At 42.5% G+C, this 144,179-nt stretch overlaps 3 protein-coding genes across 5 annotated transcripts; 1 reads left to right on the top strand and 2 right to left on the bottom strand.

The window, feature by feature from the left end:
• Positions 1–83,773: 83,773 nt before the first annotated feature.
• elmod1 (ELMO/CED-12 domain containing 1) lies at positions 83,774–93,285 on the bottom strand. Of its 2 annotated transcripts, XM_041952637.1 has the most exons (11): positions 93,269–93,285; positions 89,967–90,112; positions 89,681–89,709; positions 89,442–89,539; positions 89,094–89,223; positions 88,234–88,367; positions 87,908–87,976; positions 85,920–85,940; positions 85,633–85,683; positions 84,195–84,328; positions 83,774–83,949 (listed from the first exon to the last, which is right to left on the bottom strand). In XM_041952637.1, exons 1-11 carry the CDS (start codon positions 93,283–93,285, stop codon positions 83,774–83,776), a joined length of 1,005 nt encoding a protein of 334 aa, XP_041808571.1. The 2 variants fall into 2 exon arrangements, with proteins under 2 accessions (XP_041808571.1, XP_041808572.1); XM_041952638.1 differs by lacking the exon at positions 85,920–85,940.
• A 3,036-nt stretch (positions 93,286–96,321) lies between these two features.
• Positions 96,322–103,248, bottom strand: slc35f2 (solute carrier family 35 member F2). The gene is made up of 9 exons (XM_041952707.1): positions 103,118–103,248; positions 102,303–102,408; positions 101,738–101,910; positions 100,789–100,916; positions 99,504–99,663; positions 97,953–98,112; positions 97,689–97,741; positions 97,441–97,595; positions 96,322–97,119 (listed from the first exon to the last, which is right to left on the bottom strand). The coding sequence occupies exons 2-9, from the start codon at positions 102,389–102,391 to the stop codon at positions 96,898–96,900; spliced, it is 1,140 nt and encodes a 379-aa protein (XP_041808641.1). The 5' UTR covers positions 102,392–102,408; positions 103,118–103,248; the 3' UTR covers positions 96,322–96,897.
• Positions 103,249–106,714: 3,466 nt separating this feature from the next.
• On the top strand, positions 106,715–125,051 carry cul5b (cullin 5b). Of its 2 annotated transcripts, none has more exons than XM_041951835.1 (19): positions 106,715–106,760; positions 110,385–110,494; positions 110,585–110,684; positions 111,952–112,128; positions 112,261–112,402; positions 112,646–112,791; positions 114,009–114,089; positions 115,184–115,277; positions 116,727–116,857; positions 119,453–119,560; positions 119,647–119,711; positions 119,806–119,938; positions 120,053–120,184; positions 120,373–120,496; positions 121,164–121,339; positions 122,040–122,201; positions 122,353–122,471; positions 124,395–124,518; positions 124,715–125,051. In XM_041951835.1, the coding sequence occupies exons 1-19, from the start codon at positions 106,737–106,739 to the stop codon at positions 124,907–124,909; spliced, it is 2,343 nt and encodes a 780-aa protein (XP_041807769.1). In that variant the 5' UTR covers positions 106,715–106,736; the 3' UTR covers positions 124,910–125,051. The 2 variants fall into 2 exon arrangements, with proteins under 2 accessions (XP_041807769.1, XP_041807768.1); XM_041951834.1 differs by having other exon boundaries at positions 115,184–115,322.
• Positions 125,052–144,179: the final 19,128 nt, after the last annotated feature.

Genomic DNA, 144,179 nt, shown 5'->3' with positions numbered 1-144,179 from the left:
TTCTTCAAAACGACTCCAAATGCCACCAAAGTTGTCTGGGTGAGTAAATGGTCGTATTTAATGCTACAAATAAGGTCCAGGTTGAAAAAAACGAAAGTTATCCTTTAACTTGATGTTTACAGCTGAATGAAAGGAAGTCACAGAGATTTAAAACTCTGCAGACGGATCACTCCTCTTCTTCTTCTTCTTCTTCTTCTTCTCTGTTTTCTCTGTGTGAGAGAGCGCCGGGGAGCCCAAGAGGTCGACCTGGATCCATCAGTATCTTCCAGCGGGTGTGAATGATCGGCGCCAATTGTGCCAAAATCACTACAAGCAGGAGGAGAAGGATGGGAGGATGAGGAGGGAGGTGAAGAGGGGACACACACACTCACACACACACGCTCTCTCTCTTCCCCTGTGACGCCCTCTTTTCTGCTGACAGAAAAAATGCCTGCGCTCGTGTGATTAAAGCTGCTGTCACAGGGTTTTCTGCCGCCTCTCTGCTCTTTTTTAATTTCTCAGCTCTATCATGCAGCTGCATCACTGGAGGCTCGACGGCGCTCCAGGAGAAACATGGAGGATCTGAGCGGGGCGGGAGCCGGTAGCGGCCGTGATGCGAGCTGAGGGAGGAGAAACTGAGGTTATGAGAGGTGTAGATCAGGGTGGGTGTAGACAGCACTTTAATATGTGGTGATAACTCCGGTGCATTATGATTTGCACGATAAAACGTCAGTTTTAAAGGATGATTCCAGGTCTTTGCCAACTTTAACTCCGGGGGAACAGGGTGCAGCACGACATCGCCACAAGTCGTACCTGACCTCCACCTCCTTTTCCATTCTTGCTCCTCCATCGTTATCACCGAGCTTCGTCGTTGTCTTTCCATTTTATGGCAGATTGCAAAAGCCCTCTGCTTCTTTAAAGTTTTTCGGGCAAACCAGAAATGCTACTATGAATCCCGCTTTGCACAGGAAGTCTGAGAGCGCACACGACGACGGCAGCGGCTGAATCGTGACGTCTCTAAACTGTGATGATTTGGTTAACTTCATTCATGCTGGAAAACCTGATGGAAATCTTACTTCACTCAGACTGCGACCGTTCAAAATGCACAGTTTTGTTGTTCTGTGTCATTAATTGCAGCCTTTCCAGTCCATTTAAGAGAATTGATTAATTTATAGAAAATTAGTCAAGACTCAGCTTTTTGGGAATCATCAAAGGAGTACACATTTTGATTTGCTACAAGAAAAGTTGACCAGCTTGTGTAACACATTTATAACAAGCCTGAAGCTCAGTGTATAGTCTGCATGGCTGCGAGGGTCCACAAGGGTCTGCAAAGATTTCAGCTAAAAATGTATGACCACCACCACAGGTGTGAACACAGAACCACATGCATGGAGCACGTCTCCACCTTTAGACTGAACAGCTACTGATTTTGGGCTGTATAAATAAAATTTGACTTGAGCTAAACGCTAACACCAGCAGGCCAAGACGCTGTGTAGCAGATATGGTGTTTTAGCAACATACATGCTAATAAGAAATAAACACAATGTGCAGCTCAGACCAGACCAGAGGCACTAGAATTAATTTTAAGATGACCACAGATGTCTGTACAATATTTGACAGTGACACATCGATAGAAGTTACAGCGCTGAGATATTTCCAGCAAAGAGGTGGAGCGACTCACCAGCCATCACTGGCATCCCTGGAGCCACGCTACGAGGCGAGCTAACATCTAGCAGGATCTAAATTGAATAGCTACCCGCATCTGCTGCCAGAGAGAGGTCATTTTATGACTCCGATCACAATCCAGAATGAGAAAAATGGAGAAAATGAAAAACCGACGTAGGATGAGAGGTGAGATACGGGACAGCCGTTACTGAGCGCAGAGGCCAGGTTAGGTTTTCTGCTGAAAGCATGATGGGAAAATAATACCGAAAGTCATTTCAACACAATTGTGTTTTTAAAATCCATAATTCATAATAATTGTAGAGAGAAAGATAATATCTCATAAATGACCAAATGTATGAAAAAAATCAATGGACAAAATAACATGAATACCTGCAATTCAATTCAACACCATAAATAAGATGAATTTTATAATTTAACAAATATAATGTCTATTGTGTCGCTGCTGTAGTGAGATTCCTCCTATTTCGTCCGATTCCTCCATCTACAGTGATGCTAATGAGCAAAAAAAATCCAAATCACGGTGGAGCTGTCCTTTTGATAGATCGTGACCCTTTCATGTGGGTCACACTATGAATTTGACACGATAAATATATTTACCAGCTCAAACAGGCTGTTCAGTCATATTACGCTTCACTACAGTGCGTCCTTGAATTACATCTATTTCACAGCAAAAATACTACGAAGCATATCTGCCAGTTCTGCACAAACAGAAGCAGGTTTCATTATTCTTACAAGGAAAGCAATATGTTTCCTAAAAGAACGAGATACACCGGCGCTGTGGTCAATAGATTACATTGTGCGACAGGCCGGCTGTATCGCGTGATGAATTGTTTCTCATTACATTTCCAGTTGGGTTTATCGGCGTTGTTAGTCCCATTACACAGAGCTGAGCCGCACACAACGGCAGACGGGCGCTGGATTCCAAATGTACAGAAAAATAATGTCGCTTCATTTAATTATTCAAATGCTGCTTTTACTATTTGTGTTTGCCTGTTCGACTAATATTGACTAATAGCACTTTGCAGGACACAAGTGGAACAAAATGTGCTGTTAGACTGCAGCTGAAATGTTCATGGTCGGGTCCCTGGGGTCCTTGGCCTGAGTGAGGGTGGAGTACTTTACATCTACAGCTGAAAGGGAACATTTGAAATGTTTTATTTAACTGATTTCCTGCAGCAGTGAATATTAACATCGGTGGCGGACAGGAAATAACTAAGACCCAGACTATTTTCTGGCAATATAATTCTAATGAAGTGGTCTATGTAAGTACAGCTTCTCTAATCACAGGTCTCATGTTTGACACCATCATCAGCTGAGACAGCCTGATAATTAAATCAATAACAGATACAAACAGCGGCAGTAAATACTGTAACTATAGCTGTGCATTAAGAGGCTGAGCTAATGATGGGGCACGACGGGCTGAGCCACCCATCTGTGTCTGTGCACAGTGAGCATCTGCACTGTATGTTCCTGCTTAATGAAAGCTTGCAAAGGATGCATCACAGCGGCAGCGCTCCTCTTCATCGGCAAGTGGTCGCTTACCATTAATGCATTCAAAGCTAATGTCATCAAAAAACATTGTTCTGAAACAAACAGCTAAACGTCTGCTCAGTGTTACAGTGCAGGTATTTCTGCTTTTTTAAAAAATTAAAGTTAAACAATAGCATGTGAGAGTTTGTCATGTTTAGTCCTTCAGATTAAAATACATCATTTGTCCTCTAGAACGACACATGGCAGCATCTCATGTTTCGACTGGAAAGACGACATCATTTGTTGTAGCATCTCCACAACTGTCTTATGATGCGACAGTGCGGAAGTTTATTTGGCTATCTTTTGGGAAAGATGATGGTTTGGGTTAAAATAACTACTTTGTTAAGGTAATAACCACTTGGATAGATAGATAAATGGATAGATAGATAGATAGATATACTTTATTCATCCCAAGCTGGGAAATTGCAGTGCAGCAGCAGCATTACACACAGTGAAAATAAGTGAAAAATTGTGAAATAAGACTATAAAGAACAAACTATACATAATAAAATATCAAAATAGCAAACAGTAGTAATGAAAAGTATTGCACAAAAAAGAATATCTACAGCGAAATGGCAGTGTGTAGAAAATAAAGTGTACCGTGCCTGTAAGCATACACACAGTGAAAAAGTGAAAATTTGTGAAATAGGACTATAAATGAACAAACTATACAGAATAAAATATCAAAATAGCAAGCAGTAAAAAATTATATACATAATAATAAAATATCAAAAGTAGCAAAGTAGTTCAGGTTACTGTCACTTCCTGTTTTGCTCCTGTCATATATACTACCGCAGCTAAAGAGCTTTTGTCACTTGAACGCAACATTTAGTGTTTTGGGTCACTTGATAAAAGGACTGATGCTCTTCTTGTTGGGAGGACAGCCTGGTTCAGCTGTACAGACCTATAATAATATTAATACTGTGTTAATGTGAAAATATGGAGAGCTGCCATTTAAAGACAAACACCTTCTTCCTCAGACAGCTTTGGGTGCGACAGTAGCCACATGAACATTACTGTATTTCATGCTTTATAAAGGTTGGATGCTGGTAACTACACCCCCTGCTGTGACACGACATACCAATAAGCTGCACAGCAGTAAGAACAAGCTTCTGTCACAACGCTCTGAGACACGAGACTGACTGACTGCAGCACAACAGGTCATCTGGATACAGTAAGAGCTGCCCCTCCCCGACCGTCCTTCAGGCTACAGTATGTGACGGCAGCACAGCTGACACATGCAGATCAGTGCCAACACTCGCAAAAGGAGCCAGAGAGTCCTAATGGCATCAGACAGTCAGGAGGAATGTACCACGCAACAGACTGAGCGTAGGTCCAGCTCTACACTAAACTAGTGTCCTCTCTGCTGTCATGTCTCCATTACAGACTGAACGAATAACTTTTCCTCTTCATGCTTTCTTCTACTTCCTCCTCCACCCTGAGGCCAACCCCTGCTGGAGCTGCTTGTTTGTGTGAAGCAAACTTCACTTCCTCATTGAACGAGCTTCGTTCTTCTCTCTTATTTCAAGGTGGCGTTGATCGTCTCTTTATTTGGAAATGAATGTAAACGGACGCCAAGTGTCCTGCAGTGCTGATAATCAGGCTCTGAGCAACAGGAAGTGGAGGGGAAAGTTGTGTGTTTTCACTATAAAACAGAGGAAACGGTCGCTTCACTGATCTGTTCCCTGCTGGTGAAATCGGCTCCTGACGGTGGTCTGTGTCTGTCTCGATCGCACAGCGAGACGTGTCGGCGGCCATCAGAAAGTCCAAACAAGCCGGCCTCCCTCGCCCGGCCGCCGCCACCGGCCATCACATCACGAATGCTTTAGAGGAAAAACTGTCTGAAAGCCTTCACCCGCTTCACCTTTCATTGCATCTCGCCCGTCTGAAATAACAACACACTTTCACGCTGCCTTCAAATGCAGCATCCCAGAGAGGTTTTAAACACTTTAACTCCAGATGTGGATGAAGGACTTTTAACTGAAGCATGCAGAGACCTCAGCACTCCAGCTGCCTGGCTCATGAGCACTGCCAGCACAGGTCATCCTGACTGAATAAGCTTATATAAAGTCTGCTAGAGGACAAAGTGTGTGAAAACAGAACAAAACCTGCCACTGCTGGAACGTGGCCAAAAGGCTGTGCATCATCTCCTCATCTCCAGGCGCAAACACTTGACTGATCTACTGTTATTTTCTAAATTACTGCACAGCCAGTGAAGGGTAGGACACTCAGCAGGTCCTCTGCCAACACACCATCCACTCCAGCAGCCTGAAATGACCACCACTCTCTCTGATAGTGCCACAGCAGCCGATGCCCTTCAGAAGTGATCAGTTTGTCCCACCTTGACTTTCAGTGGAGCCATATATCAGTCTGACGTCGCAGATTAAGGCGTTGGACAAACACTTCCCTCTAACTTCTCAGCTAGATGCCTCTTGCCCACAGCAGCCCTCAATTCAGAGAAAATCAAGTGCTTCACGTCAGCCTGAGTTCACTTTGGGTAAGACTCGAGGTTTGTTTCAGGGGACTGGAGGATATTAAACAATGACCACAGATTATTTGCGTATTTACACACATTACATTCATAACAAATGAGTTGTAAAAACACCAAAACTCATTTTAAAAAATATGTCTCATCGCTAGCAAAATTACAGTAAAGTAGGAAATTCATTACATTCACCTTAAAAAGAGCAAGATGTGTAAACCATCTCTGCCAAGCACGACACCACAGGCACAGCAAACATGAGACTTCCAGATGAGGACAAACAGGTAGACGCTGCTGAGAGGACAGACAGATCCACAGCCTTCCTCTCATCTGCAGACAGACAGGCCTGCGTGGGCCGTCGTTATTTATGCCTGATGATTAACCCCTAAACCACAGCCAGATTTGAAATTAATTAGCCTAATTAATTGCTTTATAGTCTGTGTAATTATGTTTATTTAGTGTTGCTTCACAGAGGTCATAAGCATGAATTTAAAGATGAAAAAGAATTCACAAATCAAGACTTGACATAAAAACATGATCCACTGAAAGACAAACTATCCATCAGTATATAAACATTTTGCTAAAACGATGAATTAATTAATCAATTAGATGATTTGCCAATTATCAAAAAACTAACCAGCACCTGTTGATTAATAGTAATAGTAATATTAGTAATATTTTAAATTATTTCTCATCTCAAATGTCTGAAACATTTAATGATTTCAGCTTCTCAGATATGAAAATTTGTCTTAAGCTGCAGCAAACTCAGTGATTTTGAGGCTGTTGGTTGTACAAAATGAGACATTTGAGGGCGTCTCTGAGAGCTCTGTTTAACCATGATTATAATATAGAAGAGATGGATTGATCCAGAAAATAACCAGCAGATTAATCCATAACGAGAGCAGTCATTAGCCATAGCCCAGTATGGTCAGAATTAGCTCCACCTCAAACCACTGCAAGAGCAAAATGCTGCTTAAACGTGACTGTATGAGTACCAATACTCTGGAGTAATGGAGTATTTTTACAGTGTTGTATATGAAGTAAAGAATCTGAATACTTCCTCCAGCACAGCAGCTGCTCTCTGAGCCAGATCTCAGCCGGGTTAAGTCCATAAACTTAACAAATAAAAAGATCTCAAGTCTAAATCAACTCAGTTAATTAGCAAAAATCAATGAGAAGTACCGAAACTGGCTCATTATGGTTTTAATAATGCACAGTGAAACAATTAAATATTAACTAGTATTTATTAAGTGCTTATTTATTGAGTGGGAGAGAAGCAGCTGCATGAATTTTTAAACAGGACCTCAGCGCTACAGGAATGCAGGAATGGAAGAAACGTGTTTTCCAGGAATATTTCTATTTCTTAAAGCCATAATGGCTGCGTTACATACACACACTCCCTTAAACACATAACGACACATGTAACAAACACAATACGATGAACAGAATGAAATGTGTTTGACGTTCCTGCAGCTGCTATCTGTTCTCCTCTGGTTCCGCAGAAAAACATCGAGATGACTTCTGAGACTGAAGAGAAACATCTGCATCCACGAGAGGCAACACTTAATTTAAAGTGCACAAGTGTGCAAGTTCCTCTCAGTGCTCAGCTTCATCATCACTGCAGATGTCAGAATCATTATCCTGCATTTCATAACAGTCCCTCATCATGAACTGGGATCACTGGAAACACATTCGGTCTGTAAACAGGAGCAACTGGGACACACTGTATGAGAATTAGCCTCTGCAACACGCTGTACCGCAAATACAGAAGCTCTGCAGACGTCGTAGCTGTTGCAGCAGGATAATCAGTTTATGCTTTTTCACTTTCTTTCTGAGTGCTAGCCTGCATGAGAAGAACAATAACAGGTTCATCTGTGTGCAATAAGTGCAAAGCTGCAGTCAGAACATGATTAGCCTAGCTTAGCATAAAGATTGGAAGCAAGGGGAAACCGCTAGCCCAAATAACAATGCCATGCTAGCTGCTCTCTGAGGCTGAAGGCTACTTAGACACAGCTGTGCTCTGAGCTAAATGCTCACATCAGCATGCTAACATGCTCATAATGAAGATGCTATCATGATGATGTTTAGTAGATATGTTTATCATGTTCACCCTCTCAGTTTAGCCTGGTTAGCGTGCTAAGATATGCTTAATAGACCTTAGCGCTAAGTACAGGTGAGGCTGATCGGACTGTCACTCATTTTTCAGGTGTTTGGTCATAAAAGTAATAAATAAAATTAAGTTTTGACCTGATGAAGAAAAGTCAGAGGATCCACAAAGTTATTACGATCCATCTTGACTGTGTCTGAACTAGATTTTATGGAAATCCACCAAACTGACACTAAGACACAAATGTTGGCCTGATGGTGGTGCAAGATTAAAAGTCAGGAAGAGTAACATTTAGTGACTTTGACATACAGTATAATATTAAGACGTGGAGGTGAGGATCCGGGGCTCTGGTCAACTTCAACAAACTCCCAGAAACCACACAAATTCAACATGTCCACCTCACACGATGCTGATAACAGAGCAGCTCTGCTCTGGTTGTCTACGGGAAGCCCGTCACCTCAAACAAGACATACTTTCTTATCAGGTTTCATACAAGCATGCATGAATATTGTTAATAATTATCTTAGTGGCAGTCGTATAAGTTTAAACTGTGTTTCAGTGGAGAACAGCTTTAAATGCTGCATCAGTGGTCATGAAGGAAGCTTTAAGGTTGAATATTCATCTCTTTTTTAATGCAGTGTCGAGGCGGACTGAAGACTAGAAAGCAGCAACCAGTTGGGAACCAGCTTTAGTTATTCACTCAACTACAAATATTTGACCATTAATAGAAAATGGCAGCACGCCATTCCTGTCACAACTGCTCTGTTCAGAGTCTCTGTCATCTGCAACCTCTTTTACCCCACCCCCCAGCCCCCGTACCCCTGTGCGCACAGCTGGTGTGTAATTGGTCGATATGTGCCTATCCCTGGTGTGATTGGTGGATGTGACAGCGGGCCCAGATGATCTCAGTGACACCTGCGTTTCACACAGGACGACAGCGAAACACACAAACGCAGCACGATAGCCATCAATTCTAAAGGCAGGGAGGCACACATCTTCTCCACCGGCTCTCTTTGCCCTAAAAATAACTCGGGGGATCTGACAGGAACAGAAATGGTGAGTGTGTGAAAGTCCAGAGCAGCATTCTAGGAAAATGATCCCCGTTTGTCTTCACGACGCTGAACGAGTGGAACAAACATGCCGGTGAACTAAAACACTTCTGTGCTGCTCGTCACAATTGTTCCGCAGTGTTTCTTTCAAAACAGGGCCAAGACTCCAGTGAATGCCTGCAAGACACCAAGCTCGAGTTTATGCAGCTCATGCCATAAATAGAAACATGCCACCCCCTGTAGGCTAAAATTCATCCCCACCCCTTTAAATTCAAGGCTGGCCTAATCCCTTAGCTGAGCTGAGAGTTGCACAGCACTGAAATCTCACTGGAAGGGAGCGCGATGGCGAATGCTTTGATCCTCCATGACAACAGCTACTAAATAGAGCCCATGAAGTGTGGCGTATGGCCCGCGCTTTCTGCTTTCTACACACTATGTCGATGTGGCTGAATTTATCGTATTTGTCTCTGCGTCGCTGTGTCTGAACCGCCTGAGCTGTTTGGGTGTCCTCCAATATGCAGCCGCCTCGTAGCCATTTGACTTTGTGCGTACTGTGAAAGGAGAGATAATGCGCATTAGCCTGTGTGTATGAACACACAATTAGATCCACTATTTAACACCAGACAGGCAGGCCGAGCTGCGGTTAATCGCCCTTCTTCACACTGAGAGCATATTTTACGTCCTTCAGTATGAAGAGATACGAGCAATGTCACAATCAATCAATCAAACTGAGGCTTAATTGGCCAAAAGGTGCAAAGTTAGTGAACTGAACTGAAGTTGAAAACGTGCCAATTTAAAAAGCTTGAAAAGAGGAGCATTGAGCAATGTTAAAGAACACAACACACACTTCTGCTATATGAAAATACAACTAATGTAAATGCACGTGTTAGAGGGTTTCCAGCTCTCACCGACATCCTGTCCTTCAGTCAATTATCCCCTCACCTTAACGAGGAGGCCAGAGTTCAGAGTTAAACCTGCAGTCACTGATTTTGTTCATTGACTTATATCTCCTAATAGCATTTATATGGCCAACTTCTTAGCAAACAGTCGCTTATTTGCACATCCGACAGCAAAGGAGCAACATTATTATTCGTTTGGACTCGTGTCTCTGACCACCTGGACAACAGAAGTCCAATATTTGCTCTCTTTTAGCTGTTTTTCATCTCCACCAGCTCCTGTATGTGGCTTGTTAGCTCCACTATGTTCACTAGCTAGTCTCTAACTGTGTTGGCCTCGTGCTTGGTGCTGCGCAGGGAGTGTAGAGCAGGTTTTTACACCTTTTCCCTGAAATAAGCAGCCTGCTACAGTCCAAAATGAAGCTCATGAGCAGTGAGAGTGAACCGAAACAGGAATTTTGTGGTAGGTGACAGCGAAACCAGGAGCTGAATCTCATATCACACACTGTCACTAATTAAAATATCAAATATGGCAGCGAATAAAATGGTTTTCTTAATTTCTTCAGGCCGTTTTGCATTCACATGGAAGAGGTTTTGTGACCCGCATACAGATCAATGATTAGATATTGGCTACCGGCCTCCTGCGTGACCACATGTGCTGAGTTCACCGGAGCTTTGCGACCTTTCTCGTCGTCCCCAGCGACGGACGGAACAGCCACCAACGTCAGTGTAGCTCCTATCAGAGCGAGCAGATGCTGCGAGTACGGCCGCTCGCCGGTGCCTCATTTGTTTCTCCTGGAGGGAACAAAGCATACGTTGCATCTGCAACATCTGCCTGCAATCCTACTGCCAAAATCTGAGGTGATTTCAATCCATCTTCGTTTCCTGGAAGTCATTTTTTATATATGCAATAGAGATCAGATCCAAAGACACATGAAGTGACTTAAAGCTTGTGTTTCGCGTAGAACGTCCTCCTTCCAGGTGGCCCCCCGTGGCCAAGGTCTTCCTGGATCCATATTCTTCATATGTGTTTTCATTCTATCGTCATTCTGCCATATTGTGATTGTACTATTCTTACTTCTGTCTGCGCTGCACAACATCACCCACGTCTGTCCATCCTGGAGGAGGAATTCTTCTTCCTTTGTTCCCACTAAAGGTTTTTAGGGGAATTTTCCCTCGAGATTAAAAAGCCCTTTGAGGCAAATTTGTGATTTCGGATTTTGGGTTCTGTGAAAAAACACATTTGACTTGACAAACGTCGCCTGAAGCAGTGCATTTCAGTCACAACAGAGCGAGGCTTATGGCTGCTGTGAATAGAACAATGTGGTATACAAATGACGCCGCCGTCGCTTTGGCTCCGTTTGATAGCAGCTGAAATGTTTTCTTTTTCTTCCTCTTTCTGTGTTTTAAACAAAAACCTCCGATTTGACAATGACTAAGCACTTCAGTCATATTAATGGTGTTATTATGGAGAGTTGATTCATTGAATGCAGTCTATGTAATCACTTCAGTAAGAAACAATTAGAGGCAAAGAAAGTTAAGTGCACGTGCGGTTACTGTATGAATCACTGTCCTCCAAAATAACATTTGGCGCACATCAATAAGCTCTGGTAACACTAATGGTAGCGTTTTTAATTATCATTAATGCAAATTCTGAGAAAATCCATCTGTATTTGGCAGCATATTCAGGTGTCGTGTGTTAATACATGAGCTGCTACATTTTCACTCTTTGTGACTTCACACCTCCTGCACAAAGACATCAGTTTCTTTTCAGGCAGTCGTCTCCATTACGACGCTGTCCGCATGCCACAGCGAGCAGAGCAGGGTGGAAACAGCCGACTCGGCTTCGACTCGTTCGCAATAAAGCAAATATTTCTCCTTTGACATGAGACGTTCCTGCTTTTAAATCAGCGTACCTGTTAGACGCTGTCACTGTGGTTAACATTCGTTTGTCCGGTTTAACAGTCACATTAAAGGGAAGCTCCACAAGTCTCACACATAAAAGGTCAGTTTACTCATCGTGAGGAGCAGCACTGTGGCGCTGGAGGGGGCCATCATGTCCTCAGGACTGTACCTCGAGAAGACCAAACTACAACAAGAAACTAGCTGAGCGGTCCGTCTCTAATGAGGGAAAAACACTTTGCTGCTGTGCTCTGATAGGCTTCATGTATTCATGTCAAATGCAACGTGGAGGAAGACAAACTCAGGTTACTGTTACACGTGTTCATCTGCAGAAGCATCAGCATCAAAATGTGCTTAAAGTACAATTAAAGAGATGTTGCAGCCGGTAGGTGGAGCTGATTTTAACTACTTCATATAGTGCTGAGTTGTCTATAACGATGCACGATTATACTTTATATTAATAATCTGAATCTGCAAAGTGATGATTAGCTTAAGCTTTAAAAATCAATGCAGTGCAGTAAAAAGTGTGATATTTATTTCTGAAGAGTCGCTGAGCAGAAGTATGAAGAAGCAGAAAATGGAAATACACACAGACAGTACAAGTACCCCAAAATTGTACTTACAGTAGTCGTAGCAAAACAACATAAACCAAAAACATCTGGTGCATATTTTAATAACTCTATCAAACACAATGTTTTCCATGTGCAGAGATTACCACTGTGAATAATACACCTGCAAATCAAACATGGCCGCTGCATAAACGAGTAAAACTGACGTGAATGCTTTGTTCATTTTGTTTCCATAAATCCAACCTTCAGTTGACAGATTTCTGAATCTGCCGTCAGGACTGAAAATTCAAAACTGGCCACTAATACAGAGACGCTGACACAGGCTGAAGCACGAATGGTTTCTCATCGCTCCACTGTCACAGACTTTAACGTGAGCGCTTCATCTCATCTCCAGTCATCTCCACCCACACCCTCCGACCGATCTGACGGGAGGGGAGGCAGATATGGAGTCTTGGTGTCAAGTGGTCGTCAGCTCCTTATCCAGCTTCACATGCGTCAGCGCCGCTGAAGCCGCCCGGCGTGTTTGCTCATATATATTACAGCTCGTGCTCGCGGATTGCCAGGCTGTGTTATATATTAAATATTAAGCACTCGGCTATCATGCGAGATGTGTTCGACCCAGGCAGAAACACTTTGAGCCTTCAGATTTCATTTGAATTAAAATACACTCGGCTTAATGATATACACTGCAGCAAACGTGGCTGAATGCATTAGCAGGCAGATGGATACTGAGGGCAGCGTATCTGACTGTAGCACTTACAGACGGTGTAATTTCATGTTGTATTATGTATTATGTGATCTCTGTATCCAACAGCACATAGAAGCCTGAACATTATCGCCCATCGGCTCTCTTTATGGAGATCGTCTGACATTTTGGCAAAAGCTTTGCAGATATTTCTTCCTCGTAGATGAAAGTCAAGCTGAGATCCAGACCAGCGGCGCTCAGAGAATGCTGATTAATGTTTGGATGATCCATAGTGCCGCCACACTGTTGCATTCAGAAACATTACACTGATTGGCTTGACGGGGGCGTTATTATTAAAGATCCATTTTAAAACCTTGGAAGGCCGTAAGCGCCGCACAGCATGGTGGTTTTCATGAGACTTGGGAGGACGCCTACAAAGATTTAACACAAGCAGAGGACGGATCGTTTGTCAGGGATGGGACGTCTCATTTGCTTGGTGAGTGGTGCAGTTATTCAATTTAATGGTCCCACCCAGAGAAAAGAAACCTAAAAATCACTTCCTGGCATTTCTTTGGATGATGACACTTTTTTTTTTTAGTGACCAGGTACTTTCAACAATCTGCATAATTATTTATCAAATAAAAAGACAAAGAAGGGACATAATTACACAAGAAAAAAAATATTCTAGAAATAACGAACACACACACATACAGTCACTGCAGTTGTGCAACTAAAACGGAAGAAAAACAACTTGAAAAGTAAAAATATGCTCCGGGTCGCGAGCGTCACATGGTCTTTATAGACAAGCTGAGCTGATTAAAATAAACACTGGTGATGAAAAAACAAGGCAAAAACACTTCCTGTTTAGACCAGACGTACGATTCTACAGCGAGCAGCTCTGTGCAAACGAACTGAATGCTAATATCAGCAAGCTAATGTGCTCATAATGAAAGTAGCAGCATGTTTAGCAAGTATAAAGTTTACCATGCTCACCATCTTAGCTTAGCATGTGAGAATGCTAGTGTTCGATAGCAAACAAAAAGTACAGCTGAGGCTCATTTTTCAGGTATTCAGTGATAAACCAAAGTACTGAACAAATACAAATACTGATCTATTAATGATGCGAGAAGAAACGTTAGAGAGTCACCAAAGTCATGAGGGTTCATCCTCTGGGTACAATGAACGTCCATGGCAATCCATCCAATAGTTCATTAAGATTTCACTAAGGTACAAAAACTGGCAGCCTGCTGGTGGCGCTACAGATAAAGTCACTAGCTGCGTTTCCATTGCCCCTAGAAATGCGCAAATCCTAAATATCGCAATAAAAAAACAGTAATGGAAAACACCTACATTGTGAAAATCCTCTCAAATATCGCAAAAACATTTTTACACTCTCATGAGGTGGTTTTTCAGACGTGTCGATATTTAGGTGTATCGCAAAAGTGTAATGGAAACACTTATTTCGCATTTACACGTCTCCGAGGTCAGCGGACTCCCCGTTTCGGGCCGGCCGCATGCAGTCAGATATAACATCTTGTCAATTTTGTAGTGTTTGTATGTTTTCTGGATCTCAATAAGTAGCAGACAAAAACACTGCAGCTGTTCCAGCTGTCACGCTGGCTGATCTGTTAAAGACAATCCGACAGCTGTGATCTCGTCCTGTGTCACTTTGTTAAATCTAATCATTCCGTTTTCATTAATCGTGAGATGAACTTGTGATGAGTGTGTGCACCTCAGCTATGTGGGAGACACGCGTGCACGCCATTAACTTTAATATTTAAACATACTTGCTGATAGAAAATATGTTCAAAGGACACTTCGCTGTCAGAGCGAGCTGACGCTGTCAGAGCGAGCCTCGCGTAATAACAAAGTGATCAATAATAGGCCATTAAAATCAGTGATCACTAAGTCAACAGATCATTTCTTTATTTCACCTTCAGCATGTGCTTTTTAATTATAAGGCTTTGTGTTAAGTTTTACCGACGCACAGCACGCACACACATCTCGCGGGACGTCTGAGAACTTACGAGAACTTCGGCTGGTTCGCAAAACACGTTCAATGGAAACACCTGCAAGTCGCATTAGAACTTTGCCAAAATTTCAGAAATATCACTTTTATTTTGCGAACAACTGTAATGGAAACGCAGCTAGTGACACACAGTCAGTAGGATTCATCCTCTGGGAACAATGAATGTCTTTACAAAACGTAATGGCAGTTTATGTAATAGTTCTTTCAGTGTGGACCGAAGCAGTGAGCTGACACTGACGCCGCTTCACATTTTGGTGGTTTATTCCTTCATATCATTCTGCTGAGAAAGACCTCTGACACTAAACTAAATCAAACAAATTCACGGCCTGTGAAAATATGCCTCGGGTGATTTTTTTTTTTTTTTTTTTTAGTGCTTCCTGGAGGGAAGCCAAGTGAAGAGGTTCTTTAAAAACCACCGTGCACTTCAGGGATTTTTTTTTTTTTTTTGGGCCTAATATACTTACACCACGTGCCGGAGAACGCTCAGTCATGTCAAGTGAGCGCATTTCATCACAACACAAAACGTGCTTCACTAAACGGCCAAAAATCCTGTTTTCAGCGAAGCGCCGCGCTCCTCTTTGCCTTTTCTTTTGCGGCCGTGGCCGCGTGCTGTGACAACAAGCGAAGCCTCAATTACATGAGCAAGGTGAGAGAAGGAGGCAGACTCATCCATCACAGCGCAGAGGCGAGCCGGCCTGAATTGGCAGCTGTCTCCTCTGCTGCTCTGAAGACTCGGGAGGCTTGTTTGAAATTACGATGCAAAGCCGGCCTCGCTGCCAAGTTTCCAATGACACCCACATCTGTTACGAGCTCACACCCAGAGCTCTTTTTTTGCTGTTGACAAGCAAACCAAGCTATCAGCAGACCCCGTCCCATCTTTTTTTTTTTAAAAGCCATTATGTGTATTACGCAACACCTGTGTTAAAAGACCCCCGCCAACCTTGTTTTAACCTTGTTCACATGGTGTTTTTAATGAGCTACATGACACATCATGAGTGAAATAAGCAGTCAAAGCCACGCCTGAGTGGACCAATTACAGCCTCACAAACGTTCAGACAGCCTCAGGAAACAATCCCATCGTCTCGCAGGGCGGGGCTCTCTGAGGGGAGAAGCCAGGTGAGGCTACGTATCGGTTATTGATTGCAAAGCTGCAAAAGGACGAATGAGCGTTCATGTTCATGAGAGGCAAACTGTCGCCTGCAGGGCTCTGTTTTACCACAAAAGTTGCACAAGTAGCCTGAACGTGACACGATGATTCATGTCAAATGCTAACAGGACAGTTTATATGACTTAATGCTGTTGATGAAGGAAGTTACAGCGTCACATGACTTCGGCTGGCCATGAAGAAAGCGTGTCAGCTCGTTAACACGGTAAGGTTCAGTAACTCGAGCGCAAACGGCACACGGAGAAGTTTTCCTTCAGGGCTTTCTGCCAGAAGCCATCGTTTGTGCGTTTGATGAGTCGAAGGAGAGCAGGTGCGCTCGAGCTGCAGGCGAGTGGTGGAGGGGTGGGTGGAGACGAGACGGGGCTGTTTAGATCCTCGCATACCAAATGAAGGCAGGGGTGTAGAGCTACATCTAAGCCTTTTAAAGGCATGAAGGAAGTTTTTTTTCATGCAAAAAACTTCTAAATAAGTAACTTTGATGAACAGAGATGAGTTTTTAGGAAACTACTGAAAGTATTAAAAACCTTTAGACCTATGATCCCTGCGCTTCCATCATTGTGAAATAACAATAATACTAATAAACATAACTACTAACAGGTGCATCAGTTCATTTTGGCCACTCAAATGCAGAAAAACAAGATAACTGACATAAAGTGCTAGCATGTTGTTGCGGCAATGTTAGCAAACAAGTAGCTACCTGCACATGCAGCAGACACGGTGCAACATCAACGTGTTTCTTACTGCATCACGTCAAATATTCACTCTGCTGCGTTGAGCTCGACTGAACCTTTTAGAAAAATATCTGCATCTTCAGCGGCTTGATGCTGAACTTCCTCCAACAGTGTGACGACCACGATAATGTTCTGTTGTGTTTTCTGCAAAGAGCTCAGCAGCGCTGCAGAGTTGGATGATCGAGGCCTTGACCACCAAGTATATAAATATTTTACAAAAATCCTGTGTTTAGGCCTCGCATTCACACACAAACAACACTTTAGGTCAATAAAATTGAGAATTTTTTTGATTTTTGAAACCCCAGTTTGCGTGGATCTGTGCGTACGTGCAAAATGCATCGTGCCTATTAATATGTGTGAAATGGGGTTCACACCAGAACCGCCGTTTCACACGTATTGTAAAAATCTGATTTCTTGTTAAATCCAGATTTTATCACATGTACCAGAGATACATCTCGTTATATTCTACCAGTTAAACAGGCTGATTAAACCCTCACACGGACGCTGATTCCTGCAGTTCAGAGAGTTTGAACAAAAACAGAAACTCTCTGCCTTTAACTTTTAATTAATTTGAACGAGGATCCACATTGTAATGCATGAATAGTGGCAATTAAAAAGACTAAATTCTCTATCAGCATATGCAGTTAACAGTAATGCTAACTGTAATTGTTTGGTTTCAGTTTTCGGCACTCCACATCCAACACGGGCCTTGCATTTGCAGCTTCTTGGTTTCTTAATGACCAGAGTAAGTTTAATATTAATGTGTTCGGGGATGTGAGAACAGTTTCCAATTTTATATCTGGGCTTTAAAGTCCTGTTCATCTGTCCAGGTCACAGAATATCTTCAGCCGCGATCTTCCTGAGATTCTGCAGCGTTTTTCAGGAAAGACTGTTTTAAAAGCATCAGTGTGCAGATTTTCTGTCATTCTAGATCTGAAATATCAACATGTGATTGGGTAAATGAGCTCAGAGATGGTAAACCTATCACCACCAGCGCCTGGGCAGTGAGCAGGAAACAGCATGGACAGAGCTGACGCCATCGCTGACCTCGGCGCTCTGTATGTTATTGATTGATTCTGTCACACAGAGACCCATTAGGAGGAACTTCTAAAAGTTTTTACTATCTTGAAAGGTGTTTTTGTGATGAGTCCGAGCGAGAACAATGTTTTTCTGCTGATACAAACGATGGTCAAACCTAGAAAAGTCAAACTCAAGTTGTAATTAACAAGAATTATCCTTTAAACCAGACTGAAAATCATTGATTCTGACTGGTTCTTTGACAATTTACAGACATTTTGATTATTTGTGGAGTGGAATTCATGAAACAGGCAAAAAGTGTATCTGAGAACTGACAAGTTCAGACAAAACTACCGCTTTCGGCTGTGGCTCTTCACTGCGAGAGCCGAGGAAATCTGAGAGCTTGTACTGTAAGTGTGTTTGTGAATGATGGAGAAGGAGAGGACGGACTGCAGCGCAGCATATGGCTTTGTTTAGAGAATGCCTCTTTTGTTTGAAATGGCCAGACGGAGAGATGCAACCCTGAAAACAAAGCCAAGTCCTCCGGGGCAAACCAACAGGAAATGTGGGTCAGCACAAATAAAGTGCAATATGGAGGAAAGCTGCACGTTAGACTCATAATGACTGATATATTCCTTCTTGAGGTTTTCTGCCCACATCCATCTTTTTTTCCCCCCCAATCCCAAACATGTTTCCAGCTCCATCATTAGTTCCTTCATTTTTGAATTCCAGCCTCATTTTCCAGCCGTGATTGGGTAAAAACTTCACGTGAAATCGTCGAATCTGTGGCAGTAATTGCCCTGGCAGCCAACAGATGTGCTTTAAAGTGCTAATGCAGGAGCGGAGAGGGTTGAGCTGCTACATGAGGGATGTGAGCTGGAGTCAGCACATCCAGGCTGATAACACGCCGGGTGCAAAGTCAGTTAAAAGTCAATCAATGCTGTTTAGGGAAACTTTGACAACTTCAAATGAGTGGCAGGAGAGGCTTCTCCAGGTAATGATGGGCTGGCTCTGCGGCTGATCTCGAGTCAGGTCCAGCTCATTTTAAAAGGAGGGCAAATGAAGAGGAAGACGAGGGACGCCGCGGCAGCTTCCGAAGGCGTGTAAGATAATACGCCTTCTGGTCGAGGCGCCCAACCTTTCCGAGACACCCGGGAGAGCCGGTCGTTTCAAGCCTTTATATCGGTACGGAAAGATGCCCTCAGCCATCCATCATCCCACTCAGTCACGGGCTAAACCTCAAACTGAGTTATTTATAGACCATCCAACTTAAGCGCTGCATGCATCTAAGCCTGTATTGATTCCCAGCCAGGAGAAACACAAGCTCCTGCATTAATGATCAGCCCGTGGAAAACAGCCTGTCGGTGTCCAACTGTGTGCCAGTAATGGGATGATTTTATGCAATGCAAATAAGCAACATATCGACATGCAAGCAACCTGCATTTCCCTCACTAAGATGTGCCCGCGCTCAATGCCACCTCTCCATATTGAACAACACAAAGCTACACTCAGTATCTCACGCTCTGTGGTGGCCTGCAGCACACAGCAGAAATGCATCATGGTTAATTAAGACTGGTGGCAGGGGAACATCTTGTGGCTGAAAGACACAGGTGGACGACAAAGGAAACGCTTTACAAAGCCAAAAGGATCTACTCATGAGGGTTTATCACATGTACGCTCGTTAAAGCTGATCTGGGCAGGACTGAATGCACCAGCGTCAGCAGCCACAACCGCAGAGCGACGGGTGGCGACACGAGGCCGAATGAATCAATGATGGGAAACCTGCACACAGACCACGATAAACAAAAAGTCTAAAAAATGACCAAAAATGACAAACATAAACAGACCAAAATGACTGTCACTCACATCAGAACAGTGCACAACAAATCCAGTTAAGATGTAATAAAAGACGGACAAACAGGGAAGATTTTCCACAACAAGACAGAGCTAACGTCACCGTCATCACAGTTTCTCACCTTTTGGAAAGTTTTTCACCTTTCGGAAAGTTTTTCTGTGCGTCATCAGAGCCCACGTAGCTGTAAACACGAGCGGCCCTGAAACGCCTCAACTCCCCCAACATTCATTTTTACACCACGAGAGTCGATACTGTAAAAAACTGACCGAGGATCAGCCGAGTCTGACCGACGCAACAAACATTCAGATGATCACACGACTCCCAAACCTTTAACAACACAACGCTCCTGCAGAGGTCGAGAGAGCTGAACAAGTCCACGTCCGGCCATCGACTGAACCACTTAAGGCCACGGGGGGGCTGGAGTTCGGCCCAGCAGTGCTTCGAGCTAAATGCTAAAGTCAGCATGCTAACATACTCATAATGTCAGTGCTAATATGCTGATGTTGATCAAGTATAATGTTTACCACATGTAAGTGCACCGCTTGTATTTTAATATTATCTCCTTGAAGAGAAAGGGGATATTCTTGGTTTAGACACACAGAAAGCTTCCACAGAATAATAAAAATAATTTCTCATCAAACAAACAAAACCAACAACCAGCTGCTACAAACACACACACAGCGTCCAGAGGCCAGTTTATCCAAAGGCCATTCATCTCTCTGCATTATTCAAGCTGCAGCCAAATACAAGCACAACAGCAAGTCATAATAATGAAACATCAGCCTCACCTGTCGGTGCAGAGGCAAGCTTTGCTTCTGATGAGCGTGGCAGAGGTGAGGAGGACAGGTGAGGACAGGTGAGGAGGACAAAACACCGCTCTGGAAACAAGTTTGAGGAAAACAGGAAGCCATTTTCCCTTCACATGGAGGGCAGGAATTTCTTACAGCCCCGCCCCATCCCATACTCACATATATACTGGGAGAGCCCGCCTTCCCAGTTTGAACTGGCCTATCAGGTTGGTAGTCTAGAAAAGACACCTGAAAGGTAAAAAAATATATATGTTAATCTTTTAAACTGCCTAAAACGGCAATGCCTCACTTCATTGTACAAAACTGTATCAAACACATTTAGAATTAACAAAAAAATCTTATGTTCTTTAGTATTTAACTTTAATAACATTTAATTTCATCACACCACTACCAGCCAATGAAATCTGAGATCCTGCCTGCTAATATCACACATGTAAGCCGTTCTGTTGAGGTGACAGAAGAACTCAAAGCGTCTAATTTCCATATGCTAGTGGTGGAAATTGGATTTTCACCTGAATATTACATTAAACACAGAGACACTACATTAAGTCGTGGTATGAAAAGCAGTGAGAGCTTTCGCCTCCCACTCAGCACATCACTGGTTCGACTGATAATTTTAATGATATTAGACAAAATGTTGGAACGGAGAGTAAACAAAAATCCATTAAAGTTAAGAGAGTCAGTCAGAGACAGTCAAATTAATGGTGGGTCAGACCCCGACAGAATAAATCAGAATTTCATCCTCACATGTTTGTCTGTGTATAATTTTACAAAGTGTGATGTAAGAATAGGATCTATATGATTATGAGACAGTGACGGTGCGGGTGGACAGATGTGGAGCTTTGAACGTCGCTGCTTCAGACCAGTGAAACGAGCCTCAGAGCTCCACTTTCTGGATCTTTCATGCACAGATCTGCTGCAAACATTTATCATATGTGGGCCTGTTCATTTTTCTGAGTCACACCACAAAGCAAAGCTTGTCTCTAATGAATTGATGGTGTTAGCTCCTGACAGGTATTACAGACCTACATAAGACCATATCTGAAGATAAGCTCTGTGCATGATTTATGGTAAACCTCCAAGCGAACATTGACATAAAAATAGTAAAAGAAATGTTCACAGCAATATTTTCTTAACACGTTGCAATAATTTGAAAGATATCACACGTAATGTGATGATAATCTCCTTCTGACTCAGCTGCAGGTTCAGCTAAAACACAGATCGGCCTCTAACTGAGAGCGAGTGAGGAGGCTCAGGAACTGTGGACTGTAACACTGCAGTGCATAGCAGTGCCTTCTGGGTCGCTCCTCCAGTCGAGCAAACACAATGCAGTGCCCTCAAGGATACCCCACCAGTGAAGAAAACATGATGCAGTGCCATACAGGCCGCCTAACATGCTAGAAAAGGGTTTGGAACTAATTCACCATAAATGCATCACTGCTGTCTGAGTGCTGATGCTCCGCTGCATGCAGCTGAAGCCTTTTCTTCATCCTCAGACAGCATGAGTCCACCACTGGTAGCATCTATTCTAAAACCACCGAGACACAGCAGCAGTCAGCTCGACTAAACTGACCAAAACTACTCAGTCCCAGAAAAGGATGATGTCTGATGATCGCCACCAGCAGGTCAAAGTTTCACTTGTCCCGTGAAATATCCCAAAATGTAGTTCTATAAATCAAAGTCTGGCACAGTTTGATGTTTTAGAAATGTCTGAAATCATCTGAGCTGTGTTAACATTAAACCAGGTTTGCATTACCTCGAGTGGTACAGCGACTTCTAAGAACAAAGAGTCGCTGAGAGGCTGAGGCCGGGCCTTCCACGAAATACGAAAATATATTTTACCCTTTTATTTACGGAAAAGAAAGATCAACTTATGACATCGTGCACAAACTCATAATCAAAGTGATCACAGGAACTAGCGGTCAACAAAAATTACGGCGACCCTGCTCACCCTCCCTCGCTCTCGAGCCACACACTCCAAAAACAAGGTGAGCAGGTGCTTATGTGAACTTAACATCCCCGCCCACATCCACTTGACCTACATGTTCCCTCATCAACAGAATCACACAAACCGAGACAATAACAAAACCAATATTTCAACAGACACACCTAGAAGAATCCCTTCAAACTCATTCATGGCTCCTACGAGTGGCAGTTAGGTGATTTGAGGCGTGAGTTTTCTGGCTGTCTCATCATCCTCACTGCTCCTGCTCTTTATACCAAACTGCAGCAGTCAGTTCTCCAGTGACAGCTAGTTAGACGCAGGATAACTTGTTATTAAAAAGACTCTAGGAAAGAAAGTCCTTGCAGTCATAAAGATAGAGACGGTGTCTAATCAGAGTGTATTTCCTGCGTTCAGAATAATCAGTCTCTCTTCTTTCTGCCTGTCTCACACCTCCGGTCAGCTGTTCTCTCAGGACAACACAGACAGGCTGATTAGCAGCTAATTAGTTTTAGACAGGAATCATTAACAGCGTGTTTAACCGTCACATTGGAGCGCTGTCACAGAAACAACACGAAGACAAACGCAGGTAAACCTGCACTGACAGTAAGAATCACATGACATCCTGCACACATCGTCGGCCGCTTCACACCTCCGCCTGAAACTCATCCACTTTCCCTCCCCTCCCGACCTGCGTGGAGGCTGGCAGAATTAATGACCACCTAAATTTATGAGGGAAAGTTATGAATAATGTTTACGTATTAATCATTCATGGTGGCCAGCCAAGCACATAGAGTACTGCTCCCCTGAAAATTACAGGCTCACCTCGACAACATAAATTATCCATCAGATTTCAATCAGCCCTCTCGCCGCGGCGGGCCAAAGGCGAGCTATCTCGACAAAATACAGATGCATGCAAAGTCCAGCGTCTCTGACCAGCAGGAAGCGCTTAATATTAATATATCGATCAACGTATCAGCTCATACGGCGAAGAAACAACTATCAAGAGTTTTTGTTTCAAAATTAAGATGTAGTGTGTAGAATATGGAAACAATGCATCACTATCCAATCAGATATTCTGCTGCAGATGACAAATCCGATCTGTTATTAGAGCTAATGTTTCCCCCCCCCCGCCTCCCTATCATCCCCTCCCTGGTGTTTCAGGCTCTGCTGAAGAGATAAACATGTTGGAGGTGATTTTTCTATCTGTCTTTCACTCCTTCAATTATCCGTCCTTCCCGGAGACTCTGTAAGCTTTCCTTTTGTTTACTGTGTCTCTCCACTTTGCTGCACACTGCAGCTCTGAGGTAAAACCGGCTCTGACCTTCAGACCCAGCCAATACATTTCCCACCCTGCTACGTATCAAACGCAAAGCCATGTCCGTGACGTTTCCAGCGCTGCAGAGATATGCAGGCGTTTAGAGGGGAGACAGGACATGCTGTTCTGTTTCTTTCTGGTTGATAGCTCGGGAATAAAAACATGCTTCTGTAGCAAACGTTAGATGGTACTGCATTTTCACATCTATACGCTGTATTGCACAAGATATTTTGCATTTTACGTTAAATGATGAAACATAAAATGAATCAGAGCCTTTAGCTATCGAGCTCCTGTCCTGTGGAACCATCTTCCAGTCTTTGTCCAGGAGGCAGACTCCCCTCTACATATAAGACTAGGCTTAAAACCTTTCTTTTTGATGAAGCTTACAGTTTGGGCTGGCTCAGGCTTGGCTTGGACCAGCCGTTAGTTATGCTGCTGTAGGATTAGACTGTCGGGTGACTTCCGATGATACACCGAGCTCCTCTGTTCTTCTCTCATGTTACTAACTCGGCTTCTTCTGGAGTCTTTGTGCCTTCTTGCAGGCTCCCATGCAAAGTGATTGAACTTGGATTGTGGATTATGGCTGCCGTGGCCTTGCCTGCCATCCACTGCAACTGCTGTTCGTATTAGTGATACCACATATATCACATACAGAAATATATCATATACTACACAACATATACTGCATATATATATCACATACTACTTTATTATTATTAAAAGTCTATAATTGGTGCGGTCACTCTTCTGTTCTGTTCACCCCACCTCTCTCTCTCTCTCTCTCTCTCTCTCTCATTAACCCAACCGGTCGAGGCCTCCCACCCTGATCCCTGATCCTGGATCAGCTCGAGGTTTTTCTGCCTGCTCGCTCATGAAGGATTTGTTGGGTGTCTGTAGATAAAGACTTGGGTCTGTACCTGCTCTATATGGAAAGTGTCCTGAGACAACTTCTGTTGTGATCTGGTGCTATATAAATAAAACTGAACTGAGATTGAATCATCGTCCTGGTCAATAACGGTGAATGACAAGTCCATCAGCAGAGATATTTACATCAGCTTTCTGCCTGAGTTTGAATTACAGCAAAGTCAATACACAAGATTGCAAAATGAAAAATTAAACATGGGAATCACAAATCAGAGCCATTGTACACACCGTACATCATGAGGCAGCAGCAGCGACAGTGATGAGAGAAGCTGTCCTTGAACTAAGAGGCTGAGTTTCAAACCCTCGAGTCAGCAACCTCCAACCTGCTGAAGAGTCTTTGAGCGAGACGCCGAGTCCTCCTCAGGGTCACGACATTAACCTGAGCAGCATCTCAAACACACCACCACCTTCGCTCTCTGAATTTGATGACGTGCCCCCCGGCATCAAAGGTGTAGCCACAGGGATGGATTTCAGGTTTGGGTCTGAAACCAAAGTAATTGGAGTTTGAGACTGGAGCTGCGGTGGTGTTAGGAGGCGTGCAGGTTTTGTGCTCAGCTCCTTCATTAACTAAAAGAAGCGAGAACACATTTTGCATTCAGAACTTACAAAACAACAAAATCATTTATTACATCATCAGATCATTATCACCAACAAGTAGAAAGCAGCATTTTAATGTTGCCGCTGGTCGGGATGGCATCAATTTTAACTTCTTTATATGCTGTCGAGCAGTTTATTCCGAAAAAACATACAGAATTTCCCTCTGAAATGTAATGAAAAAGTACATAAGTATACATATATATATAAGTAAATACTCAGTGGAGTAGTATACACATTCTTAATGTTTCATTGTTTAGATTGCAGTTTTTTTTACTTAGATTGTATAGTTTTTACTTAGATTGTACAGTTTTTATTTAGATTGTAGTTTTTTATTTATCTCTTTTTAATATATGTCCTGTCACAAAGGGTTGAAGAGTAACGCAATTTTGATTCTCTGTTTGTCCTGTACATACTGCAGAATTGACAATAAAGCTGACTTTGACTTTGATAAGTATCTATCTCTCTATCTAAGACATAGCATAGAAATACACAACAACAATAACAACTCTCTTTCTGCCTCAGTTCTTTCATGCTGCTGTTATGATCCACCTTCCCATCATCACCCATCTTTGCAGATCTTCAGCTTCATCATTTCGTCATTGTCATCAGCCAGCACCACCACCAGTGTCTGGACTCCATGGGGGGGGGGTCATCCTGCTGCTTCTCAGGGCGATGCCCCTCGATTACAAAGGTGTCCCCGTGGAGTCTGAGTGCCAAAGACTTTCTGATGAAGCTTAATTATCACATCATCTGTCATACTTCATTGACTCGTCCTGATTGAAACACATTTGCTTCGTGCTGTTTATTAATGTGTGTTCAGGTGAAATGAAGCCCTGCCTCCGCTGCTGTCTGACATATTGTTTCTGCATCTCTTAGCAAATATTGGCACCTGCGGTTCACACGGCACAGAGGTGTGAAGGGGGGTGTTTTCTTTTTCAAGCATACGCTGGAGTGGAAATAAAATATGTAAATATCTCCCTCGTGCTAATGTGTGGGAGGGTGTGCCGCTTACACAACAAACAAAGTTTGGATTCAGAAACGTTCCCACGGAGGGTTCTCCGTGGTTCCATGTTTACTGTCAGAAGACGGGAGAACATGGGACTCAGGTGGGTTTTTACACCTGAATCGTCACCTGAGTGGCTCAGAAAGAGAGAGAGAGGAGTCAAAAGGACAAGAGAAGAAGACCGGGCTGAGAATCCTCGCTCTCTTTACGTTACCGGTCCGGCGAGAAAGCGGCAGAAAGCCAGCACAATAATTAGTTTCACAGGAGCTGTGTGTTTAAGAACGATAAGCGTTGCTTTGGGTGAAGAGGAGTCAGCAGATGAGTGTAGCTGCTTGTTATCTGCGCAGAGCAGAGGGAGAGGAGCTCGCTGCTGTAATAACTTTGAGAGACAGAGGTGAGGGGGGGGGGTGCTGGAAGCAGCGAACGATAAAAAACGAGTTGAGATCAGGATCTGACGCACATATTCCTGCAAATACTGCTTTTAATTTCCATCAGAACATTCGTAATGACTCTGAAAGCTGTTTATGTTAATGCAGGAAGCCTGTGTTGGCCTTTTAGAAGTCATTGTGCTCACACAGCCTTCATCGTCTGCTGCATTCCCACGAGGACACGCGCACGCACACACACGCACGAGCCAGTCAGCACTGGTTCTGGTGCTCACACAAGTTAGCATCATCGATACACGCCACAATCATTATTCATGGTGCGCTGCAGCTGCAGAGCTGCTCGTGATGCAGCGCGTGTCAGGATGCGCTTGTCAAGTAAGCTTGACCACCGTATGATGTGAGGAAGAGGAGCATGAGGGGGAACGCTGAAGTGGCTGCCGGGAAACTGGTCCGAGCTGCATGTTAAGATGATTTTCAAAGGAGTCATTCAGCAGTGACGGAGTGATGTGGCTGATATTTAGCTTCAGTGCTCAGAATGGACTCAGATTTCTTTAACGCTAGCAGACGTGTGAATGTTGGATTAAGAAATGCAGATCAGTTTAAACAAAACTCATCTGGAGCTCAAACATCTGATCTATAATTGAATTGTGTATTGATTTATTTTCATTGCTGATCAGCAGCTCAGTTGCAGTTTCTCCTGCATCACCGTCATACTGCAGAAGAAAACGGCTTTTTGCTGCATAGTGGACATAAAATCTGCCCCTTTTAAAAACCACACCAGAACTTTTAGCGAAATCAAATGATGGATTGATTGATTCAGTGAAAATGACTGATCAGTATCAGCTTTATTCATTTTCACATACAAGGAATTTGCATTGGTGTACTGGTGCAAATTGTGAAAGCCAAAAATCATTAAAAAAATCGAATAAAATCAAAAACGTGAAAATATATATAAAACATATGTAAGATTTATCAATCTTAGAATTTAAATTACATTTAAATGTTGTATTTTATGCATTACTTATTTTATTCTGTGCTTTTACACATCATCTTTATGTTTATTTTCATCGTATTCTATCTTACTTTTATTATCGTTATTGAGTGGGTTTTATTCTCCGTCTTATTTTACATTAACTTTTTATTCCAGTTTTTATGTGACGCACTCACTCGCCGTGTCATTTCCTTCTTGTAGAGCACTTGGAGCTGTAATTCCTGCGTGAAAGGTGCTATACAAACAAAGTTTATTATTATGATCATTGAAATGAAAAGAGGTGTGCAGCGTTTAAAATGAGTCCGACAGAATGTGTGAAACAGTCACCAAAGAACATGTTGACAGTTTAAAGTGTTAAAGAATCGAACAATGTGCAGAAATAATCCAAAAATCTGTGCGTTAATGTAAAACACTGAGTTTTGTGGAGACTTTCCGTTAATGTAATGTGTCCATGAAGCGAGGTGAGGCTCGGGGGCTGGGCCTCTGGAACAAACTGCTCTTGTGGCGTGAGGGCCTGATGGACCGCAGCCTCCTGCTGGATGGAAGCGTTTCAAGGAGAGGAGAGGAGCCTCGACTAAGATGAGCGACCACGGTGTCTATGAGGCGACGAGGCGGTCAATCATCCGGAGACAGAGGTCGTGCCTCAGTGTCGGGTTTGACCAGTGCTGATCCAAGACCGTCGAATATCACGGTCCCACATCCATCAACCGGACGTCTCAGTCTTCAGCTGCTGGAAAAACGTGTTCGAAGAAGCACGTCGGATGTGGGTTGAAAAACATGTCAGAATGACAAAAACACAAATTACTCCACAGGGAAACATATTCTTCACAATATACACGACATACTGACCACAGAGTATACTGTTTTAACTGTCAGTGCTCAGAAACATCAACACATTTAACCATATTTAACAATTTAAAGTTAACAGGAAGTGATACATGTAATGTCTGGACGTCACTGCGAGTTCAACTTCAAGGCCAAAAGATTAAAATCTAAAGATTTCATATTTCTTACTTTGTTTTCAAAGATCGTTCCTGAGCTGTTTCACCACAATCCACAACTAATGCTGTTTGTTTCCAGCTCTTAGCAGCTTCTTCACTTCCTTTGTACATTGCATTGTGGGAGAATAGCGGGCATGACTGTACTGTATGCAGCGTGCATTCTGTCTGCTTTGAGTGCACTTCATTTGCCTCTTTTCCAGCATGAAAACACAACATCCTACAAACCTGCTCACAGGTATGTCATGGTATTACGGATCTGGGACGTATTGAAAGTAAGACGGTGCAGAATTTCTTCCTCACTCGCTGACTGGACTGTTGCTCAGCAGCACTGCGCTCAGTGCTGCTACTAGTGGCCAAAAGCTACATTACATCAATACTTCTGATGGAGACTAAAAACCAGCGCAGATCAGACCGGAACAACCAGCTCTCTGTCTTTGAATCTCTTTTTACTACATATATAACATTATTTGATAATTTAATTTTCTTGAATTGTATAAATTCTGTTTTTTTAGCGCAATTATGTTTTAACCTCATTTATTAACGGATTATTTAAAAACTTATATTGTATTTATTGTATTAGTGTAAGTTGTGGTGTATTTATTTTAGGCCACTTTGATCTGGTGCAGTATCTCTGGGCTACATGTCTTTGTAAATATGTGGTAACTTGTTTTATTATTATTGAATGAAACGGTTGTCGGTATCTTCCAGCCACTAAGAAGAAATCCTGCTTCAAATTTAATCTTACATGGTTTATATTGATTTTGGTGGAAGAGATGTTCATTTTATTCTTACTTTACACCCTTCTGATGTTATTTTTCCCAGCTTACAGGTTAGCAAAAAGATTTCCCAGCATCCAGTGAGTTTTTATTTAAAAAATTCTTCCAGTAATTAACTTTATAGGACATTAAGTTAAGTTAAGTCCTCTCAGCATCAGAGCTACAGTTTACCCTTGCTTGGAGGCAGGAAGGAGCTGCAGGCTGGCACCAGAGTCTTAAACTGGACATAAGCTGCAACAGGGAGTCGGTGATCAGGGAGGCAGAGTGGCGAGCGGTGTGCCCGGGAGGGTGCAGGATTTAATTGCAGTTTTTAAAGCCTCAAAAGCAGCATTAACAGCGTCCTGGGACTCTAAAGTAAAGACGGAATAATTAAACACATTAAGGTGTTTTAAGTCTGTCGACTACAATCCCTCAACACCAAAACAAAATTATTTCAGAAATTTAATATTTCACTTAGTGGGTTCAGAGAAGACATCCATCATACGAGCTGTGATACACTGACCTTTTCTCATTTACTTCAGACCCTGCTGTTATCTGAGCATCTTTGACTCCTACACTGGCTAAATCTTCAAAAAAGGAAAAATAATAAATGACATAAGATGACAGTGTCGACAGTGTGTGACAAAGCGTGCCATTTGGTCCTTTGTCACCTGGAGCCCGTCGCGCAGGGCTCGAGAGGTTCGATTTGAATGCTTTTCTTTGGAGCCAGTCACCTTGTCACAGCTATTCTTCTCTCTGGCAGAAGGTAAAAGGGCAGCCAGCAGGTGTGAGCAGGCGACACATTCCTTCTGTGTGTTCACAGAGGCTCTCTAAGAATTAAAGAATGCATGGAGCATCGATACGTACAACACTGTTTGTGCAGGAACTGGTTTCAGATCAGCCTGCAGATCATTTCTCTTTTTCCCATCTTTGCTTTTTCCTCTAAGGACTGTTTCCAACACTGCGAAGCTATTATACACTAATGAAAGTGTATGAAAGCTTCTCCTGAAAACTTTCCCTGAATAGGAAATGGTGCATATATATTCATTCTTCTCCCAGTCTGAAAGGAAACTGCAACAGATGCCAGAGTAACAACACACATTTTGGACTTATATATTTGGTATGCAACAATTAAATGATATGTTTTTCATTGAATTGGCTTCAAAATTTCGCATAAAATTAATATTAACATGTTAATCTGAGTGAAAGGAACAAGGCTCGGTGCAGCTTTGAGCTAATGCTACCATCAGCATGCTAACACTCTCACACTGGTTTTACCACAGCTACTGACTCAGTCTCCTAATTAGTACAAATGAAGTAGGTATCAGGGCTACAGCTGAGACTGATGGGAGTGTTTTGTAGGTTTTTTGGTAATAGACTAAAGTATTGATCACATTAAACTGATGGTGGCGCTAGAGGAAAAGTTAAAGGATTCTTCTGGAGTGGGAACATGAATGTCTGGACCAAATTTCAAGAGAATCCATCCAATAGTTGTCACTCAAAAACCTTAAATGCCAACCTCATGGTGGGGCTAGAGGAAAAGTCAGGGCGTCACTCAATCTGGACCAAAGTGGCGGACCAACAGTCGTTTAGCCACGTCGCTAACGTGGCTAAAAAGCAACATACAGCTGAAATTACGAGTCAGATATCAAGACCAAACCTCCTGCCTGCAGTCATTTTCATTCATTTTCAGTCATTTAACATTGGACAACAGAGCGAGAAACAATAAAACACATTTCAGCTACAAATGTTATTTCCTTTAAGCTGTGTCCCTCTAAGCAAGCATGTATCGGCTAATCACAGCGATAGATCACGTCTTCAATCAGTGTTTCTGTTTGAGCTCTGCTCCACAGACCAGATTCATGATCGTGAAAGCAATTTGCTTGCTGCCTTTTATTCAATTTAAATCTATAATAAGTGTTTGATTGAACAAGCAGCAGCTTGTTATCCAATCAGGGACCTGGACTGCCGTCTCGGTGCTCTCTGCACACTGACGAGCGGTTCAAACTGTGCAATGCGAAGCCTTCGCGGTGTGAGTCGTAACATTTGTGCAGTAAAATGTCGTAGCAGATTTTCATTAATGCTTCCAACAAAGCTCAAACCCAGAGAAATCCGTAGTTTCATTCAAGGTTTCATTTGGTCACCTGGCGATGGCGTCGTATCTCCTTCAGCCCTCTAGTTGTTTTAATTCTCATGGAAACACCAGACGATACATCAAAGAGTGAGGAAGGGTGTCAGCTAACGCGATTTCATGTAAACTGAACAAAACTTTTATGCATTAACTCGTCCATGAACACGTCTGATAGGCACAAGCTGGAGGGAGCGAGCTGACCCACAGCGGTGGAGGAGGAGGAGGAGGAGGATGCCTCTGAACACACCGTAATTCAGTACTACTCTTGTAAATGGCTCATCAAGAGTGCAGCCACCATGTGCAGTAGCAGTTAATTTAACATCCACTCTTTATTGTGTTCATCTATCAGCGGCTGCTGTGCTGTTTGTCTTTCTTGGAAACCATTATGTGTTTAATTTAACGTAATTTGAGCTCGTCCAGCGCGGCTTCACCTGCAGACGTCGTGCGCTCACTTTTTACCTGCTGCCACTTCATTTCTGGCTGCTGCTTCATTCCTGTTGCTGCTGCAGCTGCACAACTTGTCACTTCTTGTTCAGGGTGCATCAGGGTGCTGTATTATTTCCACTGGCTCGTTGTTTTCACAGAGATTCCTGCAATCAGTGTGAACCAGCACAACCTTACATAGATACAACTGCACTAATTTGCATATAGTTTCAAATAAGTTGTTTGCCTCTTTCTTAGTTTCTTTTTAAGAAAATAATACTTAGAGCTACTGTGTGTACAATTTGAAAATTTTCAACTTTGCTGCCCCCCAGTGGTAGTATCAAAAAAGACACCGTGGCTTCAAAATAGCACGCTAACCCTTTAGAATAAAACCTAAACTGCACCAAACTTCATTAACAATGCTTCATTATTTTAAACCAACAAACTTAAGCCATCAGAATCATTCAAATGGTTTTATAGTCACATAAAAACATCCCGAATGAGCAAACTGTTGTTATTCCGAAGTGAATTGCACTGCACACAAAGAGCAGTCACTGTTTCTAAAGGAACTGGCAGCCTCGGCTTTGACATCTGATGCAGGATGGCAGGATGACAGATGTCCTTGCCCTGATGTGCGTGCTGGTTGTCCGTTTGGAGTGATCATTTAAGATTTTAACCCCTAAAAACTGCAAAATCGTAGCTTTTTGGCGACATCTTCAACAGAGGGTTCGTTAGGATACGGAGCGGCGCCCATCACCGTTCTCTGCATTCGCATAACAGGCGTTTGAATGATGATATTATACAACACGGCACCATGTTCATGCTTGTACATGCAGCATGCATTCATAATGTATGTCTCAGTATTTGTCCTCTTTGTGGAGTCTAATGACTAAAAAGTCCTCCCTGCTCTCCTTCCCTCTAACCTGGAAAAAGCTTGGATCTGAAGTGTTCTGTAACGGTGCGAGGACAAAGCTCTCATTCACGCCCGCCATCGACCGACAGCAGAGTGGCAGCTGATGTCATCTTTCCTGTCACTCATGAGCCAGTCTGTCAGCCTCCTGCCTTCACCGCCACATCAGGTGATTCTAAACGCCGGAGCCTCCGACTCTCTCGGTAAGTGCTTTGTCCACCTTGACTCTGGGCTTTACAACACATGTCAGCGTCGAGGAGTTGTAACCTTTCTTTGTGTTTTTCAACCAGTTAGACATTTCAAACAGATGTTCATGGTCCCAAGAGGATTATGATTTTGGTGTTCCCCTGACTTTTTCTCTATGCGTCCGTGAGGTTTAGGTTTTTACTGAAATGTCTCAACAGCTAATGGACTGATATTCATGTCTGGCTTTTCATCTAGCGCCACCATCAGGTTTTTATTAGTCCAACACTTCAGTTCATGACCAAATACATGCAGAACTAAAGACAAGCTTCAGTAAATGGAAACATAATAAAGTCTAAGATGTTGAACATGGTTTAATCTGTGACTGCAGGATTAAACAATTAATCTTTACTTTTGGACAGAACAAGGCTAGCTGTTTCCTCCGGCTTCCTGCCTTCATGCTAAGCTAAGCTAAACAACCTTGGAGTTATTCTCTCAATTTTCTTTTGGCAAGAAAGCAAATACGCGTATTTCCCAAAATATTCTATTTATCAGAGACTTCTCATGTTCTTCTTTTTCCATCACAGCCTTTACTGACACTCTGGGAGAGTCAGAGAGCCTTAAACTTTATTTACAACGTTCGAGCTTGTCGTCGTCGCCTGATGTTCAGTACAGATGTTTTAGTTTGGCTTAGGAATGCTTATGTTTAGGTTTTAGTTCAGAGATGATTGTGTTTGGGAGGGTTGAGTTCACAGCATGAATATGTTTACACCTATTACTAAAGTAATATTTCTGTTCTTCTGGTATTTCCGCCCACCGCTGAAAGCTGCAGCCGCTGCAGAGATGTCACCTTCTTCATGTTTGCAGCAGATACTATCAGCAGCGTTGAGATTGGTAATGATGGTGACACACTTGTTTGCTTTCAGCGTTTATACCCATGTATCAAGATTTCATGTGGTAATCTTTTATTTATTGAAATCCTCTGATTAAAATGCTACACGTGGCTCCAATTAAAACATAAGAAGGAACATGGATCAGTGGAACTGTGTCTAACGTACGTTTGTGCAGAAACTGGACTCGCCAGCTGTTTGGCCCCTCTGTCACACAGACTTGCCATCTGTCAACCTTTATTAGCTTGTTTGTGATCATGTTCCAGTGCTGCCAAATGTCAGACTTATAACCAGAGCCAAGATGAACATTACCAAGCCTGTGATATGAGCCATCAAAAGCCCAGCAAACAGAGGACGAGGGTGATCTCAAGGGCCCCTCACCACAAAATGCTTGGAAGGTGGTCACACGGACACTTCAGGTGCTCCTCCAGGTGTACAGTTTACTTCAAACTCTTCGCTGCCTCCGGAGGTGCAGAGCGTTGGACTGGCTCCTCTAGAGGCAGTGACGTGGCACAAAAATCCAGGACCAGCACATATGCAGCCTCAGTGGGCCCCCTTCCTGCACAAGTAAACACATGCATCTGTTGTGGTTATTAGGGTAATTAGTGTGTGTTTGCAATGCATTTAAGTCAGCCTGCGAAAGACAAAGATGGGAAGCCATCTTACTGAGGAAGGCTCATTGTATTATTGTACTATTCCTTTCACAATAAAAGACAACTGAAAACATTTTCACTGGAATGTTTTACTCAGAGAATTAATGTGAATTAGTTTTTAGTGCTACCACCATCTGTCACAACATAGAAGTATCATAATTCTTAAGTCTTAATACAGGAAGTAATGTTGAATAAATTACGGTGGCCCGGAGGTGCAAAAATAATGAAAACATTTTGTGAACTGTTTTTTCTCTTTTGTTCTCGTGTCGTCGGTTTTGTTTGTTGTTTTCTGTGATGTTGTTTTTTTGTGTTTTGTCACATGTGTGTTGCATCTCAGGGCCTCAGTCTAAGTTATTGTCTAAGCTATTGCTCCTGAAGGTTTATTTGGATCAGCGATGTTTGTTATCATTGTATAATCTAATATAGTGTAATGCTCATAGAATAAAACAGAAAAGTCTGTTTTCAGTGTAAACTGCTGAAAATGAGCTCAGCTTGACTAACGTCCCCTCATTTATCAGAAAGCTAAACAAAGCTAAGCTAAACTTCTTAGGTGTGAAAAGTGATTTTTATATTTTGGTTTAAGAGGCAGAAACGCTCTTTAATGGAGCGAGAGGTTTATGTTTTATTCCAGAGGACATCACATTACAGTCTGTTTCACATGGTTTTTTTATGGGACTAATATAAATATCAGCTTCTTCAGCTAACATCACCTGCTCTGTGTTTGTTGGTAATTTAACATGAAACATGGAAGAATATCTGTTTTACCTGATTCTCCTTAATGTCTTACAGAGGAACATAAACATTTTAAAATCAGGTAAAATAAAAGAAGAAGAAAAAAGCCCTGACAGAAGTGATGCATCTCACATATGGGGATCCCACTCTCTTCCTATTGGTTCACAGCCCCGGGGGTCCCTGCAGCTGGAACCAGCCACCACCCGACTCCTTTGACTAGACCGTGTCCACCTTTCAGTGGGACACAAGGTCCTGCAGAGGCTCTAAAAATGCTTTGGATACAAGATTTAGTCGATGTCCATATATACAATATATGCAAGAATATACATGTCAAATTATTGATTCGGCCATGTGATGGCGCTCTTAGCAGGGTGGGGCGGGTCAGCCAGCCGGCTCTCTCCTCCGGCTTCAGCCTGTTTGTTTTCTGCTGTTTTTTGTTTGTCTCCTTTTAGATATTTCAAATAATTTTATTTTTTATGTTCTTTTGTTCAGCCTGCAGCCGCGTTGTGACGAAACAAAGGCTCGGCTCCGGTCTTAGAGGTTGGGAGCTTGGACAGTAATAATGCTGGTAAAAACTGAGATGTAACTCCAGGCTTTTGGAGGGCCCCTCCATGTTGGGGCCCTGGATAATTACAGGCTAGATCCTTTGGCTCCTACAACATGAAGCTCTGTTTGAAGAACAGTGAAACGTCAAAGTGAAAGCTGCAGAAAGCCGACCAATTCACATTTCTATGTTTAATTCAGAGAGAAATCCAGTTCCCAGGCTCTTCAGTTCACCTATCTTAATTAACAGTGGGGAGATAACAAGGAGCGAGTTGCAAATGTGGCCTTGGAGTGGTGACTCACCCATAATGCACATTAGAATAATTCCCTTTTCATAAAAATGACATATTTCAGGAGGTTGCTGTCGCACTGCCAACCCTTCATTAGTCCTGCTGTACAAATGAAAACGCAGCTCTGCAGTGGGCCAATAAACTGCAAATTGAACGGACGGGTAATATGCACAGATGTATGGAATTGCTCATATGCATCATTTTTATGTACCTTCTTTCCTGCTCTCACAATTTTCTGGTAACTAACAGTAGTTTGACTTCACTCAATTCACAACCAGACTGGTTTTATGAGCTTCATCCTCCCTCGCGCACCAACACCAGTTCATCCCACTTTACGCTTGACCTTTTTTCAGACTAATACCTGCAAATTCAGTCTGTCTGAGAACACAGACAAAGCTGCTACAACCAATTCTGCAGCTTAATAAAAAGGTACCGAAGAGAGTGACATCTCCCAAGAGGAAAGAGGCTTTTCCACAGTATTAAATATCCACTCACTATGAGAATCGCAGAGACATAATACAGCCGTGTGTAGCTGTCTGAAATCCTAAATGTTCAAGCAGCTGGCAGACCAGTGCATTAATGTTTTACACGCTAATGTTGAGACATCTATGAGAGCTGATACAGAAGGACGTGAGGTGCAGTGACATGCACAGATATTCTGCACAGCTAAAAGGTAGAAGTTCAGTTCAGGTGCTACAGGTGTCACACTCAGGTGTCAGGCTCCATTCACACTGTCAGCAAACACTGCGTGGCACCAGAATCAATATTAAGACGGGGACGTGGATGTTTGCAGTGTTTGAAGAAGAAGGAGTGGTTTCTGCTTACCGCCTTTATATTTGTATCATCGATCTTTATTTATCGATCCTTAAGGGTGCATCAACCGGAAGGAGACGTCAGTGGAATTCACATAAAAGGAGGCCAATAAAAATAATCTTCTCACATATTTACACATACAAATACAATAGATAGATGAAAAATACAAGGAAAAAATTAATTAATAAGAAAGAAAACCATAATAAAATAACATTAAATTAATTAAACATTAATTTTCTTTAATGTAATCACATATCATTATCTTTATTTTCTAATAATAATAATAATAATAAAGTCTGGATACTGAGAGATGCTCTTGGGCCACAGACTTTATGTGTGTCTATTATTTTATTATTATTATATTATTATTTAATTTTTTTATCATCATCTTACATGATATAATGATAATTATACATTTTCCGGTCTTTATGCTAAGCTAAGCTAATTGCCCTCTGGCTCTAGCTTCGTATTTAGCCTACAGACATGCCTTGTCGTGAAGGTTACTGTTGAAATGTAATAGATTACAGGTTACTAGTGACCATGTTAAAAGTATAGTAATATAAATAAGCAGTGATAATTCAAACAAGAGAGCCAATCAGCGCTCAGAACCTGTACACAAACTGCCCAATGAATGGAGCCTGTCTGTGCGCCATGAAGACGGTTTTCTTATGTAACTTCCATATTAACTGATACAGCCGCTGAACAGCTGGTCAAACCAGCCCGAGTGGGAAAAAGAAAACACACCACCATTCAAACCGAGAGCGTCCTGCTGAACAGAGCACAGATGAACACCATCAGATAAGAAAAGTAGGTTAACCATCATCATCATCATCACCATCACAAGAGAGATAAAGCCTCAGTCACAGTTTCACATTGTAAAGGTGCAAAACAGCTGCAACAAGGTGGAGACGTGTGGATGCGGCACAGCCTGAAGGCTCTCCACAGACGGCTGGCGTGGCTCGGCAGAGGCCGGAGTCGCCAAGAACACTCATCACCCCGATAAGAACGAATGGAGGAGCGCAGAGACGCCATGCTAATATCCTCCGGCGAGGATGACAAGCTCCTCGCTGAGTGGGCCTGGGTGTCAGGGGGGGGTCCGGTCCTGACCAAACATACGCTGCAGTGAGACAGCTGCTGTTTGAGGGGGGGGGGCTTCTCAGCATGGACAGTTTGGGGCTTTTCTGAAGACTTCCATGTGTGCAGCGTAGCATGACAGCACACAAACTGAGGCTGTCTGATGTGGCGGCGCTGGTGGCGAATAATCTGGAGGAGGCTCGGCGGGGCCGCAGGCAGATGGAGGAGGTGTAACACCATCAGTACCTCCAATACCTGATGGATGGTGATCGCGTGAAGGAGGACCAGAGCTGTCTGATGCTCATCTCGATGGCCTTGGGAAGGTGGGAAGACACAACATACTACACATGACAAATTCTGAGACAATGGAGAACGAATGTGTCACGATGATAAAATATGAAGAGGCAGAGTTCAGTCATTGCAGCAGGAAGCAAACAGCTCTGAAACTGGCTTGTTTAGGTGCATGAGCACCAGCAGCTCTCACCTGGTGGGGCAGCTCGAAGTCACGAGATCACATGAGATCACGTGACACGAGAGTCAGGCCGAACCACAGCGACGTGAAGGTGCGTTTGCTCCTCCTCCTCTCCTGACCGACTTTCACTTTCCGACTGAGTCACACGGTTGAAGTTAGCCTCTGACAGACAGATGGTTCGTCCTGCCAAGTATTTCTTGAAAGCGCCTGCCCTTTTCCAAACATCATCCAAGAACGGCTTCCCAGATGGTTCAGTGTGACAAACCATCTGGAGCGTCAGGTTACAGCAGCGCCTCCCAGAGGGCGACTGTGGAAGCACACAGTGAACAGGCTGGGATGGGTGGAATATAATTTTACCTTTGATTGTGCCGTTGCTGTGCAGGGATTCGACTCGAGGGAGTGTGGATCTGTTGACAATGTGCTGCTACAGTTTTTTGTGAATGTCTCGGCTGCCATGCATACACCAAGCTGTTATGGGTGTAGTGAGGATACTTTCAATCACTGGCAGACTCATGCGATCGCCCTCCTGCTGCACCCGTGCTAGATAAAACTTGGTAAAGTGCACTCCAGGGTGGTGCTGTTGCACCATAAATGCATCGTGACTCTGCACTGGTGCCCCACAGTGTGCCGCTGATGCCTTGTTGGTGTCTCAGACAGAGTCCAGCACTGCTCTCAGTGGTGTTGTTTAAAACTGTAAACTGTGTTTTCACTCTGAATTCCTTCAGTTGTCTCGTGAAGAACAGTCTGTGTTGGGGTGTCCAAAAACTTGCTACCTGCGACACTAACGACATCCCCATCAGCCGCAGCTATACTATGCTTAGTGCTAATTAGCAAATGTTAGCACGCTAACACGCTAAACTGAGCTGGTAGCCATTATTAACATTATACCTGCTAAACATCACATCGTGAGCATGTTAGCATGCTGACGTTAGCATTTAGCTCGGCTGTAGGTCTTGTTTCGTCTGTCCGATCTTATAACACCGTCTGGGAGTCCTGACCTCCGGATTGAGAAACACTGTTTTAGGTCACACTGACTTCCACCGCTGCTACCTCACTCACATTTAATGTCTAATGCCTCCTTTTGAGTTTTGCAACATTTAAATTCAGCAGCAGGCACGTGGCACCTTTAACATGCACCACATAAACACATGGTTGGTACCCCTGCACTGTGACTGAATGTCAATACACTTCATCAGCGAGACTCCGCAGGGCAACTAAACAGCACGCAGCCATTCATACCAATCTACTGCCGAGACTTTGCATAAGAGCTCTGGCTAGCATAGATTTGGATTAAATGTCTGAGACTTGACAGCTGGGGAAATAAGTGAAGAGTCAGAGGCTTGTTCTGGCCTTGTCTTCTGTCTGTCTTGTGAAATGACATTTGTATTCCTCTGATGGATTATAAAGTCATTTATATAAAAAACTATTCGCAAGGTTTGTTTTGCAGCATATGTAATTCCTTGATAATTTTTTCTGCATGGATTATGGCATGGCTGAGGAAACTTATTAATATTGGAGTTAGGCAATTAGAGCGGGGTAAATCACTCAAACTGCAGGCGGCTTGATTCAGTGATTGCTCGACTTAGTTGGAACAAAGTCTGTGCTCAGAAAAGGGTCAGGGGGCTGACTTTGTGCAAAAGATAATTGTTGGCAATTTGTCTGTGTATATCACACTTCACCTCTGGCACTGTGTGGGTGTTTGTGGGTGTGCACTGTGGGGTGCATGACCAAGCAAACATGGATGCCAGTAATCCAGTTATGCACTAAGTAGGTCATTATATCCTTGACCTTGGAGCAGGAATATACATGTGTTTTGCTGTCTGACATTAAGCATCAGCAGAGAAAATTAAAAAAAATAAAGTTTTCATTGGAACATTTGTCCATTGTAACATCACCTTGGTTTGGCCTTGACCTTGGCTTTCCACAGAACCAGGGGTCGTTAGCATGACCAGCAGTAGGTCCTGATCGATGAAATGAACCGAGAGTCCACAGACATGCTAGCAGCTCTGTGAGGCTGAGCTAAATGCTACTGTCAGCATGCTAACGTGCCCACAATGACAGTGCTAACAGGCAATGCTAATGGCTACCATGTTGACCATCTTAGTTAGCATTTTGGAATGCTAGCATCAGCTAATTAGCACAAAACACAAAGAACAGCTGAGGCTGATGGGAATTTACAATAATAATAATAATAGAGTTTATTTTAAAAACACTTTTCATTATCGAAACAATCTCAAAGTGCTACAAATTGGAATTAAAACCATTAAAACAAGTAAAAACACAACAGCCAAAAGACACTGACATTTCAAAGAATAAAATGTCCGCTAAAAAGAAAGGTTTTCAGTCCCTTTTTAAAACTTTCAACAGTCTGTGGAGCCCTCAGGTTGTCAGGGAGGGCGTTCCACAGGCGTGGGGCGGCGGAACAGAATGCCCTGTCCCCCGTTGTGCAGGTCTTGGTCCTGGGGAGGAGGAGTCGGTAGGTGTTGGACAAGTGGAGGGATCGTGCTGAGGTGTATGGGGAGGGGGGCTCTGTCAAATGCGAGGGGGCATTGCCGTGATTGGAAAGTGAGGAGATAGACCTTGTACTCAGTCCTTGCCGACAAGGGAGCCACTGAAGTTTGTGGAGGAAGGGTGGAGATGTGTTCGTATTTCCGCACTCTCATCAGGATCCTAGCAGCACTGCTCTGTATGTACTGCAGCCTTTGAAGGCTTCTGCTGGGGATCCCGATGAGAAGTGCGTTACAGTAGTCCAGTCTGGAGGAGACAAAGGCATGGATGAGCTTCTCAGAATCAGGGAGAGTTAGAGTGGGACGGAGTTTTGCTATATTTCTCAGGGAGTAAAAAGAAAAAAGTAATTAAAGTTATTAAAATTCATCCTCTGAGGACCATGAATGTTTGTACTAAATGTCATCCATCCAGCAGTTTTGAGATATTTCAGTCTGGACCAAAGAAGTGGGACCAACTACTGACAGACGCTGACACAGTGCCACACTAGAATCAGGTCCAATAATCAATTTTTGTATTTATATCAATGAATGAAATGATAATGTGTCAATCATAGTGACCAATCTGCTGAAATGATCATCTGTCAGGCTGGGACTCGCAGACTATTTAAACAGGTGGAGGGTAATGGGGTGGAGACACATGAGGAAGAGCAAGTGCTCTGAAACAAGAGAAAAGTTAGACTTTCAAAATAAAACAGGAAATGACAAGACAGAAAACCCAAGATGAGACAAACCTCACCACGGTGTGACATCATCCAGCTGTTCAGCCTCTTTCAGCTCATTGTTTTGGATTGCTTCTTTTCCAGCTACAGCAGGTAGAAAAAAAGCACCAATAAATTCACAGCTCAGTACCTGTCCAACACCAAACAGCAGAAAAATAAAAGATTTTCATTCGATGACCAGACGACTCCTGATGCACAGAAGTTCATTCTTGTCAGCTGGTCTCAGGTTGTTGTGGAGTCCTTCTTCTCACGTGGCCAAAGAAACATGTAGAAATACATCACACAGCTTCAGAGGAAGGACAAAAGTGATGAGTTGTAACAAACTGTCGCCCCCACAGGCTTTATTAGTTCTTGGACTGACTGTATGACCTTCACTTACAGCCATCACGAGTGAATCAGTTGAACATGTTCTTAGTGTGTGAGAGGGTCAGGACTTTAATCTTCTGCAAAATGAACAAAATCAATCAAACCTGCGCAGGGGGGGTCGATATTCATTAAAAGGCACAGAAAGCAGCTCAGGATGCAGGAGATGAATAAAGGGAAACAAGCCGCTCTGTGTTTGCGCAGCAGCAGCAGCATGGAGGACTTTGGTTATGTGAGATTTGGATGTTTGTGCAAAGTTTCATCCAAGGCTGTGAAGAGGAATTTCAATTAAAAACTGCTGGCAATGTGTTTTAAGTAGACCTTATATCTGTGGAGACACACGCTGTTAAAAGGATTTTGTATATGTATGAATGGGATCCAGGGTAGTGTTGTGACGTTCAAGAACGAACTGGTTCTTTTGAACGGCTCGTTAACATGAATGATGGGAACCGAGTCGCAGCTGGGAACCGTTCTTTTTTTTTTCCGAGTTACATGGGGGGGAGCACTGCTCAGCTGGGCGGTGCTTATTAGATATGCAAATAGCATCACGCCACCTTGTGCAGGCTGCCTTCACGTGAGTGCGCCAGTAACAAAAAAAAGCAAAGCACTGTCAAAGCAGAGTGATGTGGCGCCACCCTGTGGAATATTTACAATTAATCCAGATCAGACTTTAAAATCTAATCCACACATGTCAAATAACGTTATAATCAATATTTCAGAATAATTTAAACTCATATTGGTGGGATATCTGAATTCATTCCTCCCAGTGGTTATTTCCAAGATACAATGAGTTAAGGCCAGACTGCCTTCTTAAAACTTAATAAATATAAAAATGAGCCAGTTTTTTGAACGGCTCTTTGAAAGGAACGGCTCACCAAGATCCGACTCCCCTCAAAGAGCCATAAATCCCATCTCTAATCCAGGGAGAGATGATGTGTTTTTTTGTCACTTACGAACTGACCTTTTGATTTTAGATTTTTTGATGCCATCGACACAAACATTTCAGCAGCCTCACGGTGGGACTGCCCCCTCCGCACCTTGGATATGTTTTTCTACTCTTAGCAGAGGCTCTAGCTGAAGGAAGCAGCTGCACTTTGTGTTACCCGGGAAGGCGTCCATTCGTCACACGGCCCGTTGTCCCATCAGACCAAAAACCCATTTTTTTTCCACCCATATTCCGTTAAGTCCCACCCCTCCTGTGCCTCTAATTGGCTCTGACACTAGCATTTTTTTCTAACCGTAACCGAGCAACTAACACTAGCCAATCAGAGGCGGAGTAGGGTCTTCAAGGAGTGCAGGTGGGAAAAGAAATGAAGGCAGAGTGACTGTTTTCGGACATTTTCAGACTGTTTTCGGGATAACAGGCTGTTGGAAAAATGGGCTTTCGGCCCACTGGGACTTTGGAATAATGGGCTGTCAGAACAATGTGGGTCTCCGAGGAGACCAACCACTTAGTCCTCATCCTTTTGTCTGTTTGAAAACACTTATCATGAAACATAAGTCTCACACAAACCTCTTAAAAGCATTCATTACTCATTAAAAACAATATTTTATACATTATATTAAATGTTTTCTTTCCACAGTTCTCTGTGATGGGTCGCTGCACTTGTTGCATCATGATCCAGAATTAATTGTTTTTTTATAACGAGATTTTGATTGTGTTGATTTTGATGTTTTACAGATGAAAGCCATGTTCAAAGAGTACAGTACGTACCTGACCAGGTACCTGCAGCTTTCATTGGTCCAGTGCATCCAAGCATCAACCTCCAGGGCTGAAAAACGGAGCCAATGCTGCGGTGCCAAAAACTGCAGTTCCTCAAATGGCCACTTGAGGCTGGCTCCAAAAGCGAGTCAGTCCCCATAGACCCCCATTAAAATCCCCGACTTTACCGCAGAAATAAACATAAACAGTTGTGGTCTCTTGAATGAACATTATATAAATATTATAGAAATGCTGATTTATACAGGTGTGTTTTTAAAAGCTGATGTTCTGGCTCAGCTCATCTGCTATTGTTCTACAGCACTGGTGCTAAAACAGTAAAATCATGATCCCCCTTTGTTTGAAACCTGGACTGTGGAACTCTTGACAAGCTCTGATTGTCTGATCTGAGGGGTCTCGAAGCAGAATAAAGGGTTAAGAGTTCTGTGTTAAGTGGAGGCAGACCGTGGAGGGATTGAACAGTAATCAATGCAATCGTAAATTGAATTCTGTAACGAACGAGGAGCCAGCATCATTCGGCCTCGACCCATGTCGAGTGTTTGAGAGACGTCTCGCTGCAGCGAGGAAGTGAGGGCGTGGATCAGTCGCTTCACTGTGAGGACCGTTGGTTTGACTTTGGTTTAGTTTTTCTCAGCTCAGTCGATGATCTTAGTATGTGTGTTCTCAGGACTTTATGCTGCAGGTGAATACTGAGATCTCAGGATGTTCAAAGTGAGGATCTTGTCCAAGAAGAAGTGCACAACAGAGTCACTGCTCTAAATGTTTATTCACAGCCGTCACACTAATTCAGGTCCAAGGACATTTGAGGAACAATTCGCTGTCCTCAGGTGTGAGGTAACTGTTGGAAAGGAGAATCTGCCTCAGCGCAGTATAGATCCGCTGGGTCCCGCCAAAGTTCAAGCCAATGCGGGAACTCTCCTCCGTCAGGTAGCGCTGGGGGTAAAATGTCTGTTCTGCTGAGGATTTCTGGAGGAAGTGGGTGATGGGTGCTGGCTCCACATGTGGCTGCGGCCTCCACCGTTACCTGCTGCTTTGGCTCTGCTTTAAAAACAACCTGCTTCGGTTTGGTTGCAGCCTGAGCTTCGGCCTCTGCTCTGATCTTCTCCTGCAGTCTTGCAAACTTCTTCCTGAATGGTGCCTCTCTCGGGGGCGGCGGCGGCGGCTGCAGCGCTGTCATGGGCATCTTTTCAGCAGCAGTTGGACAAATGTAGCCTTCATAAACAAGCTTGACTGAGCCAAACTTTTTCTTTCTATAAACTGCAATCCTGTCGCTGGACGGGGCAGACTGAGGGTCATCGTGCACGGGCAGGGTAGTCCAGGCTGCTGGCATCTTACACAGCACAAATCTTTCTGATGAAGAAACTGCAGAACGACAACACAAACACAACATTATGCACCAGTAATAGTTTCATAAAAACACATGAATGACGACTGCATGCTTTAAAGTTAAAATAAAGGACACAAAGCTGACTTTCAGGAGATTAACTGAGTCTGACAGTAAAACAGGAAGGAAAAGAAAAATAGAAGAAGAATAAAGGATTAAGCGGCAAATAAGACAAATGATAAAAGCATCTGCAAAAACATAAAGTGTTAATGCAAGCAGATAATTTGCAATTTTACAAAAAAGTATCAATTTTTAAAAATTATAGGGAGAAAATGAGTCTAATGCCTCCAGCGCGCCAAACTCAAGGTTTCCTGAGGCTCAAAGAGCAAATAACCATGAATTCAGACTAACTAATTATAAGAAACAGTTACAGTGTGCAGCAGTTTAAATCTTATTCAGGCCGACAGAGAGGTTGAGCTGTGCGTCTCTGCACAGGCGTGAAAAGGCAGCACCTTCTTTCAGCTTACCTTTTTTTGCTGTCTCATGATTGTTGTCCATGATGGTGGACATCTATGGCCGTTCTGCAGAAAACTTGCAGAAAAGCTTTGGTGGAAAGCTATCAGAGCCAAATGTAAGCAAAAGGGTCGTCCTGGCAACAAGGTTCAAAATTCAACACTGGAATCCAACATAATGCACATTTATGTAAGAAAAGAAGGCGAACGCAGAGAATCATCACCGACTTTAGTTCCCCACAGCTGTACAAAGCTTTTCAGCATCTTTTGTGGGCCAAAACTTTGATTCACTCTCCCTGCATTGATCAGAGCTGCTTCCAGCTGCAGGAAACAGCTGTGTGCAGCAAAAAAGCTTTGACGCACCACCCAATTACAGACAAGTTAGTCGCTACGCTGCAAAAATAATACATCTTTAATCAAGACAATAAATGTTTTCTGTCTAACATGATATTTCTTCTTACCATGCAGTTTTTCTGTGTGTTGTTTCATATGCAAACAGATGTGGTTTATTTATTTACTCAGCTGGCCGTCGTTGGTGATCCAGATATCCTTTGATATCCAGATATCCACATTTAAGATAAATGTGGGGTTTTGACACTAGACATTTTACTTATTTTCAAAAATTTGGAAAGTGAAATTCTCCTTTTCTGTTGGCAGATAATTTTCCTTATTTCAAGTATAATTTTCACCACTTCATTGGTATTTTTCTTGTTTTTGAGAGCTGAGTCACTGTTGAACATGGCGGCACATTTTGCAGTTGTAATGCTGGGTAGTTTAAATTGCACTGAAGCATATCTGCAAGCGACATGCAACTGGTGATTAAGTAAATTAAATAAGGAATAAAAAGAATAATATCTTTATCTAAAATGTAGTGGAGAAGACGTAAACATTAGCGCAGAGGACTCAAGTGAAGTTGAGTCCACACAGTAAAAAAGAAACTGATGTCTAGCATGAAGCACAGTGACGCTTCAGGCGCTGAAGTCATGCTTGCTTTATCTGTTCTGTGTCATTAACTATGAAGAAGACAAATTATCTTCGAGAAGTCATCATAATCATAGACGCAATCAATGCATCTCATGAAATAAAATGCAGTAAAATCAGGACGTTCAGAGAGAAAATGTCAGACTCGTATCTCCGGCCAGTGTGCTGCACGTCTCATTACTGTTACTGGCACTCGTCTCTTTCTCCATTGGCTGTGGACATATGGTCTTCTATATTTAAAAGCGCTGGACTGGAGGACTGTGGGGCACGACTTTCTTGGCAAACAGCCATCTATCCTGCGTGTCACTCAGGATGTGCCTTTACTCAATTTTCACAACCTCGGCCGCGGATTTCGTCTGAGCTGCAGGCCCGGACAGCGCCGCCTCCCCAGAGCAACGATAACAACTCCAAATTCCACCCAAAGTTGTATTTCATGCTAATGAATTAATGCACCCTTTCCCATTTTCAGCCCGAAAATATGCTCCTCTCCCGTGCCAGGATGAAAAATCAAATCAGTCTTGTCATTTGCAGCTGATTTGTTAAGGTCCCAGCTCGCTTTCCATCGTGTCCCTCGGCATCGCTGATGAGGCAGCACAGCTGTGTTCCTGTTAGCGGCTCTGATAACACCAAATTGAACGCCGTCTGAGAGAGTTGGGCCAGTAATATGGAATCGCAAACGTCAAGCTGACTCAGATCAATAAATTAACGCTGTATAAATTCACCATCCACCTCCGTCTCGCTGCCGCCGCACAAATGAAGAGCCCCGACTGGCTTTAAACAGGAAGTCTTGTGATGTCACCGCTGTTCTCACTTTGGTGCTTGAAAATTCAGAAATAAGAAACTTACAAATTACTGAAATGATTAGAAGTGTATTTAAAAATGAACTGCATCAGAACATCATACTGAGGTGAAAGGTCCAGGTGCATGCTGGCAAGTTATTGATCATATTGATTTGATCACTTATCAGCAGAATCTGCAGCTGCAGCAGGTGACACAACCAGTGGAGGTACTTCAACCCTTTACTTTGCTTTAACCCTCAAGAATCTGAACACGTATTTCAGATTGACTGACATCATTTTCTGCCATCGATCCATCATCGATCCATAATTTCTGTTCCCTCCTCTGATGCTGAAGGTAAGAGGGGCTGACTGCTCTTGAACCAGGCGCTGGTTCAGCCTCCTCCACTGCTGGTCGGTGTGACTGACTCTTTAGCACACATAGATGATCCATGCTGCAATTAGAGTTTATAGGAAACTCTGTCCAGGAAGCACAGGGTGTATTCACACATCACAGAGGATGAACAAAAGCCTTAAAAGGTGAGTCTTAGAGATTTAACATGTTAGAGGGGTTCAGTGTGGGGGCAGCTGCTCTGCAGGTGGACTCCACTGTAACTGGGAGGCTGCCATGAATAATACATTTCTCATCATTGTAGGCGTATTGAAGAAAACATCAGTAATAATGTCGAGTTGTTGCAAAAACACAAATAACAGAGCAGGAAAAACGAGCGCAAAATAAAATACAGAGGTCAAAAGGGAACATCCACCCACTGGAGCGCAGCCCCGCATGGTGCATATCTCCAAATTAATTTGTGCTTAATCAAGTTAGCACACAGTGAACCTGAGGCCAGGTAATATTCGAGCATAGAAAATGTGTCCACAAAGCGCTCCGAGTGGCGGGAACAAGGGGTTAATAGAGGTGCAGCAGCTCAGTTCTGCCCCGGGGCCCCTCACAGGTTAGTCCGGCCTCCATGTCGCTACAGTACGACAACATTTCACCGTGTTTTTTTACCTTCGCTGCAGCTCATCAGCGTTCAGGGGAGGACGTCATCGCCCGGGGGCCTCAGGCACACCTGGGGGCGGGACCTCGCTGCCCTGGTTTAATCCCGCTGAGAATGTCTCTGCGTTAAGGTTGTTGCTGATTGATGGAGATGCAGTTTATTCCAATTTATTTAACTAAATTGTTTTTCTCTGCTTCTCCGACATTATCTGCTCACGATGGTGGAAAGACTCTCAGTACATTGACTTTACTCCACGACTTTATCTCATACTGCATGAAACCACATTTGTATGAATACAACCATGTCACGTTGTTCACAAATACATTAATAAAAACTTCTGCTTCCAACGATACAGTATGTTATAAATGTTTACTGATGTTTATATAGCTGCTTCTGAATGCTAACTAGGTGCAGTGTAGTGAAGTCAAAGTACATTAGCATCAAAATGTATGCAGAGTACCACAATTAAAAGTACTCATTATGCAGAATGGCCCACTGCAGAATAATATATACTATATTACTGGATTGTGACTATGGATGCATTCATGTGTGAGCAGTACTTTAATGTTGCAGCTGGTTAATGTATGTTGTTGAGGAACTTCATTTATAATAACACATCATAGTTTATTGATAATTTATCAATAATTTGGATCTGCAGATATGAGCTAAAGCAGACAAATAAATTTAGTGAAGTGAAAAGTTCAGTATTTCCCTCTGTGATGTAGTGAAGTAGAAGTATTAAGTAGCAGAAAAGGGAATTAGTGAATACTTCACCAGGTCAAAAAGTAGAATAATTAAGTGAATAATACTCTTATTGAAGTATGGAAAAGTCAGTAAAAGTACATTTTTACTTTTGTGCTTAATTTAAAGTATGTTTGACAGATACTTTTAAAAAAAGTTTGCTTCTAAATAGACGGCATTAAGTTCTAATTGAATGTATTAAAAATGAATATACTAATTCTTCAGTACTCAGAGTGGTATTTCAAAGTACTTATAAAAAGTGTACTTTACTGAAATTGTATTACAAATTGTATTTAAGTGTACTTTTAAAAAGTGAACTAAAACAAATACTTCTACTAGTCAAGTCTTTTATAAAACACTATTAGCAGCTTAATTAAAGTGTACTTTATTTCCGCTTCATTTGAAGTATATTTCAGTATATTTCCAACACATTGGTGATATAATACAGTTGTACTGTGATTGTGTTTTAATACTCGTGATTCCTGATTTTCACTGGTGGACTTCAGTTCACTTAAAGTTTGTAAAAAGTTGGGCCAATTCAGCAACTATTTACACTTCAGACATACTCAAGTATAATCAAGTATATTCAAGTATTACTCAGACTACCTGAAAACACTAAAGTATACTTTAAGGCAGGCATGTCAAACTGATTCCATAGAGGGCCGTCTGGCTGCAGGTTTTCGTTCCAACCAAGGAGGAGCACACCAGGCTGGAATCAATTAATCAGCTGATCTCAGTCTTCAGCTGATAACTAAGTGATCCCTTGATGTTGATTGGTTGGCCTGGTGTGCTCCTCTTTGGTTGGATAAAAAACCTGCAGCCACACGGCCCTTTATGGAATGAGTTTGACATGCCTGCTTTAAGGCAACAAAAATAGCCTTAAGTGTACTTGGTGGGTTTAAATTGTACTGAAGTACTTGAGTAAATATAGTTCCAGTTTCCCCAGTTTGTGCTGGAAAGTGACTGTTAGCTGGCAGAAGATATTCGATTACTCTCAGTTCTACAAGTAAACAAACACAGATACTGTCATCGCTTTGACCTTAGCTGAACAGCCTTCAGCAGCTTCAGCTTATCGGCCGCTGTGTACCTGATTTAAAGCTCCTGTAAACTTGGTTTCAAATCTGAAATTAGCATTAAACACTCATGACGAAATAAGCAACATGTTCAGTTAAAGTTTGGTGTAAAAGCTCCTCAGGTATTATTCACTTAACACGCAAAACCTCCACCTGAAAACAGACAAATATTCACCAAGTGTCAGATTCTGCCTCAGAAAACAACGAATCCGGCTTGTTTCTCATGTGTAGGAATTTGAATCAGAATCGCTGAATCATGAAAAATTCTGAATGTTTTTCCTGCTGCAGGCAGGCAGGTAGATGGAAGGTGAGTGAGCATGCGGTGGATCACTGGGGGGTCAAAGCTGCAGAGATCAGAGGTGCTGAAGGAGCCGCCACACAGCGTCTGAATGCACAAGATTCCTGCGAGTCTGTATCTCTGAGTTAATGCCATAGTGTGTGTGTGTGTGTGTGTGTGTGTGTGTGTGTTGCATGTTGTGCAAATCTGTCAGCGTGATCTTCTTTTTTCTCCCGAGCCAGAGCCAATTGATTCTCCACAGGCTGGTGGGCCGGGAACCACCACTTTCTGTCAGAGCCTTGAATGAGCTGGTGGGTGGATGGATTACTGCATTGTAGCGCGGGGCACGCAGCTACAGATTTCACATTATATTCAATTAAAACCTGTAATTAGGAAAACAATGGCCTGAAAATTGTGCAACGTATTTCATTTTAATGATTGATTTGATTTTTACGTCAGAAAATGGAGTCGTGGTGTTCCGGCGGTGCAGACACAGTTTAGTGGCGCGGGCATTGATCATCGCAGGAGACGGCAGCTGTTTATTCATGAGGATAATTCGGAGTAAACCTCAGCCCGGCCTCAAACATTTCCAATTCAGTAACGAAGCGGCGGTGCTGCCGAGCCGAATGTCTTCTGACAGTGATTCATACTCAGGAACAAAGCTGGAGAAGAGCAGATACGATTTCTCTGAAGTCGAGAAGTTCGCCATCTTCTGGAAAAGTTCATCGTCTGCTTCATCTGCATGTTGAGAAACATACAAAGGTTAGACCCTTAAATAAAAGTCACGTACGCGCACTAAAGTGTTGGACAATTCATCGTTTAAAAGCATCATTTTCACATCACGAGATCCACGACTTCAGCCACGATTTGGATAACTGACGGCGTCTTAGCCAGGTCAGTCGTCGGTGTTTCAGGTCAAATCGAATAAATGTTGCTTAACTCAGCTGGAGTTCATGAAATCTATAACATATATTTACACATCTGTCAGATACACAGCAACATGATTCATCTCCAGGCAAGTCCCATATTCCCTGACTTTTAGCTCTGTTTTGGTCTCCTGTCAATCATACCCGTCTCTTGAGCTGCTAAATGTCGCTAACTTTGTCTCTTTATCAGAGCTTCCAGGTTTGTGGGTCTGTGCAGCTTTTCCTGTGAAAAGGTGCTACACATGACCTGGATGATCTAGCCAATGTGTGCTGAGATGCTGATTGGAGGATTGGGAGCAGGTGGGACAGACTGCAGGACAGAGATGGAACTGCAGACTCTTTCTGGCAAACTGAAGAAAACTGATGCAAGTGCTACTGAGAGCTGGTGAGAGCCATGATGACACGGCTGGTGGGGTTGTTGCCATGGACGTGACCCTGTAATCCATCCAAGTGTGTTTCTGAATGCAGATTTGAGGTTTTGGATTGCAGCTCAGGTCAAAGACCACCACACACACACACACACACACTAACAAAGCTCCGTTTTCATTCCTTCAAATCTTATTTACACACTTCATATAACATCCTCTGAACTGAGCCGACGGCTAAAATTGGAAACTTCACTCAAGCAAGGAGAAATATCTATTTGAAAACATGAATTTCTCATTCCGATCAGTAATCTGCTGTGTGCGCTTCCCTCTGCAGCTCCAAAATCCCCTTGATCTTCCAGTCATTTAGTGCCAGTCCACTTCCACTCCTCCACTTCTCCGTCTGTGAATTCGGGAAAAGAGAAGCGTAGTTCTCACAGTCAACAAGAAGCACGTCTGCCGTCAGATAAAAAGCAGGAATCTGACTCTGGCTTTTCGCTAACATCGGGGAGGTTTGACCGTTTGATTCGCAGAAATAATCCAGAAAATGGTTTCATCGAAATGAAATGCCTGTTGTGCTACTCTGAACTGCTGATTTGCAAAGTGCTAACGTGTTAGCGTAGAGCAAAGTGGATGTAACACACTCATCACAGCAGGTCCGACCTCGTCTTGTTGCCAAGTTGTTCTGAGACAATCGATTGCTGATGGATCTTACTTGATGTTGCTAGTTCAGCTAAGCTAACAGTCTAGAAGCATGGAAGCTCATTCTTCTCTCTATTCTGCTCCATGGATTTTACACCAGATGAAATTTGTTTGCCAGGCCCCCCAGTGGTGGCTGCTTAGAAACTTGGATTCCTCCATACCTTCCAGTAGTATCAGCAGACAATCCAAGACAAGCCCAGCGAACTGAAGCTGTTCTTGAGCCATTTGAAGATCATGGTTCTGGTCTCTTTTGCAAGGAAACACTGTTAGTGCTGCTGGCGTTGAGTAATAAAAGTACACAATGAAGTGGAGGGTTTTTCTTCCAGCTGAATATTTTTTTACAAAAAAATGCTTGTATCTGTTCCTTATTCGCTGGAAAACACAACGGGCCCACAGCATGAAGCCTTACTCCAGATCAGGGGTCAAAGACCTTTTTGAAACAGAGAGCTACTTCCTGGCTACTGATTAATGCGAAGGGCTACCAGTTTGATACACACTTCTGAAATAACCAATTTGCTCAATTTACCTTTAACTATATGTTATTATTAATAATTAACTATATTTATCTGTGTGAAGACACTGATCATGTTGATGATTTCTCACAATGAATATCAACAATATTTTAAAATAAATCTGACTCGTCACACTGGATGCTAAACCACCTGCACCTCGCCAGATCACGGTCCAGCTGGTCGGCCACATCTTGAAGTACAGTTTTAGCAATTCTTTGACAGCCTCCCTGTCTGAAAAGGCTTTCTTCATTGTGAAAATGATATGTTTGCTTTCTTTTTCCTGCCATCATTTTGGGGGTCAGTCATCTCCTAATTTTCGCTGCTCCCGCTAACTTGTTTCCACCATACATGATCGCCATCAAACGCTACGTTATGCTCATGCGCACAATTCTGACCTTTGAACTATACTAGGTAAGAGAACATTTATATTAAATATTTTCCAAAGTTTTTTACATATGTTTTTTATATATATATTGTCATTTCCAGTTTACATGTAAGCGCGATTTAACAAGAATAGCAACTGAAAAAAATAACTGGTAAGTGGCGCTATTTGAGCCATTTTTAGAACTGGCCGGCGGGCGACTCATGTGGTCCTTAGGGGCGACCTGGTGCCTGCGGGCACCGTGTTGGTGATCCCTGGTCTAGTCCAAGTTCAATACAAACGGATGAGAATACCATTTTAATGTTTTTTCTAATGGTATATCTAAGGCAATTACTATATATTTATGTACATAAATATCTATATTTATATTCATGAAATAAAAACTTTGGCCATCAATATATTTATATCTATACTTGTATTTAGACTATAAATCTTTATATTAAGGCCATACTATAAATGCAGTATATCACTTCAAACGGTGTCCAATGTCCCTGTTAGCTCTGAATTTCTTGATCTGAGGTGACTGAGCTGTAGATAACTAACTGAAGGGGCATGTTCAGAGTTTCACTGGCAAGTGTGACATTATGGGTCTCCTCCGTCTTAAGCTAAAAAAAATATAAAAAAAAAAAAGCCTCTTGGATCGGCTGGAAAATGCATCGTCACAAAGCTGAAAACAGGCTGTTGTTCTGACTTTTCAGAGATACGTGGTTCTCCCAGGACAGCCAGGCTACAAACATATGATGATCTTATAGAATATGATGCATCGCTGTAGATTAAACCAGCCAACAGGATATAAAGTAGTTCAAATGAGCTCAACCTGAAACACCTGCAGCAGTAAAGCAGCATTAATATTAAAAGTTAAACAGTGACAGGAACCATCGGGAGTAAAGATCTGAAAACTTCTCGTACACAGAACGAGCTGGGACAGTTATTTCCGATCACGCTACACAGCCAATACACTTGTCAGAGAACGTTTCCTTCAAGCAGCTTACACTGGAACCACTATCGGTTTATTTCTTCTTATTTCAGGACACCTAGCTTTAAAAAATAACCCCGCACATTCAACAGTGACGAGCCAGGGCAGCGCTGGCAATTTAATTCCCCCACTTTCTGTCCCTGTTTTCAGACGTGAGCACAATGGTTACGTGGACGCGGCTGATATAAATGCGTAACGACTGCTCTCGCCTCTCGCCAGGAGCCCTCCTCTTTATCTGCTCTCCCTCCCCGTCCTTCAGTCTTCACATTTCTTCATCTATCCTGCACTCGTCCCCCCCGTCTCCATTTCGCTCTGTAACCTTGTGAGTTTGCTTTAATATTCGCGGTGATTGAACCTGAGGGGAATTCGGCGTGTCTCTCTAATTTACGCGAGATCGGCTTCATTATTCACCGCGTGATTTAATATGCATCATAGGAACGGTGAGCGGACATATGAGGGAGGGAGGACGGCTTTGCTGTTCGAGTTAAACTTGTGCAGAGCTGACTGATAGTCTCCCCCCAGGCAGATGACTCTGTGCTCCTCTTTTGTCATCTCTGCCTCTTATGATGTCTCCCTCACTTTCTTCTCATCTTTCATTTTTTTTCTTTCCACATGGCAGCGGTGTGGCTCGATGAATAACGAGGTCCGCCGCTGTGCTGCAGAATGAAATATCTCACGTGCTGGACATGAAATTGTGCGCGTTCACGGTTGCCAAGCATGGCGATCCCCTGACCTTTCCCATAGCTGCACCATGAGCTTGACATTTCAAGCGCTGGATGCGTTTCTGTGAAATTCGGCCCTCTCATTCATGCCCTCCCCAGGAAAGGATCAGAATTTTACGTTGTTACAAAGTTATGTGCTAGACTATTTCTTGGCTCTGAGTAGTTGCCAGGCAACCAGCAGAAATTGCAGGAAGCAACTGGTCCCAGGTAGTCGAGCACAAAAAAGAGCTAACTGACGTTTTCCCAGCAAACGAGATGTGGAATGTTAATTGGTGGCTTTAGCAGCTCTGCTGCACAGAGCCAGGTGGTGTTTCCTGTCTTTGTGCTAAGCTAAGCTAACCAGCCTGAAGACATGACAAATATGAGAGTGGTGAGGATCTTCTATTAGCTCCTCAAATTAATCTGAAAGTAACTCACACAGAGACCAAAGTTTGTCTTCCATAAGAAGTTAGATGTTTAAAAGACGGCGGAGACGTTTTTGATTAAATGCAGACCTGGAACCGGGACAGTAACTCAGGCTATGACATTGTATTTGTATTATATAGTCCAGTTATTTTTTATTTCATGCGATAGCGGCATTGTCAAGTTCACCTGCAGCAGACACACCTGACAGCTGGATATAGAAATTAGCATCTTTACTACCGACTGATATGTTTCACTACCAAAGAGGATCCAGGAATTGACTCATGCATATCAATACTTAGTGATTAGTTAATATCATCAGTGTAGAATTAATGCCCCATGAAACGTGGTTCTGACTGCAGAACCTGGTTAGTAAAAACCTGTATTTTAAAGGTTGGTTCTTCTAACACTGAGGAAACCAGGAAGTGAGATTAACAGAGTGGATCTATGCCTGCAACCCAAAACTACATTGCAGTGTGACTAGGAAAATATTTACAGCATTTTTCCTTTTCATCAGTGGTTTTCAGTAGCTTCGGTCCTGAAAGAACCACCTTTGCAGATAAGCGGCCTGCTGGCTGAAATGTTCTATTTAACCAAGTGCCAGAATCAATATCATATTTCAGCAGAACCATTTATCAAGCCAACGTTCCCCATCTCCTTTGCATATGTAGCTCGTCTCTGTCGGGCCTTCCGTCCTTGCCTTGCCATAAGGTCTACATTCATGCAGACACGTTCCCTCTGTGTTATCTTTCCCTTTTCACCTCCCTATGCTAAGAAGGCCATTTGTATTCCAGAGCGAGGTTGGCAGGGTACGCTTATCTTTTCAGAGGGCCTTTGAAAAGGCTCTGATTCTGCATGAAAAGGAGATTCCACAGGCAACCTGTGTGACATATCATGACACCCTAACAGGTGGAGTTCAGAGCGGGGGCCGACCAGACAGCTATTGGCAACAAATCTCAAGTCACGACGCGCGTCATTCCTCAGAGTGCACAGGAGGAACGTGCAGAAGGCGAGCGTGCTGGCGACATTGTCAGACAGAGCGAGCTGCTAACTGAAGCTGCAGGAAGGAGCTGAAAACTGAACCAGTTTCTGAGGTTCATGGTGAGGAGTAGAGTTAAAGGATTACACAGACTACATGTCACCCATCACAGGGTGAATTATACATGTCAAATATCGTCTGATCTGTTCTCCACAGGTTAAAAGATTCAGGCAAGATTCACTGGTTCCCCCAGAGGTTTTATTCTTGTACAAGAAAAGCCGACAAAGCAGCAGCTTGAATATTAAAGACCGAAACTTAACAAACAAACAGGAATCCATGGTGCCTGATCAAAGAGTGTTATTAAAACTAATTACTGTTGTGAGCGGATCTGTTCTCAGGGACGAAGAAAATTCTTTCATGTCAAGTTCAACTTTGCCAAAGTTAGACACACAAAACAGTTGACAAATAGCAAAACAACCAGGAAGCTAGCGTAGCTAATTAGCCGTGTTTTGTTGGAGTAGAAACTTTTTCACAAAGGACACCTGGACTGTTGTGAGGCAGGAGTTAATTGTACAAATACATCGCTTGAATGAATGATGTGAATTTGTTTTCCCATATTAGCAACCAAGCTACAATGCTTCTGACTGCTAGCAACCAAGCTAACATGCCTCTGACTGTTAGCAACCAGGCTAACGTGCCTCTGAATGTTGGAACCAAGCTAATGATTATGCTAGCTTTTTCCTTTGTGTGTCACCTGGCCGATCATGTGAAGTAAATGGCACCAGTTCAGAGAAAACTAAAAAAAAGATAGTGACTGAAGTCGCTCCAACATTTTCCCACCTGGCTAATGTGTTAGCTGCTAGCTGGCCAGCTACAGTAATCCACCACTAGCCCTATCAGCAACCGTCCCATGATACTAGCATTTTAAGTTTCAAGATTCAAGATTGTCTTTATTCTCACTGAGCATGGACATGCATTGCAACCCCCGTGTTAGACAGAAAGATGATAGATTAGATAATAAAATAAAATGAAGATAATAGAATAAAATAAACTAACATGCCATAAAAATATTTGGATGTACAGCAGTAGTTAGCATTAGCAGTGATAGCCATCTCTATGGAAAAGAAGATCAGTAGTTAATGAGCGAGCTCCAGGAAGAGGAAGCTCCTTTCTTTCTGTCAAACTGTTTTTAAAGACTTTGTTGAATACAAACGTTCAAACATCATCGTGATACAGGAAATTCAACCATGAATAAATAAAATAAAATTAAAAAAAACACTTCAATCTGGAATCGACACAGTGTGATACGGTGTGTAGAAGGAGGTAACTGACACAGCTCAGTGATTACACTCAGAAACGTGTCACAGATTTGAATACGTGCATGCATGCATGGCGTGCTGTGCATGTGTGTGTGTGCGTGCTGTGCATGTGTGTGTGCGTCCCGTGCTGACAGCAGTGTTTTGTGTGGACAGGCTGCAGGGCCGCAGCTCTTCCTGCATGCTCTCCTGGATAACGTTTTCTCAGAGACGTGAAAGCTGTCAGGGCTTCGCTGCTTACTGGGGCATATATCATCGATGAGCAGCCCTCTCTGCCTCTTTTCTTTCCCTCGCCTCTCCTCCGCTCCCACCCAATCATTCTCTCACTCTTTTAGTCTATTAATGTGTGCGCTCTCCTTTTCCCTGTATTTCTTCTTCATAATGATCCCCCATGGGAAATTACTTTCTGAGAGAAAATGGAATTAGGCTCACACAGATACACTGATTCACTCGTTTTGAACTATCGTTTATTCATTGGTTATTGTTTTCTCTGTGTGTGGATAGTTCGGTTGTTGTAGATGATCAGCCCTGCACTGGTTTTCCATGTCACGCTCTTCACATGTCACCTGCAGTGATTCAGATGGATCTGGTATTACGCTGTTTCCGTCAGTTGGCGGTAGCAGTCGACCAATCAGAGCTTTGTAGGAGAGATTTGGAATGGTGACGTCATCTCCCTCCATAGCCAGCTAGCTCCTTCGCTATATTCCTGAAAAGTGTTTGCTTGTGTTGGGCTCAGCCTCTTGACTGAACTCGTTAGAAACTCTGGTTCTTTCTTTCATTACTCTCCAGTCGTTCTTTTCCTCCTCTCATCTTCATGCAGAATCACAAACATCTTCACTCTCTCTGTTTGTTTGTGTGCTGTCTCAACATCTCTGGAAACGGCTTTGTTTTCTTTGTGAACTCACAGTGAGTCAAATTACAGAAATACAGAGACCGAACTGTACGATATCCGTCCATTAATGGCCTGATAGATGTGCAGCGTCCAGGTTATTAAAATGAAGGGTTGTTTGTTTGTTTGATCCATCCTGATCCGCCATGAGATGTTTAACAAGTCCTCCAAATTACAGCCCCATTCCAGAGAAACTGGACGCCACATGAAACAGACATAATAATCTCCTTCATCCAATCACATGTTCACAAAGTGTTGAACCTCGCTCCATCCTCGCTGTGAACCACTGAGCCTTTCAATCATGATACTATCACCTGTCACCAATCAACCTGTTTACCTGTGGAATGATCCAAACAGGTGTCTTTGGAGCGTTCCACATCTTTCCCAGTCTTTTGTTGCTCCTGTCCCAACTTGTTTGAAACATCAGATTCAGAATTAGCAGATATTTACAAAAATCAATGAAGCTGATGAGCTCAAACATTAAATATATTGACTTTGTCCAGTTTTCAGTTGAGTTTATGTCAACAAGGACTAGCAAGTTATCACTTTCTGTTTTGTTTATGTTTTAAACAGCTAAGATGGAGCTTCCCATTCAAAGGAAGTCCAAATTTTAACCAAATTCCAAGAAAACTGGCAAAAAAAATGGAAATTAATGCACATTTCCATTTGACAATGGCCATAAAAGCAGGTGGCTGGAAACCCACCTACTGATCTGACACCGCTGCGGTGAAGATTTGGTTAATTTTAGACACAGAAGCAGCTTGGTTGTGGTTTAAATAACTACTTGGTTAAAGTTGAGGAACAATCATATTCGTAGTTAAAAGAAACCAGCCTTGACTGATCCGTCCAACCAACCCAAACCCCTCCGTCTGCAGACTCTGCTGCTCTACAGCATCATTTCCGTTGCTCGCCAAGTAGTTCCATCCCGATAGTGCACCTTAGTACATCATAACATAATAATGTTTGTTGGTTTTGGGGATTTGCTGAAATTTTATTTCTAAAGACAAAAATATCACGAAAGCCGAATCCCGACATAAACTGCGTACAATGTGAGTGTGCAGACAATGTGAGTGGACAAAACAAAATAATCCCCCAGTGATGTGATGTCACATGATGTGCACAAGAATAGGTTTATTATTACGGTTAATGAGACATTTTGAAGAAGGCAGCATTTCCATAAAGCAGAATGAGCATCAAATGTTTCTTTCGGCCGTTCTTAGAACATTTTCAGCCGCCAGAAAACTGCAAACTCACAACTTTGTGTTTATTCGGATATTCAAGGATATTGAATCTTAGCATCAGATAATGGCTACTGGCATCTCCAGTCCAGAAATAATCAGCACTGCTGGTGTTTCTCTGTGTTGCGCCCTCCAACAGAGCTTGTCAACAAGACATCCAGGACCAGGAGGGAAAGCTGGGCATTTAATCAGATGAAAAGTGTGAAACTGATGCCAGAAAGTGTTGCAACCGGAGGAGAGATGCCATACACCCCTGCCTCTTCTGCAAACATACTCATCATTAGAGTCGAGTTGGAGGAATGGAGTATACATGGTGATATCATCCCACAAAGACATGCACTTATGGAAACAGCAGCGTTGTGCTTCGGGCTAATTCAACCATACATTCTGATGAAATTATGTGCAGTCACGTATGAAAAAGAGGAGCATCTGCTTGGTTTCTATGAGGATGTGAGAACGCTTCCCTCTGGAGCAGAGGTTGCATTTCCGCTGAGACATGAAAAAAGACGTGCGTTTCTTCTTTCCCCCCTCTTCTGCTTTGCATAACCGATAATTTGCACAACACAGAATTCAATTTATTATTTCTCTTAAGAGGCATTCAGGTCCTAACAGGGTGAAGAACAGAGGAAACATCATCGGCACATAAAAAGCAGTAGCTGTACGTTTTCCCTGAAGAAATCAAAGGAGGCTCATCTCAAAGGAGGCGAAGGCTCATTTTATAGGTGGGTGTTCTTTTGCCATAGAAACGTGGCTGGAAGGACGAGTACAAACTCGTCCCGGTGACGAAACATCCAGCCAAAGGAACCTGTGTGGAAAGGTTAAAAGAAAATGAAAACAACACATGTACAGTAACTTTCAGACTCTCTGCTGCTGTACAGCAATATACCGGATCTGCGAGATGTTGACAGCAAGCTGTATCTGGAAGAAAAGGGCAGCAGTGGCAGTGGGTGGGGGTAGCTGTCCTGATTATGTGTGAGCGGGGGCCCACAGGGATTTAAAGGAATAGTTTTGAATATTTGGGAAAATTTCTTTTTGGGAGCAAGATAGTGGAGACCTGGACTCTGCTGTTACCTCCATCTGCAGGAGGAAACTCCTCGCTGTGCAGGGTTACAAACACCCCCACCAGCACCTCCGAAGCCCGCTCATTTACATGATGCATCTCATTTGTGTAATCTGTACAAACGCTCCAGGCAACAAAACACTGCACAATTGTTGCTGAACTCATCCAAGAATTGACCCAGAAAGCGAATCCATTTAAGTTGCTCAGCTTCTCGACACTGTGATTCTTCCAGTAACAGAATTTTGAGCTCTGGGTTTGGATGTTTGCTCCTCGAGAGTCACAGTTAACATCTGACATTTTAATTTGCTTGTACCGCTGACTTTTTAATCAAAGAAGCAGACACTTTCTAAAGCTTTTTTTTCTTCTTTTTTCCAGGGATGATTCAGCCCCGAGAGCTTCATGTCCATCCGAGCCATAAAAGCGCTGCAGCTGTGAGTCATCTAACGTCATCTAGGGTGAAGATGAGCAGGACTTTTACTTCCTGAACCAGGGGCCCCACATCTCATCTATATTAGCGCTCTCTGCTTACATTTGTGGTCTTTTGGGCCCAAAGTACCACCGAAGACATGCAGCGGTGGAAACCAAGCACCGCCTCGAGCCTGGAAAGCTTTCCCCAGGTGTTTTTCCTGTTATTAACACCGGATGTGGTTCTTCACAGCGGAGAACGCAGGCAGCTCCATCATGTTTAGCCACAGGAGCAGGAATCACATTTGCTCTGACTGCATTACTCAGAGTTAAAGTGCAGCCTGGAGACAATCAAAAGCTAATTTCTTCTGACTCAACCCTGGACTTTACACAGTGAACGTTCACCTTTTTCCCCGTGTTACCAGTGATTTGAGCCGTGCTGCCTGATTAAGAAGGGCAGGCTGTGTTTGCTGTTTCATCAGTCAGAGGGGAGGCGTGCTTTGCGCCTCCTGCACGTCGGGAAGCTGGCGGCTGCTCCCTGTAGCTGAGTTATTGCTTTGAGCGTTCTCGTGCAGGTGCAGCATTTTTGGATGGCACCAAACACTGAGCTGCAAAGATGAGCGTGATCAGAATACCCTGCAGAGGAGGAACCACTCGTCAGTGTCGCTGACGTGATTGGTCGCTATTAGCTCTGTCAAAAGTTGGCTGATAGACTTTGTTAATTCATTCAAAGCCAAAATTTTGTCCTGGATATTAATTTCGCACCCTTTTTGTGAGTGATCAGACAGTTTAGTCCAGTCAGTAACAGATGAATGCATGCATGTAAAGTCTGGTTAAAGGAGCTCTTTCTTAATATGTTAATATATTTGGGGGTTTTAATTTGAATGCGTATTTTTCTTGATTTTTAATGGCTCACAGCAGGAAAGGTCCTGTGCATTATGACTGAAGCAGACCAATAAGAAGCCTTTTGGATATCTGTTGAATCCTGTTTTAAGAGCAATGATTATTCATAACTTCAGGGGGATTTTTCATTCAGTTATTGCTCTGTTTTGTTGAGACTATTCAGCCGATATTTTCTCACACTCTTGCAGGAGCAACACAGAATTTCAACTCCAAAAATGTCTTAATCAATATTCCAAATTGAGCAGCTGATAACAATTTCTACTGCGATCCATCACTTCCCAGACAAGCTCAAGGTGTGTCCAGAAGGGTCCGTCTGACAATCTGGGAAACACGAGACGGTAAATAAACCTTCTTTCAGAGCAGAAGTACAGAGATGACGTTATAGCCAGTTTAGTATAAACACTGGAGTCCAGGTGGAAAAAGCGAGTCTGAAGACTGAAGAAAATCCTTGCAAATCTTCTTTATCAAGTTCATCTTCACTGTGTGAATAATGCTAACAAATGAGCTTGTTTGCTCACTTGTCCCATGACAAATACTTGTCCGGTGACAGTGAAACTAACAAGTTAACTGTGAATTTGTCCAATTACAGCCAGTCTGTAACCTTCAGGTTGTTTAGTTAGCTAACTGACTGTTACCAAACTCTTATTTTATGACACAATGAAAAAACGAATTCATAACTGAGACCATGGCGGCACATAGAAACAGGAAACACGATCAGAGCAGCAGCGAGTTATTCACACCATCAGGGTGGAAGTGACACTTATACAAAATGCATTATATTGACATTTATGGCAACCCATGCTGCCATCTGACAGCTGCGTTACTGTAACCATGGAGACCTCAGCATCTCTGACGCTCTGGAACGTCCTCATGATTCCCAGTAACAGGATTTTAGGTTAGTATAATGCAAAATCATTAATGTAACTGTACACACTTTCACGTGTGAAGAGTTTTGCCTCATTTTTCTATGACACGTTAAAATGTTCAACTTTATGTATAGATTTGATTAATCAGGCTCACCACTAATGTGATGCTAGACCCGCCCCTGGAGGTGAATACTACAGATCAGAGATACAGAGATATTTATCCCTGTTCTTGCTTATCAGACAGCACCATTGGTTAACAGCTTAATTTAGCTGCTAGATGAACTGCTTTTGTAATCTTATCAGTAAATACGTGTGAAAGCACCTCAAACACAATCAAAAATGTCAAAATAAACTACTTAATAGTTCATAAAATAGAACTCTTTCCTTTTCTTCTATTTCTAGGCTAGCTTTGTAGTTTAATAAAATTTAGTTTGTTTTCTGGACAAAAAGATCCTGTGGGATCCACTGTCTTTGAACAATGTGCTTTTCTGCTTATTTTTCAGACCGTTTGTAGTTGTAGCTAATGCAAGCCCTCCAGAGAGTCCGGTTTTTCTGTGTCCCCCAACACCGCGGAGGGTTATGTGCTGTAAATCTTTTATGATGAACAACAATTCAGCACGTCTGTGCTGCAGCACTTGCACACAGCAGGGCTACTGTGTCCCCCTGCTTACGGTCTTTATGCTAAGCTAGGCTAATCACCTCTTGACTCCTTGCACTGACATGGACATGACATTATGAATTCACATTCATAAATTAATCTGATCTGAGGTTTATGGGTGTTGCTTTAATATTATAGCAATAAATTGACAATTTGTTCACCTTCCTTCCATAAAAATAGTATAATAATCATAATAGGCCTCACAGGTATTTCCTCGTGTAAACACTAATATGCTGATTAGCTTTTTGACAGCCTTCTAGCTTCTTGTATCTCTCACATCAGCTGCTTTCATTTTACCTCTTGCAGCTCTACCTGTAGCTGCCGATCTTTGGCTCTGTGCTCGATTAAAGCTCATCTCTCGTCTCCTGAATGCTAATGTGTCCCAACCAGCCAGCTGCTCCCTGTTTTATTTAAAGCCCTTTTGTCAAGGTCCAAATTAAAATCTAGTGCATAAATTACATTTTCCAGTGTGGAAGTGTGTGCTGAGGTTACCTGAGGGGGGTCTGAAAAGATCCTGATTTTTAGATATTATAGTTAGCTTCAGACCTTATCGTCCCTCAGCTCTGCATCTCATTATTGTGATGACCCTCATTTTCAGGCATTATGCTGTATGATTGTTCTGACCAGAAGTCTTTTAAATATATTTTCTCCCTAATGTTGATTTGATGGATTTATTATTTTCTAACTAGACAGCTCCCTGAGGCTGTGACAGCAAAGCTTTGGACCAAATGCTTAAGTGAGCATGCTAATATGCTTCCAGTGACAATGGTGTTTACCACGTTCCCACCTTAGATTAGCATGTTGGCATGCTAGCGTAATTAGCACTAAATATAAAGTACAGCTGAGGCAGATGGGAATAAGAGTAGTTTCTTGGGTATTTGATCCAAATTATTGGACAAACTGAAATTCTGATGTTCACTAGATCGAAAGTCAGTTACCATCACCAAAGTTATTACGCGACATGAATGTCTGGAGAGATTTCAGGCAATCCAACAGTTTCAGTGAGATTTCACCCAAAACCACAAATGTGAACCTCATGGTGACGCTGGAGGAAAAGTCAGGAGGATGCATGGTTTCCATGGATATCTGTAGAAAATGTCTTTGCAAACATGAAGGACCAACATTGTCCTTCAGCCATGCTGCTACTATGACCATGGAGCTGTTTGGCTGATTAGACCCCCCATCCTGTAACACTCATCCACCTTTAACCTCTGACCTCCACCATCACGTCATCCCTTATAATCAGGTGCAGCGAGCCACCTGCGTTGACGGTTTCAGCGTCATGTCTGGCAGGTGAAGGTCTGCAGACGCAGCGGTGTTGCTCAGCTGACTCAGCTGTTGCTTCTCTCCTGCTTTGATGAAAGCAGCGCTCGCTGGTTGGTGGGATTACAGTATTTAAGCCTTCTGTACCTGGTTGTGGCTCCACTGATTGTGCTCTTCTCCTGCAGCTACGGACAGGAAGGAAGGCCACTCCAGCACGTCCCAAAACACGAGGCTATTCCACTCAAGGCTATTCCACTCAAATGTACTGACCGAGGATTATCTGTGGGTATGATTGAGACATAATGCTCCTCCATGCTGAGTAGCTGCATGAGCCTCCTGAATATGCTCCCAAAATGCTATCCGGGCTCTCATTAATAATTTGCATTGCCGCCTCATTACGGTGGATATATGCTTATGTCTCCTGGTGTACGGATGCCTCCAGCGTAGCGACTGATTTATAGTTCAGCAGCAGACTTCACACAGCGATACACTACGACAGCACAAGATGGATATGATGCACACTGCACATTGTAAACCGTTATGTACAGCACTGTGATCATTAACCGCCTAATGTTTATATTCTTTCAAACTATATCTCATGCAGCTGAAGCAGAGAAGCTGACTGAACTTTAACTTTCTTTATGTTTTTATGTTCTTTATGTAACTTCTTCACTTTCAGCTTCATCAACCCAGGAGATGTAGTTACGTTTATACTTGTTTCCAGTAAATAAAGTAGGAAGGAAAAAACAGTTTAAGAGCCAAAGAGAAAAAAATGATGCATCTGTCCTATCCCTAAAATACCAGCCCAGTATCCTGAGGCGTTACAGTTTTGCAGTACATGATTTATGTCCATCACCAATCATAAAATTGATGATTCAACAGTCATCCACCAATTGCAAGGTTTGCGGTTAAATCCCTGACTCCTCCTCCTGAACAGGTGCCGATGGTCGGGTCTGCACTTCGCAGGTTAGCTCACTGCCGTCTGTGTGTATAAAGGTGCCTCTGTAAATGCAGTACATTTACCATTTACCAATGCAGGAAGTAGTGTTGATGTAGCGGCAGTGGGGGGTGAGAGTCGTGGTGTTTATGACCACGTTGCACATCTGACTTTCATGCAGTTTGCAGCCCGTCACTCTCCAGCAGGTTCCCTAAAAGAGCACCATGTTTTCCTTTCACTGCTTCTCTCTGATGTCAGATGGTAGTGACAATGATGATGACGTACCTCATCAGTTTTGAACAGAGCTGCTCTCCGTGGCAGGTCGTTGCTTTGCACCTCAGTGATTTCATGTTGTCGGTTGTCAGACACATCAGCTGCTTCCACACTGAACAGTAAATATTTTCAGCTCCCTTTGCTGAGTCTTCATATCCTGAAACCTCTCACCAAACGCCTGAAGGAGTTTTCCCGCAGCAGCATGTTCAGATGTCGGCGCAGCTTTAGTTCTTGCAGAGCAGGAACATGAACAGTGTTTCCTAAATTAGCTTTAATTCCACCTCAAACGAGCTGAGAAGCTGCTGGAGCTCTGAGAGGTTAACGTCCACCATGAAGGTCAGATCACACGGACACTCGATATCGCTCCTCGGCAGGTTTTCCTTCATCTTTTTGAATTATTCCAGACAAACCGACACTCTTCAGCTCCACTGCAGCACAAATTCTCCCTTTCAGAGCTTTTTAAAACATTGACATCGGATGTTAAATAATGTTGTCACCCAACACGCAGGGTTCTGCAGAAATATCAGTGTTCTTTCTGCTGATAGTGAAGATAAGACTCACTCACTCATATGATTTGACACGTTTGGTGAAACATGGTAGGCTGTTTTCCACATATGACCTCTGCAGTGACTAGATATCACATCACATCCACAGCTAACACTCGAGCGGGGCTCTGGTAATCATATGCTTTTTGAAAAGCTAATAGGATGTCCCTAAATTAGTGTCGAGGTCGCTGACCGGAGGTTGCTGACTCATGAATGAGGAAAACATGCAGGAAATCCCTTTTTTTAGCACCTTGAATGTTTTTAATTTCCTTCCATCTGTTTTTTTCTCTCCTCAGAGGGAAGGTTCCTGAGATGATTATTCATACTTTTACAGCTGCTCTGTTTTCACACATTAGTTCTGCTGTGTTGTCTGAGAGTGCGCCGACACTCCTCGTGGATCTCTGCAGCGCCTCGCCACAGAAGTGAGAATTACCCGCACGGCGCTGCTCGGGAAGATAATGCAACACAAATACAATCAGCGGCTGCCAATGAGCAGAAATTAGCATTTGCACATGCTAATTACTAATTATGATAAAGACACAAAAATTAACCAAGAGTGACGAGGAAGCGGGACGTAACAGTGATGACATTCTGATGGTGATAACAAGAGATCCATTGATCCCTGATGGTAACACTGATGAAGAGAGCGATGCTACTGGAAATGACTGGATTATTATAATGCCAATATGTAGCTCCATCCAGCATATTAGCTCATCCTCCACTCTGATGAGCATGTATGAGTGCAGTGGTGGGATTATGCAAATGGCAAATTGAAGAAGCTGGCGGTTTCCCTGGCAGTCGACTTCAAAGCTTCTAGGACTGGAGATGGAATTAGTGCTCTGCCTAATCCCACTGGAGGAGGGCGGGAGGGGGGGGGCTGCACTTTATTAATGCACCAACAAGTTTAATCAGAGACGGGGAGGGAGAGGAAGGAGCGGCGGGGGGGGGGAAACGGATAAAATGGTGACAGAATGAGAAAAGAGGAAGTAAAGGAGGTGAGGAAGAGTGGGAGGGTGAAGAGAATAAGCGATGCAGTATGGAGGAGAGAATACGAGTGGTTGTGAAACGGGGAGGGGGAGAAGAAGAAGCGCAACACAACGAGGATCAAAGAGAATTTTTATGGCAGACCTGGAACACCGAGATTTCCCACAGCTGCCCAAACACAGATCGTTCTCCTGCCAAACCGCCACACCTGATATTCACTACAACAGCGAGAGATCAGGACGACAGCAGAACCTTCAGGGCAGATCAATACAAACGCTGCAGACGCTTGTACTGTATGTACACCCTAATGTTAGGAAGCCGCAACCCCCAAACACACACACACACACACACACACACACAGAGTAAAACAGTGCAAAATCCTCAACCAGCTCCACAGTGAATCATACAGCATGAAGTTCATTATTGGCCGGATCATTAGAGATTATTGTCCAGCATCTCCATGAATCTAAGAGACTGTAGGACTTTATTAGTCACGGTTTAATTGTAATGTCTGGTTGTGACCTTTACAGACCGCATGATGAACTGTAAATTACTGCTGCTGATGACTTCCTGTGACTGATGACCCTCCTGCGACTCTCCATTTCTTTTTGCTGCACATGCCGGGTTTGTTTTTTTTGCACGCTTCCTGAGACAGCGCCTGAAGGTGCTTTCAAATGCCACCTCCATTGATTTCGATGTAAACACAACGGCAGCTTCGCCGCACAGGCAGGTGGCAGCGGCGGTCGTGGCGACCACAGAAACTACAGCAGGGCTAACGACACAGCAGCTCATTTTTCTGATAATTGATTAAACATATAGTTGTTCACCAGAAGAGAACAAAGAATTAAGAGAAACTGCATTTATTTTATTAACACCTTCAAAGTTCGATTATCTGGTCTCAGCTGAACTCGCTCTATTAATCATGCCGCCGATCCTTTCCTCCATTTTAAGCTGCAGCCGCTCGCTGTCTGAAAACACCTCATCGATCACAAAGTCAGCTGATCAATCTGTCTGAGAATCTGGTCCACAGCAAAGATATCCTGGCACCTTTCTGTCAGACGACCATAAACTCTCACTAATGAGTAGAAATGTTTTCATCACACACGTAACAATTGTTTTCATCCTCAAGTAATCTGATGGTTCCTGTATTGATTAATCAATTAATCATTTAATCTATAAAAGGTCAGAATGCAGTGTGAAATGTCCTTTCAGTTTCCCCACAGCCGGAGATAAGGCATTCAAATAGATTTTTATATCCTACAAACAGTCAATAACCCAAAGATATTCAGCTTAATATTATAAATGACAAAGAAAAGCAGCAAATGTTCACATTGGAGAAGCCAGAATCAGGTAAAATTTGCTTGAAAAATTACTAAAACAATGAATCACTCAAAATAGTTGCCAGTTTATTTTGTTGTCAATCGTCTGATCGTTGCAGCTCTATTTTGGACACTCCATTGACTTTCCATGTCACATTCGCAGTCTCGTGGCTGAATCGAAACAAGCAGCAATGTGCAGGATCACATTCAGAAAAGGTAAAAGGAGTCAATGGAAGTGAGCAAAAGTCTGTGAACCTGAAGGCAACATATCACCAACAGAAGCAGAACAGGAACAAGTTTTGGAGCAAAACAGACAATCTGACAGAGAACTGAGGGGCAGGCATATATACACTGCAGCTAATCAGGTAATGAGCGGCAGGTGTGCAGGCAGGTGGAGGACTGGCAGGTCTCAAATGACAGGAGGGGAATTAAACAGAAGATGCAGGTGACTGTGATGACGATGCTGCTGAGACACACTGTAATCCGACAGGGAGTCCGACATCGGATCTACCGAGCATCTTCATCCTTTCAGCGCCTTCCTGGGAGAAAGTCCCAAAGCCAAACAGAGATGCATCATAGCATTACACAAAGAATGAGACACAAGTTACATAAAGAGGTTAATCCTTTTAAAACTATTTTCTATCAGAAAAATAACACAAGAAATAGCCGTGCATAAACCCACCTCGTACCTGCGAACCCTGAGTAAAAGCACTAACTGCTTCAAGCTAGCAAACAGTCTCAACAGCACGTTAGCATGACGAGCTACACGTCAGCCCTGTGATGCACACGTCAACGCACCTCTCCCCCAGGTAGCAGATTTATGCATGGAAAGAGACGACCTGTGTGACATGTGTTTTTGAGTAGCTTTGCTTCACATTTACAACCAAAAATGAAAATGCAGAGTGCAGATAACATGCATGAAAGTTCATGTCGAACATTAACACGAAACCTAAAATACCATAATTCCAATCTTGCCGTCGTCTGACTCCACCAAACGCCCGGCTGATCCAACAACAGGCAAACCGAAGCCTGGTGGCTGAAACCTGACGAGCTGTAACTCAAAGCAGCCACGACCATAATTATATGTAAATTTAAGCCGTAATATAATTCAAACAAATAGGCTGTAGAAAAAAATCACAAATGGAAATATTCTGATAAACTGGACTGTAGCCCTGCAACTAATGATTATTTTCAATATTGATTCATTTATTCACCATTTATTTATTATATGAAATGTCAGATAATAGAAAAAACATTAGCATTAACATGTTTTGTCTCGCCAACAGTTGAATGTATAAAGAGAGAAGAGAGAGAAAAGCAGGAATTTATCACATCTGAGCAGGTTGAACCAGCAAATCCTGCATTTTTCCTTGATAAATTACACAAACGATTACTCAGTTACCAACTAATTGATTAGTCGATTAATTGTTTCAGAAGTGGTTGATTTGAATTTGATTTCCGTGTCGTCGATGTCAGACTCAGGCCATTTGCTTATTGAAAAAGGAGGATTAAATTGTGTGTTAATGACGATAATTAGATCAATTCAGTTTATTGTCCCGTCATAAGCTAATGAACGAGAGAACGTGGACGTGACTCCAAGAATGAACGGCTCACATGTACAGTAGCATGTAGAAAACGGCGGCACAGCCCCCCTCTCACAGATCAACCCATGTGGACTCATATATTAAAGTATAAATCAGCCTGCTCTGCTGGTGGCTCTTGGATACACACAGCCTGATTGCCTCACACTGCTGTATAACATTATATCTGCATGAGAGCCCTGGAGTGCTGGAACGGCTGCAGCCGCCTGTGCCTAATCAATAAGGCAGCGTTGATGAATTTAACATAATTAGAGCTGCAAATATGAAATCTGTGGCAGCATTTTCCTGCCTCTTGGCATGACATTGATCGCCTTGGAAAACAGGAATATCGATTTTCTTGGAAAAGAAGACACTTCATGGAAAACAGGACTCCTCTCTGCATTCTGAGCAGACTGATAAATTCAGTCAGGTCACCATTTTCGCAAACGTGTGAGCAGGTTTGTTAAATATCGATAGAAGCGAGCAGCGTGAAGGCAAACAGTGTGTAAAACTCCGAGACTGCAGACTCTGATTTCTGACAGCACGCTTCATATGGCGAGGATGTGCTGCAGGTACAGCCAGCTGCTGCAGTCAGCTGAAAGTAAAGGAATGAGATTATGTTGCCCACCGGCGCCCTCACATGGACGTTTCACGCTGCCGTTTAACTGCCTGCAACAATGACGACCCCTGGTGAATTTCCTCGCTCTGTCAGAGGAGAGAAATGCAGCTTTTGTCTCGAGCTTTCGTCGGCCGTGATGAATGAAAAGACTTAAACTCCAAAGAGAGGCCTCTAAGTGAAGCCATCAGTCTCTCTCCACCACACACACACATTTTATACTTCTGTTCATTTGTATTATTTACATTTTTGGTCCCTTTAGGCCGGATGTGAGTCAACAGTAAGCTGTGGCTTATATACATTTAGCAGACAAAGAGCGACACTCGTTTGGACGTACATTTATCATGTTGTTTCTGCCGACATGATAAATGTACGTCCAATATTCTCTGAACTATTTGCTCTGTTTTGGTCTCTGCTAGCTCCTGTGGAACATAGCTTTAGCTCTTCAGCTGCTACATGTTTGTCTGCTGTTTGGTGCTGGGCAGGTGGTGAACAGTGGGTGTATCAGAGCCTCCAAAGCAGTGAGCTCACAGAGCTCTACAGCAGCTTTCAGCTCATTGTTTCGGTTTTCTGGCACACAGCTTTAATGTGTCGGTTCAGTCTCAGAGCACAAAAGCTCTAAAACACTTTGAACTCTACAGGCTGAAAAAAGTTAGGGACCAGCTGGTGAACAAAGTGAAGCGTTTAGCAGCTAAAGAGCCAGATATTTCCCTCAGGAGCTGGTGGAGACCAAAAACGGAGCTAAAAGAGAGAGAATATTGGACTTACATTCAATTCAAGATTCAAGAGTCTTTATTGTCATTGAGCATGTCAATGAAATTTTCATTGCAACCCCCATGTTAGGAACAGATAGTTAGAAAGATAAGAAGATTAGAAAGAATAAAATTAAGATAACTACAATAAAATAAAATAAACCAACATGCAATAAAAATATTCGTAAATATTCGTAATCATCAGAATGAATGACAGTGTGACTGCTGGGTGTGTATGTAACCCACCTAAAAAAAGTGCTGTCTTAAAAAAATCTGCGTTCCCTAGAAATTCATAAAAATATTCATATGTTATGTGCAAGTTTAAAAAAAAAAGTCATTTGAATAAATGATGTAATCTACTGAGTATTAAATATATTCAAGATTTTGTGTATTTACAAATAAGTATATAAGCAGCTAAAATAAGGATTTAATAAGTCATCAAAATGACGACTTTCCTATTTTACTGTGTAATCAGACACCAATTGTCTGGATGAGTCTCATGCATTTGAGGTATTATTTTTCAACACTTTACAGCAGTTGACAACGCTTGGTGGTAACGTCCTCTAGGTGGCAGTGGGACTGCGCTGTTCATTTTGTTTTTCCATACTTGATGTAGAGCAGGGATGTCAAAGTCAAAATACACAGAGGGCCAAAGAAACAGATTTGCTACAAGCCGAGGGCCGGACTGGTTCAATGTTTATTAAAACATATTTTAATGATTGCACATAGCCTATTAAACTAAGATCTAACACAATGTATATTATTTAATGATTAAATGAACAAAAACAAACTTCCTTCAAAGAAAAAAAGTCCTGTGCGTTAAATGAATAAAGCAATATTTTCTTATGGCTCTGTCAGTAATTAAAGGAAACATTTTCAACAGGCAAGTTGAGTTCAACTGAAAAATAAATCTAAATAAATTAAAATTCAAAAATCTATAGGACACAGACAAAACAATACTTTCCTTTTTGGGGGGTGGGTAACTGAAAGTTAACATCTGTTCTGGCTGCTGATGAATAATGAAGCCGAGGCCCGTTTGCCGCGCTGCAGTGAGTTGGTGGGCTACCGTTGCATTGTGCGGAATGTAGTATTGGTGCGTGCAAAACACCAGCGGGGGGCTGCGGCCAGTTCTAATACTAATCAAATATCATCTGGGGGGCTGCATATAAATCATTTGCGGGCCGCATCCGGCCCGCGGGCCTTGACTTTGACATATGTGATGTAGAGGGAGATAGATGCTAAGTTAGCTCTCTGTCAGACAAGGAGAACGAGATCTGGGGATATTTCAGCGTTTTGTGTCTGAAACCGTTTATTTGTCGTAATAGCTCGGACCGTGTGAGGTGTCTCAGTGTGAAGGAGGAGCTGTGTTCACCATCTCTTTGCCGATTTCTGCCGCCAGGAATGAGCGTGGCTCTGCGGACTACCGACCAGGATCCTGAATTCTCCAGCTGGATTTTCATTTCATGCCTTCTAAACAGTAAGATCGTCCCATCAGTAACGACTGGGTGGACCACCTTTAAAAGTGACCTTAGAACTGAACTAAAGTTGTGCACAATTAAAATAAAATAAGGGATTAAAGCTGCAGCAGAAACTTTATTCTGGCCAGATTTTATTTTCTTTTAAAGGGGGAATTGTAATTGTATGTGTTTGTGAAATAATGCAATAATAATTTTGTTACACCATAAATTTGGGTTTGTGTCTGTATGTCACTCTCTGTGTGGAGTCTTTCCATTTCTACAGCCTCAGACTAATTAGTTATTCTTTATAAATACATTGTCTTTACCCTCGAACCAGGACTTCTTTAATTAACTGTGATGATCCCAGACCTTGAGTGTACGTTTCACAGTTTTGTATAGATCCGGTTACATGTAGATAAACCACTGTGTTCCCATTTTCCTTCTGTTTCCCCCAAGTGGTTAAAAAAAATCAGTTATTGTCGCGCTAACCTTCAGATGCCGTTGGCGGCGGCTTCTCTCTCAGGAGTTGGCTTTAGTATCAGTGATGGTTGCTTGAAGAAACCCTCCCCCCGCCCAGCTCGGCTCGTGATGGAAGACAGCCCGCACCCTTGAATTACCTGTATGTCATTTCTCTGACCAAGTCTACCCAGCATGCATTTCATCGGACAGATTGCCTCCTCAGTGAAAGGTCACAGGAGAGGTGTGGAGAAGCAGCGGAGAGGACGCCGGCCGGCTCTGCTCTCTGAGCTGAAATGTCATTCCTCGCATCACGCTGAAGCGATATCTGATGGCTGTAATCGAGGCTCCGCCCACACTGGATCCTCACCTTTGACACCTGCTAAATTATTCAAAACTCATGTTTTAACCATACGGAAACATTTAATGCAGGAGTCATCTTAACTGTGCCAATCCTCAAAGGACACACTCTTCTTCTGCTTTTCATGCTTCAGCTCATTAACTTCAAAGCGTGGAGTGTGTTTATGAGCTCGGTCTTCCAGGCGGCCGTCGGTTTCTCCCCATCAGCTCGCGCAGACTTCAAACTTGTGTGAGATGGAAAAACCATCACAGTCAGCATTTCGAGCTTCGGGGGAACTGTTTTGAAGGCAGAGTTGAGTGTTAATCTAAAGCGTTGGAGGCGGCTGCTGAGCTGCTCTGCGTTTCTGCGTTTTCCCGTCAGGAAGTCACACAAACAATGAGAGAGCGTGCTTGAATTTAATTGTTTCCTCCGTGTGGTTTGATTATTATTTTCTTATCTTTTCATATTTGGTTCATTATGTGACTTACAATTTATTTTGGATTTTCAGCTGTTTAAATATTTTTCCTGCACGCCCAAACGGATGTTTTGACATACTGCCGATTACCGGAACGCCACAACCTGCGAGGTCATGTGACTGCAGAACGTTGGTCTACAGGAACTGGTGGAAGCTGCTGCTGCACGTGCTCATTTGGTCGTTGATATAAAAATGTTGAGCATGAATCTGTTTTTCAAAATCTGATTCACATCGTGTGCAAGGCGCCACACCGCCTCACCGCCTCTCAGTCTGTCAAGCTTGCAAGTAGCCTCCTCGTTATCAAACATTGTGCAAATAAGCAACCTACGAGTCATGTGACTTTTTGTTTTTATCTCGGATTTGAGGAATATCTTGAGTCGACAGTTAGCCTGCTAATTGTTAACACACAGATACAGGAAAATCTTTCCTGCCACATGCCATTGCACTGCACAATAACAGCTTTAAAAAAAAATCTCTTTTGTACAATACTTCTTATCACTACTACGCTACTTTTGATATTTCATTATTATGTATATAATTTTTCCTGCTTACTATTTTGATATTTTATTATATATAGTTTGTTCTTTATAGTCCTATTTCACAAATTTTCACTTTTTTCACTGTGTTATGCTTACAGTCACAGTACACTTTATTTTCTACACACTGCCATTTGCAGATATTCTTTTTTGTGCAATACTTTTTCATTGCTACTGTTTGCTATTTTGATATTTTATTATGTATAGTTTGTTCTTTATAGTCTTATTTCATAATTTTTCACTTATTTCACTGTGTGCTGCTGCACTGCAATTTCCCAGCTTGGGATAAATAAAGTATATGTATTTCCTCACTGTTTAACCTTTTAAAGAACATGCAGAAAAGCTAACAAGGCTAACAAAAGCTAGCACACTGATGGCTTCAGACGTCTCCATCAGACACGTGAGCGTCACCGTGCAGGTCACAGAGGACCATCAGCTGATCTGGCCTCTGTTCAGGCTGAAAATGAGCAGAGTCGCTCTGAAAATCATGAAAAGTTAGAGAGAATGTTAAAGGTGTAAGGTTACATAGACGCTCTCAGAGCTGTGAAGAGCAGCACTCTACATCTAAATAAAGTTATTGCTCTAAAACGTGCAAACATGTTTTCGTTGTCTGAATCAGAAAGTGTAGCTTGTTCAGGCAGAAAGCTTAAGAAGTGCTGACTAAAGTGAGGATTGCCAGCGCTGACGTCAACGTGTCAGGCGCTAACGCTGCCCTGCAGTTTTGACTTAGCTCTCATTAGCACAGAGTTTGTCTGGAGCTGATCCGCGTTAATCCGCCGCTTTGATGTGATGTGCATGTGTCTCCTCTTGCAGTATCGGGAGACACGGTAGCCTCCACTCTCGCTCTGGTTTTAGGAAACAAACTGGAGGCGCTCCTGCTTTTCTGCTCTCATCCCTCTGACAAACTGTCAGGCTCGCGTGCTTGTGTGCATGTGACAAGCATTCGAGCTGTTAACATGAAGACGGAAAGTGTAAAGCTTTATTGACAAGGCTGAAAATGTTCATTATGCTCCACAGTGTGAAAGCGTCGGAGCACGCTGCACATAGAGACTCGTGTTGACACGAGGTCGGGCTTTTTGTTTGAAACTGGGAAACTGTTCGGGAAAAGTTTGATCTGCGTGAATCTTTAATAAAACGCACCATCACTCTGATCTATTTCATGCCTTGTTATACATTAAACTAACCAATGCAAAATGGAGGGAAGCGAGTCCTGTTAAACAGATAATCACATGACTCCAAACCATCTGAGAGCGTTTCGGGTTCATCATCACAGATGGAGGATGAATGTAATGAATGCAGCAGGCGGTCGATCGGCGCTGAAAACGGCTCGAATGACCGTTGGAGACTAACAGTGATTGGTGGACCAAACCTTCATCATTAGTGGTTAACGCTGTGAAACAGTCACATGATCATTAGCTTTAGCCAACTGACTGTCGGTTTAACACGGGACATGAACTGCAGTTCACTGGCTTGACTCCTCAATCCACCCCACCTCTAACATGGGGGTTGCAATGCAAGTTTCATTGACATGTCATGCTCGATGACAATAAAGGAATCTTGATCTTGAATCTTCCTCAATATAAAGACTTTTTTTGCTCTTTATACTACGTCCCCTACTTCTTCTTTTGCTCCCGTCATAATAACTACAGCCACTAGAGGTCGCCGCCGAACAGAAAACGTGATAAAACTGCTTGTACAGACGATGTTCTGGTGAGGATATAATCCTCCAACACAGCTGCCTATGAGCATCATTTTTCCAACCTGGTGTCCCTCCTCTCTGAAATCTTCTGCCACGCTTGAGATTTCTTTTGCCTTTGTTTTCCAGTGCAGCTGGAGACAGACAGGGAAGGGGGACGAGAGTGAAGACGAAGACTTCAGGTGAAACTAAATGAACTGGATGAGCTGAAGAGCTCAAAACACTGCACTTCACTGCACAATAGCACCGTCCTACCCGTCCACTGAATTTTCTCACTTCAAGTGTTCCAACATTAGCACGAGGGCTGATCAGCTGATACAACACTGCACCAAAACGGCAGCGTGACTAAAACGGCAGCATCCTCGTTCCATCAGATAGCAGCACAGGACACCTCAACAGCCCCCTGCATCATGTTTGCTTGTTTCAGGCAGCGGGAATGGAAAGCGTCTCCGGCTGGAGATAATGAAGCAGCAAAAAGTCGACATTAATCTTCTTTGCTGCAGAGGTGGCGGAGAGCACAAAACACATGTTCACGACTGTTTGTTTTCCACACGTCAGCAATTACACAGTGATAAGAGACGGCGAGCCAGCTGATGTGTGTTAGGATTCAACCAATAAGCTCTCAAGATCAGCATCTGTAATGTTATTATAGTTCATAATAATATTAGGACCCCCGAGGAGAGGAAAATAACATAAACTGAATGAAGAACATGAAGAGTCTGTTTGTTCAGTATTTCAGTCTTTTATTGGCAGATATAGAAGCTCAAATAAAAACATCAGGGAGAAGCCTGGCTAATAAAATCTCAGCACTGAATGAACTATCCAAAAAAAAAGATACAATGAGCAAAACTCTCTATCAAGACAAGAATACAGGAGAAAAGGAAACATATGGCAGCTCAGCCCGACTCGGCTTCCTGTCAAAAGGTTAAAGGTTAAGATCCTAAAATACTCAAATTTGAGCTCAGGGTGAAACTTGGCAGAAAACTAGGTCAAAAGTGCGACACAGGCGAATCCACAGCCTTCATACTCCCCCAGACGGACTGTGATTGGCTGCCGGTAGGAGAGAGTAGGAGGAAGTAGACTGAGGTCCACACGTTATCGCACATTTCATCAGTAACACCTGTGGGGGCGATGTGACAGAGGAGAAACAGATTGTAGGTGTTTCTGCACTCGAGGCCTCACTGAACCGCTTGATGAGTATTAAAATGTGAATCTTATAAACAAAACTATGACAGGAAATCACCGAGCAGCTGATCAGCTGTCAACCTCATGAACATGAACGTCAGCCAATGAGGACGAGTCTCTGAGCTGAGCTGAACGTCGTTTGTCCTGACCTCTGACCTTGTAGCTTGTTTAGTGGCTCCATCAACTTTTCCAAATGGGAATAGTTTTGAATAAGTTGTGTTAATTTATATATCTCATTAGCAGCTGAGCTAACAAGCCTGCTAACCTAACTGTCAGCTCTGAGGGCTTTTTGACATCCCTGAGGACAAAAGTACAGCGTGAACGGCCCAGTAAGACAAAAAAGAAAGAAGTATATTAAAAAAAATGTTGTTAATATTTTGAAGCCTAATAAAGAACAATTGCTTTACTTGCGCTCAGCACCAGCACATCCTGTTAGCAGTGCAATATATTAAGTAGAAACATAAGACTCAAACCTTCTGGTGCAGTTGTTCAGAACCACAGAACTTTATTTAAAGTCCTCCGTTTCCAAAGATACCAAATATTCAAGGCTGACGTTTGGGGTCGTGTGCATGAAATGATGCACAACATACCTGGAATATTTTCATTCAGTGCAAACATGAAGTCCACACAGTAAATGATACTGTCAGTCTGAATGGAATAAGATGATTCAACAAGTAAAAGAGAAGTAAAAGTGTTGCTGTAGCAGTGAAATGTTCCTGTGTGTTCAGTGTTTCTCTGTCATATCTGATGTTTGAGGATTAATATTCCTGCTGCATTTTATTGCTGTAGATGTTTCAGGTTGAGCTCATTTGAACAACTTTATATCCTGTTGGCTGGTTTAATCTACAGCGATGCATCATATTCGATAAGATCATCATGTGTTTGGACCCTGGCTGTCCTGTGAGAACCTCGTATCTCAGAAAAACAGCCTGTTTTCAGCTTTGTGACGATGCTTTTCCAGCTGATCCAGCTGTGAACAGCTTTCACAGCTCATCGCGTGATGAAACAGACCATAACAACCACCCGTGAGCTCGTCTGGAAACATTCACATTCCTCCTCTCAGACATCAACATTTTTACTCTTCTTCATGTATTTGCAGCCTCCACTCTGCCTCTCTGTCAGTTCAGCCTCTGATGATGTGTGAGCGTACTGCCCTCTGCTGTTCACTGCAGCTACAGCAGCATTCTCCACAGGTTTAAATTAAAGTGCTGTGTGGGGGTGGGGGGGGGATTTACTGCACCTTCACCAAAATAAATGTTAAATAAGCTCAGAATCTGATCTGAAGGTGCAAAATAGTCCAAACCTGCTCTTATTGACCTGCACTAATCAATATTACCTGATCAGAAGACTTGTCCCTCTCAGCTCAGCAGAGATTTGTAGCTTCTTTTAGGTCATGTTGTGATTTTGTCTTTGTTTCCTGCTGAAGCAGGAAGTATTTTCCTCTCTAACAACCAGCAGCTGTTCACTACCTGCCTGCACCAAGAGGCAGCAAGTAGCTGCACGGTGGAGTGAAAGTGGAGCATTTAGCAGCTAAATAACTACACACTTTTCTCAAGACATGGCAGAAACAAAAGAAGAGAAAAATGGACTAATCATGTAAAAAAAACCTGATAAGTGTGTATGTGGTCGCTGATGTTAGCCAAACATCCCAACAAAAACAAAACAATTTATGCTGCTTTAAATTACAATATTTTCACATAATCAAACCTTGGAGGCAACAGAACAAGCTGTGAACACAACACCAGCATATCATCAAGCTGATTGGACAAACCTGTCACCTGTTCGTCCAGCAGCCACAGAGCAACATCATCACTGATGAAGGCTGGTCCAGTATTCACCCTCCTTTTAGCTCTGTCGTAGCTGCTAAAGGCAGTGCAGTGACAGAGCAAACGACCAAAGTGCTGAGTTAAAAGATGCTGATGGAAGCTGATTGACAGCTGATTGACAGAGAGTCGTCAGGTGAATCTGTCAATCAACACATGATCATGTGATCCATCATTTTTAATACAAAAACACTGATTTTAGCTGCTTTAAATATCAGTTTAATGCTCATTTACCGACAGCAAAAGACTTCACAGCAGTGTAGGAAACAAACTACTAAATTTGAAATACTTGTACTACTTTTACTTGAGTATTTCCATGTTATATTGCTTTAAACTTTTATTTTCAGAAGGAAATATCGTACTTTTTACTCCACTACATTTATTTGACATTAATAGTTTCTGCATACGTTTCAGTTTAAGATTTCACATTTAAAAAAACATCTTAAGTCGACTCCATGTTTGCAAACTCCAAGATTAAAATGCTCTGACAGAACAATATGATAAACTATAATTAAAAAACACTTTCTGCATAATGAGCAGTACTTTAAGTACATTTGCTGATCACTAACTTCACAGTAACAGCCACCGTGTGTGTGTGCAGGCAGTGCAGAGACACCACAGCGAGGAGCTCCTGGGAGCTCAGGTGTGGGTGAATACGTGAATAAACACAGTCACCTGTACTTTTAACTGACATTTAATCTTTATTGTGGTCTCAAAAAGTACAGCACAGACAAATGAAGCACACAGTTACAATATCTAGAAGCTCTTTAGGCCTTAGTGAAGAATACAGAATGATATCAGTGACAGTGAAAATATCCTCATGCAGATTGTGTGGTGTCATCGTTTCAAAGCAGAATATACAGCAGCGTGTACTTAACGTCATCTACAGTATCGTGGGACACATTGGCCCTTATACTCCTAATACCACAAATTACTGATTTATCATCATAAAGGAAACTGCATTTTTATTTTTACAGTAGTGCAAAGCTGAACAGAGCAAAGCAAAACAAAAGCAAGCAGGAAATGGAACCAGCGCCGACATTCACTGAAGTTAACAGCTGCATAATACTGACAGAGAGCATCACTTCAATGGGACAAAGATATTCAGTACTATTAAAACACAATCAACAGTGCACGCATGGCCCGAAAATAATATCCTACATTTCCAGTTCTGTGCCGAGAACGTCTGTCGGAGCTGTCAGCGCCACGCGTGACGTGGACGCTCATAAATGTTAAACACGGCGGTCGCATGGTCACGTGGAGCAGCACTGCGGCGAAGAACGAACGAGGCCGTGAGTCACATTTGGGCTTTTTGTTGGTTTGTCTTTGAGGGAAAACTAAAAGTACGACTCAGAGCTGAGATAACAATCGAAATGATGCTGCAGAGACGATGAAGTGGATGCTGAGTGTGTTGTTGAATGGAGAGTCATTTACTGCAATGGCTCCCAGCTGGGGGGGTTCAGACTTTCCTCTAATCTAATCTTTCCTTACTGGTCATACATTAGTGATGATGAAGAGTCACGAGACATTTAACCTGTCGATTGTTTTCTGGATTAGTCGTTCGGTCCGTAAAATGTCTGAAAATATTCAGTTTACTGTCACAGAGGAGCAAAGAAACCAGAAAATATTTGCATTTAAGGAGCTGCAATTAAAAAATTACTCAAACCGATTAATCGATTATCAAAATTGTTGCAGCTGCTCAGGACGTTGCTTCTCTTCATGCTTCTATATTCCAGGAGCATGTGTTGAGTCCTGTGAATTCCTGCTTCTACACAGAGAGATGACTAAAACCTTCTAATGCTTCTACACATGCAGCATCTTTCACTGAGCACAAACACTAAACACTCGAGTGCAGCGTTTTCAGTTTTTACTTTAAATTGATTGAAACAGTATTTTTGTTTCATTCAGATTTTCTGATTTAGCGTTTTTTATCTTTGTGTGTAACTCACTGATGTCGCTGCTTGTCTAAGCTCAGTGAGGCTTTCCGAGTAAAATAAAGAAACTGAATTGCTGAATATTCACGCAGTCCACAGCAGGGAGCAGACAGCGACGTCGAGGAAAACCGTGTTAATAAAAAGTCGTTTTGATAACTGAGCTTGTGTGTGACGGCTCTGCAGCTGCTGCATCGACTGGCTGGTCAACGCTTCCATCTGCAGCACTTCACATTTTACTCTCAGCTCTCTGTGTTAGTATTGAACTCTTCATTCATTCTCTATGGACTCGACATTTAATGTCTTATTTCTCTGGCTGTCGCTGTTGGAGAGAGACATTAACAGATCATTCTTAAAGCTGCTGTGTGCAGCATGTTAAGGTCAGACCACATTCAGGCTCAGTAGCATTTAGACTACATTCACCATGAACTCCACTGCCTCCCGTCACATCCTGCAGTCTGCCACGTCTTTGGCTTTAGTTCCCATAAAGAAATTCAGCAGATTTCAGACTTGGACGTTGTAAAAAGCAGCACAGCGGCTGCAAAACATTTGTTTCCAGTGATTAAACTTCATTTTACCTCCATTCAACGGCACATGGAGCAGCTGTGAACCGATTGGCATTCCAGCTCTGAGTCAGACAGTAAAGCAAAACGCAGGCACGCACGGTGCAAATCAATACATTAAAACAAATGTGTGTGCAATGGATGTAAATTATTGCTTTGGCTGATACGACAGTGGACACAGCGTCACATTCAATGAATTAAAAGAGAGTCAAACAATCGTGAATGTGAGCGTGTGAAGAACATTCAGAACAGAATCTCTGCATGGGGTCAAATCAAAGGCAAAAACTGTCGCAAACCTGAAAAACAATATTCAGAAAATATCTCTTCATTCATCTGGACGTAAACATGTGTGGAAATAAAACAGCTGGAGCTCTTTTAGTGTCCAAACTGGCAACAGTGCTGCGTAACGCTACACCTTCAACATGAGTGTCTTATATATGTTTATGAACATCATTTAGCAGGTTTACAAAACTTACGTTTGAGCTCACGAGAAACAAACTGCTGCTGTGAGTGAAAAGTCTCCACATTCGATATTTTGGCAATGAGAAATCTTCACGTTGACAGAAAGAGTTACAGTACAATCTATTTCAGTTAGCTAATACAGACAAAGCTAAGAGATGAGCAGCACTTTTTATGCTCCAACAAATCATTTCAACTTATATTGTGTATCTATAGCTCTTCATTTCAATACAAAATATTGTTTTTGACGCCTGTCGGGCTAACTGCCGACCGACGAGCGCGACGCTGCAATCTGAGAGGGGTTTTTGGCTGAGAAAGTAAATTTGGTTTGTTATGAGAACAAGCACAGGGTCCATAACTGAGGCGTAACGGCTGTGATACAATCGTCGTGAATCATTAAAGCAACAGATAACGATGAGTCGTGACGGTGTGGTGCAGCCTCCTCATGCACAGCTACAATCGCTATGGTCGTCTCTGATGCTGGTGGTCTAACGCTGCAGTGAGGGCGTAGAGGCAGTGTGTGTGCGTGTGTGTGAGTGTGTGTGTGTGTGTGTGTGTGTGTGTGTGGTGGTTGACTGAGCTTTTGGCAGTGACGCGACATGACGTTAGCTGGGACGAGGTGGGCTGAGCAGGGAAGGGAGAGAGTCTCCCCAGGTCTGATTTCTGATTTTCATTTGGCCTACCGGACATCCAGGGGAGACCTCTGTGAGGATGTGGGGGGGCTCAGTGAGGGCCGAGGGGAGGGTCACGGGTCAGGGCTGTGTGTTTAGAGGTTGACCAGGTGGAGGTCGGAGGCGGAGAAGTGGGGGCACAGAGCCATGTCCGGGTTCTTCAGCTGTCGCAGGATCCTCCGGTGGAACTTGGAGCGGACCCGGTTGAACTCCATGATGTCACTGGGATCCTCCTCGATCCAGAAACGGTGAAACTCCTGCATCAGGTAACCTGCCAAGAAGAAAAGTTCTTCAAGCTTATGTTCTTCAACATGAGCATAATTATTATTTTTATGTTAACAGTGGATCACTTGATTACTTGTGGGTGAACGGTGTGACTCACTTTAATGGGGGACATCACAGTTTAACCAAAACAGGCCAATATTTGCAATAAATGATGAATCCTGATTAATATCTGAGTTTGCCGTAAAATAGAAAAATATATAATATAAACACATCCCAATCAGCCGGACTCACAGAAGGTCTGCTGGAAGTGCAGCAGGCTGGGCATCTCCGGGGCCACGTTGTACAGGTGGGTCTTCAGGGCTCCACTCACCAACAGCGAGTAGGCCAGGTCTGTGATGTTGATGCCCACGATGGCAAAAGAATAACTGGATGGTGAAAGCACAGAGGTTAGTTTGGAGGAAGCTGCTTCTTGTTTGTTTGTTTTCTCACACGATGTATTCAGGCGACAGATGAAACGCTGGAAACACGTCTTCAGAGGAGACCGTTGGTGAACGTTACAGATGTGAACTTCTGGAAGCAAACCAGGTTCGATGGAGGCAAGTTTCTGCTGATGCTGTATGCTAATGAGTGAGTCATTGTTAAAGTTTGTTAAAACCACACAAACGTTTCAACCTCCATCAGCAACTGGATGTTAACTTGTCTTAAAATATGGAAAATCTTTTTTGATAAAAGAATGAAACAAATGCTAAAGAAGATGCTGGAATAAAAGCTAAAGGTGTTAAAATCAGTAAAAAAAATCTACCCTAATAAAAAAAATCTAATTCTCAAAACAGATAATAATTAATATCCTTAATGTAAATTTGCATCCAAACTTTGTGTCCCAGCAGCAACTTTTTTGTGCAGGCTCGTCCATCATTTCGTGTTAAAAACCTCCCGACTGTCACTTCATAGCAAAGTCCACGTGGTCCAAACGTGTCGGACGTGGTGAAGTGAGAGGAGGGCGTTGTAAACCGAACATGAACTGTCCCTTTACCATCGACGCCGTGCAGTGGTCAGACTCGTCGGGACAGGAAATGACTTGCTTGCATGATGATTTAGCACACATATGTCAAACTGATTCCATATAGGGCCGTGTGGCTGCAGGTTTTAGTTCCAACCAAGGAGAAGCACACCAGGCCAACCAATCAACATCAAGGAATCACTTAGTTATCAGCTGAAGACCGAGATCAGCTGATTAATTGATTCCAGCCTGGTGTGCTCCTCCTTGGTTGGAATGAAAACCTGCAGCCACACGGCCCTTTATGGAATCAGTTTGACATGCCTGATTAGCATCTTCTTTTGCTCACCACACTGGCTGTTTACCTGTGTGCAACCAAGGCCTGCTCAAACACGATTGGTCAGTACTACTCGTACTACAAAGGGAAACCAGAGCGCCTCCAATCCCCAAATCTCCCCTCTTTCCTACAGATCCTTCACTCATAAACAGATTTCTGTTTATAGAGATCAGACGGAGGCTGGAGGCAGAAGAACGCAGCAGCAGACTTCCTGCCTATTAACACACACACAACCTTTCCTTTATGCATATATTACACACACTCGACAGCCACATCACACAGCATCACACTCCGTATTGAGGCCAAACCTCACACAGCCGCAGCAGCGGTAGCCCATTTCTTCCTCCTCCACACACACGTGCTTGCCTTCATGCAGAACATGTGCACACACTTACCCGATAGCTTTGTCGAGGTTCTTCTGTTCCCATTCAGGCTTGTTTATCTCACTGTGAAGGACACACACTTGAGTCACGCACTGTCAGCATGTGAAAGAACAGCGAGTGCACCACAATGTGGATAAAAACAAAACCTAGAGCGAAATCATCCAGTCTCAGTGAAATAACATTTATAAGGTCGATTATTAAACTGACTGGCTCATCACGGTGGGACTGTGAGACTGCAGCAGACTGCTCTAAAGCATCAACATGTCACATGACCACCTGAGTTCTGCCTTTATTTGGACCTCAGATATTCTGTGATGTGACTTTTGTGTGTTCATGCATTTGAACAGAATCTGTCTGCACGGAGTGATGTTTTATTATTATCTGCAGTAACCACCAGGAATCTAGACAATAATCTATTTCTAATAGTTCTGCTCTCTACTGAATGTTTTATAGCACCGAGGGCCTTAATTCAAGTCAAGAATATTAAGAGATTAGTCACAACTGATCAAAGTTTAAACAATTCTTTCGTTCACATCTCAATTAATTTACATCAAAAGGATTTTGATATAAAAATATACTTGAGCTGAATAATAAGTGCAGATAATTAGAAGGAATTTAAGCTAACAAGAGTTTATTGTGACTTTTAAGCATGAGTCTGTATACAGATTATCTAAATTATTAGGAAATGTTTTGTTTGTTAACTTTGTTTCTTTCAGAGCTTCATTCAAACTAATGAAAAAGGGTTGAACCAATCAAATAATGTAATATTTTTAGCTTTTGCAGATGTCCAATAAAGATGAGTCCATTTGCTGCTACTGTAGATGTAAACCTTTAAAAATGGATATCTTAATTTTTAAGATGATCAGTAATTGACACAGTGCTGTCTCTGCTAATGAGACTGGAATATTCCTCCCTGTTTCAGGCCTGTACCATGTTTATATATGGCTAAACTGTGCTTCGAGCAGCTTTAGATGCGTGAAACAACGCCTGCAGGTGAAACATCAACCCAAAAGAGAAAGCTATGAATGCAGTGAAAAAGAATGAAAGTGAAATCAGGTACCTTGGCTTTCTGTGTGTGCTCCTACAGTGCATGTGAGAGTCAGAGAGGGAGGCATGGGCGGAAAAGGTGGAGGTGGAGGAGAAAAGAAGGTGAATCTTCATTTGTGAAATGGGACAGCTCACTGAGATGCCGATGACAAACAATACAAGCAGCAGCAGTCAAGAACAGATGAGGCAGTGAATGACATCGAGCTGTAGGAATGAATATAATCACGCAGAGTATGAATAACTGAGTGCAGCTAACAGGTGAAGGGATACACCAGGTGTCTGGTAGAAAGACACTGTTGAGTAACTAAGATTATACTCAGATTATAGCCACTGAGCAACATGAGCATTCGCTTGGAGTCGTGGTTCTGCCAACCTGATGGATGTAAGGCCAACATTCACTCCACTTTTAGCTCTATTTTGGTCTCCACCAACTCCTGCTTCAACCTGTTCTACACTACAGTCACCAGCTAACTTTATGTGCATGCTGGTTGGTGCTGGCAGGTAGTGCGCAGTGAGCTGGAAATGATGCTGATGCATCAGAACAATTGTGAGTCAAAATTAATGAGCTAAAAGACGTAAAAATGACTCTGCAGCTCCCCTCAGCCTTACAGAGCGTTTTAGCATCTTCCAGCTCATTGTTTTGGTTTTCTGGCCCACAACTTCACCGTTTTACATCAGTTACGTCAGGCAGCTGAACACTACCTGCTCATCACCAGCAGACACAGCTAGAGATCAGCTGGTGAACATAGTGCAGCATTTAGCAGCTGAAGAGCAGATATTTTCCTCAGGAGCCAGTAAAGACCAAGAACAGCATTAAAGGAGAGCAAATACTGGACTAACATATACCAGGTGGCCACAAACATGACTCCAAAAGGATAATAATGTTGTGTCTATAACTGCTGGATGTGTAAACAAAATATCCTTTATACTGTAGTTTCTTTTTTGGACATTTTTGGACATGGACCACTTCACTAATTTACAGCACCTTAGAATGGGAGCACTATGATTTCCATGATTTTGGATGAATAAATGTGTCCTTGAACCTTGAGCTGACAGGTGCATTTGCTGGTTTTATCAAGTAGCTTTACATCTGCTAAAAACTCACATTTCTTCAGTTTTGGATCCTGTTACCCTACAGGTGGTGATCTCCTAAGAGTACACCAATCTACCAAAACACTTGGTGTATTCCGTTAATTTTATTATGCTTTAGTAAAAGTTGAGAAAAACATGGCTGCCATACTTGTGCTTCGGTTGCAGGGAGTCGTGGAGCATCTGCAGAGCAGTAGCCTTGTCGTGTTCTGCGAAATACCTGCAAAGAGACAATCGCACTTAGCCCTTAACCTGTGCATAATGTAGATAATGAATGATCCATTATTAAATTTAGTTTTAAGGTAGCTTAATGATTTGCAATTCCCCCAAAGGACTTGCATATGTAAAAGTCCAAACATAAACACTAATATCTCTTATATCCCATTATATAAGAGATATCCGTGTTTAAGATGTAAGCAAAGTTTAACATCGTCTGACTGTTGAGAGATCAGTGTTTTACAGAAAGTGGGATCTTACAGCAGGTTGTGCAGGCCCAGCAGGCCCATGCCTCTGAAATCAGTCTTAGGATCGCTGCCTTGGAAACCAATCTCACACCACTGTTTAGAGATGCGGCCGGTGAGAGGCGTGTCAGGACGCAGCTCCTTCCATAGCTACAACACACGCGCACACACAAATATACTCATATCAATAAGCCCATCACTCACATGTGTGTCCTTTAAATATGACAGCCAGCAGCGGATAAATTGCTGCAACAGCTAAAAATAATGATTAAAGAGTTGAAATAGTCAGCTAAAATAAAAGAAATAGATACACGCTAATTTGCTAAAACTATGCATAAACAGTTTAAATGGCTAGCTAACATTACAATTATAGGATAAACAGCTGACATAAAAAGGAGCTAACAGTGGAATTGCCAATGGCTAAAATAATTAGCTATAAGTAATGGATAAATAGTTGAAAGCGATTGCTAAAATGAATGGCTGAAGAGTTAGCATAGCTAAAAGTAATGGATGAATGGTTGAAATCACTAGATATGAGCACTTTAAATAGGTAAGTTAGCAAAAAATAATAGCTTAATAGCTGAAATAGCAAGCTATTAGCAAGCTAAGTATTGAATAGTTGAAACACAGCAAAAGGTAAGTAAGTAGGTTAGCTAAAATTAATGAACAGTTGACATAATCCTACTTATCTAAAAGTAGCTAACAGCTAGCTACAGGTAAACCGCTGATACAGTTAGCTACAGGTAAACCGCTGAAACAGTTAGCTACAGGTGAACCGCTGAAACAGTTAGCTACAGGTAAACAGCTGAAACAGTTAGCTACAGGTAAACAGCTGAAACAGTTAGCTAAAAGTTGAGGCTAAATGGTTGAAAGTGCCTTCATCAGCTTGTCTTCGTGCTCCGGGTTTTCACAGTCGTACAGCTCCCTGCGCAGCTTCTCCACCTCAGCCACCAGGCTCCTGTAGCCCACAATCTGCAGCAGGCTGGCCTGAAGAGAGATGCCCAGCCTGGGGACACATGGGGAGAGGAAGGGCTGTCTGTGGCAGGGAGTTCAGAGCTATTACTGCAGACGGTCTGTTGTTCCTCGCTGAGGAGGACGTATGTGTTACTTACTCACTTTCACAGCTAGTCAGGGGATTCAAAGTGTGATAACCTCTAATTTACAACAACACCCTACAATAAGTGATAAAATAACACAAATGTGACATGAGCTGTGGCGTCTCACTGTGGGTTGGTGTCGGGGTTAATCTTCTTCAAGGCCATGATGTCGTCAATGGTTTTCTCCACTTTATCAGGATGGACGCTGAGGGCAGACTGCAGCAGCTAGAGAAGACACAAAGACGGCAGAAAGGAAAACAAAGTGGGAACGTATGTAAGCAGATTTCAGTGTATAAGACTGAACGGCACGACTGAAAAAGTTATGTTGGACATATATTGATCTTATTCACAGATTTAGACCCGTACCTCATTCTTGGAGTACCTCAGAGATGACTCTGGAAGGAAATGGTTGCAAAGCATTAAACAACTGCACACAGGAGCATTAAAATCATATAATCAATATCTACATTCAACATGGTTCAAGGCAGATATGGACATTTATATGTTGGGTTTAAATTGTGAAAAGTCTCTAATCTCTCATTATTAAGCTTCCTGTAAAAGGCAGGATAATAAATATGAACACCAAATAGAAAAGGACTAAATAAACTCAGGGATGCTGGACAGCGGGCAGGCAGGCAGCGTCTGGGCCTACCTATCTTGAGGGTCCTGCGGGCTCCGTGCTTGTTGTTGTAGCAGATTCGCTGCAGCTCGCAGCGTCCTGTAAACTTCCTGACGACAAACTTCAGGCCCCGCCACAGACATTTACAGTAGAGGAACACGAAGAACTGGGTCACGACTCTGGAGAGAGAAGACGGCGGGGATCAGCTACAAAGACAGGCGTTTTTCACTGAACGTATAGAACTGATTCACAGTGCTTAAAGCAAAGCAGTGTCTCCTCTTCACTGGCTGCATGAAGACTGATGTTCTTTTCTCAGACTTTCATCTGAACAGTTTTTACATTCCTGAAAAATATCCAGTATTTCAGGAAGAAGCTGAGACAAATTTTGTGCAGCAGGAATGGCTCTTCCACCCATTTCCTGTCTTGTTAATCATCTTGCTGCCGCTACGATTTATTTGGTCCACAGAGACCACGTCCTCGCTGCACCTTTTAAAGGTTTTAACCCCCCATTGCAATACAAAAGCATATTTTCAACACATTATATAGCTGCGGTGGTTAGTCAGTCAAAAGAAAATCAACTTGAAATTATTTTGATAGTAGAATCATGAAGTATTTTTTCAAGCAGAAATGCCAAACATTAGATTTAATGTGAGGATTTGCTGCTTTTCTAGATCTTACATGATAATAAGCTGAATATTTTTTTGGCTTTTGAGCATTTGAAGACTTTTAATGATGTCACCTTGTGCTCTTGATGAGTGTTTATTTTACAAACCTAATAATTAATCCATAAAGTAATCACCAGATTAATCAACAATGAAAGTAGTTGCTAGCTGCAGCTCTGATACTTTGCATTCTACCTTTCACACAGTATATATTAGGGGGTTTATACCCCCTATATATTTATATCCAACGATTTTGTACTATAAAAATAGGTCAAATGGGCTTAATAATCACTGTGAAGATAAAACTGTATGAATGCACCCAGACACAGAGGATGAAACGAGCTGAAGAAACAATATGAAGACTTGACGTTACAGGAAAAAAAGAAGCAGGGATGTAAGTTAGACTTACAGCAGATCAAAGCGTGCTATTTTTACAGGTGACACTGAGAATGAAAATGGAGATTTGTGTCTTGGGAAATGCACATTGACCCATTAAGAAACCGTGGAGACTGAATGATTTCCAGCCTTCGCCTGCTTCACTCTGCACACATTTCATGTTATTTTAACGTGAAACCTTCCAGCATCTCATTTCAGGACCCTTTACCACCAAACATCCAGGACAGAACATGGTTTGTGCAACACGCCAGAAAACTTGTGGGAATTTACAAAGAATTAGACACAACCATTTTTTTTTTAATCTGGGCTAACATTAGCATTAAGCTGAGAAAAATACATAAACACAACCTACAAACCCTCGTCTTTGAGCCACACAAGCCGGGCCTCACTTCCCTCTGTGTTTGTCTTGGTGGAATAGAGTTTACAACCATCTCAGGCAGAAATAAATCCCCCTGAAGCTGAGCCATCACAGCATAATATCGTCTTACATGTCAACAAAAAAAGGAGGTGTAAGTCCAGTCCTGAATGATTAATTCCTCCTTCGATAGGCCAGCGGGTGAGACTGGCATGTTAAACAGCTCATATAGGCACTCTGTCATTTTCTTAACCTTCAGGGAAGTGAGCACAAAGTCGGGCCGATGGAAGGAGGATCCAGATGTTATACTGAGACCAAACACACGTCTGTGAACCTCGTTTTAAATGGACATTCTGCTAATAAACTGTGCATGAAAGAGACATAACGTCACACTATTTTGAAAGGTTTCTGACATGTTTTACACGTCAGCCTGTGAAAATAATATTCAAATTGAATCATGATTATTAAACTTCAACATCTGATGATTATTGTCTGTCTCTCGTTCGTGTGGTGCAGTAGACCGAGGTGAATTGTGGGACACTCTTAGCGGGATCAGGATTCCAACCAAGACTACATCCTAACAGTGCTGTGGGTTTAACGTACAGTGTGCTGGCGCATCAGTCCAGTTGTTGGTGGTTATGCACATACAAGCTTAATTTGGACCAACAGTAATCAACATGGAGAAGTTTATGACGTGCTGGATTCAATGTGAACATCCAGACACCACAAGAAATACCAGAAATACGTCACACAAGTGGGAACATGATTATTCACAATTACTGCAGGTGTGGGACGATCCTCCAGCGTCTCCTCTGCATCTCGAGGTGCTCAGAAAATGTCAGTTTGGGCTTTAATACCACTAATTTCTAACAGGAAGTGTGGCGTTTCTAAGAAGTGGGCGGCTGACTGTAATGAGAAGATGCTGCTGTTTGCATATTGTGGGTCCAAACTCCAAACTTTTTGTAGTTTGACACATAATGGGAACAAAATCTCCAACTCTGCTGCTTTTATTTTCACCTTCTGTTTACTTAATCCGCCTTTTGCAAGTTCACCAGCTGTACGGACGTTATTAGTAAATCACTGGAGCTCCCCGCTAAATTAATCTGAATACTCCAATCAGACAAATCTATTAAAGGTGCCGCATGAATCATTTTTACATCGGTAAACTATTAGCAGTTAATTTTAGCACATTAGTATAATCACTAGACAAACACAGCTGTCAGTGAAAAACAAAATTGGCAGCCTCTGCAGGACTCCACTGTTCATTAAAAGCAAACGGACGTAAAAAGCTTTGAGATAGAAGCAAAAGGAGTAAAACATCAGCTGGAAAAGATTTAGTCTCTTAATTAGGATAGCAGGAAACAAAAGGATTTATACATATATGTATTATATTCATATTACATTGTGCATAATGACTTTTTATGTCTTATTTATACATGTCTATGTGCAAGTTTGGATTTAAATAAAAATCAGTGTCATTAGAATTATGTATAACCAATAACAAGAGTCATTAATAAAGATGCTGCCTGCATGTTAAACGCTGTGCTGCACTTCTTCAATCATGACTTCAGGAATTACAGTTAATACTTTATGGACGTGAAGTGAGACACAGAAAGCAACAGGGCTATTAATAGACACTAGGAGAGACCACCTGGTTTACATGTGCTCCATAATTAAGAGGCCTCTTTCCCACTGAAACCAGTTCACCCACAACAGCCACTTACTGGCCACACGATATCATAATCGATTGGAAAGAGCTCAAATGGGAGAACTGGGAAAACACAGTCAGCAGCATTTGCTATAAACGAGTCATCACATGAGATGTAAGATAAACCTGGAAGACGTTTAGCACGAATTCCTTCACGTTTTAACAAAATAAATGACTCCAGCCCTGCATGGCCTGCAGTAGCGGCTCTCTTTACCTCAGAAAATGCTTCATCTTGTCGGCTGTCTCCTCTCGGGGGCCTTCGGTGTGCTTTCTGTAGAGGGATCGCCTGAGAACAGATGAGACGAGTGTTTGAATGTGTGTGGATGAGGCCCCCGGTAGCAGGCAGCTCAGGCCGCGCAGCCCCGGAGCTGTCCGCGGTGCTGAACGTCCAGCCTGCGGCGGGCGGTCCTGCCGCGGCGGCCCCGCCGTGCGGCGTCTCTGCTCGGTAACACGCCACGGAGACACAGCCGGGAGCCTGTTCTCAAGCCTTATGAACGTTTATTTCACATTGTGGAGGGTCGTAATCCGGTAAAAGCAGGTTATTAAAGCTCGATCGTCTCCGCTCTGATTAGCACAAACACTCTGCATAATCCGTCGCAACAGACGATGCGCGTAACGTCGGCCGTGCAGGACATGCAATAAAATCTATGAAATAACAGACAGCATGTGGTCTTACCGGGTTCAAATGATAACGGCTCAAACTCAGACGGGGTCTGGATGCAGGGTCTTGTCTTCTTCACTCGGCTTCAGTCGCCTGCTTCTCCTCCATGATGACAGTCCCTGACTGAGGCTGAGGAGGTTCAGCCTAAAAGCTACAGCACAGCAGTGCAGCGCAGAATACAAAACATCACAGTCAGCACTGTGATCGATGCACAGATCATCTGGTTCCCACTCTCTTCAGATAAAGCCTTAAAACACCCTCAGGTTATATGGTTAGATTGTGCCCTAAGGACCATATCTAACATATATATTTTTATAGATATATATATATTTGCATGCATTTCTACCTGTACACTGAAAATGACAAAGAAACCAGAGGATACGTGTCTTGCTCAGCACCATTAAAATACTGCTGGCTGTTACTGGGAACTGGATCTGTGGTCTCAGATGTGACATTTCTGTAAACAGTTTGCAGGGTCGACATTAGCCGTTCCTGAGCCTGTAAAACATATATTACAGCTACCACTTTTAACCTGCATTAATCTTTCTGGCCACTGGGGGGCAGCGCAACAAGCTGTAAACATCATAGACATACAAACGTTTGTATGTCTATGGCTGAAGCCAGTGATTGATCTGACAGCCCCACAATCGAGGCTTTGTTTCAGCTGTGTTTGTTTTAAAAGTGGCCCTCTGACAGATATAGTTGGTGAGTCCTGGTTTAGATGATACAGGCGGAAAGAAAGATGAAAACGGGCAAATGCAGGACGCAGCTCACGTCAAGAGGAGGAGTTATATAGAGGTCACCATTCCTAACTTCTGTCAAAGCTAGTTTAGAGCACACAACAGAGTCAATATACACCTTTACACATTCGAGGGATCATACATTCTCACAGCAGGAAGTACTTACTTACTTGACATGTTGTTTTTTGAGAAAACTGTACCCCTGCAGGAGTATGAGTTACTCCAAGGGGCACTTGAAGCCACTCAGTGCCAAAATGAGGAGCTTGTTAATACGAATAAGTTCCTCATGCAACAAAGTTTAAAGATCTACAATGAAATCAAAGAGCTTCAGAATCAGCTGGACAAACTCATCCTGGAGAAAAAGGCCTGGGAGGAGGAGAAGGCCCGTCAGGTAGCTTCTGAGGCTGAGGCGAGGGTTGCTGAGGCTGAGGCGAGCATTGCTGAGGCTGAGGCTGAGTTTGAGGCTGAGGCGAGGGTTGCTGAGGCTGAGGCTGAGGCGAGCGTTGCTGAGTTTGAGGCTGAGGCGAGCGTTGCTGAGTTTGAGGCTGAGGCGAGCGTTGCTGAGGCTGAGGCTGAGGCTGAGGCTGAGGCGAGCGTTGCTGAGTTTAAGGCTGAGGCAAGCATTGCTGAGGCTGAGGCTGAGGCGAGCGTAGCTGAGGTTGAGGCAGTAGGTAAACATCAAACCACCGAATGTATTTTTCTAATTATTTTATGAGATTTACTGCTACCAATGTAGGTAACGCTGTAATTGTGATGAAAAATATTGAAATATTTATATTAAACATCTGTGTGTCTAATAATCGGATCCTGAAACGTAGATCATTCATTTCACTACAGCAGGACTTGTTGATTTTAATTCCTGTCCAGGTTTTACGTTATTCTCAGATATTTACACTTTATATTCAGATTAAATCCATATTTAAACGCACAGACTGTCTTTTTCTTTTCTTTTCAAGCGCCCGTGTTTTTAAGCATTGCCTCACCTCACCTCAGTGAGCTCGACGTGCATTGCATTATGGGTAATCATCAAGCCAATCAGCTCCTTCGTAGAATTTTGCGGTCGCGCTCAGCTAGCTATTATCCTAGGTTTTTCAACTAAAGATTGCGTCAATTATTCGCATTCCCGAAAAGCAAAGTACCAGAATTTACGACAGTGACAAGATGTAAATTAAGGAAACATGCGGTAAAAGAAAGGATAAAGTGTTATTTAGACAAAAGGGATTAGGCAGCAGGTAATTAGCGTTGCATGAAAGAGGCTAACAGTATGCTAGCAGGGTTCAGTTTTCTGTTAACACACATTAACCCTCCTCTGTTTGAACGAGGGAACATGTGTAGAACAGCTAAGAACCCTTCATCATGTTCCAATTATGTGCCAAATAACAACCATGGAAACGACTCCATGAAAAGACTCAGCCTCAGTATTTCTAACTAACCAAGCTAGCTAGCAAGCTAATTGGGACAGTTGGGTCACTCAAGGATTCATAAAACAGGTTACAGGAAGGATGTTGAGAGAAACCTGAAATGATGAACTCGCCAATTGTCAATCTTCTTAATGACTAACAGAAATATCTGTCAGATGGGTGTAGAGTTACTGTCTACTGTCCAAGTAGAAATATTATTTATGGAGGATTCTTGTTCTGCATGTACTTAATAGCCAAATATACTTTGTTGTCTTTAATATAAAATTACAACATCTGTCATGTTTTCAGCTCATCACATGAACACACATGCTGCTGTAATGTACTGTAATACAGTACTGATACAGACTGTCACTTATGTAAAATAACCAAACAGACACATTTAAAGTGTAAAGTAACTGAAAAATGACAGAACCAAGAGAATATAAAAATTAATTTAATAGTAAAAAAGTAAAGGTCCTCCTGCATGTTAACATGCTTTACTTTTAGCAATCCAGGGTAAAGAATGATTTACAGTATATTTCTTACATTATCAATTGAAACTTGTAACAGCATCATAGGCAACAAAAGTAAAATAAAGCTTTACGGCTTGTGTTCAAAATCAAAACAATGACACAATACAGTGGTTAAAAAAACAGCAATGTATTTGTAAAATATCAAATATATTAATTTAAAAATGAGAAAGGATTGTCAAGTAACTGAGTTATGTAGTTAGCAGTCATATTGGTGCATTGTTTGTGTTTAACACGTTGACTATAAGTGCAGTAACAGATGATAATTGATCACTGTTAGTAAAGAAATATCTCTACAAAATGACGTAATATAGAAAAGAATTTAAAAATCCCCACCACAAGTAATGTAATGGCGTAGTTGGAAAAAATGCATGTTCTTTGACACTGAAAACGCAAAATGTCCATAACAAGCAAACTTTGTAGCAGTACAGTACAAGAAAACGTGTACTTCTGTCGCAACGTGAAGCCTCTCTCACAACAGAGAGGCCGCCTCTCTCTTCAGTCAGTTTCAGTCACAGTGCAGCCACAGCGGTGAGCGTCTCACTTTTCTGAGTGTCTCTGTCACCTGCCAGCAGGTGGTCTGAGGAGCTCTCAACCACGCGATCAGCTGACACTTCAGCGGGGTCGTCCTCAATGGAGCCAGACTCCGGTAAAGCAGAGTACGTGGGAACGGCGTTGAACATGACAAAGCCCAAAGTGATGACGACAAACGAGACGATGTACAGGGTCGAAAACTGAGGATGAGACAGGAGACGGAGACATTAGACAAACGGTATTTAACAATGAATGCTGACAACCTTTATCAAATAACAGCTACTAATTGATTCCTGCTGCAGCACCTTTATTAAATATCAATTATATCACTTCCTGCTGCTGGAGATGAGATGGAAGTTTTGTCTAGGAACAATAGAAGAATATTTCCTCAATGGCAAACGTCATGCGACATTAAAACAGGGCTCTTAAAACTGTTTCCAGGCAACAAAAGTGAATAAGTACCTGACAGCAACATTAAAGCGCCAGCTGCTGACGCCATGATGCTTTTCAATGACACTCACTGTGTGGTGGAAGAGGAAGATGCCACAGAAGAGGCTGAAGAGGTCGGCGGTGAGCAGCGAGAGGTTGACCGCAGTCGCGCTGGTCATCTTCACCACGACCGGCATGCAGCTGTACAGTGTGTACATGAACAGGACGTAGACTGCAAACCACACGGCTGCAGGACACGATGAAGCAAAAGATGTGTCAAAGCATCACAACATCGGCGTCGTCATGGACTCTGATTTAACGAGAGAGGAGGCTAACTTACAAATGTGAAGGTCCCACTTTATTGCAGCTACAGCTTGAGTTTCCAGAGCAGCTCTGCAATGACGAGCAACACAAAGAAGAAACACTGGAGTTAAAGCAAAAACAACCTCAAACACAGGTACTGCGTGGATGCAGCATGGATGATGAAGACTTTTGGCAGCCATCAATGTTTTCATCTCTTTATAGACAAGAACAAAATGTTGTTTCTTTCTATTGTGACACTAAGAAAAACACTATAATGTGAGGGATTCTAACAGTAACCCACAACTGTAAGCCACTGATGAGGGTCCCAAAGAGGCCCATCATGCCCAGGAACTCGACCCGGCTTAAGTTCTTCACCGTGTACTCCTGGCACACATTGGACACAGCGTAGAGGACAGCACTGAGCAGGACCAAACCATCTCCCAGCACGACATCGACATTCTCTGCACAGAGAAAAGAGGCCAGTTAGACAGAGGCGCTCCATGAGATGATCATATCAATCATTTATACAGCGACTTGTGAGCAAATCCTTTAGTGACAGGAGAGAAGATCAAAGTATCAGATATATTTTTAAAGGATAATTCCAGTTCGAGCCATCATTTCAATCAGTTATGAAAGGATCTGTATTCATCGAAGTAGCTGCTGAGATCTGTGGATGTGGTACAGACCTTTTAAAAGCACTTCTGAAGGTAAAAGGGAGCTGCTGAGAACCCCTCACCTGATGGATGATTATAACAGAGAGTCTGAGTCATAATTTTACTGTTCAGCTTCATTTTCTCTTCCAATTAAGTTTGGCTGCTCTGGAGGTTTGTTTATATTCTTTCTGATAGTCTGACTCGTGTTTTTGTCCTGTGAGAACAAAACCAAGAACTTTGTTGTTTGCCAATAAAATGTTTGTAACCTTGATAATAAATTCCAAAAATTCAAATCCTATTTTATCAGTAATGCAGTGACATCCTGACATATAACTGGAAGATTACCACAGATATTATTGTCATTTTTGCTATGAAGTACACAATAAACCAAGTTTTTTCCATTATTTAGATACCACTCAACAAGTCAGTGCTGTAAACTTTGATTAAAGTTCCCATAAACTCTAGCAGCTCAGGGAGAACTCAGAGTGAACCTGGAGTGATTTTATTGTAAGTTGTTTACCATTGTATATCAAGCTATTGATTCAATTTAATGTAAATAGTGCGACAGGAGCTATAAATTGTTTTTCCTCTTGCAGCGCAGCCACTGCAGCATCACGCACTGGCTTTACGTTCTTGAAACAAATGTTTTTAATTTATAATTTGCCATACAATTGGCTAATTCTGTGTCTATTTTATAGAACTGTCGACCTGCACAACACTGTCTGTCACCGTTTTCTTTTCCCACCTTAAGAGTTTTTTTTTTTTTAAATCAATGGGCCATTTTTTAAGTTGTTTTCTTTTATTCTTCCTTGAGTTCATATTTTGGTAATTAATCTGAGCTGAGTGATGCTGTCATGGGCAATGTGCAATAATATATGGTGTTTACAGTAACACACACTCTGGAACAAGATTACCCATTTCAAGCTGTGCAAATGGTATGAAATGACATAAACTTCCCCTGGAGGCTGCTAGTTAGCAGCAGTTAGCACTAACTTTAGCAACAAGTAGAGCTCTTTGTACAGAGCTGACACTGAGCAGCTAGAGGACTTCAGTGCTTCCTCTATAAAATATGATCCAGTTTCACACTAATCAATGAATAATGTTCTAAAGTTGTTCCAGCAGCATCCTACTCTTTATCCATCCACCATCGTTTTTAGGAAATGACAAACAAAAAAGGAAAAAAAAAAGTGCTTCCTTACTGGATCCCTGGGCTCTTCCAGCCAGAACGTCGGCTCCCACCATGGCCCCCACCCCCAACAAACACACCACCACGGCTATGAAGTGGACCAGCTTGTAGCGAGTCTTCAGGAAGAACCAGGAAAGCACCATCAGCACTGGGATCACAAAGCAGTCCAGCAGCTGAAACACAACACAGCGACAAACTGGGATCAACATCGACTGACTGACGACACTCATTCGAGTCACAACACCGGACTGCTGAGAGATCGGATACGGCGCCACGGATTTACCATCAGGTCGTCTCCAATAAACATCAAATCCTCGACAACAGAGCAAACAAATCCCTCAGCGGCTATTCGATTTAATCATTTAAGTCACTTTTTGAGCAAACATGCAGATGATCCACTGGCTCCAGCTTCTCCAGCGTGACCATTTGCTGCTCGTCTTTGTGCTCAGAGATAACAAACTAAATATCTTTGGGATTTAGAGACAAAACAAGACATAAAAAGATGTCACCAGAGGCTGTAGGAGACTGTAACAGACATTCTTCACTGTTTTCATTGGAGTTAATAGATTAATAGAGAAAAATAACCAGCAGACCATGAAAATAATCTTTACTCTGAGCCATTAACTTCAGAAGTTTTACATGTTTCTGTGAGTAAAACAGAGCAGAGATCAGTTTTTCAGTCTGCGGCTGAGCATTGAATCTTAATACTGTTATGGTGTAAAGTGAAATGTGTCTGTAGCTTTGAACACAAAAACTGATCACATTTGTTACCTTTATCACTGTTTTTCTTTTTACTCACACAAGAGCTGCAATTAAAGATTAAATTCAATATTGATTAGTCTGCTGATTATTTTCTTGATTAGTCAATTGATCATCAAAAATTATTTTTCATATTCAGTTCAGTATCACAGAGACTAAAAATACAACAGTCACATTTGAGGGGGTGAAACCTGTGAATTTGGGGCATTTTTGTTAAAAAAAAAATACTAAAATATTATTATTAAAATAGTTACAGAAGGGTTAGGGTTAGGGTTAAGACAGAATTTTCTGACTTATCAGCTGCTTCCGCTAATAATTTATTAAATGTGTGTAAAACAGTCAGATTCTGGCCCTCGCTCAATTTCACAAAATGTGTCATTACCTCATTTTGTTGATTGTTTGGTTTTCTATATTTTTGTGATATGATGAAGAGGTACTGGAAAGGATTTCATGTTTGTTAAGATAATGATTTAAACCATATACAGCTCACGTAGCACAGCGTGGAACACCTCGCTCAGCAGGTCACTGTCAGGACTTACCTGTATGCTCGTCAGGTTGGTGAACTGATAGGCCTTCACAACTGCATAGTTTGCCTCCACATCTGCCACACCCATCACCAAGTACTTCCACCACTTGGTTTTTAAAATCTGAAGGATGTTCCTCTCACCTGTGGAAAGCCACAAGGTTCAGACAAAATTCTAAATTGAACAAAATTCTCAATTATTAAAGTAAAATGTACTAAAATATGTGTCAGCTTTTGTGGTATTTTGTCATATACTGGCATAAACTTGAAGCTGCTGTAATCAGTGTTTTATACTATCTCGTACTTGCATGGAGTTGCTCTCAGCGATGATCCCACTGACAATTATTGCCCTCAGCTCTACAGAGATTTATAGCTTCTTTCAGCTCATTTCATCTGTTTGTTTCAGTAGCAAACAGCAGAGAGACACAGTTAGCTACGAGCTGATGAACAGAGTGGAGCAATTTCAATGTTTATGGGGTTTTTTTCATATGTGCTGGATGTTTAAATGGTGAAGGTTGATGATAAGTCAGTGTTATGCTTCCAGGTTGCCTCTGCTGCCCCTAGTGGCCAGAAATCAATTAATACACTGAGCTGTAAAAAAAATGGAGACAGCTTAAAGGTTGAGTTTAGGAATGAGGATCTGAGGGATGCTCTGAATCATTTGTGCAGATGTGCAGATGTCAGGCCAGGACGTTGAAAAGGTTATAATCCCTGAGTCAAGTCTATATGGTATCACAGCTCCATAAACCGACTAGTTTCAGGTGTGAGATTAGAGGCGGTTCAGAGGGAGTTTCAGAGTCCTCTTCACTACACAGTTAAGACTGATTTGCATTTGAACAAGCATCAGTTCTTCTGACTGACAGACAGTGAATTCCTGGAGCAACTGATTAAACATAAATTTGAAAGAAGCTTTAATCACCATCCTTGGACTCATTGAGAACGAGCGGAAGTTCAGAAATCCTGACCTTTGCGGGCGCTGAGGATGGTCGTGTAGACGAGCAGCAGCAGGGCGTAGTTGAGGAAACTCTGCAGCACGGGGGTCTCCACCCCGGCATCGGCCAAGTACTGACAGCTCACCGCTGTCCCGCAGATCAGCATGGACAAGAACTGCCCCATGAGAATGGTCTTCAGCAGACGCCTGGACAGTGAGCAGGAACATCATGAACATCAATCACAATGCAACGCAACAGTCCTGTTCGCTCTCTGAAGGTGCCGAGCCTCGACTTACTGGTCCATCTACATTCCAGTGTTCACCTGTGATCGTGAGCTCTGACTCAAAAGGATAAATTCACAAATACAAGCAGTCCAAATGAGTTTCCTTCACAAAACACTTCGATCAGTGTTCATTGCCTTAAAGACAGTCACCAGGCTGAAAAACAGTGTTTCCCTGCCTCTCTGGTTGAAAGTTTCCAGAATCACTGATGAAACTCAGTCATAATTAATTTTATTTTTTACACCTGTGCCATTTCTACTGTGACATTTCAAAATGTCTTCGTTAAATGATTGACTGTCTGGTGGATCAGCGCTCACCATGTAAAGACGTCCCTCAGGTTGTAACTGTATAACCCACAGGTGACCCTCCACTTCCCACACAGTCTCTCCTCTTCACGTCCCTCCATATCTTTGAGAGCTAAACCTAGAAAGAAAGAAATAATTACAGCTGAAAACCTTGGGAAGAAATTCCAGAATTAGTGTCTTTCACATTTACTGTCTTCATCAGACTATTCAAGCAGAACATGGTGCTAAATCTCCACAGGAATGTTGCTGATGAGGCTCATAGCTTGATTCTCACTGGAATTATGGTCCATTATAGCCGTCGCTGACAGTTGACAGAATAATGAGTCCAAAACATAAATCGGACTTCTTTTGCCGTGTTTCTGGAGTCTAACGCATACCTGGTTACACGATGCGAGACCTCAAACGAACTTGTTCGCTCTTGTGGTCAGTTCGGCAGAGACGAACATTAACCCTGCAGCACTGTACTTCCTAATTCTCACACATCATAGCTTTACTGGCGCGGGGTCGTTTAAGGCGACCACGCAGGCACGTTTTGAAAATGTTCATCTATAAGCCATACTTATGACATTAGATACATCCCGAATTTGAAAGTGACCGCTAATGATTCGCAATATGGGTTTAAGTATGTCAAGACAGGTATGAACAACTGTTAATAACGACAACAATATTAAACTGTCACTTTTTCAACGTAGTTTCGTGAAGCGCTTTCTGCACGCGAGTGACCGCGTCATTCAGCGGTGCTTCCTTAAAGTACAAATAGCTAAATAAAAGCGAACTGGAGTACAAGCTGGATTCTAATAAATTACAACTAATGTGTGTATACATACGTTTTCTTCTTCAGTCATGGCAGGTGTGGGAAATCCACCATCTGCGGTGATTTTTTAAGTCAAAATCGCTCCTTTTTGCCAAATTCCCATCCACGCGGGTCAAGTTCCCACCCTGAGTGAATCAATCTAGCTTCGTGTTAGCTAGGACCGCCTTCTGTGCTCTGATTGGTCAAAGCAAAGCGAAATGACGTCTGCACCGTGCAGTCAAACTTGGTCCGGTGCTGATGAGAATCGGTGATTTTACTCACCAGCTCAGGTGGGACGTGAGCACATTGACACCACAGGTTCAGTTCAGTGGTGGAAGAAATACTAGGATCCTTCGCATGAGTACAAGTACTAATACCACACCGTAAAAATACTGTAGTACAAGCTAAAGTCCTGTACAGAGAATGTTACTGAATAAATATGTATGTATAATGAGGAAAATGTGCTTTAAGTATTAAAAATAAAAGCAATTAATGCAGAAAATGTCCCCTGTCTCTAATACTGTTATACATTATATCGTCAGATCATTATTATTTATGCATTAATGCAAAAGCAAGCATAATGAGTACTATTACTTTCATTATTTGTGTATATTTTGCTGTTAACTCTTTAAGTACAAGTATGAATGCAAGACTTTTAGACGTAATAGGGTATTTTCAAAATGTGATATTGATACTTGTACTTAGGCAAAGAGTCCTTGTATTTCTTCACCACCAATTAAAAAAGGGCTTAATAATGAATTTGAGGCTTAATGATGAGAATTATTCCATCCATCCATTATCTATATACCGCTGAATCCTTTGCAGGGTCACGGGGGGGGCTGGAGCCTATCCCAGCCGTCTCTCGGGCGAAGGCAGGGGACACCCTGGGCAGGTCGCCAGCCTACCACAGGGCTACATATACAGACAAACAACCACACGCTCATTCACACCTATCACACCTATCACACGCTCATTCACACCTATAATTCACATACCTATAATTTAGAGTTATCAATTAACCTAAGCATGTTTTTGGACTGTGGGAGGAAGCCGGAGAACCCGGTGAGAACCCACGCTGCACAGGGAGAACATGCAAACTCCACACAGAAAGACCCCAGGCAGGATCCAACCGGGGATCTTCTAGCTATGAGGCGACGCTGCTAACCACCGAGCCACCGTGCAGCCCATGAGAATTATTAAATAAATAAAAAAACGTTTTGTTTCAACACAAGCGGATATGTCTCAACACCTTTACTGACTCTTCTAGTAGCTTTTAATTTCTACATATCTCAGCCTTCAGAAACTTCTTCTCTGCCATGAAATCACCTCTGTTTGCCTTTGTTATCTTTCTATGAAGGTGAAAATCATTCTTTCTCATGCAAGAAAGCATTTGACCAAAATATCCAGACAGAGGAAGAATGATAACAAACACCATACTGGTTGTAAGACACAAAAACTGTCCTCGAAGCTGTGTAAATATTGTTTTCTCACCTCCAGTGTTACAGAGTATTCCCCATGTACACGGTCTTACAGGTTGCCTGATGCTCAGTCTTTCTAATCTGTTATCGGTTGTGCTGAGAGGACTGAAGGTTATTAAAAGATAAATAAAGATAATAAAAGAGGGAGTTGTAACAGTAGGACCAGTAGTAATGGATCTGGTAATTACCACCACTGGTACTACTGCACAGACTAGTAGCAGTGGTGGAAGTTCATGTTGTGTTAGCAGCATCTCTGAGGGTTGTGGTAGCAGCGGTAGACCAGTGTGCCCACATCACCTGAACAACCACTCAGAACATTTTAGAGGCAGCAACCACCTGGAGCGCCCCACAGAAACCTGTTACTTACCTCTCCTGTTCTTGGCATTTTTCTGGGAATCTGGGGGGTTTAGGGTTGAATGAAATAGAGCTTAACTGTACATCAGAGTATTAAAAAATTGTTCTCGGCTTAAAATAGAAAAAAGAAAAAAAAAGCAACACAAGAACATATAGAACTAATGTGGTGACAAAACTGAAAACATGAAAAGAATAAAGAACAGTACACTGTTGAATCAAGTCTCTGTTCTTGAACGTATAGTTAGCATATTCAGAGTTATATAATGTTCAACAAATTGGCTGTCCTGTCAAACATAAATCCTGCTTTGTGAAAACAATACTTCTACATCAACATTAATCAGCTTTTGTACTGTGTCTGTGTCTGCTTTAAAATATTTTCACTAACAAAATTTAATTGACAAAAAAGAAGCATAATTTCTGGCATCTGGTCAAGTTTTTCGTCGAGGCTCATGATCCCAGTAAAGGAAGTAACGCTAGAAGTAGTATTATAGTAGATATAGTAGTTGTAGTTGCAGTGGAGTTGTATTAGTACTGATAGTATGGGACAATGCTGGACCAGGTGTTCATTATCAGGAATTGGTGGAGGACAGGGAGCATTATCCGGCTTACACCACGGTCACTTGACAAAGAAAAGAAAACCTTAGGGTTTGACTAATACCTGTAACAATCGTTACCATCCCATTATGTTCTTATGCAATCCACGCTCTACATTAACTGATTAATCATGGACTATAAAACGTATCTGGCAACTATAAAAATTGTTGCTGATTAATTGTCTGGGCATCATATAATTGATTAATTCACTAAACCTTTCAGCTCTAATTGCAGAGCTAATACTGGGAGTGGTTGTAGTTGAAGAGCAACAATAGCATTAGAGGGTTTTCCCCGTAAATCCTGGAAGTGAAAGTAATAGCTGGTTGTCATATGATAGCTTTTCGTGAATGAATGTCAACAAACGGGAAACTACCTAGAGCCAGGTAAATAAACAAACAAGCAAAACAATTAGCGACCAAACAATCTGATGATTTTCAGTGCAGGTATCTTACTGTAGTGTTGTCCAGGTGCACAGAGCACACCAGTCTGTGGTGACTCCAAATCACAGCGCAGAGAAACACACTGAGCTTATCAAGCACTCAGTTCAACATAACCTTGACTCTTTGCAGCCTCCCAGACATATCAGAGACGCAGGGAGTTGATATATTTAGCCTAAACAACAGGTATGTTGTATTAACATTCACCTTTAAATCTGACAAAAGCTAAAAAAAAAAAAAAGTTGAGTCTGCTAAAATATTCCATTATAAGTAAAAGCCATGCACTGAAAATGTTTAGCTCCTTAAAATACAGATGTAACAGATGCATAACCAGCAAAATGAACTTAAAGTATTAAAAGTAGGAATTCATTATTGCAAATGGAATAACATGGGGGCATTTAAAAATAGTCTTAAAGTTAATGATAACTATAAGAAAAAAAATCCTGAAAATTATGAGCATGTACAAGAACGTGGCGAGAAAACAAAACTAAACACATGTTTACGCTACATTTTATCAAAAACACAATTTGTAAAATGTTATATAAGTTTTGTTAAACATGGATTAATAATTAAATGTACAGTGTGGTCAATAGGCAGAAGGCTACAACTGTACAACACAACAAGTAAGAAAACAAAAATAATGACGATTAAATACTTTGATCTATGTATGACGATTCACTGTTGATAATGACCTGAAATACTGCTGAGAAAGAGGCAGCGATGAGATAAGGTTAATCTTCCTCTGCGTGTAGTTCACGCGAGATTTTACGAGAGGATAAGTTGAGGGAACATGGCGACGTCTAATTTGCTAAAGGTAAGACCCACTTCAATTCAATTATTTGTATTTAACGCTCGATGAAGTGCTTGTCACTTGCGTGGTGCGATGTTAGCGTTTAGCTCTAACCTCAGCGAACAGCACACAGAGACTGTACACGACTGTGCTGTCAGCGTTGACTTTAGCTGGGAGCAGTTAAGTTACATCTGGCTAACATTAGCTACTTATCAGTGATTTAGCTGGCTAAATGGAATAGCTTCAGCACAGCTAAATATGAAGGAAAGAGGCAGATACGGGGGAGACGGATAAAAAAGGGAGACAGAAAACGGGTCCGGTTCATATCGTTATCTTAACCTTTGCTAAAATTTAACTATTATCTGTGTATACGTTAGCTACAAATCTCATATCATCTGTCAGTGAGTGGAACAGGAATCTGCAGCTGACCAGCCCCTTAAAATTCACGCTAAAGGCTGCTAATTAAGCAACTGTCGTATTAGTTTGTGTACATTAAGTGAACGTTAATCCTCACATGCTAGCTTGCTAACTAACTTTGCTTGACAGAAACCTTTAGCGGTGTCTGAATCAGTCATCATTCATGTCGTCAAGCAGTGGGACAGGAGAGGTGACACAGCTAAGAGACACTGACCAGAGCTGTATACCGCTTACAGAAGGATGGCATTGCAGTCAAAGCACACGACTTCTGCAGGGAAAATACTAACTGTGTGTACAGTCAATGCCACAGCATGCATCTAATCTAATCTGCCCTAATATCTGGAGCATTAATTATTACTGTCCCACCTCTCTTCTGTTTGTGCACTCTTCCGACATGATGACAGTCTCACACTCTTCATAGCATCCTGTCACTTACATGTTCCTCTGGTTAATTTTCACATGATTTAGTGAGCCAGTTTGGCATGTTTTAGACCAGTCCTGTATGTTTTGCACCACAGCCTTAAATGTAGCTAACATCCAGTGCTTTGAAGGGGAACTCCTGCAGCACTCAGCCCGTACAGACAGTTGTGCTTCAGTGCCGTCTGTGGCTCTGAAGGAAGCTTTGTCAGGTCTGAGGAAATACGCCCGGATGATGTGATCCGGATTGTCTCAGCTTGAATGAGGAAACTACAAAAGAAAACAAAGTTGTTCCGGAGCTTGACAGACCTGTGCTACAGTTTTCCACACTGTATAGTGTATACGTAGTGTTTATTAAGCTCAGGTCATACAGTGCATGTTATAGTTACACACTTACACACCATAGCTGCTTTACAGACAGGCCAAACAGACAACTACTCATTTAAGTCCAGCTGACTACTCTATAATATTCATTTTTAATTCTAAATTCTTAATACTAATATAACAGTTTTGATTAACAAGTAGCTATTTGCTATGCATGTACATTCACAATGTGAGCATGATGTATAGCTGCCCAGTCCATACTGGGAACCTGATTTGTTCTATGCATATGTGAAAATGTGGCCCTAGGATGTAAATAGTTGGGAAATGGGTACAGTTAGAATAACCAAAGCCTCTCTATAACAAAAGATAATGCAAGCTGCACCAGCGGTATGAAGGTATAAACACTACCTCTCTCCAGTGGGGATGGTCGTTTCTCACTCCATCCCCGTTGGGCGGTTTTAGATGGAGTATTGCTTGTCCATGTCATAACAGTACAACACTAAATACAGTACAAATTAAATGTTTGAGCCTTATTCTGCTGCTTGTTTTTATCTGCTACCCTAATATGGCCACTCCAGATCTCCAGAGCTCTAGATCTAAAGTGTGTGTGTTCCTGAGACAGATGAAAGATCTGATGCTCGAGTGCAGTGCATGTGAACAGACTCTGACAGCCTTCTTAAAGAAGAAAAATGTCAGTCAGTCGATCAAGTATATAAGAATGAATCCACTGCCAATGAAAAGTTTTGAATTGGTTTCAATCTTGATTGCTGAGAGGAATATTTCAGTTTAGAATGGATGCCGTGTTAGATGAAAATGCGTAATATTGCCATTTTACAGATGATGATTTAGTGTTAGATCCCCAATAATTTGCTCCATAATTTAGACAGATGTGCTTTTGTTTTATAGAGCAGGTAGAGGAGCCACTCAGGGTAACATCAGCACCATGCAGGTCTACAGCAGACCCAGACAGGGTGACATCAGCACCATGCAGGTCTACAGCAGACCCAGACAGGGTAACATCAGCTCCATGCAGGTCTACAGCAGACCCAGACAGGGTGACATCAGCTCCATGCAGGTCTACAGCAGACCCAGACAGGGTAACATCAGCACCATGCAGGTCTACAGCAGACCCAGACAGGGTAACATCAGCTCCATGCAGGTCTAAAGCAGACCCAGACAGGGTAACATCAGCTCCATGCAGGTCTACAGCAGACCCAGACAGGGTAACATCAGCTCCATGCAGGTCTACAGCAGACCCAGACAGGGTGACATCAGCACCATGCAGGTCTACATCAGCACCATGCAGGTCTACAGCAGACCCAGACAGGGTAACATCAGCTCCATGCAGGTCTACAGCAGACCCAGACAGGGTAACATCAGCTCCATGCAGGTCTACAGCAGACTAGAGCCCTAGATAATTGTGATGAGCATTTTTGACTTTTGACATGATCTTAATGAGCAGGAACAGCTGAATGTAGCAGTAACAGTCCTGTAAAAGCCCATTTTGTTTACCACTTTTATATTCAGCATAGCAATGATGCTGCTGGAAAAAAGAAGAATATGACATGCATCATTTTTAGGAAATATGACTCATGATATACACTCTGTTGAAGTGTATGATTCATTTTTTTTCCATGGGAAAGTGTCGTCGCAGCTGGAAACGGAGAGCAAAATTGAAAACGAGGACACCGGAGGATCTGAAGATAAAAGGAATAGAAGTAGTTAGAAAATGAGGGGAAAGTGGGCTTGTGGAGATGAGAGCGTAGACACGAACAGACAGAATTTTCAAGGATCCACATGTGGTTGGAAAGTTTGTAGGAGGAAAACTTGGAGACTTACGCTCAGTGAGAGTTACAAGAAGTACGATGGTCATCATTGAATGTGTGTCAAAGCGTCAGAGGGGGAGAGCCCTGGAGATTAGTGCAGCTGGAGATTACACCGGGGTGACTTTCTTCACACTTTGATCAGAAGCAGAGAAGAAGGGAGGGGTATGTGGCATGCCACTGTCAGCGGAGGCTCAGTGTTTTGGGATACTGCAGGTGTGTGTGAAGCAAAGAGGGAGAAGGAGGACAGTAATTTGGTGTGTTTGACTTTTGAAGGGAAGCTGCTGCAGAGTGGGTACCTTGAGTTTGTGTGTTATAAGGCGAAGCCGTATGAGCGAGCTCCTCTCAGATGTGGTTTTTAATGGTGCTGTTGAGATACAGGGGAAGTTGGAACGGTTTCAGGTGATGCTGGATGCTGCCAGGAGAAGATCTAGATGTTCCACTGAGGAACCAACTCAGACAGCTGCATCACTTTGGGTGGACACTGTAATAGTTTTCACTGTGAAGCTGTGAAACGCAACAAAAGAAGACAACCTGTAGAGGGCAGCAATACGCCTTTGCTGCGTCTAATCTGCTGCAAATTTAACAGAAGAAGAAGAAGCTATTAGAAACAAAGCTCATAAACAGTTTGAATCATGTATTTCACTTCGCTCCTGTCTGTTTCCAGAACAAAGGCTCCCTTCAGTTTGAGGATAAATGGGACCTGATGCGTCCCATCGTACTGAAGCTGCTACGGCAGGAGTCCGTCACCAAACAACAGTGGTTTGACCTGTTCTCGTGAGTTTACCGTAATGCAGCTGCTGTCAGCTTTGGCATTGATGTTGAAGGCAAACAGGAATAGATTGTTTCTGCTCTTCGCCTCCACAGAGACGTCCACGCTGTATGCCTGTGGGATGACAAAGGTCCAGCTAAGATCCACCAGGCCCTCAAAGAGGACATCCTAGATTTCATCAAACAAGCACAAGCAGTAAGACTAGAATCATAATGGGATTTTTGTCTGAACAGCTCTGAAATGATGCCGTTTCATGTCTAAACTGCTCTATACTCTCTGTACTACTCTGTTTTCATCCTCTGTGTTTTCATAAACAGAAAAATCACCTAGAAAAGAGTGTGAAGTTGTTGCCTCCGCTAACTGGAAGGTGTAACTACATAAATGTCTGGTAGCTGCTTTGCATTCTGGTCTATTGAGGCTTCTGTTAATGAAGAAAATACATATTCTTTCACTTCTATGATACGTTTCTACAGAGCCCACAGTGTCGTATGTAGAAAAAAAACATTGATGTGGAACAAATCTGTGCGAAGGGATGAATAAACAGCTGATGGATTGATAACCTGAGCACAACGATTAATAAACTGTAGAAGGAAAGAAATATTTGGTTGTTGTGTTGAGGACTTCTGATCCTGGACCCTGAACCTTGAGAACCACAGAGACGATAGCGTAGATAGTGTTTATATCCACTGAATGATACTGGAACATAAAACTATAATACATGTACTTTCTTATATGCTGCAGACAAAAGAATGACAATCAAACGCCCTGAAATGTATATAAATTATACACTGCAGGTCCTGTTCGGTTGTTAATTCAAAATGTAAGTGAAAGCGAATGTGTTCAGAGATATTTTGTGCTCAAAGAAGAATTGTACAGTGGCTATTTTACTGCATCACTTTACCCAGAAACTTTCATGTTTTTATTTGTAATTTCCCGCTTTTATTCTGAAAGCCTCACTTCAAAGTTTCCTCTAAACTGTCTACTTGATTTATTAAGCCGGTCTCTCAGTTTATTGATCGGTTCGCTCGGTTTAAAGTCTGCAGCATGTTTCCACGCAGATGTTTTCATCATATTCATCATGTGACCCCTGGTGGGTTTGCAGCTGCAGCTGTATCAAGATCATGATTCAAATCTTGGATCTTGACACCAGAACTTGTCATTCATTATTGATTTATGTGGATAGTAGAAACCGAATGTGCTCTCACTCTGTGTGTAAACTGCACTGATTCAAGTCCTCTCATGGTGGAATTCTGTACAGGAAGAAGACAAACGTTTAAAAACTTTCTAGCATCAATAACTGTGTGGTGTTTTTCGGTGAACCTCGCAAACCAGCAACTGCTGCTGTTGGTGGTTCACCACAGTGGCTCTCTACCTCTCACCATCATTAATATTCCTCACCTGTCAGTGTGTCAGTCAGATTCTGCAGGTGTTAATCCGCCTTGTGTTTCTCACTCTTTCTAAGCGTGTGTTGAGTCACCAGGACGACACGGCGTTGCTGAAGGCCTACATAGTGGAGTGGAGGAAGTTCTTCACGCAGTGTGACATCCTGCCCAAGCCTTTCTGCCAGCTGGAGATCACTCTGATGGGCAAGCAAGGAAGCAACAAGAAGTCCAACGTGGAGGACAGCATCGTCCGCAAGGTGAGGAGACGCGGGAGCAGAACTTTTTCTTCGCTGTGAAAACCACAGTGGGAACATGTTGCACGCTCTCATCTTATTGTGAGTAACACGACACTCTGATTATGTGTCTCTGTCCTCGCTGTGGGGATTCAGTTGATGCTGGACACCTGGAACGAGTCCATCTTCTCCAACATTAAAAACAGGCTACAGGACAGCGCCATGAAGCTGGTCCACGCTGAGAGGCTGGGAGAGGCCTTCGACTCCCAGCTGGTCATCGGCGTGCGAGAGTCCTACGGTGAGAAACACAATTACACAGGTCACCTTATCGGTCAGATACCTGCAGGCTTAGAGGACCATCAGTGTGAGCTGTCACCAGTCAGTAGATTCATCTTGTCTCAACCAAAACCTTCATCATCTCTGCTGTCACTATCAATACGGCTAAAATGCTAGAAAAATATTTAAAAAACACATTTAACAAGAAATGTGTTCTCTCTACTGCAGGTATTAATACAGCAGCTCTGTTTTTCTGTCTGAACAGTGAATCTGTGCTCCAACCCCGATGACAAGCTGCAGATCTACAGGGACAACTTCGAGAAGGCGTACATGGATTCAACGGAGAGGTTCTACAGAACACAGGCGCCTGCCTACCTTCAGCAGAACGGGGTCCAGAACTACATGAAATATGTGAGTATGAGTCGAGGACGCATCAGAATAAACAGTTCAGGTTTTTTTTTTTCTGTTTCCCTTCGACTGGTTTGAAGTGGGCGGGGCTTAGTTGGAAAAAAGGTTCATGATTATTAGAGAAAAACACATCTGAGTTTTTAGGGTCTTTAAGAAGATGTTGCTCCATTCGTTCTCATGAAAGCTGCTCACTGGGCTCACAGAGTCAGCAGAGCCGGGTGACAGCAGACCCCCTTTGGTGAATGAGATGACATATTTTAATCGTGCAGCTCTTCTGGACTTCCCAAATTTTATTGGGCCGAATGGATCAAATTCAGATCATATGAAGAGTAATTTCAGGGTGTTTATGGGCTCAGAAAAATGTATTCAGCCTTTTTACAGCTGCTCCTTTTCTAATGATGCATGAGAAAAATTATTTTTGGGCCTTTTTGGGCTTGACATGATGCAGCACTGCTGCGTGTGGCCACTACGCCTCACGGCCCACAGCTGCTCCTGCCGGCTCGGGATAACGTGCAGCGATGATAGAGCTAATGGTGAACGCTAATCTCATCAGTCACGCACCACAAAATGAAATTTTAAGAGGCTTAATACCAGGAAACTTATGGAATATCTTACTTCATGCATGTTCTTTTGTGATTAATGTCCTTTTATAGCCGGTCTCTCTATAAAAGGGGAGTCATGCCATGAATATAGATATAAATATATTTTTAAAGTAAGGTCAGCTGATAATATGAAACGTAGCTGCTGCTCCCTGCTCCTCGTAATAACTCCACTCTGAAGTTTTCACTCGCTGCTCCCAGCATGCTCTCCGCTCAAAGAAAATACCCCCGAACTCCTCATAACAAAGATGATCGCTGCTGTCCCGCAGTTGCATTTTACCACACGAGGCAGAAGCTTGAGACTTCTATTGAGGCTCCTGTTGCCTGTTTCGATGATCTTGGCAGGAAGTCAGCTGGACGAAGCAGTCAGGCAGCTGTGTGATCTGCTGCTGCAGCTGATCTCATGCTCGTCTTCTTCACGTCGCCTCTCTTACTCAAACAAAACTGGAGCATCGTGTCTGTTAAAGCTCAGCGTGAGCTCAAATGTCCGGTCAAGCTGTATTACGTTATATAAGTCATTGTTAATCAGACCACAGCCATACATACTGTATGTTGCATATGTAAAGCTTTTTGAGATGGAGTTGAGTATTTTATGTGAAATAAATGTGTTTTTTTCACCAGGCTGATTCAAAGCTGAGGGAAGAGGAGAAACGAGCGCTGCGATACCTGGAGACGAGACGAGACTGTAACTCTGTTCAAGCAGTGAGTAAATCACACGGCAGGACGGCGTCGCGTCTGACTGCTGAGTTTCAGTTTGCTGAATCCAACAGTTTAGTCAGTGGAAAAAAGAGCCTTGAAGTCATAAAGTTGTTTCTTCCAAAGTGCAACTCTGTTGTTTGGATTTGACATTTTGTACATTTTACATCCCAGTTTCATCATTGTTTACATTTATAGTCTTTATTTGTTTCAGTTGTATTTATTTTTTAAGATCTTGGTTATTTCATATTTTTGCCTTAAAGGATAACTTTAGTTTTTTACAACCTGGACCTTATTTGTAGCATTAAATACGACCATTTACTCACCCAGACAACTTTGGTGGCATTTGGAGTCGTTTTGAAGAAATTAGCCCCAGAGGAGCGGCGCGTATATCCGTATAATGCGAGTACTCGGGGCATCCATGCAGCCTCTATATAACACATAATCTGCGGAAACTCGTTCATATTCCAATATTTTGTTATGATATGCTGGTGCTATTCCCCTCTGAGCCGGCGGTCGGCTAGTTTAGCTGTAGTTTGGCACAGCTATGGTTCGTTATTGCGTATTCGTAGCCGACCGCCGCAGAGTTAGCCGTGTTGTGGCTGGCTGCTCGCAGCGCCCGGCGTTCAGTAATGACATCATCCACGTCAGAGGTAGTTGCCTAGAGACGCTGGATGTTGATAACATGCCACCACGGGCTCAGAGGGGAATAGCACCAGCATATCATAACTAAATATTGGAATATGAACGAGTTTCCGCAGATTATGCGATTGAGGCTGCACATGGATGCCCCGAGTACTCGCATTATACGGATATACGCGCCGCTCCTCTGGGGCTAATTTCTTCAAAACGACTCCAAATGCCACCAAAGTTGTCTGGGTGAGTAAATGGTCTTATTTAATGCTAGAAATAAGGTCCAGGTTGTAAAAAACGAGAGTTATCCTTTAAGGTTCTTTGTAATATTCTCAGTTTTTTGAGATGACGATGACGATGACCTTGAAGTGCATTTCCCAGAATGCTGTGTTTTATTAATGCTTTAATACTGCACGTACCTCTCATGTATGTCCACTGTGTCGTTTTCCTCCTGTTCATCTTCCCAGCTGATGGAGTGTTGCGTCAACGCACTCGTCACATCATTCAAGGAGACCATCTTAGCCGAGTGTCCAGGCATGATCAAACGAAACGAGACAGAGAGTGAGTACGGCAGGACCGCTCCCACCAAAGGCTCGGCCAGCTCAGGTTTGCACCAGGAAATAGCCCTGACCAAACCTCCTTGTCCAGCATCTGAACGCCTGTAGAACGTGCGTGTGTCGCCCCCCCTCTCCTCTGAAATCAATGTGTGATGATACACTAAGGATTGTGGGGGAGCATTCGTGCTTAATGGAACTAAAATACCTGTAAACCTGCTCAGAAATCATAGAAGAACTCTGAACTCCGAACTCCAGAACCTGCCTGAGAGTCGAGGCTGGTACCAGTTTGCCAAAACGTCTTACTTCCTGTTTACATTTCCTAATTATTGGAAATGCAGTTCCAAAACTTGGAGAATGATAATGATAATGTCCCAAATAAAAGAACGACAAATAATAACAAAATCCATCAATATTAACTTTTCCGCTATCAGTGTTTTTTGACCTTCTGTGACGCTCTCTCACAGAACATACCTGTACCTCTACCAACTGTTTTCATTTAAACTGTCCACACATTTGCATTTTTTAACCGTGAGTTTTTGAGAAGGATGGTGCAGATGATAGTTTTACTTTCTTTCATTCTGAGCTCAGTTTTAAGGTGGTAAATTCTCTCAGATCAGGGAGTTCACAGGTAACCAGAGAGACCGTGGGTCCATTTTAACGTCTTTGATGCTGCTGCTGCAGTTCAGGACAGACACCTGAGTGGATCAATTACTTGGAGAGATAGAATCGTTTAAGTGAACAGAAGAAGTTTTAATTAAGTAAAAGTAGTTTTACAGGAAGTTTGTCTGAATTAAAAACAGTTTAAATCTGTCATGTGTTTAAAACGTGCTCAGACTTCTTAAAACGAGCTCGTGGATCATTGATGGTTCACTGTAATAAATGATCGTTAACATTAGCTTGTAGTACATTCTGTATTGAACATTTTTATGATTAAGGTGTCTGCTCGCTGTCTGGGCTGCATAAACCACCTATTATTATTGTGTGTGTGTGTGTGTGTGTGTGTGTGTGTGTGTGTGTGTGTGTGTGTGTGTGTGTGTGTGTGTGTGTGTGTGTGTGTGTGTGTGTGTGTGTGTGTGTGTGTGTGTGTGTGTGTGTGTGTGTGGGACCTCCACAGTAATGGATTTTAAAGCAGCTCTTCTTCTGCTGCTTCTATAATGCAGCTGCCAAATCAAAGCTCAGTGTTTAATACATCCCATCAGGTCCCGCTTACGTTTCTGTTGCTGCACTTGGAGAAAAGCCTGACACTGAGTTTCTCTCTGCAGCTTCAGCTTATCATTATCTTCATTATTTGATATCTTTTGATTTCCTTTAATCTCTGAAATATCAAAACGATGAACACTCATTTCCAGATCGGTTCAGTTTTTTCACCTGTAGTGTCTCCACAGGTTTATTTACCGTAGTTCACCGTGGACTCGTTCTAAAAGTGGCCATGTTGCTTTTCTCTCCATCTCAGAGTTGCACCTGATGTTCTCCCTCATGGACAAAGTGCCCAGCGGCATCGAGCCCATGCTGAAGGACCTGGAGGAGCACATCATGAGCGCTGGTCTGGCTGATATGGTGGCCTCAGCAGAGACCATCACCTCTGTGAGTGTCACGTGCTCGATGTTTGAACATCATTCCAACCAAGACAGTACTATGATAATAATAAAAATTACCGTATTTTCCGGACTATAAGGCGCACCTAAAAGCCTTTAATTTTCTCAAAAACCGACAGTGCGCCTTATAATCCCATGCGCCTTTTATATGGATCAATATTGGTTAATTATGGCTATCGTAGTCAGGGGGCGTGGCCGAAGTAACAGCGGTATTCCACTCTCTGCGTGCCGTCATCCTTTTACTGGCGCGTGCAGTCAGCTGTCAACCTGAATAAGAAAATTACTACTTCACTGAACAATGAAAAAATATGAATATATGCTAAATTATAGGCAATTAAAATATTAATCAAATGTGGTTAATGTGATTTCTGTTCCTGAGCCGCGGGTTGCCGACCCCTGATCTGGCGGATGCATAACGCAACCCCACGGTACTTTCTATGCACTTATATATGAAAAAAGTTTAGGCCAATAGGCCATTCATTGAAGGTGTGCCATATAATCCGCTGCGCCTTATAGTGCAGAAAATACGGTAACTTTATTTATACAGAACTTTTCTTCACAAGTGCTTCACAAAAGAAAAAAAAGCTAGATGAGGAAGATAAAATGAGACGTGAGCACAGAGGAAGTAAAGACTGAATAAGATCAATAAATAGGAGTAAAAACAGTTTTATCAAACTTGTCTGAAAGCTTTCACAAAAGGAAAGTTTTAAGGGTCAGTTACTATAGTAACTGCTGGGATCTCATCATCACTTCAGTGAAGAAACAAACACGAGTCGGACAATCAGAAAACTCAGTCAATATTTCTTAGCTGCTCAGTTGAGATATGTGATTAACTGGTGCGCAACAGAATATTATTCCAAATGGAAACATATTGAACTTAACTATGATACATGCCAACCTCAATCGAGACTTGGAGACAAAGCTAGTTCAGGACTTAAAGAAGTGAGCCCTATCATTTAAACGACCCTTAAGATTTGGTGGGATATAGTGAATAAATTCAAGTTGGGAGGGGACTGTAAATTGTTGATATGGCCCGCATTACCCTAAATTCAGAAGTGGTCAGCTTGATAATATCTTTCTGAGATGGGTGGAAAAGGGAATCACAGCAGTGTGCACTCTAACTGAAGGGACTGTGTTTAAATCTTTCGAGAAAGTAAAAACTGAATTCAACTTGGCTAACTCAGACCTGTTCAGATACTTCCAATTAAGACACTTCTTTAATTCAGATATTAGGGCTCATTTATCACAAGAGGGCAGTGAACTAGTTGAAATGGTGAGAGGGGCAGACCAAAATTTGCCATCAAAAATTGTATCGAGACTATATAAATGTCTACATAACTGTGATAGGACTAACTCATTGTATGTAAAACAAAAGTGGGAAACTGAATTGCAACTGAAAGTGTCAGAGGAAGCTTGGCTTTCTATTTGCCTGCTTCAACCAGCTCTGGACAATGGAGGGAATATGGCTGGAAAAACATAATTAGGTATTTTATATCACCACACATCAAAAGTAAGCAGCCTAAAAGTTTACAGCCGTGCTGGAGACAATGTGGTAATATGGGTTTATATCAGAGAGCATCACACAGCATTTAGCTTCATTTAGCTAACTGGTTCCACTGTTTATCTGTTAATTTTAGATAGATAGATAGATAGATAGATAGATAGATAGATAGACGTTATTCATCCCAAGCTGGGAAATTGCAGTGCAGCAGCAGCATTACACACAGTGAAATAAGACTATAAAGAGCAAACTATACATAATAAAATATCAAAATAGGGAGCAGTAAAAAGATTATATACATAATAATAAAATAGTAAACAGTAGTAATGAAAAAGTATTGCACAAAAAGAATATCTACAGCAAATGGCAGTGTGTAAAAAATAAAGTGTACCGTGACTGTAAGCATACACACAGTGAAAAAAGTGAAAATTTGTGAAATAGGACTAAAAAGAGCAAACTATACAGAATAAAATATCAAAATAGCAAGCAGTAAAAAATATATACATAATAATTAAAATATCAAAAGCAGCAAACAGTAGTGGTAAGAAGAATTGTATTATTATTTTTTTTTTTAGCTGTTATTGTACAGTGCAATGGCATGTGGCAGGAAAGATTTCCTGTAGCTGTAGCTGTAGCAGCCTGTGGGAGAAGGTGCTCCGCTGTCTGTCCACTGTGTGATGGAGAGGGTGCCGATCATCGTCCATGATGGATAGCAGTTTATTCAGCGTCCTCCTCTCCACCACAGTCTGAAAAGATATTTTGGTTAAATATCAAAACCATTTACCTTTAACCTTTAGTTAAAGCAGACTGTCAGATCAGTTTGTTTATCTGCTCCTTCTGTCTTTGTTTTTTGTGTCTTTAATGTTTGGATTTTGAAATCTGCTCTGGCCTGGAAGTTAAACCGTTTGCTTCCTTCCCTCAGTACTGATGCATCAAACTGGCCAAACTGATCACCGATCAGCTGATGAACTCGTGGTTGAAAGCTCCACACGAAGCTGCTCAGTGGACTTTGAAATGATATTTTGTCAAACTAGTATATCTAAGATGAAGAATGGTGGGTTAATCATCTGTTGTTTGATGCAGGACTCGGAGAAGTACGTGGAGCAGCTGCTCACCTTGTTTAACCGCTTCAGTCGACTGGTGAAAGAGGCCTTTCAGGACGACCCGCGCTTCCTGACAGCGAGAGACAAAGTGAGCTCAGCTTTTTCCTAATGAGTCCACGAACAACACACCGCCGCTAAATGTTCTTAAACTGACTCTTTTCAACCTCTCCGCAGGCGTACAAAGCTGTTGTGAATGACGCCACTATATTTAAGTTAGAACTCCCCATGAAACAGAAAGGGTAAGAGATGCTCCAGGTGTGAAGTTCAGTTTGTGCTCTGATGCTGAAGGCAGTGAAGTCTGACTGCACTAGCTGTCCTCTCCTGTGCTTCCAGGGTGGGCCTGAAAACTCAGCCGGAGTCCAAGTGTCCAGAGCTGCTGGCCAACTACTGTGACATGCTGCTGAGGAAGACCCCGCTGAGCAAGAAGCTCACCTCCGAGGAGATCGAGGCCAAACTCAAGGAAGTGGTACGTTTCAGGGAACCGTCACGTTTGTGTTTGTTAGCAGCCTTTTCTGTATTAGCCCCATTAGAACTTTACTTTGAACGTGAACGTCAGTAATCATCTGTGTGCCGTTTGCAGCTGTTAGTGCTGAAGTACGTCCAGAACAAAGACGTGTTCATGCGCTACCACAAAGCCCACCTGACCCGTCGACTCATCCTGGACATCTCAGCGGACAGCGAGATCGAGGAGAACATGGTGGAGTGGCTCAGGGTAAGATCTGATTGGACAGCTGTGCAGTCTGAGAGTCAGTGACATTTACCGTTCACTTTACTGTCCACTGATCTGAAAAGTTGCAGAAACATTAAGTTTAAGCCAAAAAAAACCCCAACAGAATTACTTGAGGAGGTTTTTCACCACCTGTAAAAATTGTCTACCTGTGATGTCATGTGTCCTGACAGGAAGTAGGAATGCCGGCCGACTATGTCAACAAGCTGGCCAGGATGTTTCAGGACATCAAGGTGTCAGAGGACCTCAACCAGTCTTTCAAAGAAATGCATAAACATAACAAGCTTGCTTTACCAGGTGAGAGGTAGAAGAGACTCACTCACACTTCACACACACGCTGCAGGTGATAAAGTCGGCCATGTTTTATACAGTCTGTCAAAAAAACAAACAGATTTTCAGCTGCTGGGCCGCGAGGACACAACAATCCACCTTTAATAAATGACTGAAGTCATTGCTCCTGAAAGAAATATTTCAGTATTTGGGGAAATTAGTGAGATGAGAAGACTGATTCTACTCTCATGTCTGCGTGCTGGATATGAAACTAGAGCCAATGGGCAGTTAGCCTAGCTTAGCATAGAAAGTGGAAGTAGGGGGAAACGGCTAGCTTGGCTCTGCCCAGAGTTCAGAAATACACCTGCAAACACCTCTCAAGCTCACTAATGAACATGTTAAAACTTGTTTGTTAAATCCCGACACAAACAGAAACGTGGAAGCGCTGAAACATACGACTTGTGAGCTTCGTTGTTGAGTTAGGCTAACCGCTAAACCTGCTTCCAGCTTCATATTTTCTGTGCAGACATGGGAGAGGCATCGATCGTCTCTTTAACTCTCTGCAAGAAAGCAAACGTGCATGCTTCCAAAATTTCAAACTGTTCCGTTAAATCCTCGTTCTAGACTGTAAGTTAAAGACGTGCTAACTGTGAGCGGTCGTCAGTCAGTAACTGCGATGTCTCCCTGTGTTCAGCCGACTCGGTCAACATAAAGATCCTGAACGCCGGAGCCTGGTCGAGGAGCAGCGAGAAGGTTTTCGTCTCTCTGCCGACAGAGCTGGAAGATTTGATACCAGAGGTAGAAGACTTCTATAAGAAGAACCACAGCGGCAGGAAGCTTCACTGGCATCACCTCATGTCCAACGGCATCGTGAGTGTCACACGCGTAGAAACACACACACACACACACTGCACATGACTCAGAGCTATGCGAGCGGCTTCATCGGCCTTCAGGAAAGTCTCACTACAGTGAAAACGCTTGACGAACCCTCTGTTTACTTCCTGCTCAGCACCACCAGTCAGTCATAGCGACTAGCTGGTGAACTAGATGTTTCAGTCAGGAGGTGGTGGAGACCAAATCAGAGCCGAAAGGAGAGCAAACGTTGTGAGGTGTTGAAGACAAATAAAATGAAATAAAAGATAACGATGCTAATTAGCTGCTCTGTTGTCAATTGTTCTATTTGATCTGCAAGCTTTTTATTAAGTTTGTGGAGACATTTTTTATTTTTTTTTAACATAACTTTTCTGCATCCTTTCAAACGTCAGTCACTCACGTCATAACGGAGCATCCAAACTTAAAGAGCAGTAATTTCGGCATAGATTTTGTGTGTATTTCAGATGTAACTGGTATCTGAATTTGCATCCACTTCTTATAAATATGCTGCACGTGAAAGGACATGATTTGTGAGTGAAGGCTGGAATTCAAACAAACATCCCTCAAATATTTTCCAGCTATTGTTTCCACATACTGCACACACGTATCATCAATCCTTTTTGGGACCACAACAGTTCTGTTTTGTTCTCTCTGTGAAAGAACCTGAGAGAGACTAAATAAAATCTCACTTCTCCAGATAACCTTTAAGAACGAGGTGGGCCAATACGACCTGGAGGTGACCACCTTCCAGCTGGCTGTGCTGTTTGCCTGGAACCAGAGACCCAGAGAGAGGATCAGCTTTGAAAACCTCAAGCTAGCCACCGAGCTGCCGGACGCCGAGCTGCGACGCACTCTCTGGGTAATTGGAGACGGGTTGCAGACGGGTGTCGGCACATTCACCTGTCTGAATCGCAGGTTTAGTCGCTGCAGCGATGCCAGTGTTGAGTTTCAGAACTGAAGCAGCTTCTTTTATTAACCTGATTATTTCCACTGCTTCCTCACTCTCTCAGTCTCTGGTGGCGTTTCCCAAACTCAAGCGGCAGGTGTTGTCCTACGACCCCGTGGTGTCTTCACCCAAAGACTTTGCAGAAGGAACGCTGTTCTACGTCAACCAGGAGTTTTCTCTCATGTAAGGAAAAGTCAGCATGTTCACAATGTTTCTGGATCCTTTTAGATGCTAACTAGCACGTTGCAGGAAGTTTAAAGGCACAGGAACTTGTAGATGTTAGCCTTGTTGTTGCTCTTCTGTTAGCTCTGTCATCAGTTGATTTGCTCTTGACTCAAAGGATAACTTTCGTTTTTTACAACCTGGACCTTATTTGTAGCATTAAATACGACCATTTACTCACCCAGACAACTTTGGTGGCATTTGGAGTCGTTTTGAAGAAATTAGCCCCAGAGGAGCGGCGCGTATATCCGTATAATGCGAGTACTCGGGGCATCCATGCGCAGCCTCTATATAACACATAATCTGCGGCGAAACTCGTTCATATTCTAATATTTAGTTATGATATGCTGGTGCTATTCCCCTCTGAGCCCGTGGTGGCATGTTATCAACATCTAGTGCAGGCATGTCAGACTCATTCCATAAAGGGCCGTGTGGCTGCAGGTTTTTGTTCCAACCAAGGAGGAGCACACCAGGCCAACCAATCAACATCAAGGGATCACTTAGTTATCAGCTGAAGACTGAAATCAGCTGATTAATTGATTCCAGCCTGGTGTGCTCCTCCTTGGTTGGAACGGAAACCTGCAGCCACACGGCCCTTTATGGAATGAGTTTGACATGCCTGATCTAGTGTCTCTAGACAACTACCTCTGATGTGGATGATGTCATTACTGAACGCCGCGTGCTGCGAGCAGCCAGCCACAACACGGCTGACTGCGGCGGTCGAACGCCTAACGAACCATAACTGTGCCAAACTACAGCTAAACTAGCCGACCGCCGGCTCAGAGGGGAATAGCACCAGCATATCAGAACTAAATATTGGAATATGAACGAGTTTCGCCGCAGATTATGTCTTATATAGAGGCTGCGCATGGATGCCCCGAGTACTCGCATTATACGGATATACGCGCCGCTCCTCTGGGGCTAATTTCTTCAAAACGACTCCAAATGCCACCAAAGTTGTCTGGGTGAGTAAATGGTCGTATTTAATGCTACAAATAAGGTCCAGGTTGTAAAAAACTAAAGTTATCCTTTAAATTCTTTTATCTCTGAGCTGAAACAAAATGTCCAAACACTGAACGCTGCTTTCACCTGAGCGTTGCCTCAGTGTGTGATTCAGAAGTCAAGTTAAATTATTGTGGTGACTCAGGGAGGCGAAGGAAGACCGGAACTACGCAGTGACCAGTTTGCGTTGTGGAGGTAAAAGCAGCCCGAGTGCAGGATGTAGATGATGCTCACTTGTGTTTCCTGCTACTCAGACAAAAATTCAATTATTGTGATTTCTCCAAAAAGAAAACTCTTTCAGGTGAGTTTTCCTACTTTGACTTTGACAGGCTTCTATGCAGCCATCAGCAGCAGGAATGCTGTTTGTTCAGTCTCCTCGTCTTTGATACACAGATCGTAGCCAAAACAAGTGAGGTTCAATGTTTTTGCATTGAGGAGTGTTAGCATATGTTAAAGTATGTGAGTGCAACAGTTTAACAGCATTAGAAATTGATGTTTTTTCAGAGTTTTTACATATTCTACCTTTTTTATTCATTGGTTCGTTAAATACATATTTCTTTAGTTGAAAATGTGTTTAAATAAATAAAGTTTAATTATTTTTTCATCCCTAAAGAGAAATGAAACCTGACTGAGGTGGTCATCGCTCTTGAGCATGAAACATTTTGGGAACTTCCTCTCTTTTGTTAAGGGCTGAATCATGTCTGCCCAGTAAATGTGAAGCTACAGCCAGCAGCTGGTTAGCTTAGCTTAGCATAATGACTGGAAATGAGCAAACGGCTAGCCTGGCTCACAAACTGTTGCTTTAACACTTCAGATTAAAAATAATCTGTAAACGCTTACTGTTGACTCAGGTTGTTTGTCTTTTTTAATTAAACTTTACAGAAAAAACTCAAAGGTTCAGAAAAGGGGGAAGATTAACCTGATTGGTCGGCTGCAGCTCACCACAGAGCGAATGAGAGAAGAGGAGAACGAGGGCATCGTCCAGCTCAGGATACTGAGAACGCAGGTATGGAGATGAGCTCGCAGCATGCAGGTGGAGACCCCGCTGTCCTCTCCTCTGTTATGTAACACCACCTGCTGTGAATAAATGCCTTCACCTTCCACTTCCCACCGCCGACGTCCATCAGACGCCTGTGGTGGTGTTTGTATAAACTCGCAGGCTGCAACATAACCCATCTTTCTCACCTGTTTCCCACGTCCAGGAGGCCATAATCCAGATCATGAAGATGAGGAAGCGCATCAACAACGCCCAGCTGCAGACGGAGCTGGTGGAGATCCTAAAGAACATGTTTTTACCACAGAAGAAGATGATCAAGGAGCAGATCGAGTGGCTGATAGATCACAAGTACATAAAGCGGGATGAGACCGATATAAACACCTTCATCTACATGGCATAGCACGGCACGTCAGGAGGACCCGTGTTGACTTTGGTTTCAGTGGATCAGGCCTGATGGACACTAAGATACTTCCAGGCTCCCCGTCCTCTATTTAAAAAAAAAAACAAAAAAAATCCAATCTCGTGCAGGGAGGCATGAATTTCAGACTGAGACCTACCTATTTAAAAAAAAAGTGGAACTTCCTGCCTTAAAGTTGTACAAAGAAAAAAAAAGCAAACGTTGAAGTGGGAGTCTTCACCAAGTGGTTCTAAGTGTTTTTAGTTGGAGGGGGTTTCTTTGCTGTCCAGATGAGGCTGTTGATGTCAATGGTCTGTGGTTGACGCCACGACGTCTCCTCTGGGCGGCCGCGACGGCGCTCCTGCTCCGTGCTCGCGCGAGTCTCGAAGGCGTGCTGACAGGAAAAGCTGAGGAACTTTAGACTGCCGATATTTTCAGATACCAGTTTTAATCCACGTCAAACCCTTGAACAAAACGCTGCCCTCTTCACGCGGAGGCGACGCTGCGTCAAGCAGCCGGTTGGTTCGCGGCCCCGATGCTGTCACGACTCTCTGCAGTCGCACTTAAAGTGATCAAACACTTAATCTGGACATTCAGTGTTTATAAAGAGCCAGATAAGCACTTCACAGTTCGCAGGACTGAACCAGAACCAACACAGAGCCAGCTCCAACCCCCGCCAAGCCTCTGTTTCTGGGTAAAAAGGAGTATGTGGGGAAGAAATCAGCATATGGCTATAATCTCTAATCTGTCTCCCTCTACCGAATGTGCCCAGAGACAGAGGTGGTGCTGGAGCTCATGTTGGTGACGACTCTCCTCTCTGCAGGAGGCCAGGGAGCAGAGGCTGAGGTCAGTATTACACATGGTAAATACTACAATTCAAAGGTATAGGAGAGTGTACCATGAGATGTGAATAATGAAATGATTAAATAAACAGCACCTTATTATAAAACGACACCCAGGCCTGTCATTCGTCCAGTTTCATATTTAACAGGAGACGACTCCGATTTAAAAAAGGTGAAGTAACACAGACATGCACACAGAATGAGTTTCTATTCACAGCAAACGATGAAGTTTATCAGTTTGTAATGTGTTCAGCTGAATGTTGGTCGGTTTGTTAATCGCTGCGTTCTGCTTATTTATGGTCAACAGAGCGCGTCCTCACTTTTTCTAGTTTTTGCTACGAGTTGAGAAGATCAAAGTAAATATTAAGCTGCTGTCAGCAGGTGAAAAAAATATATACTTAAATTATACTTTGTGAAGAATGTACTAAATACACTTCAAGTAGTCTTAAGTGTACTCGAGTACCACTTGAGTAATGCTTGAGTGTACTTGAATTGTAAATAGCTGCTCAGTTAAACTTTTTACCAACTTTAAGTGAACTGAAGTCCACCAGTGAAAATCAGGATTCATGAGCATCAAAACACACACACAGTACAAATATATCACAAATGTCTGGTAAATGGACTTAAATATACTTCAAATGAAGTGAAATTAAAGTACACTTTAATTAAGATGCTAATAGTGTTTTACAAAGGACTTGAAAGTGAGTAGACTTTTCATAAGTACACTTTATTACAATTAAAAGTACCTGTAATTTAGTACACTTACAAATAACACTTTAAGTATTAGTATTTTAAGTGAAAGTGTACTTTAAACTTTTCTATACTTAAATTATATTTCTAATAGACTGAGCTATAATACTTTTTGATCCATGATGGCTATCTTAGCTTAGCATTAAGACTGGAAATGGGGGGAAACAGTAGCCTGGCTGACAAACTGTTGCATTAACATTCTTGCCTTTTGTCTGGATTAAAAAATGGTGATATGCCCGTATAACACGTCCATTCAGTGAGCTTTGAAACAGGCTGAAACTGGAAAACTTGCAGGAAAGAACTTCTGCCACTCTTCAACGCCTCAGAAGGTTTGTGCTCACGTCTGTTTCTGCAGATTTGAATTTCGGTGTATTTTCAAGCCGGTTGAAGTAGCACAAAGAGTCTGACTGAAAGAAGGAGATAAAAGTGTCCTGTGGTCTGAAGCTGAAGGAAAACTGACGTCTTCAGATGAAATCCGTCAGGCCTGAGAGCAGCCGGCCGGCAGGAAGTCACTCGCACTCCTGTTGTTTTGGTCACTCAGCAAAGCTCATGTGGGCTCAAACGAAGATCAATCAGTAAATCAAGAGCTTTGTGTTCAGGACAAATGGCTTCAGAATAAGAGTGTCCAGGTCTGAGCGGCTCAGGTACGGAGCTGTTCAAGGACGTTACAGCTGAGGACAGACGGTCCTCACCTGGAGCACTGAGCTGATGCTAAAATCACCTTATAGTCAACCAAGCGTCACCATCCACATCATCATGTGACCAATAATTAACTGGTTTTACATTAGCTGTAAACAGCCTGCTGTTCTCCCTCTTGTGTACTTTTGTTTCTGATCCCATTAATTGAATGAATGCTGGAAGTAAGAGCAGCATTCATTGGTTCAGGTGGTTCAGAGGTGATCAGCTGTTACCCTCCGAGACCACCAGGCTCCCTCAATGCTGAAGTCTGCGAAGGATACGACCATCTTGACTTCAATGAAAATTTAAGGTTAACATATTACAGTCATGAAAAAGATTTAGTATTGCACCAAAACTGTCAGCCTGCTGGTGGCGCTAGGGGACAAAAACAGGGGATCACCAGTTAGGATGCATCATCTGGGAACCATAAATGTGCCTGTTCGTCCACCACGTCGAGATATTTCATAAGATAAGAGGAAACTTTGACCTGCTGGTGGCTGAAGTGAGGAAACCACAAGAGGCATTAGCATTAGCATTTATCCCCTGCACCAAACAAGTCACATTGATCCATCACTGCAAATCAAAACCTCATGGGGACGTCCTGATCAGGGGACAAGTCAGATCAGTAGAGTTAGCAGGATTGATCCTCTGGGGACCATGAATGTTTGGACTAAATATCATGGCAATCGATCCAGTCGTTGGTGAGATATTTCAGTCTGGACAGAACAGCATGGCTATGATGCTAGCATGGCTAATCCAACAGCTACAAGCTCAGATGGCCCTGAAGGAAACAATTCACTTGAATAAAAAGATGAACAAAAATGATATTAAAGAAACACATCACCACATGACTGACTCTCTAATCTGTGTCAGTAATCCTGGGAATCCACCCACAGAGAGTAGAGAAGCAGCACACATTTATTAAAAATAATATTTACAATTGATCCTCCTCTTTGTGGAGATAAGGTGGCTGACCACTAGATGGCGGCAGAGCAGTGCTGCACCTTCCTCTGAAGCTAAACCTGTCTGTCTCTTTCTGTCTCTCATTGTCCTGCCAGACACATAGGAGACATTCAGTCTGCATGTTCTTACCTGTTGGTGTATTAACACGATTTCGTTGGTATAGTTCCTTCGTCCGGACTTCACTTCTCATTAATCAATATCACTACACAGATTCCCATCAGCCAATACACTGTCCTATACTGCAGTAACACAACATTTAGTGTTGTCCGCCTCTGATATGATTGATGTGATGCAGTTTGATTGATTGTGTTTTCATTGTAGAATTGTTCAATAATGCATTGATCGTTAGTGGAAAACCTCCAGCCTGAAACGCTGTTGTTTCACACATGGAGGCATCGCTGCCCTCGTTATGTGTGCAGCCTCATCAGGAACTGAGTTACTTCAAATGCTTCAGCTGAAATTACTGAGCTCTTACCAGGTTTAATACAAACAAACATGACTGTGATCAGAAATCTAAATATAAAGGTTTAAAGTATTCAAATTACTTAAAATCTCAACATCAAAGCTCAAAATCAGCTGTTATAAATGTCAGATCTACACAGAACTACCATCAGGTCTCCATCTGTACGGGGTTGATGACTGCAGCGCTGGAACATGACTGAGTACATTTACTCAGGTTTGAAGGTACCTGTTCTTTATTTGAGTATTACTTTATGCTTCAGAGTGTATTAATGGACTCTTTTCACTCCACTACAGGTGTTTTTTACTGGTAACTTCGCAGATTGAGATTTTACAAAACTTGATCACTTCATTAAAATATAAAACACTGTTATTGATTAGACTATTACAGTATATAAAGTAGCCACCTCCACTTCATCAACTACAACAGTAAAGTACCTTACATTATATTTATTTAGCTTTTGCTGTATTTCTCAGACAGAAATATAAAATAAAACTCTGTGTTCATTTTTCTCTTGCATCTTCTCAGGTGTGATACGCAGGCAGCGCTGACACTGGAAGGCTGTAATTAGGTGGATAGTTTGTCTTGATTACAGCATATTGCATCCTCTTGTTATTTGTGACAAAGGGATTACAGCAGTCCTGCTAGCTGCGCGCATGCTCCATCTGCACCCCCCCATCCCTCCCGCGAGCCCTTCCAATCAGTCCGCGCGCATCCTCCTCTCGCGGTTGAGCTGAGGACCACTGTCAGGTACTGGCACAGCAAATGCAATACATCCTTTTCATGCCTTCAAAATAAAGCGTTTCTTAACGTGTGCGCCAAAAAGATGTCTGTGAAAAAAACTGGCATCACAACACTAAACTACTGTTTGATACTGATATCCAACGTACACTTTTCCAAAGTAAGTAACGATCTTTTAATTCATCAGTAACTCTGCCGAATAACTGATATAAACGAACTTTTATAGAAACAAGCTGGAAACAACAGAGACGCTTTTAAGTTGAAAACGTTTTGTTACGAAGTTTCCTGTTTATTTGCACATCCAGCAATTACCGAATAACATTAGCATTCATTTGGAGTGTTGGTGGCCACCTGGTCAATGTTACCCTCTCCTTAGCTGTTTTCAGTCTCTGCTAACTCGTGAGTGAAATTTCTGTTTAGTTAGCTGCTAAATGCTACGCTAGTATAAAGTTAACCAGTTAGTTAGTTGCTATCGCTAACTGTTGAAGCAGTTTGGTGTTGGGCGGATGAATGAGTTTTTTGAGCTTTTTTTGCGGAAGACAAACAAAAGTGAACAAAAAATGTGACGTTATGGGATGGAAAACCAAAGCTAATTAGCTGAAAGAAGCTAACTCCACAAACCTGAGAGGAATTTAACCAGGTGACAGTTAGTTTATCTGTGTGGGTTGGTCATTATTTTCGCATGACACATGGTCATGGACTTTCGGTTTATTATAAAACATGACGATATAGTCGCTTTAAATATTGCGGCAACGGATAATTGGTACAAATGAGAAGAAAAAAAAAGTTAATCTATTTATTTTGAAACCAGGAACACAGCACTTCCTGCGTACGTGCTGTGTACTCCGCGGCAGCTTGACGCTGCTCGGGTGAGGAGAGGAGAGAGGAGCTCCGCCAGCGGACCAGGGAGAGCGTGGTGAGGAATCCCAGCAGCCCCAGGAGAGCGAGAGCCGGACCGGCTGGACCCCCGGAGGAGGACCCGAGAGAGAACCGCGTTGGCACGGGAGAGGCCTCAGTTCAGGTAACCGTGCCGTGGAACCGGTTCATACTGCTTCCCGGGCAGGCAGGTGCTTTGAAGGGCTGCTGGAGATGGGGTGGCGGCGGTCGGCGAGCCGCACGAAGCCGCTTGTTATGTCTCAGGAGATCCGAGATCCTATTACTTACTTACCGTAGCCCTCTGATTTCAGTGGCCTCTCTGTCCGGGGTTGCTGAGACGTTAACGTGAGGTGAGGGTGGGGGTGCGAGGAAATATCCATAAAACCACCGAATTACACCGCTGTGAAAGAGACTGTACGTTTTTACTTTGCGCATAAATAGCGGCATATATCGGCATCAGAGCGGCTGTTGACTGTTCCATCTGTGTGCTGCTGAGCTTGTTTGCATATTATATATTCATGGACGTCTGTTGGGCATGGCAAAGGTGCGGCTGTCACTCTACCATTTCAGATTTTAATCCTGTTTTCACAATTATAATGTGCAGTTAAGATATTTAAAAAGAAATCAATATGGTAGCCATGTCTGAAAATAACATCAGTTTGGCATTCAGGAGCAGTGACATCTTCAAGCTCTTCGTTAGCATAGAACAAAATATTACTCTGAAATAAACAGAGTGAACAGAAATATCAGGGATCAATAATGGCTAAGTTTCGGTGTCATGTGAAACCAAGCGGGGACTTGTTTTGTGTTTTGTGTTCTTCTCTCATGTGGTGGACTCTCCTGCCTTTACTGCCTCTGTCTGATTGTGTGAGCCAGTTTTCCTCTGCATGAGGGTTGTTAAATGAATCATTTCAGAAGTGTATTGTTCTGCAGAGCGGCGAGTGAGGAATGAATGCACATTAATAGTCTCTGCCCATGTGTAAGCCCCAGTTTAGGCTCCTTGCCAGGGATAATGGTCTGAAAAGTGGAGTCTTGAGACTCCCAGCAGGTCTTACAGAATTTTTGTACTGGGTCTAAAATCGCTATAAATTGTCAGAGAACTTTAAGCAGTGCTGGTTTAATAACAGAAATGATTCTCACTACTGTTATCTCCAAATGTACAATTTAAAACAATATACAGTCCAATTTATTATTAAAACAGGAGCGGTCATTTTCCATATAGATCTCTAAAATTAATTCTGATCAAACTGCCCCAACCATGTCTTGGTCTGGGGGTCCTTCACCGGAAACCTAATCAGCATCTCCATCCCTCAACTGAAATGCAGCTAAGATAAATAACATAAATAACTGTTCAAACCTATTAGTCTCATTCTAATATGTGTCATTTATGCCGTGTTTTTCATGAGCGAGAGACAAAAAAACACTGTCCCATGTGATTGAAACACAAGAAAGATCGGTGCAGCACTGCTGTCACGATTAAACGTGACTCCAGTAATGAGTGCAGAGCTACCTCATGATACCCCCAGAGAAAATAAAATTGTTTGTAACTCCTCATTTGGACTGGAGCTGCTCTCCCTCATATAAACAACACTCATAGCAGGTAATAATTCCATTCAAATGCTTGTGAGGTTATGTGGGAGCAGGAATTAAAGTGAAAGAATCAAGCCGAGTGGACTTGTAAGCAGCAGAAAGTGACTTTCAGTGCAAGTGTCGTATGTCGTGGCAGAACCTACAGTGGCTGGCAGCAGGAGGAGATACTGCAGAGTGGAGATGCTGGGAGGATGGGGAGCTGGGATAGCCCTCCTCCCTGATGCAGGAGGGGGGGTGGATGAGGGATGGTCTGGCGCACCCCTCCCTCCCTTTCTCTGTCTCTCTCTCTTTTCTCCCACTCTGTCTTTCTCTATGTCTCTCCCTCTCCCTGGTATACTGGTGCATTACTGCTCACTGTTCACTTCTCTGAGTGTAATCAGTCTGTCAGCAGAAGCAGACTCAATCAGTCACTCCCCAGCACCACCAGCACCAACCTCTGAACACACTCTTCCCTGATTTCTGACCAGAACACTGCCAGAATCTGCTGCTGCCTGCTGTGCACATTAATGAGGGGGTGCACAGTTTTGTGAACAGTTATAATCTAATCGGGTGGGGGTGGGTGGGGTGACTCGCTCTAATATTTGTTTTGGGTGCTCGAAGAGTAGACATGGTTTCTTTAGTTACTTATCTCTGATGGCATCATTGTTATAGCTTCTAATATTCATGCATTTTGTCATCAGTCTTTAATTTTATAAACCTGCAGCCATCATGCACCGTTTACAGCCACTATGACTGCACATGTAACCATAACCTACTTGCAACAACATGGCAACATCGTACCCAGAATAAAATTGTTAAAGTAACAGGCTCTCCCTGTGATGCCAGGAAATTTGTTTTAAGCATCGGTTGGCACACCATTATCCTCCAGTGATACTGCCTCCCTAGATTTAAGTTGCTTTGACTCTTTTCTGGCCAGTTGATTGGTCAAAAAGGAAGGTTGGCTGGCCAGGCCTGAACTCTCTGGTCCATTCAGTGTTGTAACACAGGAGCTGTTCGTGGTGCTGCTCCGTTTGCTGTATGTGGGTCTGAGATAAGTGCTGTCCATGGTGCTACTGAAGTGGCTCAGTGTCAGTGGTGCTAGCTCCTGGTCCTGGAAAGCCCCCAGCACTAATTTTCCATCTTTCTCTGCTCTGCCTACACCTGTAGCGCAGTAAGCCCCGACAAAACATTTATATAGCAGTAATAGTGATGCATTGAACACGATGCTGTTATGCAAGCATTGCATCTATAGCAACCGAGAAGGCCGTTTTTTGCATTTTACATCTTTTCGAAGACTTTGGACTGACGTCCATGTTTGTTTTTCCAAAGTAGCCAGACTAGGGGAAACACTGTCATTAAAATCATGACTCACATTGCAATCGCAGTCTCTAATTTAGAATAATCACAACATGATTATTTGCATATCATTCAGCCCTAATGTTACAGTCACTGCCCTTCATGTCCAGAATAGCAGAGAACATCTCAATCGAGTGAAGGGGTGTGTGGAAACTCTGGTTCCTCATTACAGTGATTGAACGTTTCAGGTCAGAAGTTTTTTCTTTCTTAAAAAATTCTGACCTGCCAGCTCCTGAGTCAGCTAGCCACCAATTTGCTAGCCTTCAGCCAGTACCTGTTCCTGAGTTGGCTAGCTTCCAGCCTCCAAAAATTCAAAGAAAAGATCCAAAGTCTCCTCTCTGGGGAACTCGGCTAGCTAGCAAGATGCCCCCCACGAGAAAGCGAGGCTCCTGACAGTGTCGAAGCTCCAGCCACCCGTACCACCAAGCCAAAACCCATACTGCCAACTGCCAACCAGCCAGTTCCATGCCTGATCCTGCCCTGCATCCACCCTCTGCAAAGCTCTCCAGAAAGAAGCGTGACTCCTGCAGATGTCGTGCCTTTTAGCTGCCCAGCTCCCCATCTTCACCAGTGCAGCCTTGTAGTGAGCCACCTACTGAGATCTTCGGCCGCCGCTCTCTGGCCCTGCAAGCCAGCTGCCAGACTCCTGTCCTGATCCGCAGCCTCATTGCTGGCCTCCAGAGGGGTCCTGCCTATGTTGCCAGCCTCCAGCCCGGCCTTCAGCAGGGCTCTTTCTCTCAGTGTATGCAGAAACTATCACAGCTCACAGATGCTGACATAGTTTAGAAACATATGCATGGAATTTGGCGAATAATGATCATTTAACTCACTGACTGGGGTCAGATAAGACTGTTGTCATACAAGCCTGGCGTGCAAATGAAAACTGAAGCAGTTAATGATAAAATTTCTTTAATGATTCAACAGGCGCATATCATCCCAATATTCTGCCCAATTTGTGTTTGTGTACACCATTTGAATATAATTAGCTGTCAATCAATTAATCATAACAGGAACAACGGGAAAAACACAAATCTATTTACCAGGTAACTGTATGAAGTAACTTTCACCACCTTTTAACTCATTGTTTTGGTTTCCTCCTGTCTACCAGCAGCAGGTAGCTGTTTCCAGTGAAGAGGTGTTCAGCCATGTTAGCGACTAGCTGAAAATAATTGAACAATTAGTTCTTTTTTCTCAAGAGTTGGTGGAGTTTCTCATAAAGTCATAAACCTTTAAGCTTGATTTCAGAGCCGGGCGTGTTGTTGTGTTTGCCACAGTAGTAAAGGCATCCAGTGCAGCAGCTTCTCAGGATTCGTTCTCTGCAGGTAACTCTGTTGGCCGTTCGCAGAGGCCAGATGACAGCATGGTTTTCCCCATTGCAGTCACGAGCCAAGACACCGGGCCATCTGTCAGATTTAGCTTCCAACTGCGACCTCCTCATTCCCCAAGGAAATTACTTTATCACTCACTCAAGAGTCAGCTAGTTTTTTAATGCCTCTGAAGTGAATTTACTGTACGTTTTCTTTAAAGACTGCGTTGCCTCAGGTAAAAACGGTCTCCACAAGTTTGTTGGGATGTTTTAAAGGCGTCTTCTTATAGGTATGACTCCTTCATTTATACGTATTTGATCGTAGAGATTAGTGAATAGGTTCAGTAGTGTATGATTATAACATTTAAGATGATACTGGAATGAATCTGTAGTGAGTGCTGCTCTGTCGCCAGCTTCGCAGCCTGTTTGGATTCATATCATACCTGTTTGGATATCACGACTCCACTGAAAGAACCAGATCTCCCTGGACGTTACTTCCTGATGCCTTCAGTTTAATGATGTTTGAAAGGTACAGTCGTCAGATTTCACATTGCTCCTGTTGTCCTTTTGATTTTTGGCGTCCATCCATTTTCTGTTCACTTCATTTTCCCCAGATATTAGATGTCATTGAGCACCGCTGGAAGGTGAACAGGTCGACTCAGCCCAATTAAAAAATACTTCATTTGATAGTGCGGCTAATGTGGCATCAAGAGACTTAAACTGGATTTGGTTTCATTACTTTGCTGTGCTGCAGAGTCCAGGTTGCAATGGATGATGAATTTTAGGGTTATTCTGTTTTATTACGGGTAACGTTCAGTAAATGTACACGTTTTCTACTTCATTTTTACTGCACATTGTTGCATGCTGTATTCATTTGGTTCTCTTAGTTAATTTAAACACAAGATACTTGTGCTCAAAAAGAGGATCCATTCTCAGTGAAGAACCTTGGAGCTCTAATCTGCCTCTATACCTGCCAAAGAGCAGAGATTCCTAACATGTCTCTGGGGGTCATCAGGTGGAAACCTCCCTTCAACAGTGTTTCACCTACCTAGTCCCACTACACCTCCAGGAGGCTAGGCGGTGAACTCCGGCGTCCCAGAGTCACCCCCCCAGTGCCAGTTCACACTGCTCCCACACAATCCAAACAGCACCGCCACGTTCAACTGAACCAGGCCCCAGGTAGAAGATGCTCCAGGTAGTGGCCAGTACCGATTCTACCATTTAGCTGATGCTAATGCTAACCACTAAGAAGAACAGAAGAAGACAATACAGTTCCGATGCAACCATTTAGCTAATGCTAATGCTAAATGCTAACCGCTGCCTGCTAAGAGGAACAGAAGAAGACAATACAGCTAGATTCACCTATACTGTTAATGTTAACTGCTAGATGCCACTGCTAACTGCTAAGATACTATCATACTACCACCGCTTTAGCTATTGTTAGCTGGTACAATGCTAGCACAGGCCTAACTGCCAATTGCCGCACTACCATCTACCATCATCTACCCCTGCCTCGCACCAATAAAAGCGGGATGGGAATACAAACCCTGGTTCGGGTAAGGGGGTAGAAAGTAAAGAGGTAGAGTCAAAGATGAAAGTAGGGATTGGATACAGACCCTTGTTCGGGTAGGGGGTAGAAAGTTTAGAGGGTGCTGAAGGTGGAGGCCTAATCCACAGACTAATTGCTGATTAATTAGATTAGAATAGGCTCTTTCTCTGTAAAGATTTAAACTTTTAATCTTACTAGGGTTGCAACCACTGATTATTGTCATTATCAAATCGACAGATTTCTTCATTAATCCTTTGGTCAGAAAATGGTGAAAAGTAGCATGCACATGCTCCGAAAGCTGATGGTGACATATTTCCATTGCTTATTTTTTCTGACCAACAGTGAAATTTTACAAGATATTTAGTTCACGATCATTGAAGACTTTTAGAAAATCATTGGTTAAGGGTTAGGGTTACCCTTGAAAATGCACAAGGCAGAGACAGACATGGATATAGGCTGCTCTTTGCATGCTTGGCTACTAGGCTAATGTTAGTCATACAGTGAGAAGATAATCAGTGGCAATTCATGAACACAAAAAAGCAATAACTTTTTTCACAGACAAAGAAAATAACCTAAAATAGTAGTAACACGTTTTTCTGAGTGGTCCTTGAATGCAGCATTCATATTCCGGTTGACGTCACGTCAATGTGTCATGGCAATTGTCAACAAATTGTCGGACTTTCCCTCTTCCCACTGTAATGAGGAACCAGACCCTGACCAACCCAGCGCAGTACATGAATGTAGTGTTTCATTCTGTCAAAGAAACGTTGCCTCTGAACATAATCCAATAAGGAACATAATTATGAAAACAATTTAGTAATATTCAAGTGTAGTTTCTAGGATGCAGGTTGTCAGCCGAGCAGAAGCAGCACTGCATGCTGAGAGGGCTGCAGATGGACTGAGCGAGCTTGTATACAAGATGACGTTACCCAGCTCCACCCACGCCCTCAGTGTCTCTACAGCCACATACAGGCAGCAGCAAGGTTCTGGGGGTGGTCGGGAATTAAATCATTTACATTTGGTGTTAATTAAGTTTTTTTTTCTGCGTTGAAAAGATTTGGGCTTAGTCAAAAAACATTACCGCTCCAATGCTGCTGCTGTTAACAACAGCAGCACTGTAATGGTAGGAACTCGCTCCTTCCTGGTTGGGTGATCAGTCAATCAGTGGTTGAAGCCGAAACTGGCAGACAGAGAGAGATGGAGTAGAAATGAAAGACACACAACCAAATATCCAGAGTTCTTCTCTCATACAAAAAAGACAGCTACAATAATTAAAGATAAACACCAGGCTTGAGAAATAAACCCAAATGAAAAGTGTGACTCAACTGAAATGCAGTGGCTTTCTTTTTTTCCTCATTCTGAAAAGCAAAAAAAGGCCTCAAACATGCTCTGACATGCTCAGTTCTTCCACTGTTACACCTGCACACACAGCCAGCGATGCAGAGAGTGTGATTTGTGTGTGTCAGAACTCCACTGTCGTGTCCACTCCATGAAAATAAAAACAAAAACGTCCAGGACTGATGTAGCTGAGGGCCTTCCTAAATCCATACAGTAGGAGAGCAGAGTCTGTTCTAATAACTATCAACAGCGACAGTCAACTATTTAAAGAGCCTTTAGCCTTCGGTGGACCGCTGTGGACCAGATGTGGGCTGGAAGGAAACCAGACGAGCCTGAGTGCGTTACTGCTGTCCCCGTGTCTGTGGTAACTGGTGCTAAATCCATCCATATCTATGGGTAATGGTTCCAGTCCCAGCCACTGATAGCCATGTCAGTCACGTGTGGAGATATACTGTACACCCAAATCTGTGGTAAGCAACTTCAGAGGCTCTGGGTTCCAGTTTGATCTAATTAACTCATGAAGATGCCCACTGTGTTGAACCCAGCCACGGCCACCGTGGTTACCCTGTTAGTGTTGGTTGCATGTGATCTCTTAAATCTTGTACTGAGGTGGACTACAAACAGTAGGGAATGGGTGGGGCAGGGTAACCAGCACTGATCACGAGTCCATGTTATAGCTCGAGTCTTCCCTCAGTATGTCGCTGCTGGGCCACAGGCCGCTCTGTGGTGACCAGCCTCCACTGTCTTGGAGGGAAGGTCGGCGAGCTGTAGTGTCTGAAATGACTGAGAAGAAAGAGAGACTCTAAAGAAACCCGGCTCTCTTTAGTGTCTGGGCAGGTGACCATGGTGACCATTGATGGGTCAATGGCCCACCCATTCACACCATCACTCACCCATTCACACCATGACTCATGTGACCCTAATGACTCAAATGATGGCTGGGTCGGGCAATGACTCACATGTGACCTCAACGACTCCCAAGGTGGGAATGATCCTGCAATAGAATAATGCGTGGGACTTCCCGCCAGTCAGTTAGAACTGAAGAAGCCTCTTTGGATGAGAGGCCAAATGTCTTCTAGAACCTCAAGCAAGTCCAGTTCCCTCTGCAATGCTCTTAGAAATTCATCCATAAGATTTCCATATAAGGCTTTTGTCTGCAGATTAATGGGTGAATGTATGGTGAGGTAACAGCTACAGGATCCCGCTTTATCATCTTTCACTCGTGAGCTCATTGTACACTTTCGTACTGCTCCAGGAACTGATTTTACACATCAACATCTGTTTACAGGTTTTAGGGAGTACCACTGCATATGTGAACAAAGTCTGGGGGGATCTGTAGGAAGTCTGATAAATTGCCTCAAGTGATGTCACATGAGTCAGCAAATGAAAAAAAATCTGCAGGTGTGGAGTTAAAAAAAAAAAACAGCGAGTTTATAAGACCTGTCACCTGCTCCTCATCTTTGTTTGAGGCAAGCAGCTTGAAGCTACATTGGTTGGTACTAGTGCAACACGCCCGAATCTCCGACTGAACTGTCTGCGGTCGAATTGCATTATGGGTAAGTTAGGCGCCAGGCTTTGACAAGGAAGAAGAATGTGCGGAATAAAAAATACTATATCGCTGGTTCTGCTGCATTGATTTTTCCTCTGTTTGGTTTTTAACTGTCCAACAGTGTTATAGAAGTGCAATGCGAAATCGGTGGAGTTCTCTTGAGAACGAGGTCACGCTGTACAGATGTCCTTTACACCTGGCTGAGATCTGATTGCAGTGTGAGCTAGACCAACTCCAGATGTGTTCTGGCCGCTCTGATTACGATGCATCCTGCGTGTGTCTGCGCTGGTTCAGCGTGTGTTTTTTTTCCCTTGTCCAGATGAGATATCAGATGAAGATAACATGTTACCACCAGGTGTAGATGAGATGCATCTGCAGTGGTTCATCTGCATGGCGTTCTCTCTCAACACATTCCTGTTCTTACCCCGGCTGACAAACAGCATCAGAGGAACATTTCATGTGAGAGCTTAACAAGAGTTCGGAAACCTCTAGAGGAAGGATGCCTCCTACACCATCAGATCATCTCTCCTCCGCCTCCCTGTTGGAGAGCAGAGTCAGTTGAAAGTGCCTCAAGCAGTTGGATGATACTGTGGTGTCTTTAACATTCACTAATTTTTTTTTATTCAGCTTCAAAACTACAACTTGTCACGTTGTTCTGCGTTGTTATTGTCATCTGATGCAGTGTAGAAGTGTCAAGGTTACGTTTAAGATGATTTAGGAAGTGTGTCGTCACTCCAGAGGCCATCAAAGAGCTCCAAGTTTATTTTTCAGCTGTTAAATAACCTGCTCATGGTCACAACTCTCTAAAAAGAGATCTTTATAAAAAATGTGTTTGGATAAATATAGATAACTAAACTTATTCTTAAGATTAGGAAAAGAAACAAATGCTGAAGTTTAAAGTCCAAAACAGGGTGTATGATACCAATAATGATATTTGAGAGTTTAAAAATTCACGTAATGATACAATAACTGACATGTTTGACCAAGAAGCCACTGTTCATGTGAATTCTTTGATTTGTAGGTGATTCTTCTCATTTAAGTCAGAATAAAGCTAGTTATGAAGTTCACCTTGAGGACAGCAGGTCTGTATTGATCTGCATGTAGATGTGGATTTGTCAGGCCCTGATCTCCACCAAGGTGGCCTCCAGCGTCCTGAGCCTCAGATTATACATTCAAATTAGGCAAATCTCGTCAAGAACAATTTTGTAATATCTTTAAGTCCTGAGTCTTTTGTACTCAACCAGATACCCAGGCAACCTATGTTTTAGTCAGTTCGTGTTAATGTCAGAGCTGTGCACCGTTAGGTTCAAACGAGGTCCTAATGTGATTAAGAGGAATCCTGTTAAGGCTCCTTAAACAGGTTTCTGTGACATTGAAACGTTACCATGAGTGCGAGCAATTCATTTGCTGCCATGAGCTCCTGTTGATGAGTAAGGCTACTGCTGCAGATGCTAACTCACTCCCTGCGTGTGCTTGGAAATGCATCTAATTTAGACAAGGAGGCTGTAAAGTGTTGACCTTCTGCGTTACCAAAGATTTCCTCCATGTGGTTTTTCTTAAAGTACATTTGGATATTTTCTACACTTTTTGCATGGACGAAATATGTTTTACTACATTTCTAATAAAGTTCAGAAAATGATTTCTGATGTTGTACCTTAACTTTTTAGAGCTGTCGTTAAAAAAAACGTCATTCAGAATTTGTATTGGGGAAGAAAGTGGTGGATTGGATTGGATCCCTGAGAACCAAAGATTTTTACCCTAAAGAAATAGCTTCGCTGAACCTTTGATGGCGATGATTTTGATAATTGATCAATTGAGACAATTGACTTCCTGCAGTTGTAAAAATTTGCTGCTTTTCTTTTTCTTACATCAGTGATACCCAACCTGGGGCTCAAGGCCCCTCCAGTGGGTCGCAAGATGCTTGTTGGGATACATTGAGAACAAAAAAACCCAAAGTTCTTCTTCTCCAACTGGAAATTTTACCTCCAACCTTTGTCTTTTTGTGTGGAATATCAGAACAAGAAATGTAGTGACAATGTCATCAGCTTCGGAAATTTCATTTGCAATTTTCACTGATTTTTTTACTTGATTAATAAACTCAGAAAATTGAAAACCTAATCAGCAGATTAATCAATAATAAAAATAATGGTTAGTTGCAAACTTCTATTATATGTTACTTCATATCACACAACCACACCACGAAGCATAAACTGTGTCGTCATCCAGGAAGACGTGTAGCCATACTTCAGACATTGTTATCGTGGTGTTCAGTGACCTCAGAGGCTTTGAATGCCTGTAATAAATCTCCTGTCTGTTGTCAATAGTTCTGGCTTGCAGGAGTATTGATTATGAAATGACACAGTAGTATGCTAATTGATGACCATGAAAAGTTCAGCCATGAATTCTGATCTGAAACACTTATGGACTGTCCGCACATTAGACCTGATTATGGTGCTCAGTGTGAATGCACAATTACCTCTGTCTAATGGTGCAGCTAATGGCTATTTTTTTATTAGCAATGGATTTTTTTTAAATAATTGATTATCCATACAGTCTGTAAATGTTCCTAAATTAAGACTCCCTGTCACGAATTATGAGCTGAAAATAATGTTTTTGGTCCAACAGCCAGAAAATCCAAAGTAATCATTTCAAGCAGATTTCACTGATAGTTGTGAAGCAGTCAGAAGCTCTCACATGTTTTTTCTTTCTGTTAAACTGCTGGTCACTGCTTAAAGCTGCACTAATCAGTATTTTTATATCCATCCTGAGTAAAATCTTATGAGGCCAGTACCAATATTGCAGTATTTCAACTATTTATTGGCAATATTACAACATAAACATAAAACATAATAATGATACTTGATCCTGTAAGATCCTGTGATGTCATCCAGGTGTTTAACAGAGGGTTTAGCACAACTCTATGATATAACAGCCTATAGATCACATCTGGACTGTGAGGAACTGGAGCTGTTTTATAAAATATATGTTTATATTGTTGATACATATCTCATCAATTAATATCCATCTAATGTAAGCTGATGGAGGATTTTCACTTCCACTCCAAACCTCTTCATTAGCTCTCTCTCTCTCTCTCAAAGTTTCTTTTAAGTATTCGTGTCTTTTTATCAAAGTGTCTTTGAATCAAAGTGTCTTTGAATCAAAGTGTCTTTTAAGTATTAGTGTCTTTGAATCAAAGTGTCTTTGAATCAAAGTGTCTTTTAAGTATTAGTGTCTTTGAATCAGTGTCTTTTAAGTATTAGTGTCTTTGAGTCAAAGTGTCTTTGAATCAAAGTGTCTTTGAATCAAAGTGTCTTTTAAGTATTAGTGTCTTTGAATCAGTGTCTTTTAAGTATTAGTGTCTTTGAGTCAAAGTGTCTTTGAATCAAAGTGTCTTTTAAGTATTAGTGTCTTTGAATCAAAGTGTCTTTGAATCAAAGTGTATTTTAAGTATTAGTGTCTTTGAATCAAAGTGTCTTAAGTATTAGTGTCTTTTAAGTATTAGTGTCTTTGAATCAAAGTGTCTTTGAATCAAAGTGTCTTTTAAGTATTAGTGTCTTTGAATCAAAGTGTCTTTGAATCAAAGTGTCTTTTAAGTATTAGTGTCTTTGAATCAAAGTGTCTTTGAATCAAAGTGTCTTTTAAGTATTAGTGTCTTTGAATCAAAGTGTCTTAAGTATTAGTGTCTTTGAATCAAAGTGTCTTTGAATCAAAGTGTCTTTGAATCAAAGTGAGAGAGAGAGAGAGAAAAGAGAGAGAGAGAGAGCTAATGAAGAGGTTTGGAGTGGAAGTGAAAATCCTCCATCAGTTTACATTAGATGGATATTAATTGATGAGATATATATCAACAATATAAACATATATTTTATAAAACAGCTCCAGTTCCTCACAGTCCAGATGTGATCTATAGGCTGTTATATCATAGAGTTGTGCTAAACCCTCTGTTAAACACCTGGATGACATCACAGGATCCTACAGGATCAAATATCATTTTTATCTGATCAATGTTAATAATGAGAGAGATCAGGCAAGAGAGAGAGAGAGAGAATCTAAGTCTTAAATTTGCCCACTGTACTTATTTTAAATCAGTGAACTGCACAAAAAAGTTTATTATTCCCAAGAACTGCAGTCATATATAATATTATTACATTATCAGCACCAGTTATTACATTTTCAAAGGGTTTTTAAATACTAGGCCAATAAGGTAATAACCAGCCAAAAATGTAATAACGTATTACATTATTGGCAAAAAGTTATAACGTTATTGGCTCAAAGGTTTTATTACGTTATTGGCAAGTTATTACATTATTGGTTTTGTTACATTTAAAATTGCCAAAATTATTACGTTATTGGTAGTTATTACTTTATTGGCCGTTATTACGTTTTTGGTTGCTACAGGGACCAAGACATTTACCGAGCGGGACATTTCAGTTTGAAAAAATAAACGTGTTGGTACACTCAGGCAGGGCTGTCACCTGCTGGTCGGTCGGTTAGACCGTCAGTATGCTCTTGTCCTGCCAAATTCTCATTGGTCGGACGAACGCTGATATTCCTTTCTTAGAGAAGAGTGCTTCTTAATCCATCTCTGGAGAATCTTCCGTCTGCTCGTGCATTTCTCCGCCCGTCTATTCAGAGTTGATAGGCTATCAACCAATCGGTGCAGTGGGCGGGACCACACAGTGGTGACCACAGATAGACGCTTTCTACTATAAGTCAGCGACTACCTGGTGAATGTAATGGAAACCAAATATTTGGTGGAGACCAAAATCAGAGCTAAAAGCAGAGTGAATATATGAGGAGATGGAATTATTAATGAGGCTTTAAACTGAATAATTTATATGAATATAGGAGTTACATATGGACAACAGTTGCATTGCAGTAATTTTCAGTGTAATCTTGATATTGATGTCTTATAACAATGAACAATCACATAATGCTGGAGTGACACAAGGTGAAAAAATACATTTTATGTTAAAAGGTTGAAAGGTTTGTATTTATCCAGTGTTTCAGTATTGATTATCCCCTCAATAGCTCCAATCTTAGTTTGCCTCCACGCTGACTCACCAGTCCCTCTGTATGCCCTGCCAGTACAGCTGATCAATGTGTACATGGCCTTTAATGCATAGCAGTGATAATTAGGCCCCGGAGGATATCAGTGAATTGACAGATTAATCATTTTGACCCAGTGAATCCAGGCTGTGCTCAAGGCAGCAGCACACATCGACTTCCTATTTCCACTGAGAGCTTTAACTGTTAAGGTATTAAAGTGTGGTGGATTCTGCTGTCAGTCAGCTTTGTG

Source organism: Chelmon rostratus, chromosome 14 (genome assembly GCF_017976325.1).
Source record: "Chelmon rostratus isolate fCheRos1 chromosome 14, fCheRos1.pri, whole genome shotgun sequence".
NCBI classification, from domain to species: domain Eukaryota; kingdom Metazoa; phylum Chordata; class Actinopteri; order Chaetodontiformes; family Chaetodontidae; genus Chelmon; species Chelmon rostratus.
This window is presented reverse-complemented; position numbering and strand designations above follow the sequence as displayed.

What these genes read in the sequence shown, in the direction of transcription:
- slc35f2 (XM_041952707.1), bottom strand. Translation starts at nt 102,391, where the DNA reads ATGGAGGGACGTGAAGAGGAGAGACTGTGTGGGAAGTGGAGGGTCACC. An exon ending in CTGAGGGACGTCTTTACATG is followed by an intron (nt 101,911 to 102,302) that starts GTGAGCGCTGAT and finishes CTCACTGTCCAG; the next exon opens with GCGTCTGCTGAAGACCATTC. An exon ending in TGGAAGAGCCCAGGGATCCA is followed by an intron (nt 98,113 to 99,503) that starts GTAAGGAAGCAC and finishes TTCTCTGTGCAG; the next exon opens with AGAATGTCGATGTCGTGCTG.
- cul5b (XM_041951834.1), top strand. Translation starts at nt 106,737, where the DNA reads ATGGCGACGTCTAATTTGCTAAAG. An exon ending in TCCAGAACTACATGAAATAT is followed by an intron (nt 112,792 to 114,008) that starts GTGAGTATGAGT and finishes TTTTTTCACCAG; the next exon opens with GCTGATTCAAAGCTGAGGGA. An exon ending in TCCTGACAGCGAGAGACAAA is followed by an intron (nt 119,561 to 119,646) that starts GTGAGCTCAGCT and finishes ACCTCTCCGCAG; the next exon opens with GCGTACAAAGCTGTTGTGAA.
- elmod1 (XM_041952637.1), bottom strand. An exon ending in TGAGGTACTCCAAGAATGAG is followed by an intron (nt 89,540 to 89,680) that starts GTACGGGTCTAA and finishes TGTCTTCTCTAG; the next exon opens with CTGCTGCAGTCTGCCCTCAG. An exon ending in TCCCTGCAACCGAAGCACAA is followed by an intron (nt 85,941 to 87,907) that starts GTATGGCAGCCA and finishes AACACACAAAAG; the next exon opens with TCACATCACAGAATATCTGA.